The following is a 121,896-nucleotide window of genomic DNA, read 5'->3' on the forward strand; positions in this document are numbered from 1 at the left end:
CTGTGCTGGTTCAATGACCCAGTTGTTATTGTCTGACTGCATTTAGCACGAGACAAAAAAAAAAAAAAACGCCCACCAGGGCTTATGAAGCAGCAGAGTTCAGAGTATAAGCCCAATGCAGGAGTGCATTAAAGCAATGCAGTTAAACACCAGCAACTACCTCTATTGTTAACCCTACCCCCAATAATAACAATGACACACATTCAGTATTAATCCACACAGTGGCAAAAGTTGAACTATTTTGAAAATTGACCACGCCACGCATGTGTAGGAACAGCTGATGGTGGCCAGGCAGGGGGTCATGCACTCAGAAACGCATTTAAATCAGTAAAGGAAAAAGCACATGTCGTGTTTTCAAAGTAGTTTTGTATGCGATTTGTGAATAGCCCATAAAGATTTAAAGGGCACCTAGGTTACCCCTATTTTCATATTTAATATATTCTTTTGTGTCCCCAGAATGTGTCTGTAAAGTTTTAGCTCAAAAAACCCATCAGAGTATTTATTAAAGCTGTCTGAAGTGTCTGTATTATAGCTGGGAAAAGGTTGTTGCTGTTTTTTTTGTACTGGGCCTTTAAGAGTAGTCCTCCCCGTGCACTGTTCCCACCTGCCTGTCAGCAACATGCCTCAATCTCTGCCCTCGGCTGCCTCAGGAAGCAGATCTCACGTAACGTTTGTGAGAAATACTACAGTAAGAACTTTACCAATCAGTTTTTGATGCATTTTTGTGGAGTTGTAACAATGAGTTACACACAATGTTGTGACAAAGTTCACGCACACATGCAGTGAGTACACACACATACATGGCGCAGACACACACACCTACACACATAGCGCAGACACACACACACACACATAGCACAGACACACACCCTTTAACCTGAGAGAGACATTACAAGCACTGATCTATAATAGATAAGTAATTACAAGCCGTGTGGAGCAATTACAAGTTACAACACACAATTAAATACATATTTTGCAAACTACAGAAAACAAGGTAACCGTTTTATCCCCACTTAAGGTTATGTAGACTCTGGAGGAAGAAGAAACTGGTGTAAACTGTGAATCAGTTACTGGCAAATTCCCAAACATTAATAGTCTTTGCTACTCTTTCCTTTTATAACAAATAGCTGGCAAATCCCACACTGCAGGGCAGATTATTGCATCAATCATTAGAAAAATTACAGGAACGAACACAGCACATGGTTTACTGTTGTATTGTTGAGAAAAATGAACTTTAACCCATTATTCCTGCATCTCTAGCCATCTCAGTGATAGTAATCTTTATGTCATAATCAATTCCATGATCCCTTGCACTCTGCCAGTGTTTAAAGGGAAAGGTGCGTTACATTTTACCGGATCCGGCAATTCATATTTGGCCATGTGGCATATCGGCGTTAGTAGGGCCAGGAAAAAATTTGAACATGGAAAGATTTATTTGTTCGACTCTGAATTGACTTTTATTGAAGAATCAATAGTTTTAAACATGGTGCACTTTCAGATTTAAGCCTCAGCTGAATGTTTTCATTCACTTAGTGCTGTGTTACACACTTGGAAGGGCATTTTCAAAACCCCATAATAGGGGCTCTTTAAAACTAAGAATACTCTTAACATCTAAAGACTTCTTGTATTTGAATTATACAAGACATTTAAATGTTTACTAGATTTATGGGCAAGTTAAGATCCTGGATTAAAATCTATGTAAATTATTACCAAAATCAGAGGGCAAGTGCAGAAACATAAATGGTAAACATATCCCTTAATTCTGATTGGCTGATTAGTATGTTGTTCCAGGATCAACATAGATGTTGATCCAGGAACATGTTCTACTTAGTGAAATCAGGTCAGGGTTGGAGCACAATGTTACAAAAAGAAAGATGTTTAAATATGTCGAGTGATGTTCAAAGACCACAAAAGGAACTATCAAAATATCAAAACAAAAACATCAAAACATTCAATAATTAAAAGTCAAAACCTTCCATGTGATTTTAGTGTTTCAACTTTGTTTGTCTTTATTTTTCTCTTCAGCAGCGTCTGGTCCTGGTTTGCATTTACTAAGGGCAGCATGACAGTTATGTGTTGCACTGCTGACTTTAAGTAGAATAAACTGTGATATTGTAAAAAAAAAAAAAAAAAAATGTGCATAGGCCACAATAAAAACACCTTTTTCAAACTAATTCCAGCATGCCCATAAAAAGTCATGTGAGTTTCTTCTTAACAGATCAAGTGATGAAAAAATGGGTGGGATGCTACTGCATTGATAGACAAACCTGCAGATCAATCATATTGTAAAACATCTGAAATGTAGTTTTAATTAGTCTAAAATTCCTTTGAAAAAAAACATAATCAAAGTGGTTCAGAACAATCTCATGGCAATTCGTAACTTTTTGATTTAGTGGCAAACTTGTATGAATTCATACAATCTAATTCATACAATTTAGTACGATTTGCTCATCATCCAATGACAGCTGGGGTTAGGGGTGGGTGCCACGGCTCCTTTTTAAATCGTACATTTTTGTACGACTGAACTCGTACGAATTCGTAATAATTAGCCACTAAACCGTCAAAGCGTAAAATGTTTACATTTCGTCGTCAGATCAGGCTGGGTTCAGAATTATTACTTTCCAAAACTGTCTTGAGTGGCTGTTCACCTAAAGAGCAATCTTGTGCCTATAAAAGCATCACATGTTCATTGCGTTTTTTTTTTTTTTTTTTGTCTTCTGAGATGCTAACAATTTGTTATATGAGAAAAAGACCCAGTGACTTCTTATACCACAGCAAATTCCGAATTTGGTGCCAGTTTATCAGGAAGTGGTGTTTTTGCTCTCTTTGCACATTGGATGGTAAGGGTGTTCAAAAATGGTGAAAAAAAAAGGTGACTGTAATCACAAATGTTTTAAGCAAAATTCCGGTTTTGCTCATTAAGTCTCATTTGCTTCTTTGGATAGAAACACAGCTATTCTCTATACTGTGATTTTAAAAACACAACAGGTTTACTTAGGACTTCAAATTTTGTAAATCTAATTAATTCCATAATAGCATAACACTAAAATAAAAAATATGATGTACTCTGACCATTAAAAGAATTTATTCTGGCACCAAAAGCAATATTGCTTAAGATAATAGCAAGCATTGGTGTGGTTCTGCTGTTAATACATGCTTCTGTTTATGTTGGAAATGCTGGGAATAGCTGGCAAGCATCTGGAAATGACCACTGCAATTATAATTACATTTACACATCTGCCAACATGTACAAATACATGTTTACCTGCTTAATAACAGAGAGTCTTGTCTAGTCAATCTCATAAAGCAAATTAAAATAATATGTTGAAAATATGTGACATGCTGGTCATAAACGTAATTCAGGTCTCATAATTTATATTCAACCACATTGTGAATTCGCTGCAATTAATTTCCCCTTTCGAATTTGTGTGAAACCACAACCTTGGCTTTGAATAGCAAAAGAAAAAAAAAAAAATGGATGTGAACTCCAAAAAAAAAGGCCTTTGTGTGTCTGAATGGCTGGGGGACAGTGCCAGCAAAACACATTAATGAATCTAATATTTTCCTGACTCATAATATACACATTCCTGCAGTGTGCAATGGTCCCTCAGCTACGAAAGGAAGCTTTGAAGCTTATAATTGGCCCAGCACTCAATTTATAACCAAGACAAGTAGTAGAGCCCATGTTCACAGTTTAAACAGCAGCACAGTCGAACATCTGAGGAGAATATTAGAAGAATACGGCTCACAGAAGGCTGAATGGAAAATAAACACATACTGGGTGCGTTTGTGAAAATAGAAGAGCTTTATAAAAAACACAATACGTCTTCTAAGAAACAATAAAAAACTGAAACATGAAGCAAGTTAACGATCAAATACACGTTTAGCAAATGTTTATCTAGAAAGACTTTAACAGTATAGAAAGCAATAATATTAGCTCACACAGAATGCAAACCTTTAAAAAAATGAGACTAACCTACTATTAGATTTATTCGTTCATTTGTTTTCTTGTCGGCTTAGTCCATTTATTAATCAGGGGTCACCACAGCAGAATGAACCGCCAACTTATCCAGCATATATTTTATGCAACGAATGCCCTTTCAGCCACAACCTAACACTGGGAAACACCCATACACACACATATACTTTGGCCAATTTAGGTTATTCAATTCACCTGTACCATATGTCTTTGAACTGTGGGGGAAAGCGGAGCACCCGGTGGAAACCCACCCAAACAGAGGGAAACATGCAAACTCCACACAGAAATGTCAACTGACTCAACCGGGGCTCGAACCAGCAACCTTCTTGCTGTGAGGTGATCGTGCTACCCGTTGCGCCACTATGATGCCCTGGTTGCAATTCATTTTTAAAGATGAACAACACAGCTTCTGTTGCTTTTTAACAAAATCAGCTGACCACTTACCAGCTAGCTCACTAGCCCACTAGCTCAGACTTTGGACGCGGAGCTGAGATGACTGAAACGTCAGGGTTCGAGTCTGGTGAAAAAAAAAACAAAAAAAAAACATTGGGCTGAAATCACAAAGGGCAGCACGGAGAAACGGTGGGTAGCACTCTCGCCTCAAAGCAAGAGAGTCACTGGTTTGAGCCTCGGCTGGGTCGATTGGCATTTCTGTGTGGAGCTTGCATGTTCTCCCTGTGTTGGCTTGAGATTCTTTCTGGTGTTCGATTTCCCCCACAAGTCCAAAGACATGCGCTATAGGTGTATTGGGTAAGCTAAATTGTCTGAAGTACAAGTGTGTGAATGGAAGTGTGTGGGTGTTTCCCGGTGATGAGTTGCAACTGTAAGGGTATCCGCTGTGTAAAACATATGCTGGATAAGTTGGAGGTTCATTCCGCTGTGGTGACCCCTGATTAATAAAGTTACTAAACCAAAATAAAATAAATGAATGAATGAAATCACACAATAGACTGCTTTCCTTTTTCTAGATTGGTTTTGAAAACACTATAGTTTGGGTTTAGGGACAGGGGTGGGTGGGTCAGTCAGTCAGTTGACAGTAAGCTGGCCTGGTTGGCTGAAGTGTCTATTGCGCTCTCTGGTGGATGAGGACACGCAAGAGAAAATTGAGATCATCAAAAGGCGTACACAGAGGCCTCTGGTGGATTTGCAAAAACAAACACTGCATGCAGATATACCGCCAGTTACGTATTTTTCTGTTTCCAGAAATGTAGACCTGTGTATATATCCATAATGTGCCTTGGTTGCTGTTTTTTATTACGTCTTCAGAATCAGTTTTTTCATTACTGGCAAATTTTTCACCAACACTATCAAGTGATTGTGATATTTTATTTTAAATATGCAATATCATATGCACTTCCTATTAAAAAATAAATTCATTTACTCTTATATGACTAGTTTAGCTCTAGAATGCAAGCTTTTGTGAATAAAAATAATTTAATTCAGAAATCTTTTAAAATAAAACGGCAGCATGTTTTGCTATGCAAGACCCTATGGTCTTGTGTTTAAGCATGGCCTTTTGGTTAGGGTTAAGTTGACCCTAGGTCACAGAATCAGCGAATGATACACAATAGTCCAAAACTGTCCAGAATGATTGTGTATTGCTGTGATTTTGTTATTAAAAGATTGCATTAGGGTTTTTAGTGTTTTCAAAACTCTCCATTTTCATGGGCTGATAATGCTGCTGTAAATGGCTTGCACAACTGAAACAAATCCTATGGGTTTTAAAACAAATATCCACTAGTGTGAACATAAACTAATGCCTGGGCCACTCGGAATCTGTGCGCGCAGAACTCCGCAGATTTTTAGCCCCTCATTATTTCTGTTTATTTTCTTGAGTAAATGTGTGTAAATCTATATTTATTCACTTTTTAATTAATTACAGTAATATTATTGACTAATATAAAAATGTTCATCTGATTTATGTACAATGCAGTTTGTACAGTAATATTTTTGTTTTTTAGTACATATATTAGAAGACTTGCTTTGTTTACCAAATAAAGTGGCTCTGATTGGATTTACATTTAAACATTAAATAAAAGTTAAAAAGATATTATTTTTTATTTCACATATTAAGATTTTAGTTATGATACTCCCAAAATAATTGATCAGAAATCCGATTTTATCAAAATTCTCAGCAGAAATAGCAAAAAACGTCAGCAGATTCCGTCTGGTCCTACTTATACCTCTGTTGGATCAGGAAAGCCTTTTGAACATCCTGATGTTTTTATCTAAAAACCTTTTTAAATGCAAAGAAAAACATTTTTATTTTTATTTATCACTTTTAGTTTGTCCATTATGAACCAGGCAATTGTTACACAGTCGGAAATAAAAAGAGGAGATAAAGCAACAACAAATCACATCTCTGTTTTTGCGTTTTTTTTAAGTGCACTAGTGCTTGAAACTTTAATGCAATTTAAGTATTATTTCAAAAGGCTCCGTGTTTAACTACTGTATGTGCAGAAGTATACTTTAGACTTTAATCTCAATAGGAGCCTGGGGATATTGTATAAATGCCATTTCAGGTGTGTATGTGTGTGTGTGACTGTGTGTGACTCAAATGCCTCTCATCAGCACCGCAGAGCCTGAGGCAAGTCAAGCTTTCTCTGATTGGAGTCTGTCTGACAGGTCGAGCTCCAGTCGTGGCTCTCAATCGCGTCTACAAAGGTGAAATCTCTGCCTTAGAACTGAAAGCACAGCAAATCATCTCACTTTTCTGCTGAAATCACTTTAAGTTCTATTCTGGCACAATGTCATGCTGCCTGACATGGAATCCACGGAGCACAATGTTATCGGCTGCTGTGGGGTCACTAGACTCGAGATGAGGATCATTTCCTTCTATAACAGGTCGATGCAGCATTACTTTGGCACAGATTTGGTTCAAAGCTTTGAAAGTTGTCGAGCTGTGATTGTGCTGAAGCTCCATAGGCACTTTTGCTCATGAATATTTAAGAATGGACATGAATGCTGAAATGTGGCCTGCGGCTAAACACCTGTTAACAACCCTGATATTAAAAGCGGGAATAAGAGCATGACAAAACGACAAAATTCTCTCTATTTTTTAAAACGCTACATGTGAGAATATTTGTCTTTTGGTATGTGTGAATAGCTTTGAACAAAGTTTAAAAATGAGACCTTTGCTGACTTGTCTATATGAAATCCTCTGGACTGATTTGTATGTAATTTGCCATTACAATTTCAAAAGGTGCAACATTTAAAAGCCTCTGTTCATCTTTTTCCTGTGCTCCATGAAGATTTGCACAAATTATGCAATTAACTTCCCTAAAGCTGTAAAGAATCAGCAAAAGCTTTGCTCTGAATGCAGTAATAATCATTTTCAAAAAGTGGGTAAATGAGGTGATTATTCTTCTAACTCATCAACCATCGAAAATTAAAATAAAATGTTAAAAGTGTATAGAATTAACAAATTACTTTCAGAAGACCATGAAAAATTAAGAGTCCACTTCAAAGGTATTTGCCATTAAGGGTTTGTGTTTTGAGTTAAATGTTAATTGATGTCATAAATTACCAATGAAGTTTCTATAAGATCATGATACTGGGATGTTTATCAAGCATTTGAATACAGTACTTGTTGTGTAAAATTGATAATAATCACAAACAAAATATATATCACTCAATGTTCCATTTATTATACGCTCAACAGCCACTTTATTGAGTACACCTTACTACAGGTAGTACTGGGTTGGACACCCTTTTGCCTTTAGAGATTTTGGTCCATATCGCATCACGCAGTTGCTGCAGATTTGTCGGCTGCGCATCCATGATGCGAAACTCCCATTCCACCACATGCCAAAGGTGCTCTATTGGATTGAGATCTGGTGACTGTGGAGGCCATTTGAGTACCGTGAACACATTGTCATGTTCTAACAACCAGTCTGAGATGATTCACGCTTTTTGACTTGACGTGTTATCCTGCTGTGGTCATAAAGGGATGGACATGGTCAGCAACAATACTCAGGAAGGCTGTGATGTTGACACAATGCCCAATTGATACTAATGGGCCCAAAATGTGCCAAGAAAATATCCCCTACACCATTACACCCCCACCACCAGACTGAACCGCTAATACAAGGCAGGATTACATTTGACCCCAACATCCGAATGTCACAGCGAAAATCGAGATTCGACGAGTCTCGACCAGGCAATGTTATTCCAATCTTCTATTGTCCAATTTTGGTAAGCCTGTGCGAATTGTCGCCTCAGTTTCCTGTTCTTGGCTGACAGGAGTGGCAGCCAGTGTGGTCTTCTGCTGTTGTAGCCCATGAGGCACATGGTTGCATGTGTTGTGCGTTCAGAGATGCTGTTCTGTATAACTCGGTTGGAACATGTTATTTGAGTTATTGTTGCCTTTCCATCAGCTTAAACCAGTCTGGCCATTCTCCTCTGACCTTTGGCATCAACAAGTTATTTGCACCCACAGAACTGCCGCTTTTTATCGGATCATTCTCTGTAAACCCTAAAGATGGTTGTGTGTGAAAATCCCAGTAGATCAGCAATTTCAGAAATACTCCGTCTGGCACCAACAACCATGTCATGTTCAAAGTCCCTTAAATCACCTTTCTTTCCCATTCTGATGCTTGGTTTGAACTGCAAGGATTGTCTTGACCATGTCTACATGCCTAAATACATTGAGTTGCTGCCAGTTGATTGGATTATTAGAAATTATGTTAACGAGCAGTTGGACAGGTGGACATAATAAAGTTTTAAGATGCAACCCATCACTGGGAAACATCCACACACACTCATTCACACACATACACTAAACATACAAAACCATTTAGCCTACCCAATTCACCTTTAACGTATGTCTTTGGACTGTCGGAGAAACCAGAGCACCCAGAGGAAACCCATGCGAACATGGCGAGAACATGCAAACTCCACACAGAAATGCCTACCGACCCAGCCAAAGCTTGAAAAAGCAACTTTCTTGCTGTCAGGTGATCGTGCTACCCACTGCACCGCCGTGACAACTGGTCAGCGAGTTTACATGATAATAATGGACATGATTATGGCAACATATGTTATATACAGTAATATAGATATAGGGCTCTAGAATTTCTTTTATAATCTACTAATAATGTGTCTTCAGTTTTTTTTAAAAATATTAGCATTTATTTGCAGTAAGTGAAGTTAATTGATAAACTAATTTCAAGAGGTTCACAAGCTTATGATTGACTACGGCTGGTCCCGCATAGCTAATGTATGATCCACCAATCAGATGATTCCTAAATCTCTATAAATAACCAGAGTACCTTACCTTAGCCACCTCATTTTAAAGAATCCTCCCTTTCACCCCTACTCTTTCCCTTTCCTTAACAGGGCGGCTCTCCGGTTTCTTTCCACATGCCAAAAAACATGTGACATAAGTAAATTGGCCAAACCAAATTGTCACCAAAGACGTGCGATTAATCAGCAATATTTCTCTTAATGATTTATAATTTGCATTCACTATTAACAAGCAGGGGAGATCTGCCTAATCTACTTGAGATCTTCCTGAGCTCAAACTCCCCTCTCGCCCTGTAAACGAGAGGGAGCCCCAGGCTTTAGGATCTCATAAGCTTAGGGCTCTCTCCCAGGACAGCATGTCAAACACACTTTATTATTAATCATCAGCTAAGTGTGAACTCTTGAAATGACTGTATGTAAATATAAAATGTTACATGGTTTCATAATTAAATGCTTTGAAAGTGTAATCAAAATTATAATACAATTACCAAAGGGCACCTATGGTAAAAAATCTACTTTTCAAGTTGTTTGGACAGACATATGTGTAGATATAGTAGACCATCATATTGGGATGATATAAACACACCCAGTCCTTTTTTTTTCAATTTAACAACATATCAGTGGACCAATTGGAGCAGTTTTCAGACTGACCGCAACTTGAGTAGGAGTGCCCACCGAATTGATCGTGTATTAACATGTCCAGGTAGTCACATGTATATGTCGACAAGACCAGACGTGCGCAAAGCAACCGGGTTTAAAAGGTCTGTTCAGTTTGCTAGGATCATCAATCATCATCAAATGTGATCAAGAGTAAGTTTTACGTTTGAAATGTTTTAAAACAGTGCATGTGTGTAATGAAGTACAGCGATTTACTACAGCTTTACTTCATCAGCACAGCCGCGTCAAAACAATTATAAAGGAAGATGCTTCAATCTCGGTATCCTGTCACATATGCGTGCAAAAGGAGTTGTTACGGTTTATTCTTTATTTAGCCTTCTATATTATTATTATTATTATTATTATTATTATCTTCGTGATTTGTGTTGTGGTGGAGGTTTGTTTTACTAATTGCTGTTTCTTTTCTTTGAGGCTGGCTCTGCTTGCACCTGCCGCTAATTTGGCTTATCGCCTTTATAAGCAGAAGCTGAGTGTGTGTCGGTGTGGCTCTTGTTTTCCAGTGCGTCTGCCTGATCCTCCCGATCTTGTCTCTCTTTTGAGAGTATGACCCGTACTTGCTGAGAATCTCTCCGTATCTTGTCCTGATGAAGATCTGAGACTTCTGTGCGCGTCTTGTGCAGCCACTGCTGAGGAGCCATGCTGGTTTTGTGCCGTTTCTTTGATCTATTATTTATACTTTTTCTATATTTTCTTTATGGGTTATGTTTTGTGTTTGTTTGTTGAACTGTTTTGACTGAGAGATATTGTTTAATTAATGATTTATATTTTTGTTGCCACCTTAATTTCCTTAATTTAATCGGACACTTATATTCTGGACTCTAAATGAATAGAATTGTATTTCTGGTTTACGTGTCCTTTTATGTTGCTAACCCCTTCCCTAGACGAGCTTTAAAAAAACTGAGGTTCGTAACAGAGTGCAAAGCTAAACGCGCTTTGTCTGTCTGTTTGTCTGTCTGCGTGTGTGGGTGTGCGTGTGCGCATGTGTGCGTGAAAATTGTAACAACATTGTGTGTGACTCATCGTCGATGCAACTCAACACAACAAATACTCATTGGTAAAGTTCTTACTGTATTTTTTCTCACAAACGCTACGTGAGATCTTCTTCCTTGAAGTCTGTCTGTTGTCTGACGCAGCCGAGGGAGGAGATTAAGGCACACAGAAAGGCACATAGAAACGGTAGACGGGGAGGACTAGCCTTAAAGGTGCAGTACGAAAAAAACGCCCCCTGGTGCAAAAATTCATAAAATAGAATCTTGTGAAAGGTATAATGAAAAATCTAATGGGTGTTTTGAGCTGAAACTTTACAGACACATTCTAGAGACGCAAAACACTTTTAATAAACCTGAAAAAAGGTGTAACCTAGGTGCCCTCTAAGTGTCTGTATAATTTCTTATCTTCAATTCATTTGTTGGGCTTGCAGCATTTTTGTAAAACAAAAATGAAAATAGGTGAATATCTATACCACATATATGTTTTTAGACTTTACTATGGATAAAAACAAATATTTGTTTTATATATTAAAGTATGTTGCTTGAAATATGTTTATTAAATGTAACATTGAATGTCAATTTCTAAGTAATTGTAAGCATGTAAACATCTAATAATTACTACATTTACCTGGTCTAGAAACATCCACTAATAAGGATTAGAAGTACAAAATTAAAAACAAAAAACATTTAAAAACATATCGAAAGATTACTTAACATCACTGAAACAATTTATTCAGTAATGTCACATCAACAAAACTAAATCAAAGAGTTCGATCAGGTATAAATAGCTCAACTCAGGTTACCATTTTTCAGTGTAGCATATCTGAGCAATTTATATGGCATCAGGCTCAAAGGGAAGCTGGGATAGATGAAATATTGTGTCTCTTGTGCATTCTGACAGCTTTATTTTTCATGTATTTTGTTATCAGTACGATCTGACCTCAGCAGATGGATGATCCCTGACTGAAGCGGTGAACTCTTCAAAACAAAAACACAGATAAGTGTACTAAACTGGGGAATGAAACTGAAAAACACATCCAAAGCACACGCTGCTCTTTTTACACGCCTCAGTTTCCTGAAATACAGACTGGTTTTCAGTGAAAATTTAAAATGAATGGGTAACATTTATATTCAGGAAACTAAATCTTTCCTGCTATTTTCACAACACAGCATCATGTTAAAATCGAAATAATTACAGGGCACATAATGTTCACAGTGATCTGTTTTCTGGGCCAGCTGAGAAGAAGGTGAAACCACACAGAGAAAATGATCTAATCTGGTATTTTTGAGTGTTTTATTCATAACGTTCTCAGCTAGAGCCTGACGAATGACTGGAAGTGGCTCTTTCATGTCAGATTCCTGCTGATGTGTGCGTTTGTAATAATGCGGCCACTTTGTGGTGTGACTTTAATTGGATTCATACTGGGTAACAAAATACATAATATACCCAGAAGTGATAAAATGACATATTAAACAGCTAAAATGTATCATCGGATGATAGCTCATCTCAGTATGAATAGCAAAACTGTTAGTAAGATTGTGAGGTATTTGACATTACAGTGAAAATTCACTCAAAAATAGCTATTTATCATCAAGCCATAAAAGATTTATAGGTGACTTTCTTCTTCTTTACTAGGACATAACAGAAGATTTTTAGTTGAATCAGAAATAAAATGCTAATGAACAGTCAAGAGCAGGGGTGCCCAAACTTTTTCCTCTAAAGGGCCAAAAAGCAAACTTGATTGAAGGATGTGGTTTGAATATATACCAAACAGTAAATATAAATAAATTTGCCATGGATAATTATCTAATTTATTCTGTAACATTTAAAAATAACCAGAAAATGTTGCTTTGAATCACATTGACTAATGCAGAATAATTTGTAAACATTTTTTAATGAACTTATTACAGTCAAACTAACAATCCCATTTATAACACAAGTTCAATGCTGAATACATGAGTCAAGCTTGCTTCGATTGGCTCACAGATGTCTTGTGCATCTGTTAAGTGACACTATTTACATTTTAAAAGTCTGATTCATTTACAGCACAGGTGTCAAATCCAGTTTCTGGAGGGCCGCAGCTCTGCACAGTTTTGTTCCAACCCTAATTAAACAGAACTGATCCAACTGATTGAGTAGGTTAGTGCCCTCCTAGAGTTGCGGCCCTCCAAGAATTGGATTTGACACCTGTGATTTACAGTATTCAATTGAATCTTTTAATTTCAGTTGACTTTTTTGTATCTCAGTAACAAAACAAAAAAGCAAAAGGTTATTTTAAATTCTAAACGATGATCACTGTCAAAGGACTACACCTCAACCACCTCTCCATCATTCCCCTTCTCATTTCAGATAGGATGGCGGGCCATGTAGGGTGCCATGGGTCTTACTTTGGGCATCTCTGGTCAAGAGTAAAAAAATTTATATTTAGTGATCAATTGGCATGATTTTATTTGTACATTTATTACGATTTGCTCATTATCCAATGACAGTTGGACAGCTACAATGCACGCCTTTTTTACAAAAAAAAATAAAAATACATTAAGTATTAGCCAATTTTGTGACAATATGTGAAAAAAGTAATGTTCCGTCATGCGATTGAGCTTAAAAAAACACCACCTATTTTATAAGTATTATCCCATCCACAAATCCAACTCCAAATCAGAAAAAGTTGGAACAGTGTGGAAAACACAAATAAAAAAAGAAAGTAATGATTTCTGAATTTACTTTGATTTGCAGACAATACAACAAACATTATTTAATGTGTTGGAAGTTGAACTAAAGGTGAAACAGTAAAGTAGTTACCACTTTATAATGTCACCATTTCTTTTCACAACATTAAAAGATATTTAGGGACTAAAGACAAAAGTGCAAATTACCTTTGCCAAGGGTTATGACACAACCCAGTTTCAGTCTTTATGATCCTTTCCTTCTTTGGTCCGGAGCAGACAGAGTGCATTTCTCCCAAGAAATACCTGAAATTTAGATTCATCTAATCACACTACAAATTTCCAATGTGTGATAGTTTGTTCCAGATGCCTCCGAGCCCAGAGAAGTGCTTCTGGTGTGTCCGGACACTGTTAACATAGGGCTTTCTTTTGGCACATTTGTGGATGTAACTACATATTGTGGTACTTGACATAGGTTTGCCAAAGAATCCCTAGCCCATGTGATGATATCGCTTATAGATGAATCGCTTACAGATTCTGAGGGATCAGAGATAAAAGTTGTTCATCTTAGGTTTGCATACTTGTCTATTACACACTGAAATTCCTTCTTATTTCTAGAATCTTTTAGTGATGTTATTCACTGTTGAAGGTGAAATATCCAAATGTCTTTCATATGTCACACATATCTTTTTTTGAGGAACATTGTTTTTAAACACTTCAATAATTTTCTCTCATGTTTGTTGGCAAACGGGCGATCCTCTGCCCAACTTTGCTCCTAAAGGACTAAACCTTTCTTGGATGCTGCTTTTCTACCAAATCATAATTACAATCAACTGTTGACTTCACCTGTTTTAAATCACATCTTTATTTAACCAGTTTACCTAATTACTAGCCCTAAACTTCTCCTGTCCCAACTTATTTAGAAATGTGTTGCAGGTCTGAATGACAGGAAAGGATGTATATTTACAAAGGAAATTAAGTTGACCAGATAAAACATGAAATATTTTGTGTTCATATAGTCTGCAATGAAATACAAGTCAAAGTAAATTGAAAAATCGCCACTTTTTATTTTTATTTTTATTTTATTTTGTGTTTTCCATACTGACCCAACTTTTTCTGCATTGGGGTTGTAGTTATTTGCTATTATTTCTCTTTTTTTAATTAACTTAACTTTTAATTTAAATAACTATAACTACAGTTTCGCAAAGTATAACCAATAGATTGCACACAATAGAAGAAAATAGCTGTTTTTTAATCATTTTCCCCAACGACTTACTTTTATTTGAGATATAACTGACTATGTGAATAGAGATCTTATAAAACACTTCTTGTATCTGACAGTTAAAGAGCAATATATCATTTTGAGTCAATTATCCACTTACTGACAAAAGATTTGGGAACTGATTTTCTCCCTTTTAAAATAAGCTAAGCCCATTTATTTTGTTAAATCTTCTGATTGGTTTTACCGCTGTTTTTCTAGATCTCCAGTTTTGAGTTCTTTGGGTCTTTGTAGTTTAAAGTGTATGTCATAACCTTGTGTTTGTTGACTCCTTTTTTTTTTCAGATTAGAACTGTCCTTTAAAGCTCAAAGGCAGGGTTAAATAGCTGAACAGAAAAACAGATAACAGGAAAAGTTCCCTCTCCTGCAGGACCAACATGCACCAGCACAATAGATAACTGAAATTATCTAGACAATTAAACAAAAGCCTCTAAAAGAAGAAAAATGTGTTTTGGTATAAGCATTTGCTTCCATGCCCTTTATTTAATTCAATGTTTACCAGAAGGCAAAAGCAGAACAGTTCTTCAGAGTATGTCTGGGATTTGACAGACACAAAGGCTCGGAGGGGAAGCTGGGTATTTGAGGAGAGTGAAATTTACACAGCAAATAAATGATTTATCTTTATCTCCCGAGGGTAGGGGAAGACTGTGACACAAGGCATATTCTTAGCTTTCTTAAAAATCCAGATACAAAATATAAGCCAATGGATAACCTCAAATAGATCTGGTAATTGATATATTTAAGTGTGTCATTCCAACATCTTCCACTGAAACAAACACGAGTTAGCAAAAAGGTTTACCTGAAATCTTAATGTCTTCCATTGGTCAGATGCACGGAGTCCATCACGGAGATGCATTGGTTGACAAAATGACTGAAATGTGCAAACATTTTTTAAAGCTGAAATCAACCTACAAATGGCTTACTTTTAATTCATTTTAGGGTAAATGTTTAATTAACCACCATGTATTCAATGTTTTCCCATCCTTCACAACAAGACTAATGTATCCTATCAAAATAAATGTCAAAATAAAAGTCAAAATGACATTTTAACACTGAAATCGCGACGTAAATAGAAGTTTATTTAAAATGATTGATCGTGAACATTAAAACAGCAATGGAAAAATGGTCCCAAATGTTACAAAAATACATATACCATGTATCAAGCTGGTTGAAACGTGAATACAAAAATATTCAGCATGTGTACACAGGACTGTAAAGAATTTGGGTCATGCTTCTTCTGTGAATTTATTACTCGTACCGTGTGTTGTCGGTTTAGCATGCGGTATGAACAAATAGTACTCACTTTCACAGCACAGATACACAGATACAATAAACAACATCCAGTTCATCCGCTGATCAATTTTGCTTCACGTAAAATTCATGTGCAACAGCGTATCTATACATCATTCCAAAACTAGACACAACCTGTACAGCGCAAATGATTAAAATTAGGCACCATTTCACACTGGCAGCTAACACAAAGTGATCTTTTTATATAAATCGAAAATGACAACTCCAAACAGTTTTATATAAGATAAGAATATACATTCTTCGTTGTGACATATGAGAGGTATTCTGGCTAATCACACATTTAAACTAAAAAGCACAAGCCCTCGGATGATGTTTTGAGGCTTATTTTTCTTTTCTTTTCATCAAATGTTATCATAACCTTTGCGAGACATCCCAGCTGTAGCATAAAAATGAGTTCACTGTACATTCCCTTTATATATTCTATCCGATGTGACTGAATTATTATTTAATACTCCGCTGGAAACAAAAACACAAGAGACCACCATCTAGTCTGAACTACCTTGATGTGGCGCTGACCCAGTTTGAGCCGCTTTCCGGGATTTCACAGGCCTCGATCTGGCTGCGAGTCCATCTCGATGAGCACAACTGTAAGACAAGTGCATTGGTGTGACAGGCGGCCAGCCTTTTTTCCCTTTCCCTTTAGCTTGTATATAAACACTAAAATACCCTAAGCACTGAAAGGAACCAAAGGACGTAAAAAAAAGCAACCGTTAGCAGTAGCGCCAAGACTTACAATGCTTATAAGTACCACTTCCATTGTTAGCATGAATTGGTCGATGGGTGTCGACCGTGACGGATTTATCAAGCTCCAACAGTGGCGTCCTTGATGGGAACATTGTCGACATTGATGTCACTATGGATAGTTTGTTCTTTGCACAAAAGGATTTGACGTTAGACCACAAAAGTGTCATGTCACGGTGATACATGGCACAATGACAGTAAAACAAGCATGCTCACTAAATGTTGACACTGCTGGGATGACTGATCTGGAATGATAGTGCAGAGAAGGGCATTCGGCTTCCAAACGTGCCTAAACACACACACACACACACACACACACACACACACACACACACACACACACACACACACACACACACACACACACACACACACACACACACATACACACACGCATGTTGGTTTTGGTGTTTTTCGAGGACATAGGCATAATGCATTTTATACTGTAAACATGCACTGTAAAAAATATTGGGTTTCACAAAATGGATTTGTGTTGGGGTCACATTAAGGAATTGAGTTAACTTATACACTCTAATAAATGCTTGGCTATTTAAACCCAAACTGGGTAAAATATGGGCTAAACTTTGGATTAAATTTGCTATTGGGTTCAAATCGCTGGCAGCTAGCTCTCTGCAACTCTCACATGGTCACCCACTGAAGCTAAGCAAGGCTGCGCCCGTTCAGTCCCTGGATGGAAGACCACATGGGAAAGCTAGGTTGCTGCCAGAGGTGGTGTTAGTGAGGCCAGCAGGGGGCGCCCAACCTGCAGTCTGTTTGGGTCCTAATGCTCCAGTATAGTGATAGGACTCTATACTGCCCAGTGAGTGCTGTCTTTTGGATGAGACAATAAACCGAGGTCCCGACTCTCTGTGGTCGTTAAAAATCCCAGGATGTCCTTCGAAAAGAGTAACCAATTCTGCTAATAGGCCTCTGTCCATCATGGCCTCCTATCCCTCCTCATATCATAATTGTCTTCATCACTCTGTCTCCTCTCCACCAATCAGCTGGTGTGCGGTCTGGCGCAAAATGACTGCTATCGCGTCATCCAGGTGGATGCTGTGCACTGGTGGTGGATGAGGAGATTCCCCCTTTTGTGTTAAGCGTTTTGAGTGCCCAGAAAAGCACTATATAAATGTAATTTATTATTATTATTATTATTATTATTATTATTATTATTATTATTTGTATTGTATCTGGGTGCAGCCTTTATGTTACAAGCTGATATTTTAAATCTTAGCAATTCAATGTCAGACACAATGCACTCAATGGAGCTACTAACGTCACTGTGAGGGGTAGGGTTAGGGGTGGGGTTAGGTGAGTGCATTCAAAAGCATTAGATGCAGCTCAGATTGCACCGCATCAGGTCTGCATCCAGACCCCTCTCGTTGGGTTAGTCACTATTACATCCAGAATTGGGTTACTTAGGAGAGTAACTTTTTTACAAATTTAAATAGATTAAACCTAAGAAAATTAAGTTTTAATTTGAGTAGTTTGAACAAACAACAGGTCATTTTCTGAATGTATGCAAGTATACCTATTATATGGCTTTACTCCATCCCTTTCCCCTAAACCCAATCCTCCCAGGAAACCAGTGGCTAATTCTGAATGTCAAAAGACCTTGTTAAGTATGATTTTACAGCTTTTTGAACTACTAAAACACAGCGCATGTTCTCACAAACCACTTCAACATTGTAATACCTACTTTAGGTCATACCAATGTCATTATACAAATTTTTACAACCCCTGACAAAAAGTATAGAATCGCCACTCTTGGAAGGTTCCAATGTTTAATTGTGTAGAAAAACAAACAAACACATACATGTCACAAAACAATCCAACCTTCTGGCTATATGAAACACTTTTAAAAATTGAAAGAACAATGTTGTCAATTACAACAGTTTTTACAGATCAAGCAGAAAAAAATACATGGAATCACACAAATCTGAGGAAAACTATATGGAATCATTAAATAAAAACACCACTAGTATTTTTTGCACCACCTCTGACTTTTAGCTTGAGTTATCTGAGGCATGGATTTAACATTATCCTTCATCAGTCTCTAACTTTATCTTATTGCAGTTGCCTGATCACCTTTGCAGGTTTGATCCTTGTCATGGACCATTTTCTTTCATTTCCAAAACAAATTTTCAATTGGATTGAGGTCTGAACTATTTGCAGGTCATCCTATTGACATTATATGTCTTTCCTGTGGAAAAGTTTTCACAGATTTTGCCTTATGGCACGATGCATTATCAATCTGGAAAAATTATGTCATCATCACCAAACATCCTTTCAATTGATGGAATAAGAAAAGTGTCCAAAATCTCAATAGAAACTTGTGCATTTATAGAGGATGTAATGACTGTCATCTCTCCCGTACAAATACCTGACATACAACCCCGTATTCTTAATGATTGAGGAAATTTGCATGTTTTTCTCAGACAGTTGTCTATAAATTTCATTGCAACGGCACCAAACTAAATTTCTAGAATCATCACCCTGGCCAATGCAGATTCGTTATTCATCACTGAATATCACGCTCATCCAGTCATCCACAGTCCAAGACTGCCTTTCTTTAGCCCACTGAAACCTTGATCTTTTCTGTTTACATGTTAATAATGGTTTTAGTGAGGCTTTTCTGTTTGTAAATCCCATTTTTTTAAGGCGATTTCTTAGAGTCTGGTCACAGACATTGACTCCTCTTTCTGCCCATTCGTTCCTCATTTGCTTTGTTGTGCATTTTCTGTTTTGAAGGCATATTGCTTTAAGTTTTCTGTCTTGCTTTGACGTCTTCCTAGGTTTACCAGTACGCTCCACTCCTACAACCTTGCCATTTGATTTGTCCTTGGTCCAGATTATAGACACAGCTGACTGGGAACAACCAACATCTTTTGCAACATTCCGTGAAGATTTACCTTCTTTGAGAAGTTTGATAATGAGTTATGTTAATCAGCTTGGTTCAACACCTCACTAAGGTGTGCAAACACTTTTTTAACTGCAGACTAATTAAAAGTTGTATACAGTTGTTTGTTTTAAAACTGCAAAGTACATGGTGATTCTGTATAATTTCCCTCAGATTTGTGTGATTCCATTTTTTTTTCTTGCTTGATTTGGAAAGACAGTTGTAAATGACTTCTTTCATTTTCTTTTTTAAGTGTTTCTTACAGCCAAAATGTTGGATTGTTGAATGAAAATAGTTTTGTGGCATGTACTGTATGTGTTTGTTTTTTTCTACACAATTAAACATTTCCAAGTATGGCGATTTCACTTTTTGCCAGTGGTTGTCCTTGTAAACCACCAAAACCAGTACACACACACACACATACTGATCTGGAAACATCACAAAAAATATATATGAACAACATGTTTCAAAGAAACATCACATTTGGTCTCTACAGTGTATCTCCATATATTGGATATTCAACAATCCACTTTTGGTTGCCTCCTTTATTATTATAATTTTTTTTACTTACCTCATAAGCAAAAATATATAAGAGCAGTCCAAGTAGAGAATCCCTAACCTCTTTTTCCAACAGTGCATCATCAGTCATTTTTGATGACGTTGTTTCTTCTGCATCCCTGCAGAGCCGAGTCGGCACAAAATGACGGCAAGAGTCTCAAACCACAATATCTTGGTGTTCTCCAGAAAATCACTGCAGGTTTATTTACAGGTTTAATGTGTTGCAGAAGATGATTGGATGTTGAGTTTTTCTCATAAGAACCTCGCAACTCTTTAAACTGCACTATGTTCAAAAACAATTTAATTTTAGTAACTTATATATCCCAAGAGTAATGTAGTATTTCAGTCTTTCTGCACATGTGCATGGCCTCTCGGGGTCTGGCCGTAGACGGCAGTAGTAAATCACTGTTGTAGGTCAGTTAGACTGTGATGGATGTCTCGTCTTGACATGTGGATGCACGGCGAGTCTTAGGGCTGCAGCGAGTCAGCATGGAGATCTGTGTGCTGAAGTTGTTGCCATTGCTGCCCATGGATGGGTGCTGGTATTTTGTATCAGGACCCAGAAATCTTTCGAGGTGCCATCGCCTCCATTTCCTCTTGATTTCACCTTGGACCTGAGAGATGGACAAGATCCACTTAGTTGGTCATGGACAAAATGAACTCATATGTTACTGTATTACATAAGTCAAATCACATTAAAGATATAGATTACCAAAAAAATCTCTCATTGTTTCCTCACCTTTCCATGTTCAGTCTTCAGTTGAACACAAAGGAGGATATCTTGAAGAATGTTGGAAAGTCATTGACTTCCATAGTCTTTTATTCTCCTCATATAGATGCCAATGGCTGTTGGTTTCCAATATTCTTCAGAATATCATATTTTGTGTTCAACTGCAGAAATGCATTTTTGCATTTTAGAAGAGCTATTTTAATTTCCTCAATGAACCTCTTAAATATGCATTTTTGTCATCTAATGATCTAAGTAAACATCTTTGAAGATTTTTTGCTCAATAAAAAGACTCTAATGATTGAACTATTGATGCCAATAATAACTAAAGAAAATTTTTTTTAAAGAGCATACAAGACTCTGGACTCTTTATATAGATAGATATAGATGTTTTCTCTATTGTTTTAAGCTCTGTATTTTCTTTATAAAACAACATTGTTTGTTGTTTGTAGAACGTTCTGTGTGAAAAAAAATCTACATTTTGATAACTTGGTTAAATTTTTGACTCCCAATTCCAAATAGATTGAAATTGTGATGCAAACTTGTAGTCAGTATTGCAAATCACCTAACTCGAAATTGCAAGTTTATAACTTAAAGACAATTGTGAGATATACACTTGATATTCTAAACAGGCTGAGTTCTAAGTCAATAAATTGTGCAATATCTACTTCCTCTAGAGTTATTTTCGCCAGAAGCATGCATCAAAACGTATTCCTGCAGCGCATCGTCTTTCAGAGGATATAGAAATGTGTCAAATTAGTCATATATATTACTAATAAATTAAAGCCAGTCTTAGCCATTTTGATTTTCTTTTTACAAAAAATCCAAAAAAGACTTTAGTTATTTTCTAAACAAGCAATAATGAATTAAAAATATTGTGTAAACTATTTAGATAATACTAGGATTTTAGTGCACTATGAACAGAGCGTATTTGTCAATATAAAGATCGCTAAAACTGAACTTTAAAAATAAACTGAAAAGCAAATTAACTGATTAAATGTTGTGACGCTCGAAAGAAACAGGGTATAGGTGGGATAATAGAACCAGGAACTATGCTTCTAACTACAGCTCTAGAGAAGTAGTTACAAAGTTTGCGACACAGTTTGCGAATGTTTGTTATAACAATGGATTTGGGAAACACCAAATCAACAAACTGTTTATAATGATGGAACTTGCAACCTTAGTTGGCTAATGATGGTTTTCAGAAACGCTGTTTTGATTTGGGGGGCGTTTGCTCGCGATGGCTCGACAATGGAAAAGCAGTTGTTCCCTGCGCCATGGTGGATAGTGCGTAAAGCACAAAAGTGTTTTTCATTTATTTATTTATGATAAGGCAGCCTTTGCTGCTGCACTGCACTTGACTGTGCCTGACAAATTGCAGCACTACGCATACAGAAATGCATTCTCAGTGGCCACATTTGTATATACCCTAAAAACCTAGATTATTTTTAAGGTAAAGTGGGGTTGTTTCACACATAAAATAGAATACATTTGTGTAACATGTCTAATTCTTTTAAAAGAGACCTATTATGTGCCTTCTTACAAGTCTTTCTGATGTTCCTGAGTGTGTATGTGAAGTTTCATCTTAAAATACCACATAGATTGATGATTGTTGATCCAAATTGTGCCATTTCAAACAGTCGCTTTAATTTCAAATGAGATTCTGCTCTTTTCAAAAGAGGGTGGAGCTACAAAGCCTGTGCTTCAGCATAGTGACAGATTCAAACAGGATTAACCTTATTCCTGTGAAAAACTGAAAATGTGAAAAGAAGTAGAAAAAGGCAGTCTATAGAGACTACAGTGTTCATTTGTGCATCTTAAAACTCCAAATTTATAATGCCTCTTATTTGCTATCATTATCTTCAGCAAGTGAAAACTCTAATGGCGAACGGCTGCTTCCCACTTAAGGCAGTTTTGCCAATGAGGAAGAGACTGTCACAAATGGGCGGGGCTTTCCCCCTCTGATGACACGTACAAAGGGAGAATGTCATTTGAAGTGTTCCTGCAGACTGTTTTTATGATGTGTAATTATAAAAAAATAGAAGTAATTCATTTCTACCATTAAAGGCTGGCTATATTCACACATACTGTATGCCCCACAACAGTTAAAACTCCTTATAAAAGTGATTTTTGCATAATAGGTCCCCTTCAAATGACCTAGAATAGAGCTTGCATTTTATTTAATCCCTAATAGCAACAAGACCCAAGATGCTGTGGAGATTAATGTGTATATTTAAGTAATATTCCAGCGCTGCCTTTATGTCTAGAGATGCTAACAGCCAATGTGAGCCAGAAGAATCTAAGCCAATTACAGGCTTCTTGGGCTTTAGCTTTTAGCTTTAGAGAAATTAAATGACACTTGGATATAGGAAGTGGTTTTTTATTAGTTGTGATTGCATCTACACATCCTGTCCATCCAAGTCTTACCTCTCCATTTAGGAAACAGTAGAGTACAGCGACCACAAAACCCTGGTAAAAGAAGTGAAAGAAGCTTACGTCAATGTTGGTACAGAGTAAGAATTACAAGGACATTCATTCAAAGCATCACACATAGCAGTGAACGACAATAGGCTACATATCTGGATATTCATACCAGACTGTCTAGAATGTTGCTGGCCTCAAAGATATAGGTGGGTAAGTATATTTAACTAATGGGGCAGACCCGTCCTGAATTCATGCCTGTCATTCTGCTGGTCCTGCCTTGGAAACACTGTATAATTGGGGCACTTTTTTTGTCCCAAGGCAATTTTTTCTTTGAGACAGACTGTAACCGTTTTGTATTATTATTATTATGAAGGTCACACTTAAAAATGCCCTTGAAACTTTTTTACCATGACATCATTTATGTTTTATAAATATGTAAATACGTCACAGAGTGCAATTATGACTATTTGAACTAAAAGTAAAATAGTAATTTAGATTTATATGACACATTTTTACATATTTATTTACATTTTTTAACATTTATTGCATGATTAATACATTTAAATGTCTAAAAATCTAAAAATGATAAAAGCTTTATTGCTACTGTTGTGGTCTTTATTTTTTTCCTGTTTTTCTGAAAACTGTGGGCATGTAAACATGGTCAAGACGATCTGCTGCAATTCAACCCTAGCATCAGAATGCGGTAGAAAGGTGAAGTCACTTTGAACGTGGCATGGTTGTTGGTGCCAGACAGGGTGGTGGGAGTATTTCAGAAACTGCTGATCTACTTGAATTTTCATGCACAACCATCTATAGGTTTACAGAGAATAGTCCGAAAAACAGAAAACATCCAGTGAGCATCAGTTCTGTGGGCGTAAATGCCTTACTGATGCTAGAGGTCAGAGGAGAATGGCCAGACTGGTTCGAGCTGATAGAAAGGCAACAGTTACTAAAATAACCTCTCTTTACAACTCAGGTATACAGAAGTGCATCTCGGAATGCTCAAAACCTCCAACCTTGAGGCAGATGAGCTACAGCAGCAGAAGACCACACCGGGTGCCACTCCTGTCAGCTAAGAAAAGGAAACTGAGGCTACAATTTGCACAGGCTCACCAAAATTGGACAATAGAAGATTGGAAAAACATTGCCTGGTCTGACCACAGTGTACTCATCTTCTGATGGCCACTTCCAGCAGGATAACATGTCACAAAGTGTAAACCATCTCAGACTGGTTTCTTAAACATGACAAGGAGTTCACTGTACTTAAATGACCTCCACAGTCACCAGAACTCAATCCAATAGAGCATCTTTGGGATGTGTTGGAACGGGAGAGTCGCATCATAGATGTGCAGCCGACAAATCTGCAGCAACTGCGTAATGCCATCATGTCAATATAAACCAAAAAACTTAGGAATATTTCCAGTACCTTGTTGAATCTATGCCACCAAGGATTAAGGCAGTTCTGAAGGCAAAAGTGGGTACAACCCAGAACTAGTAAGGTGTACCTAATAAAATGACCCGTAAGTGTATTTAATGAGAACAATACAATGTATTTAATACAATATAATATGCCAGTAAAATGTCTTGGTAAGAGTGCAAATCATTAATAAATCATTATTTTAACTAAATCTAAAGTAATAATTTATATTATTTTTATACATTTATATTATAAAATTGTATATTTACTATATGTATTTGACAAATTGTCATATTTATTGTATAGATTATTACATTAAAATGCATTCTTAAAATAATAAACGCTTTATTGCTACAGTTGATTGATTGACATTTTTCCTTTTTTTCTACAACAGTAATTTTATTTATTTATTGAAAAAGTACAATTATAAAATTAAATGAAAGAAAAAAAATACTTTACAAGAAAATATGCCAGTAAAAAATGAAAGAAAGAAAGAGATAGATAGATAGATAGATAGATAGATAGATAGATAGATAGATAGATAGATAGATAGATAGATAGATAGATAGATAGATAGATAGATAGATAGATAGATAGATAGGTAGATAGACAGATAGATAGATAGATAGATAGATAGATAGATAGATAGATAGATAGATAGATAGATAGATAGATAGATAGATAGATAGATAGATAGATAGATAGATAGATAGATAGATAGATAGATAGATAGATAGATAGATAGATAGATAGATAGATAGATAGATAGATAGATAGATAGATAGAGTTTTAAAAATATATTTTTTCAAGCACAATATCTAAAACATAAATTAAAATATGTCGGAATCAGCCATGCCATTAAATAAAACTGAATGAACTAGTAAGTGTGTGAAGTGTTTTGAAGAGACTTTGTTTTCCAAACATCCACAGGGCAAAAGTCGCCCACAGTTGAAGAAACACCCAATTATGCAATTACAAAGAAACAGTGGCCAATAGCCAAAGTGTGTAAGCCAGAGATTCTCTTTGAGCACCCGTGAGCCGTTCTACCAGACATCATTAAACTATTCTGCTTCCTGAACAACAGTGCTACGATTAGCCTGAGAGCACGTCCTGTCACTTGTACTATTGATATTTAGGCTCGACTTTTGTTTTTGCAGCTAGCTGGAGCGATTAATTCCTCTTCCATACCTGAAATGAACCGAGAATGAGGTCAAACACAAGCCGTAGCTCGGTTTTGATGTTCTCCGGAATGAAGGCGAATATGATAAAGTTTATTCCAAAGAGTGGAATCAACAGAAGTGTTGATTTTGCCAGCCTCCTGTGGAAAAGAAGAAAAAACAACATAAGAAAAATAGCGTTATGGGATATTTTTCTGTCATTCATAAGCTGCACACAGCGCTGGCTTGAGAATGATATTATTACCAGGTTATATTGAAAAGCGTGGCACTGGAATAACAACATTAGTGATGCTGGGTAGAAAATTGCAGGTGTTTAAGAATTGAGTCTTGTTTTCGTGCGAAGCGCTGACAGAGAGCTACTTAAGGACAAAGGACATTAAATCATGGGAACGGGGCGGAGAGACCAGTGACATTTTAGATGATGAGATTGCAGTACGGCGGCTTCACGCTCGCTGCTGGAGAGACTGGCTAAAATATCCCATACTTTATGCCTGTGTTAAAATTACATAAGCTGAAATGTTTCTCATGTACCTTCTGTTCTCACTCTGCTGAAAAGACCAGAATAGCTGCTCTACAGCAGCAGATGTTTTTGAATAGAGGCTGGTGTCCCTATCAGACTTCAGAACTATGATGTCCGATGAGACTCCTGTGGTCAACTAGATTTTGTTTTCTGTCGGTTTTTAGGCTGGTTTGGAGACGAGACTAGCAATGACCAGTTGAGCAAGCATTTAATCAGTACACTGAAAAAAAATGATTCATTAGATTTACCACATTTTACTTAAGGTAAGCAAACCATTTATACGGGCTAGATTTAAACAAAAAGTTGAACATTATGAAATACTATATAATATTTAGTTTGTTTAAATTCAGCCCATATAAATTGTTTACAACCGCTCATCTTAAAAACTCATTTTTTGAGTGCAGTTTCCCAAATATGAACAAATTTACTGACATAATTTAAAGGGATAGTTCATCCACAACTGAAAATTATTTACAAAGTTATTATTTACTTACCCATCACTTTCAGACCCTTTGACTTTCTTTATTCTGTTGAACACTAAAGAAGATATTTTGAAGAAAGCTGAATACTTGTAACCATTGACTTCCATATTTGTTTATTTGTTATTTGGGGGGCTTGCTATCTATTTAAGGTTGTAGGTTTGCCAGAAATATAGTTATGAGGAAATGGTGAACTATTTCAAGAAACATTAGCTTTTAAATGTCAGGTGAGAAGTTTTTTTTTTTAATTGAATGCATTGTTAAGACAATAACTAAAGACTTGCTCTGACTAAATTCAGTGAATCAGTGAGTTGTTGACTGCAGACTTACATTACTCTGAACAGATCATCTGAATAATTGAGATGTTGAATTGAGAAACTCACTCTTACCAGATCATTTGTACTCAAAAACTGCTTTTTGTTATTTATGGCTCTATCATACACCCGGCACAATAAGGAGCAAGATGTGTTTGGCGTGATTTGTTGCTATTTTAAAACCAGCACAACTGTGATTTTCATGTTTTGCACCATGTTGTTTAAATAGCAAATCTATTTGCCCCACTTTGTGGACTCGTGGATGCTCTGGTCTAAAAAGGAGGTGTTTTAAGGCACATTGTTGGCACGTTGCTATTTTGAGGAACGGAAATAGACCACGTTATTAAAAACAGGTCTAAAGTCCAGCGCAGAGCGTGTTAGTTATGCAGTAGTTAGTTAGTTTATTCATGACAATTTGCATTTTTATTTTAATGTTATTATTAGCAGTTTTATTTATTATATGCATATTTATATTTGTTTTAATAAAAACTAGTTTAGATTTATCCATCTGTCGGGTTTTGAAGATGTATGCATCACCATATAGGGCATAAGAAGAGGATGAGTGTTTGGATATAACTCACATTTTGCCACATTTTGTTATTATCAAGCATTTTTTTTGTTGGGTGGTAACTAGAACTGAATTTAGAAAAAGTTTTGAAACATATCTTTTTGCCAAACTAACGAAATAAAATATGTAGACTAATGGATGCTTTTAGTGGAGTGAATTTCCATTGTTTTTTTATCAACGAAAATCAGGAGTAAAGTAAAGAGTAAAAGTAAAGTAAAAAAAAAAGTGAAGGGGCGTGAAGGGGTGAGATGAGACTCTTATATGTTAAATCCATGTTTTGCTCAAAACACACCCACAACTCATTAAGAGAAAAAAACACAACCCTGTTAGACCATGCGCCAGGGCGCAAAACTTTTTTTGTCCTTAAAATAGTAAAAGTGGATTCGGATGCCCTTATTGCTTTTGCGCCATGCGTTTTAGACTGTGCACCTAGACTGCTAAAAAGAGACCATAGAGTTTGTCTTGCTTCTTGTCCAAATATAAAAAAATTCTTAACTTAAGACAAATTTTATAGACAAGTAAAAATATTGTTTTGTTTTCAGAAATAGTCCTATGTAAGTGAGGGGTTTGTTTTTTTCCAGTACAAAATAACAAGGAACAATATTTTATCGAAATATATTGAAATAAAAAGTACTACAATATGATGCTTTAAAATGTACTGAAGTAGAACTCAATTTCTGAAGATTCATTCATTCGTTTTCCTTCGACTTAGTTCCTAATTTATCAGGGGTCACCACAGTGGAATGAACCAGCAAAATTGTGAAGATACTTAACAAATGAACTAGCATGCAATTAAGAAGCATAAATACTTTATTACCATTCACCAGTACACATGATGTGATGTATAGTGTGATGCATCATTTGTGTAAACAGACCTTTATTCATGTAGTTTTCGTCCCAAGCTTGCATTTAATATTTGCTAGATGTTTAAGCTTTGAAAATGATGGAAAAAAGTTAAAATAACTAGTAATACGGGTCATTAGTATACCCATACAGAATCTGTGCCCATAAAAATCCACAAAAAACTCTCTGCAGATTAGCCCATTCATTATTTGTGATTGTAAATATGTATTTATTCAAGTTTTAAATAAATTTCAGAAATACTACTGAATATTATGCAAATGTAAATGATTTGTGTACAATTCAATTTGTAAAGCTTTTTTTCCTGTCTTTTAGTGGATGTATTATATGAGAGAGCTTTTGTAGTTTTTTAACCAAATAAGAGGTTCTAAGTGATTTTTTTATGTGATTGAAGTAAATAATTAAAAAATTTGGTTAAAGTTTAAAAAGAAAAAAAAAAAACATTCAGCAGATTCTGTCTGTCTCTGATCATTTGCAATATTCCCAAAGTCATATGATAGCATAAATTGAAGAAAAGACTGACATTTAAGTCTCTATTCACAGATAATCTTCTCCTTTGCTGCAGATCTCAATTCTCATTCCCATTTGTCAAGACGTCTCACACAGGTTAATATCCAGCCTAACATCTCTTTTTGAGTCATAGAATGTTCATACAGTATTGCTGTGAACTGTCCCTTTAAATTTTGACCTGGTTTTCTCAGCAGTGCAAGGAGATTAAAGAGAACAAATTACAGAATTAATCTTATCTGAACTTAAAACCTGTTTGAATGGCATCCAAAATACTTACGAATATTGGTTTGATTCATTTCTCCCGATGTCAGGACAGTTGATCTTCTGCCTCAGTATCCGGATGATACAAATGAACAAAATAAAGTTCATCTGTTGTTGGTGGAAAAACAAAATAGCAATAGTTATTTAGAGCAGATTTCAGCGCAGTACAGCTTACTGATATCACTGAGAGTTTAAAAAAGCCAGCGGTACTAAAGTACAGTGTTTGTTACAATAGAAGAAAGCATGAGTTGATGTATATTAGCAAAGATACAGAACAAATCTTGCTCCTTCAGACGCTAGCGAGACAAACAACATTAACCCAAAGTAGCCAAGATGGACTGTGCTTACTTTCTGACTCGCAAAAACAAACTATAAGAGTGCGGGAAGACAAGAAGTGCTTGAGTTTTCCAGTCTAACATTAGCAAATCCCAGACACCATAAATAAATTTGCATAAACATTCGACTAGAGTGACACATTTTCCTCTCTGTTTCTCTATCCCTTGAATCCCTCAAAAGAAAAGGCAAGAAGGGCTTGTTAGAATGCTTTTCGCACCTTTCAGGCTTTATTGATATTTCATGTATAATGTAAATCCCTCTAGGGGTGGCATCGGCTGACACATACGTCAACAGGTTTGTGTGTTACTTAAATCTTAACACTCAGCACTAAGGAAAATCAATACAGTGTTTGGTGATGAAATAAACAAGAAGCAAAATCCAGCAAAATGACAAAACTCAAAGTAAAATTAATGAGAGAGTGATCGCTGGGAATGACGTCACAGTAATTATCAGACGACTGATCAAAGGTGTGTGTATATGTGTGTTTATTAATTGTGTAATCTGCAAGCTTGCATTAATTATTTCAGGGGAAATTGTATTGATTATGTGGTGCAGGGTTAACACATGGGTTTGTGAGATTTGTAGTAAAGATTATTGACTTATAAAACAAAAAGGCTTTTCTTTTAATAGAAAGTGAAAATACAAACATAGATATATTACATAATATTAAAAGGACAAATAAAAGAATAAATATAAAATAACACAATAATACATAAAAAGGAAAGCAACAAAGGAATTACAAATATAATATAAATATAAAGAAGATATACATACATACACTTGTAGCAGTGCGATATGGATGAATATTGGCACTGGTAAGAGGAGTGCATTGCCTTAGTGCCCCTCCAGCAGTGAAGTAAAGTAACTAATTACAAACTACTGTATTTGAGTTGTTTTTCCAGGAATTGTAATTTACAAGGTAGTTTTAAAAATGTGTACTTTTACTTTCCTTTGAGTACCTTTTTTAGTGCAGTATTGATACTTTTTCCTTCAACCTGCAGTATACTTTATTTCTTTCTTGTCTATGGTGATTGGCTAAAGGAAAAAAATCAGTCCTGTGATTCCTGTCCAATCAAATCGCACATAGAAAGTAAATCGCAGGATACTGAACAACATCAACACATGGGCACTTTATAAATGCAGCAAACCTTTCAGAAGCACTAAAAATGTCCAAGAAGATGTTCAAAATATTTACACACATTGACGCACAGACTTTTAAAAGACTGGATGTCACTGATGAGAAAATAGATGTCGACTGAATGATGACTGAAATCACCCAACAGCCTTAAACAATCACTAATTACAACAAATAAAAAATGAAAGGAAGGACCAAATGAATGAAGGATTCAAAGAAAAACAGATCAAATTAAGGAAGGAAAGAAAGGAAGGAAGAAAATAAGGAAGGAATGAATAAATGAACAAGTGAATAAAAAGAGGACCTCATGAGGGAGAGAACAAAAACTATGAACGAAAGAACGAATTAATGAGCGAACAAATAAAGGGAGGAATGAAGGAAGGACCAAAGGAATGAAGGAATGAACAAATGAATAAAGGAAGGACAGAACAAAGAACCAAATGGAGAAAGGGAAAAATATATAAACAGGAAGGACCACGTGAATGTAGTAAGGATTTAAGGATGAACTGAACAAACTAAGAAAGGAACAAACAAATGAACAAAGGACCTAACAAAAATATGAATTAGTGAACAAATAAAGGGAAGAACGAAGTAAGGACCAAATGAATGAAGGAAAGAACAAATGAATGAATGAAGAAAGGAAAAAAACAAACAAACAATGGAAGAAAGGTTGGAAGGAACAAACAAATATAGGAAGATCACTAAATGCACTACAGAATGTTTCTTTTACACATCCCTGCACAAACTGCTTGTAAATGCAAAACAACTTTTTACATCGTAATACTCACTACTCACTACTTTTGAGAAATTTTAAAAGGGCTACTTTTTACTCATACTTTGAGTAACATTCACAACAGATAATTTTACTCTACTTGCACTACATTTTTAGGCATGTAATGATCCTTTTACTTGAGTACAATTTTTCAGTACTTGTTCCACCACTGCCCAGCAGTGACGATAACAGACATATCACACGGCTATGCGTGTGATATTGCGTTTATACAACAGTTTGAAGGCATAATTGTGTGTATAAAAAAGAAAATCAAAAACAGAGAGTCTAAAAACCCTTTTGTAATAGGAACTACTTTCTTCCATCATTCATTCACATCTGCAGCTGACGTCAGAACAGCAGAAATCATTGCAACTTCACCAACGTTACTTTAGAGCTAGTATTTGAATGATTCTCCTGCATTATGCCTAAAGTGATGACAAAACAGGTGATTTTACTGACATTTTAAGATTATAAGGCTGAACAGCATGAAATGCCATCAGTCTACACACATTTCCCATTATTTCTCTGTTGTGATCGAGAGATTGAAATAATTAACCACGAAAAAGCCAAAGCAGCACAAACATATGCTGTGATAAAGATAATGACAAATGCTAAACACATGCAGGCATTTCTTCTTTCTTTCTTTTTATTGAACTAGTCTGCAGTAACCAAAATAGTAGACTCATTAAAAACTAAAAGTGGCCAACCAAAAAGTGGGTTATACAAAGAGTGGCCAACACAAAATACACACTTTCCTGATATCTGAGTCCCATCTCACACTCAATACTCTACAATCATATGGTATTAATTATTAATTATTAATATAATAGGCACTATCCTCATAAATAAACTTTATAGTTGCAATCTAAACAACTACATTCCTGCCTAAAAAAGCCTTAAAAGTGCATCATGTTGTCCAACAACAGCAATATTTGTCAAACGGTAGAGTATCCTCAGCTTGTTGCTGTATATGGGTGGAGTGAAACAAAAGGGTAAAGGGTGAAAAGGCTGAATAAGTACTGTTAAGTACTAATAAGAATAAGTACTGTTAAGTACTTTATATATATATATATATATATATATATATATATATATATATATATATATATATATATATATATATATATATATATATATATATATATATATATATATATATATAGCTGGACTCCATTGCTTTACATGTTTAGACTTGCTGTCTGCATAGATTGATTGTGTCTTAATGGAGACTGCTGCAATTAATTCTGCAAAGAACTAACATAATGACAGCACATTTCTCTGTAGACAAGTAATAATTTGCTACCAGACAGTCCTGTAATCATCAACCGTGAATGAAAGCAAATATAACATGCAAAAGCAGCTTTCTCTAACCACAATAATGCTGACATGTCAGAAACACTCACCAGAATGGAAGCTAATATCGGGGTTTTGATAATCCACCAAAAAGGATCGGAATTTTCAATTATATCCCAGCATCTACAAAACACCATACAATCGTTTATTAAAATCCATAATTAAATATAAATAAATGAAATATAAATAAACACACACACACACACCAAAATGTATGTAATACATACGTAACAGTATTGTAATAAGCAACTAATATTTGTGCGTATTGTGCGTATATGTCTCTATACTTAAATGCTACTGACTTTTGCTTCTCTCTTTCTCTCTTGACTTTAAATACGAAGCCTTGTATGTGTCTTACCCAACATCATTGAAGTAAGCCTTGGCAAAGCTCCAGGCCATGATGAAAACGGTTGGGCCTCCTGCAGCAAGGTGAAGAGAGAAAGTATTACCGTTACTTTGACACATGGACATAATTGAAGGTTAATGACAGGTTAATAAAGAATCAGATGTATTACCCCAACCGATGAGGATGTAGCACCAGAAGTACTTCCTCTCAGAAAAGAAGGAGACGGCGAGAAGAGCATGAATGTACAGACCTTCCACCAGCAGCCAGAAGAAACTGGCCATAATGCAGTACTGGAAAAACACAATCACAGCTTTGCAGCCAACCTGGAATTGAGAGAAAAGTGAAATTAAATTTGTGTTTGAAGAAGTCATTCACAGACTCGAGTGCAAGAGCATGCTGACATTTACCACAATCATTTGTCACAACAGATTGTCAATTGTCTTTTGTTGTGGTGCAACTGATATTTACACAAATGTCTTCTACAAAGATGATTTTTTTTTTTTTTGGACAAAATAATTATTTCAAATATCTCTGAAGCTCAAATATCTGTCCAGCTGGTGTTAACATGCATGTTTGGTGATCCCATCAAAAGAATTAAAAATGTAGTCCATCCCCCAAAAAAGTCACAATTTCCTCAAGTGTTTACAAACCTTTATAAGTGTCTCTTTTTTCCCTTGAACACAAAGAATATATTTTGAAGAATATTTGAAACCTGTACTCAGTGACTTCAATGGAAGAAAAAAAAAAATACATGGAATGTCATGGCTACTGGGTTGCAGACGTCTAAAATTTATTTTGTTATGTTTTCTTGAAGTGGTCGAAAGTAGACAAACTCAAAGCATTTTCGACTTTGTTTACACGTGTATTTAGCATCATACATTTGAATCGTTAAGTAAACATCTGTGGTGTAAATGGGGCCTCCTATAACAAAACAACCATTCATTCAATAGTTTACAAATCAATAATCTTCTACATTATATTTTAAGTATATTACTAAAGATAAGCAGCAGGTAGTGCTGTCGCCTCACAGCAAGAAGGTCGCTGGTTCGAACCTCGGCTCAGTTGGCGTTTCTTTGTGGAGTTTGCATGTTTTCCCTGCCTTCGCGTGGGTTTCCTTCGGGTGCTCCGGTTTCCCCCACAGTCCAAAGACATGCGGTACAGTTAAATTGGATAGGCTAAATTGTCCGTATGAGTGTGTGTGTGTGTGTGTGTGTGTGTGTGTGAATGTGTGTATGGATGTTTCCCAGAGATGGGTTGCGGCTGGAAGGGCATCCGCTGTGTAAAAACTTGCTGGATAAGTTGGCGGTTCATTCCGCTGTGGCAACCCCGGATTAATAAAGGGACTAAGCCGACAAGAAAATGAATGAATGTTTTATTTATTTATTTTTTATTTCTTTCTTTCTTTCTTTTTTTTTTTTTTTTTTTTTTGCTTACAGGGCATTTTAATAGAAGATTAAGTTTCAGTTTCTTGTAAAGCAACTTTTTAGGGCTAAATAAGCTTGATGTATACTGTAGCTGCAGTGTCATTCAGTGTTCTTTATAGCTCAACAATGTCAAAGGGGAGCAGAAACTGTTGAGCATAATTCACAGCAACTGCAGGACCACAGTGCAACAAATCACTAGCAGATACAACAGTGGTGACAGAGTAATGAGCACACAGTTCATTACAAACTTGTACAGCATAAAGACGATGACCCAGTCGGAAACACATGGTAACCATACACCATTGCCAACAATGCATTAAATAGGCATACAATTAACAAGATTGAAGCATTGATGATTAGAATGAACACAGGCTGGCCTGACAAATCAAGATCCATTGAGTATAACATTAAATTCAAAGAGAATGTTGACATTATCTGATACTGAAAACTAGACCTATTGCCAGCTCCGTAAACTTAAGAATAAAGAATGTGAGCCAGAGTTGGTTCAATTGGTTATTATATGGGTGGTCATAACATTAGAGCATGCCTCTGTATTTTAAATACAATATATTATGCACAGAGCACAATTCCAGTTTGTATAAATTAAATTAAATGATTATAAAAGGAGACATACAAACAGAGACAGTAAAATTCTGTTTTGGCTTTACTTGATAAACAATAGCAAATGTGAAAAAGCATTAGTGATAAAATTTCTGCTCATTCTCCACAAAAATTCATTGAAAACATGTAGAAAAAAATGACTCCAATATTGCAACCAATCACTGCTAATCATAAAGAACCCATATGACGATTATGGTGACTGAACCGAAAGATATCATTTAAACGAGCCATTAAAATGATTAGTGCTTGTTACTTCATAATGACATTACATCTGTTTATATAATATGAAGGATGAATGCATTAACTTTAAATTGAAAACAAATTAATTTGCCTCATGATTTTCTAATTTACATATATTAAAATGCATTGAATTATTGTGTAGATTTAGTTCACAAAAAAAAGACAGTCATGTTTTTTGATTTAGTAAAAACTTTCATGCAGTGTGATGTGCAATTTCTCACATTACCAACCGCAAAAACTGTAGGTAATTATGTGTTTGTCAAGTATTGCCAAGCTACTGCAGTATCCGGTTCCAGATTAGCACGGGTAATAGGCTTTGATGAAGCCGGTTTTTATTTGGGTGAGCAGTGGGAGGCAGAGAGGAGTTCGTGAAGGGAGGACAGTCAGACACGGCAGGAGTACTATAAACAAATAACACACTGCAATGAAGGCAGACAAGAGGGTGTAAGTGGTTAAAGGCGAAAAAGGAAAAGCGGAGCAAAGCATTGACTGAAAAAGTCATGTCCTTTTGCTGGATAGCAGAATGAATTAATAATAACTCTTAACTTCCGATTGTTCAATATAAACAAAAGGATCATGCTGAGACCTTTGGATGCAGAAACGTTTCAACACAGTTAATGAGCTATGATGCTCATATCACTGAATATATAATAAACTAGTGATGCATAGGATGGTTGAGTAGTGCCAGGAGTATGAAAATGTTTTCATAAAAAGTATGAAATATGTTATGAAAGGTTTGTGGTCTGTAAGACTTTTTTAAAAGAGTTTATTAAGCATGATGCATGAAATAGCTTTTTTGAATATTTCATTTCAAGCAGTGTTTGTAATTTAGCTGTTTGTGAATGCAAAAGGTTTGCAAAGTTTTAAAGATCAAAGTGAACAAAGCCAGTATTTACAGTGTCATTTCTGTGAACTGATCTACACAGATCTATAACAGATTAATGAAGTTGTAGAAGGTAGCATTAGTCACAATACCATTTGTTTTAATTGACTTGTTCAAAACAGCTGATTCATTCAATTTGGATATGACTAAAGTAACTGAAAGTGAAAGCATGATAGATCATTGAAATCCTGAATTCATTCAGTAACAGATCACCACTGCTTTACTCAGAGACGAATGGACTTGGCATGTCTAAAACACTGTGTTATGATTAATAATTGTATTGTTTTTTATCATTGCAAAAAGCTACATATTTGACACCAACATATTTGAGTCTAACACACTATTAGTAGAAAAAAGAAGAGTTGAAAATCAATTAATTTAAAGTTTGACATCACATTAAGAGTTTACATGAAATTATAATCCTTATTAATAATCTAATATTAATATTATATTATATTATAATATTATAATTAATGTTAATATTATTAACATTTAATATTAATAGCCTTATGGTACATTTGAAAACTATTCCCGGATAAAGAAAAATGCAGTTTCACTAATTATTCTCTGTAGATGTTGGACAAATTAGCAGGTTATGTATTACATTTCTTATTTATTATTCCGATTTACTTTTCATGTTTATAGGGTATGTCCAGCTCAAAGTAGCAGGTAGTTTTTAAGAAAGAGAACTTGAATAAGTATATAAAAAAACTAGTCACAACTCAGTGTCTAATAAGAAGAACTAGTAATCTATCTTTTAAATCAGTACTATTAGTCTAGAGGTTACCCTGCAGTCCACCTTACAATCCTACAATTTTTCAAAACATAAAATACATTTTACTTATTAAAATACATTACACTCCAGTTATTTTTCATTGAATGTTTCAGATGACAAATACAATAGAGCAGTGGTCACCAAACTTGTTCCTAGAGGGCTGGTGTCCTGCAAATTTTAGCTCCAACCCTAATCAAACACACCTGAACAAGCTAATCAAGGTCTTACTGGGTATACTTGAAACATTCAGGCAGGTGTGTTGAGGCAAGATTGAGCTAAACCCTGCAGGGACACCGGCCCTCCAGGACCAGGATTGGTGACCCCTGCAATAGAGGGTGCTGTATACTTTTTGTGATTCTGAAAACTGTTACTTATGCCTAGTTCAGACTGCGTGATTTTAGCCCCGATTTTGGCTCGCCGACAGGTTTTGAGAAATCGCCGACAAATGCCTGAAATCACAGGTAAATCGCTGCTCGTGCACGTGAGTGACAATCACACAGTATGAACAATTAAAGACGCGATCTGAGAGAATCGCCGATGAGTCGCCGATGCCTGTGAGATATTTGGCATGCTAAATATGTGGAGCTGTCGGCGATTCAAATCATGCCGTGTGAATTGAGTTTTGACTAAAAATAACATCAGCGATCGCCTACAGCCAATGAGAGTGCAGCTTTCACTTGTGTGTGCGTGTGTGTATACCTGCTGCAGGCCAGCGGGAGGCTGGGGGAGAAGTTAAAAGCTCTCTTTTTCGGTTTATTTGGACCCACGAAATGGAGGAAAAACTAGTGGAGGTTTGACAGGACTCAGGAGCAACCGTGTCTGTTTGACATTTCATACAGAAAGAAATTAGTTTATTATCAACGTTGAGGAGAAATGGCTAATTCCCTTTAAACCCAGGTGAGCAAACATGTACATGTTCTACCCCATTAAAGGCTTCTTTCTCATTATGTAGTTAATAACAAAAGATATACTACATGTTTTTGGCTGTGAGACGTAGTTTGGACGAAGTTGTCGGCGATTCTCCCTATAGTAAAGTCATGCGATGTGAATGTCCATGTCGCCGAACCATCTTGCAGTGTAAACAAAGCAGCGACGAAACGCTAGCCCAGATAGTCAAGCAGTGTGAAAACATCTGTGACTCGACTAGTTTGAAAATCATGCAATCTGAACTCGTCATTAGGGTATGTTGTTCTGTACGTTTCAGATGAGTGTCATTCTTTTAAATGTTTATGAGAAGGCAGGGATTGATGTACAGATCACCTCAACCAGCAAATAATTGACCTAAACGCCTCCCTTAACCCAACCAATTGTGTTTTCAAAAGCAAACGTAAGAGAAAAGTTCACTGAGACCACCTATTTTTATACTCGGTTTTGCTTTTATCTCTTTTGTAAACATGTCAAAAAAGTTGTATATAAATAAACAAGTACAGATTATGAGCCTCATTAGAGTTGTTTTGTGCTATTTAATTTAAACCAGGCTCATTAATGATATGTACCCCTATATACATTTCTGAAGATCGTGAAATACGTCCCAGTAGCTACGTTTTTTGCAGTTTTTGTTTTCTCAAATCCATCAGAGGCCGCTGTGCACTCTTTTTCAGATCTCAAATTTCTCTCGCCAATTGCACCTGATGTTCTTGTGTCAATCAACCAGAGGCCGCTGTCGACTGACTGACCGACTAACTGATCCCCCCACCAACCCCCTTTCCTAAACCCAACCAACATTGTTCTCACCCTTTTATTTACTTGTTTATTTTATTTTTTGCCTTGTGATTTTGTTTTACCAGCTCATAGAAACTGTTTAGGAACCTTGTCGTCACGGTCAACTCTTCTCTGCATCTCAAGTCTGCCAACGTACATAGTGAGCTACTGGGCAAACTGGTAACAGCGGAAAAGGTCAAACCAGAGGTCAGCTAGTAGTGCAAAAAGAAACAGAAGTTGTCGGCAGCGCCATACCACCCGGTAGCATTCATTATAAAAATTAAATTCAGTCATACGTAGCTCTGGCTACATAACTCGCACTCTCCAGAAACAAATACAGGGGTACAGTTTCACAATGACCCTGTGTTAATTTATTTGCTGCAAAATAATATGTTTTTTATCAATAATATGACACTGTTAATATTATCAGTGTGAAAAAGAAATGTTGTTGGTGTAATAAGGGTGTAATAATACATGGTATTCAATTTAAATTTTTTAGTTAAAAATGCTGAAGCATGTATTTCGAATGAGACTGTGATTAAGGATCTGAAGACGCCCTAGTAGCTAATGAATAGGTACTAGTGTTTATAAAATAGAAATGAAGTACTAGTAGGATGAAACTAGATTCTAGTAAAATGTATAAATTAAGTGTTAAAATGGCTTGCCATACTCACATGGTGGGCCGTAATTCTTAAAATTTGACAAGTGAAGTTCAGATCCCAGCTCAATTTTTAAAATATGTATTTGTGTTGACAGCAATAAAACTTTCAGCCTTTCTAAAAATACTCCTTTGAGCTCCATGATCCGAGCATCAAGGAAAGCTTCACGCATCTTAAACTGGGTGAGAGTTTATGCCTCATGGGCAAGAGAAAAGAATTGGCTGGATGAAGCAATCGACAGTTTAGACAGCAGCAGCTTCTGAATGATGCTTTCAGCTTTCGGCCATGTAAAATGAGGCAGCACGCGATGAATGGATGCAGCTCATAGTTCTAATGCGCACAAATCATCCCAAATTACTCTGAGAGCCACAGCCTCTTGCTCAGGGCCTGCACTCCTGAAATAGACAGAAAGCTTTCGCTGCAGGCTCGACCACGCAAATGGCTAACAAACACCTTCTGCTGAGCCTAGCCTCTCAACAGCCTTTTATCATCCATTTATTATGTATCATTGATAAAAACGCTGCAATTAATTCCTTTTGTAATGCTGTTTTTCTGGAAATCAGTCATTCTGCTTTTCCCTATGGGCTACTGTTATTAAAATGTGAGAATAACGTTAATAAGGCAGCTTGACACAAAACCTAGCTGTGAAAAAGCACAGATTCAACAGTAGATTGGTAACATTTTGAATGCAGATGACGTCTTTAATACAGAATGATGTTAGATTAACTAGTTGTTTTTTATATTATTGTAAGTACTGTAATCTGTAGGCTAAAATTAGACAAGGGTTTCCATCTTTTAGGAATAGCTAAAGGGGAAAATGAAACTAACAATTTACTTACATTTTATACTATTATGTATCTTTTGTTGAACACAAAACAAGATATTCTGTTGAAAGAATGTTGGAAACAAGCAGACACTAACAGTAGAAACAAATAAAACTACAGAAGTCATAGGCTGTTGGTTTCAAACATTTTTGTTTGAAATTGTTATTTTTTGCTTTGTGCTCAACAGAAGAAAGAAAGTTAAGAGTGAGTAAATGATCACAGAATTACATTTTTGCTAAAACTATTCCTTCAACCTACTGTAGTAGATAGCTGTAAAACTGACAAATCATGAATTTTCACATATGTAGTTGAAAACTATCAATTTTGAAATTTGAGTAAAAACTGCTACTCCTTTGGTTTGGCACTGCTGTGGTTTTGTCACGATCCCCAGCGATCTACTACCTGAGACACTCTTACATTCACATGAACTACAAATCCGCCATGTTATGGACTACAACTCCCAGTCATTTAACACACACACATACAACCAGTTCCTGGTCCTGACTGATTGCATACTCACAGCTGAAGCTGCTCAAGAACTGATTAATGCACTAAATAAGGAGCACAAACACAAACACTGTTGCTGAGCCTTGTCTACTGTTTTAGTGACACTACAACGCCTTTTCCTTTGCCTTGTTGTTCCGTGTTTTGATCCTCACTTTATTTATTTGTTTAATCCTGTTTGCTGCCTGTCTTGTGAACATCTGCCTGTTACTTTGACTATGACTCTAGATTGAACTTATAAATCTGTTTGCCCCTGTATTAACCACTGCTTGCCAGACCATTCTAATAAACCTGCATGTGGATCCGCACCTCTGTTGTCAGTGTCACATACCCTTGTTACAGGTTTACAGCAAGAAGGTCGTCGGTTCAAGTATCGACTGGGTCAGTTGGCACTTCTGTGGGGATTTTGTATGTCCTCCCCATGTTTGTGTGTGTTTCCTCCGGGTGCTCCGGTTTGCCCCACTGTCCAAAGACATGTTCTATAGGTGAATCTGATAAACAAAATTGACCATAGTGTATGAGTGCGTATGTGAATATGAGAATGTATTGGTGTTTCCCAGTACTGGGTTGCAGCCGGAAGGGCATCTGCTGTGCAAAAGATTTGCTGGAATTGTTGGCGACTCATTCTGCTGTGGCGACCCCTGATAAATAAGGAACTAAGCCAAAGGAAAAAAAATAATATTTTATGTTTATATATGTTGTATATATATACTATATATACGATGTGACTACAGTAATGAAATTTGTGACTATATGTTTCGATTGTGATGTCATACCTCACGATGTGACTTTGTATCCCATGATTATGACTTTGTTTTGCAGACATTTTCATTTGACATTTGTTTCACAGAATAAAAAATTCACCTCAGCCTTGAGTGACATGACTTTTCAGCAAAAAACCTGTGAACAGAGTGCTTGATAAGAATGTCCATATTTCGACATGTTCATCTTTTCTGTTGCAGCTAGATTAATTCAAATCCATACAATAACTAGAAGTTATTATTTTCAAACACACAATCATCATCTTTCCAGAATTGTCAGTGTTTTAAAATCCAATTGCTTTTAAGCATGGTGAAATGCACAGTTTGAAAGAGCAATGCATTTCTGAAGATCTCAACAATGACCTTAATCTCTGCGCAAACTGAAGACACTGAGAGACACCAGATCTGAAAGCCAGACACGTGTTACTGCAGGACACTTCACTTTAGCCCCACACTCAATCCATACACTGTTTTCATTGAGAGCTCTATGCTCTTTTGTCAAGTTCAGTCAATAGTCATCTTAGCAGCTGAATCATCTCAGTAAACGTCCTTCACTATTCCAGCAGTCAGCTGATGACGACTGCTATGACCCTGCTAAAAACTGCCAAACAAATGTTGTAGAACATTCAACTTAGCTTAAAAAGCAAGTATTGGCCCTATGCAAGTCTGGACAACTGAAAACCAGCACACTTATAACATTTATTTGACTAGTTTTACTTCATTCATTCATTCATTCATTTTTTTCTGCTTAGTCCCTTTATTAATCCGGGGTCGCCACTGCAGAATGAACTGCCAACTTATCCAGCACATTTTTATGCAGCAGATGCCCTTCCAGACGCAACCCATCTCTGGGAAACATCCACACACACACACTCATTCACACTAATACACTACGGACAATTTAGTCTACCCAATTCACCTGTACTTCATGTCTTTGGAATGTGAGGGAAACCGCAGCACCCGGAAGAAACCCACGCGAACGCAGGGAAAATATGCAAACTCTACGCATGAAACGCCAACTGACCCAGCCGAGGCTCGAAAAAGCGACCGTCTTGATGAGAGGCGACAGCACTACCTACTGCGCCACTGTGTCCCCACTAGTTTTACTTGCATGGTCTAATTTAATTTCTCATGTCTTTCTCCTTCTTTCGTTTTGCTGGCTTTACTAATTTAGCACCAAGCATGCACATGACATCAACATCACATGAGATTGAACATCAATGTTGTGGAGACATTGTGTTTTGTTTAGAAATTAAAATTTGGATGATGTCAAAACCCATCAAGCCAGCTGCAATGTCCATTATACAAAATAAAATCAACCAAATATCAACGTTTAATGATGCTACAGCTTAATGATATTTGCACATTACAACTATAACGTGGATCAGACATTAGATTTTGGTTGCCATAAATATCAGTATTTGACGTCAATATGTCGTTGGGTAAAGATGTTGGCTCGACGTTGGATTTTGGTCACTTTTCAACACAACCTAAAATCAACCAAATATCAACGTCGTTTGACATCGTAATTGGACGTCAAAAATGACATTGTCTCTAGACGATGGCTAGACATTTAATTTTGGTCACCTGACGTCACGACCTGTAAATTTAACCTAATATCAATGTCTTATGACATTGTGTGCCTGCTGGGCAGTTTAACTTCCATGGACTAATTACAAGATACAAGGATGTATCTTAATTTGGTAATTTTCAGTCTTTTATGTGGTTTTTTACTAGTTTTACTGTTATAATTACATGGCCCGTTTTTAATTTTGTCCATGCCACTTGTTACTTTTATACCTGATATTTACTATTTTTGCTTTTTCTACATGGTCTAATATTAATCCAGTCACTGTTACTATTAATCTGCCTTTTACTGGTTTTACTGCTTTAGCTCTTCAAACATTAGTAGTTTTTCATTTAATAGTCTTATTTTAATGTTGTCACTGTTGCTCTTTTTACTTGCATGTTCTACTGTTTACTTCATAAAGGTCACATGATTTTAGCCCCGATTTTGACTTGCTGACAGGTTTTGAGAAATTGCTGACAAATGCCTGAAATCACAGGCAAATTCTCGTAACAGTCACACAGTGTGAACTATCAAAGATGCAATCTGAGAGAATAGCAGATAAGTCGCCGACACTCATGCTAAATATCTGGAGCTATCTGCGATTCAAATCATGCTGTCTGAAATGTGTTCTGATTGAAAATAACATTGCGATTACCAGCAGCCAATGAAAGAGCAGCATCCACTAGTATGGATCTCTGCAGGCCAGTGGGAGATTGGCGGAGAAGTTAAAAAGGCTTCTTTTCAGCCTATTTGGACCCAAAAAATGGAGGAAAAACTATTGTAAATTTGGCAGGAGCACCGGTGTCTGTTTGACGTGTACTCTGAGCAAAACCACATCCGGCTTAAAAAAGAGTTGAGGAGAAATTGCTAACTCCCTTCAAAGCCAGGTGAGCAAAATAAGTACATTTCCTACACCACTAAAGGTTTCTTTCTCATTATGTATAGTTAATAACAAAAGATTTACAACTTGACTTCTTGTTGTCTCCATGGGTCCGTTCTTCGTACGTGGATTACTCAGTTAGCTGGATTTGGATATTGACGATTTGACACGATCCAGGATCGTTTCGTTCTTCAAAGCTGATCCGAGAATTGATGTCATGGCAACAGTTCTGCTAGGTCAAACCTGATCGGGAGCAGGTTCAATTCATATAAACAGGATTAGATCGGCTCAGTTCAAGCAAAGATAATACAGAAAGTTTGTTCCGAATTCTGATATTTTCTTACAGTAGTAGTTATATACACTTGGGAAAATGGTACATATTTTTTAACTATATATATATAAAGTTATAGTCATTAATAAAATAAATAAAGTTATACATATTAATAAAACGTAGGCTATACAATCTGCACTCTCGAAATGAAAGTACAAAGACTGCCATCTGGTGCAAAGAGAAAACTTATTGATATTAACTTTTTAGATCGCTTTAGTACAAATTGTGTATAATAGAAATGCACAATATGTGACTTTTTTTAAAGCAATAATACATGTCAGCAGTCATAAACATGTTTTGATAGTTAATATGCCAGTGATTTGAAGCTTCACAAAAGTTGCAGACGCCTTTACCAATACGAAAATGCTTTTGTAAACAACCAGTTATTCTTTACACCGATTAAAAAACGGCTACAATAATAAAGAAAATCTTTTCTAAATGTAGAACTAAATACACTGATTTGCATTGAAATACATGATGAATACTCTTGTCTTGATACATGAAAGTGTAAAGCCTGCAGCTCACAACAAATGTGGAAAGTTCTTGCGTGTCATATTTAACAAGCCGTTTACTGCTAATTTGATGTAATTTTGCTCACATGGATAATTGAATATTAATCAGATGATGTCATTACGCTGCTGTGCCGTCAGCCAATCGTTGCATTGCTGATCATGATTTCGAGGATCGATAGATTTGTCCTTCATAACACACGCAGCGATCTCAGATCAGTTCATCCAGACATTCTAATCTGATTCGCGAACTTGTTTGAAGAACCAAATTAGCAAAAGATCAGTTATCAAGATTAAAAGATCCAGGATCTGCCAAATAATCTTAGATCATTTAAGCGAGGTACGAAGAACGGACCCCATGTCCCTTCTCGCGTGTGTTTGGTTGTGAGACATAGTTTAGAAAGTTGTGGCAAATCTTCATATTCTAAAGTCATGCAGTGTGTCAACCCCAGTCGTCGCTCTATCTTGCAGTGTAAACACATCGACAGAACACTACCCCAGAAAGTCATGCAGTGTAGAAACATCTGTATTGCGACTACTTTGAAAATCATACAATCTGAACTTGCCATTACTTGATTGTTCTAGTTTTACTAGTTTTGCTTGCATGGTTTAATAATCAATCATCTTTCTGGAAGGGATGCTGGTTAAACTAGTCAAACAGCTTGCTATTACACAAAGCAGAATACTGTATATTACTGTACATTCACTGAAAGAAGTTGCTAGTAAAATAACAAAATGTACACAAAGAAACAGCACATTGAAATGGAGAATGTTTGATGTAGAAAAACCGTGTTAGTATATTGTCAAATGTGCTATAAATATTTTTTACTTTGATTTACTACTTTTTTCCAGTCCATCTCTGTCAACACAGCAGTGTAAAACTAGCACAGAGGAAATCCCTTTGGTACCAGTGTAAAAAAAAAATGACCCACAATTCACATCACATCTTGCAATTCGACAGTGTTGTGAAAGAAAAATCTGTGAAATTGAGTTGGCTTGAGGGGCTGCAACAATAACAATGCATGCACATGCCATCCAGAATGATTGGAACAAGCGTTTTGGCACGTCGGTTCAAACAGAGGTCAGCGACAGCACTTAATTCAGCAGCGAGTGTGAAGTTATGCCCGTGGATGTTTAGCAGCAGACATAACAGTCGAGAGGCCCGCGACACTTCTGTTAATGCAGCGAGCATGAAAAAATGTAAACCTGATCAGCTGGGTATACTCTATTTATGCTGACAAATAACACTGCTTGGTCTGGATGTCAAGTTTCGCTAACTGAAACTATTACAGCCTGTGAAACGATCAGTGAGAGAATAAATAAACACTTGTGGGTGATTTTATAACTACAGATACATTTTGGTGTTCAGATTGGATTTTTCTTTCTTTTTAACATTTAACATTTTCATAATTTGTCGCTGTTTGACATACTGTAGATTACAATATGTTTCAGGCCATATCAATGAAAAAAAATGTTTATGAGGCTGAAAAATAAAATTTCTTGTCAACATGCATGTCCTATTTCTGAATCAACCTTAACCAATACTAAACTTACAGAACCAGTGGAGCAGTTGTCAGACTCCTGGACAACATCGTACAGCACTGCATCTTTGACGAAAACCGCGATGGCTTTCAGAATGAAGGACACGAACAGGTGCATGTGGATGTAGTTGCGAGTGCAGTGGAGTTTCCTGAGGGAAAACAAGAAATACAATCAGCCACACTCACGGACTGAATCTAAAATATGTTAAGCCTGATTGAGAAATCCCTTGCCCCCTAATTACACCCCGTCCTTGGAACTAACAACGAAAAAATGAGAGCTAATTACACTACAAATGAAATCCTAATTGAGCTTTCTGGTGTGTCAAAGGGGTTCGTTAAACAGATAATTTTGTTGCCATTTCACAGGCATGTTTCTACTTTCGGTAAACAAGGGAATTTTTTAATTCAAGGTAGCGGCTCAATTAATGTGCAACGTGCTTATTATATGTGATCAAGCTATGGCTGGGAATCAAAATAATGACCACACTGCATCAGCTCTGTGAAAATAATATGGTTTGGAGTAAAATGAGAGGGAGAAATGATGGCTTTTTTTTGTTTGTTTTATGGGTGAGATGTTATAGTGAGAACACATCCAAAACTGCATAATTCAAAAAGCAGCCCTTTTCGAAAACATATTGAGGGACTCTGATATCCCAAAACTCCCAGAACATCATGTTTTTTATTCATGTTCTCTACAAAATAGCATTTTTGGAAATTGCATGGTTGGTTAGTTTTGTAGTATTACTTAGATTGGCTTCTAAGATGCCGCTACGCAGGTGGTAAAATTCCTGTATGATGGTAATAGTTAGATTGCAGTGTTAACATGCCTGTACTGCACTTCAATAATGCAACTAAAATATACATACTCCACATGTCTTAATTCGATTTTCTCTTTAGTTCAATTATGACTTAGTTATAGTCAGATTAATGTAATCAAAGAAAAAAAAAGGGCTGTTTACATGGTTGACTCTTAGGGCCTACTCACACTATGCCATCCGTACCGTGCCCAGGCCCATTTCCCGGATCGTTTGAGAAGTGTGAGTGCGCTGAATCGGGCTCAAGCACGGTTCACTTGGCCGGCCCTGGCCCGGTTGGAAGAGGTGGGTCTGAGCACGGTTCATTTTGGGCCGAAACTGAAAGCGAGACGTGACTTTTAAGGGGCTGTTTCATATGGATTTATTAATCATTCTTACTGTTCAATGAACGCAAACTGTCATAGCTTATGAAATACGCAAACCCCTCACTGCACGACAGCTGCGCGCCTTCAGCAGACCTCTTCATTCCTGCAGCATGAGGGCTTTATGATTGTTTATGAGCGCCAAAAGTGGCAGATCTGTTCGGCGAAATATCTGACTGCGTGTCACCGCATCCCTAAGGACTGTTTGGCGAAATATTTGACTGCATGTCACTGCATATCAAACGACTGAAACGATATAACTAGAAAAATCTCCACTGTGCTGCTGAGTGACAGCGCTTCTCACTGAACAGCGCAGCATCGATGACGTAAGCGTACCCAGGCCCGATTGTGGTCTGAGTGCGGGCCGTCGGGTGAGACGGGAGGAGAGACAAGCGTGCTTTGGCCCGGTTCGAGGCAAGTGTACCTAGTGTGAGTACGGCCTTAGGCCCCGTTTACACTAGTGCATTTTAGTTTTAAAATGGCGTTTTAGAATGAAAACGATCCGCGTCCACACTAGCGTTTTACCCAGCTTTTCTGAACTGCTCTCCGTCCACACCAAAACACTGAAAACGCACATCACGTGACCACACACACACTCTCGGGCAAGCGCTGCAGCATTTCTACCCAGATGAGAGCTGTGCTGGTCGGACAGCTCATCAAGCATCTCCCACTGGATCTAATCTCACTATATTTGCTAAACTTGATATTTAATGAATCTTGCTATCTATATCTAACGACATATTCTCATTTGTTCTTTTGAATCGATTATTTGTTCACAGGTAAATTGTTTTGGCTGAGCGCAAAGATAAGTTAATAATTAATGTAACCTCGTACATTCTATATATTGACTGATCGCTTGCCTTTATTTCCTATAATGTATAAACTTATTGTGCGTTATACTGTACTTTCATAATGGCTATTATTGATTATTAAAACTGACATTCAGCAAAGCAGAGGATACATATCGTCTTTTCAATGAAAATGAAAGGTAGCAGTAATTTTATATAGGCTCTGTTTTATTATAAATATGCATACAGTGAAGATGCAGCTAGACCCCTCAGCATTTCTGCTGTCTGTTAAGTTGTTAAAATCAAAATGAAAATAGGCAGTTCCTTAAATCATGTTTTCATTTTATTGTTGAGAAAGTGAAACAACGTAGCCAGGATATTGTGAATAAGGTTATAAAGTACACTGTTCCCTTTGAAGATTTACCGGACATGTCCTCTAGGTTTTGTTTTCCATATCAAACTTGCGAAGTCTGAACTTACAGGGAGAGCATTTGAGACTGAACTGTTTGTGTAGGCTACTTAATATTGAGGAAAAGTCCCTATCAGATAGGCGAATGTCTGCAGCCCCGCCTCCGTTTTCAGATGTCTCCGTTTTCCCCCATCCACACTGAGACGGAGCAGCAGCGTTTTAGAATGAAAACGGCCTCACCAGCGTTTTCGAAACACTCCGTTTTCGGCGCTCGAAAACTCTGGCATAGTGTGGACAGATGGCGTAACCGTAGCAAAACTTGTGTGTTTTAAAACAAAACGCATTAGTGTAAAAGGGGCCTTAATCAGAGTATTGTCATACTGAAATTTGATTATTGGTGTCCATGTAAACGTACTCGTTGACTACATTTACATGGATATCAGTACCCTAATTATTTGCCTTAATCTGAATAAGACAATACTATGATTAAGGTGTTTACATAAGTTGCTTTTTGAATGATCCTATCATACTTCAGTTTTACCAGTTATAGCACATATTGATAAATGTCATTGCGCCACCACGCTATCCACATTTCCTCTGGAGTTTCATGTAAATTTGAGTGTTTAATTTGTAATTTTTCGACTTTTCACAGTTTCACTTTAATTCAGGAACAATTCATTCATGCCCCCTATGACATGAGATATTAGGTACAATTTGAAGTAAGTGCTAGTGTTTTAATAGAATTTGATAAAGCACACCGAATGGGGAAAAAAAAACTTAGCATTTCCCGATGTGTGTGTGGACGGTCCTTTACTGACTCAGTAGGTGCAGAGAATAGTGTCAGCCAAATGTGTATAGACTATTCTGTTGCAAAATGCGGTGAAAAGTCCTACATGACGGTAATAGTTTGATTAAGGTGTTTACATGTCTGTACTGCACTTTAATATTACGACTAAATTAGGCATACTCGACATGTCTTTATTCAATTTCTGTTTAGTTCGATTATGACTTTAGTCAGATAAGATTGTCTTAATCATATTAAAATCGGATTACTGGTGTTCATGTAAACGTACTTAAAGTGAGATAAAAATCTAGGCTATCTGTCCGTCCAAACAAAAAAATAAAAAAATTTACTGAAATTAGATCATAGCTGTCCACTGTAAAAACTGTTTTTATAAAAAATGTTTTTATGTTAATTTCACTTTAAAAAGTTAAATCAGGTTTCAACTAATATTTGTTTAATTAATATAAAGTTCAACTTACTATTTTTAATCAGTTTGACTGATGAAAGTTGAGATGACGAGAAAAGTAAATTTATTATCTAGTGGCTTATTACATGCTATTAGTGTTTATTAGTACTTATGAAATACATAATCAGCATTATCATATTCTACATCCCCAATGACAAATTACTACCTCAAAAAATATTGAATTAAGAGATTGAGGCAAAAGTCATAGTTAATGGTTCATTAATAGCTAGAATTGTACCTTAAAATAAAGTGTGACCCATTAAAAAAATTAAAAAGTTAAAAAGCTTATTTTAAAAAATCCAAATATAAAATTAAACTTAAAAGGTTAGGTGCAATCACAGGCATGCTGAGACTGCATTAACAGTAAAGTACATCAATGTCAGCTGCTGTTTATAAAGCACAATTTTAACCGTTCAAATGTTTTTGATTAACAAATTATTTTTAAATGCTATTTTTAAATGTTATTTTTAATTGTTATTTTAAAATTTTATAATCCTCACGAATGCGGCTGTTTAATATAAGTTGCATTTCTTATTTTATAACATTACTGTTTTCCCTAACTTGCTACAACTTTGCATTTAAAGGTCAAATTCCTGTGTTTCTGTTAACCTCACACCATGATGCCTCAAAATTGCTCATTTCACACACTATGATCTGACACTATCAGCGTGATCTTTACACACACACAGGCCTATGTTATGTCTCTAGTGTTTGACCATCTGCAGAATCAACCTTGACAAACGCCTGATGGATTTGGACACCATAAAATGTAAGCATCTCTCAGGAAAGGTATAATTTAATTAGACCACAGCCATTGAATGCGTTCAGACCGACAACAATATCCTGAGGTGCTATCAGGTCTTCCGCCTCTGTCATCCACAGAAATCCCACATCAGACTGATATAGTCTTAGTTAAGACTGCTAAATCCCGTAGCTCGAGTGCAGATAGTGTTAATAGACGGGATTAGGACTGATTACATTGCTGAACATCAGGAGCTTTACTGAGAAGCAGTGCTACTTTGACACATATGAGCCTTATTACTGATGGGATTGACAGTAAATGGGCTCGGTTGAGGTGTACTTAATGCTGGGGGTTGGTAATCATAAGAAAAGAGCTGTGGGCTATCATGTTTGTGACCCTGATGAGGACACTTAACCTCTCAGATGCTGCAAGGAGGATTAACCCTGTAAAATGAACACTGTGAGCTGCTGTAAGTCTTTGAATATGTGTGTTTACAGCAAAACTTATGGATTTTTATGTAGGCTGTGCTCATGTAAGTTTTCAAAGGTTGAATTGATGCATTTATTAGCAATTGTATTTTATGGGTGATTCTAAACAAGATTTTATATAAAGAGCATGTTGCAGAAATATGCAGCACTGGTACTGACTGACTGCATGTAATCAGAGTCATGTAATCAGAATCATATTAAAGCAAAAAAATTGTAATAATAAAATGGATATATTTAGACTCCTGTAACTTTATATAGATATAAATGGGATATATTTAGGCTGCTATTACTTCAGTATTAATATTCATACAATAGAAGTAAATGATTCACAATTATTCTGTACATTAATATCACTCTCTCCAGATAACTCACGGAATATTTTCACCTCACACAATTTGAAATTGTGAAAATGTGAAGCTTTTCACATGGAAGAGATGATTGAAAAAAATGCCTTGTGTTTGCTGCAAATGTAGCATGCATGTGTTTTCACTGCCAGAAATCTGCTTCTATTTGCATGTTTGTATTGACTTTGTACTTTGAATATATATACTTGTATTTCATATGAACCCAGTCTTACAGTGCATCCGGAAAGAATTCATAGCCCTTCACTTTTTCCACTTTTTTTTGGATTGTTATAGCCTTATTCTACACACAATACCCCATAATGACAACGTAAAAAAGTATTTTTTTAAATTGTTGCTAATTTGTTAAAAATTAAAAAAAAAAAAAAATGAAAATTACATGTTCATAAGTATTCACATCCTTTGCTCAATACTTTGTTGATGCACCTTTGGCAGCAAATTACAGCCTCAAGTCTTTTTGAATATGATGCCACAAGCTTGGCACACCTGTAGTACCTTTCAAGCTCTATCAGGTTGAATGAGAAGTGACGGTGTACAGCCATTTTCAGATCTCTCCAGAGATGTTCAATAAGATTTAGGTCGAGGCTCTGGTTGGGCCACTCAAAGACATTCACATAGTTGTTGTGAAGCCACTCCATTGATATTTTGCCAGTGTGCTTTGGGTCCTTGTCCTACTGGAAGATGATCCGTAGCCTCAGTCTGGGGTCAAAACCACTCTAAAGCAGGTTTTCATTCAGGATGTCTCTGTACATTGCTCCTGGTGGTTCCAAACATCTTCCATTTACCGATGATGGAGGCCACTGTGCTCATTGGAACTTTCAGAGCAGCAGAAATTTTTCTGTAACCTTCCCCTGCCTTGTGCCTTGAGACAATCATGTCTCAGAGGTCTACAGACAATTCCTTTGTCTTCTTGCTTGGTTTGTGCTTTGACATGCACTGTCAACCCTGGGACATTATTTAGACAGGTGTTTGACTTTTCAAATCATGTCCAATTTACGAAATTTACCACAGGTGAATCCAATTAAGATGCTGAAACATCTCAAGAATGATCACTGGAAACAGAATGCACCTGAGCTTAATTTAGAGCTTCACTGTAAAGGCTGTAAATATTTATGTAAAAGTGATTTTTCAGGTTTTTTATTTTTAATAAATTTGCAACAATTTCAGAAAATCTTTTTTCACATTTTCATTATGGGGTATAGTGTGTAGAACTTGGAGAAAATAACCTAATTTAATCCATTTTAAAATAAGGCTGTAACATAAAAAATTGTGGAAAAAGTGAAGTGCTATGAATACTTTCTGGATGCACTGTAAGAGTTAAATTGTCATCTATACAATCTCTACACAAAAGTAGTCAGAATACATAGAATAAAATTAGTAATGTTAAAGATGACAGTACAGACTACAATCTTTATGTAATTTGTCATCAGTAAAAACCTTAAATTTGAAAGTAATGTATCCAGTACTGCTGATTACCTGTAATCTGGGATTCATAATATACAGTTGAAGTCAGAATTAATAGCCCATTTCCCCCCCAATTTCTGTTTAATGGAGAGAAGATTTTTTCAATAATAATTTCAAAATTATTAGCCCCCTTAAATTATTAGCCGCTTGAATTATTAGCCCAGAGAAAGATTTTTTTCAACACATTTCTATACATAATACTTTTAATAACTAATTTCTAATAACTGATTTTATCTTTGCTATGATGACAGTAAAAAATATTTTACTAGATATTTTTCAAGACACTTGTATACAGCTTAAAGTGACATTTAAAGACTTAACTGGGCTAATTAGGTTAACTAGACAGGCTAGACTAATTAGGCAAGCTTTTGTAGAACAATGGTTTGTTTGGGGAGAAAATTGTTAAATGGGGTTAATAATTTAAACGTTAAAAATGGTGTTTAAAAAAATTAAAAACTGCTTTTATTCTAGTTCAAACAAAACAAATAAGACTTTCTGCAGAAGAAAAAAATATTATCGGACATACTGTGACAATTTCCTTGTTATGTTAAACATCATTTGGCAAATATTTAAAAAACAAAAACTAAACTCAAATGGGGGCTAATAATTCTAACTTAAACTTTATGTGGTCACAACAATCCTTTCATGATATTCAAGATAGGAGGGAATAGTTGTGGATGGAGGGAGGAATCTGAAGAATATAAGTTTAATAAATCCACAAGAAAGCCTGCATTTTGCTTCATGCTGCTGATAATTTTGTCCTGTTTTAGTCTGCAAGAACAACTTGCTTTTATATATATATATATATATATATATATATATATATATATATATATATATATATATATATATATATATATATATATATAATCAATGTGTTAAACATGTCAGGTAAAAAAATAAAAAACATCTATAAATAATCAGATTACATTACCACGTGTAATCATAATAAATTACATTAAATAATTTAGACTACAAATTGGTAAATAATATATACCCAACACTGGTAATGTTCCATGTGAAAAATTAATCACCTACAAGAACAGTATCATAAATATTATGATCCAAATGCATGCAGTCCTTCATAAACATGTAATTAACAGTGCCTACACTACTTGAATGCAATCTTGGTGCCAATTAAAGAGTTGTAAATCATCTTTATAGCTCAAAGTGTCACTTCTGGGTTTATATATAAGCGCTAAGCACTGAAATAATTCTCTGATGGTGGACAGTCAGTTTGGCCTGCATGAAATGTGTTTGTTGGAATATACATGTAAGAAAGCTTTTATCTCTGCCATTAGCCGGCAGTTCAGCCTCTGGTGAGGTAGATCAATCTGTGTAGTGTCAAAACGGAAACACGTTGCTTGCTGTTTAATCTTCCACAGCTTTAGTGATTCATTTCATGACACCCCGTGGTAAATCTGGGGCCAGAACCATGCATGTTTTCTGTGTTTAAAGCTATTAGCTTCATCAAAATGTCTTATTGAGGGTTGAACTTTAGCCCTTTATTAAAGCAAATATTTTGAGTTTGTATCTTTTTAAATAATAAAAAAATATGTGCATTGAAATATAAAATGAATCATTTGTGATACTTAAAAAATACATTAAGTTTTCATATTTCATAAATAAAGAGTTTATATTTCTCTTTTTATTGAAGAAACTTTTAAATGTGTTTGATGCAATTCATTTATAAGTAGATCACAATATAAGCAAATTAAATTACTGAACTCTCAGTTAATTCTCAACAGTCAGGAAGATATTGTGTGACTCTGTTTCTTGAAATAACTGGCTTGGATGTGTTCTATAGAACTTGCTGACATTTTAAAGTACATGATGTCTAGAGATAAACAATTTTATTATTGCAAGTATATTACAATTTTTTGTTGAAAAACTGATAAACTGGAAAAAAAACCACACAAAAATATTAAAAAGTAAACATAGAAGTTTTTACCTGAATATACAGAGTATTGCAATGGCAGTTGTGAGAGAAATGAGAGAAACACTGTGGCCGATGGTGTAGCCGATCTTCACTGACCTAAAAAAGCTATCCTGCAAAACAAAGGAAACAATGTGCGTTTACCAGTATACTGTATTTTATTTTTATTTTGTATTTTTTTCATTTATGTTATTTGCTGAAAATTCTGGTCAAAGTATCTAAAAACAATATTTTACTTTTTTTTTTTCATTTGTTTCTTGACCACCAATTCCACATAAATAAATGATTTCTGAGGGATCATGTGACAAAGATGAGTGGAGTAAAGATTGGAGTAATGAAAATGTATATTTGACCTCTCAAGCTTTTTTAAAATACATTAAAACCGGTTGGTTTGAAAAAAATGGTTAAAATATATATTTTTTAAAATACTGCATTTTTATCAAGTGATCATTAACACTTTTAAGAACATAAAAATATCTTACCAAACCATAACCTTTATACTGTAGTGTATAAAACTTTTTGCTTTTTAGTGCTTTATTAAATGATTTAAATGTTTAATTTAGAATTAAAAACGACAGATTCAGTTTATTTTTACCATGATCATAACATAAAGCAATGCAAATGTCACCAAAAATTGCCACAGCTGGTGCAGGCTGTTAGTAAAATGGGCCCTGTTTTCTTTTTTTTTTTTGGTGGTGCTAGTATCAGTTTGTCAGTCTTGTGGTTATCTATAAGCTAGTATGCAACATTCGAATTTAGAGATAAGAATTCAAAACTCCCAGCACTCCATCACTTCCTCCAATCCAGATAACTATTTTGATATCACTTTAGTTTCTCTTCAGATCTTCTGTCCAATCAATTGCTCTCTATAATCTAAAGCATCCAGCGCCCTACTATATAAGCTGCTAAAGCAATGATACTGGTCACTTGCTCAAACATTTAGTATGCTACTTATTCAATTATTCATTCATTTTCTTTTTGGCTTATTCTCTTTATTAATCAGGGGTCACCACAGCGGAACAAACTTCTTCTTTCCGCAACCCAACACTGGGAATCACCCATACACTCTTGAATTCACACACATATACTATGGCCAATTTAGCTTATTCAATTTACCTGTAGAGCATGTTTTTGGACTGTGAGGGAAACCAGAGTACCCAGAGGAAACTCATGTCAACACAGGAAGAACATGCAAACTCCACACAGAAATGCCATGCTATTAATGGCAAATATATCTATTTATTCACTTTACGGCACATACAATGCACTACAAAGTGGAAAAGACATGTAATTATCCTTTTAGCTTGCAATCTAGCTATAAAAATATATATTTTTAAAAAGAAAAGCCACTCGTCATGTCCCGCCTAAACTATCTGGTCCAATGCAATGCATCAAAGCATCAAATTAAACTGCTTATTTTTCTGTACACTTCTGTGGGATTTAAACAACACTGAACATGCTGTCTAGCAAAACATTCTCATAAACGATAACAAAATACATCTTGTGCTGTTCTAGGGAAATTAATTCATCACATACTGTATGCTAGTTTTGTGTTCAGTGTGTAAATCTAAGATTTTTTTAATTGTCAGTATAAAGGATGAGACTGGGATCAAAACAACCTTTATAACCACTACAGCCTATAAAAAAAAAAAAAAAAACTGCCTACAGTATGACACAATGCGCTGTTCTTTTCATCTAAAAAGAAGAATTCTTACTCAAGGTTATCTCTTTTGGTAATAATGGCTATGCTGTCTCTCCCACGCAAAACTTTTCTGAAAGATTCACCAGTGTGGAGAGCATTTTAATAGTCTTTGACCAGAGTTTAATCTAAAAAGCTGCCATGCCAACAAGGAGCATTAGAGGCTCATCAACAAAAACATTCAATTCTTTTGAGTCTCATGCCCACATACTCCCGGTGGCTCTGAGGACTGACTGTGCTGATTACTCGTCCTGTTGTTGTGAACACACGCTGGGAAAACTTTCATTAAAAGCCAAAGGTCAGTCGCTCTTCACTTAACTACTCTCTGCTCAAAAGATCAAGGCGTTTCATGTTGCATAATAGCTGCTTCAGTGATGGATTATTAGTATGTTTACAAATGCATCCAAAGGCTGACACTGGTGTGCAATGCTAAATAAAAGAGCTATTATGTTCCGACTTGTTAGTTTGCACCAGGCAATAAAAGGCTGGAAAAGCATGCCATGGGGTTGCCTGAAAAAGGTGAACGCTGTTTTTTTTGGAAGTGAAACACTTGATTGGATGAAAACGATCGCTGTGTGGGGCTAAAAGTTCAGTACGTTCAAGAATCTGATCATTTTGGTGTTGTATAACACCAGTGGGGTTGAAAATGGTAGTGTGACATACTTTAAAATAGATTTTTGCATTTTGCAAAGATTCTCAATAACCTTTAGAGATGTAAAGTACTTACATCGTCAACAGTGCCATTCAGATTATATCCACAATTTACTGCGATTTCCAACGAGTCCATTTCGGTCCAGCCATCAGCAGTGCAGGTTTTAGAGAGGTTACCTGTGTGAGAGATTTAAAGGTCATTAAGCTGAAGATGCACATGCTGGCTGCTCTGTTTCAAAGTTGCATCTGTTTATTACTCTTTCGACTGAGCATGAGGGCTGGTTTCCTGGAGTTTGTTTACACAAAGTTAAATGGCTTTCTGAACTAAAGCTGAGAAATGGAGGGCCACGTCACCTCTCTCGCTGAGGTGTTTTTGCCTTTTCTCACTGCACACTGCCTCCACTCAATGCTAAACTCTGCGTCCAATCAATACACAAAGAGACCCAACCGAGATCTGTGACTCAGTAAGCTTATTGTTGTGATCTGTGCCGTACATAAATATGAACAATGAATTATTGAGATGCTTGGATGAGAAAAACATTTTTTCGGGGTCATTGGATCTATTCAGTGTTAAGAAAGCTACTTTGAAACAGAAACTTTGCTGAAGTAGATTTTTACAATTAAACACAAAGAAACAGCAACTTACAAATGTATTTAAACATTCATTTTCAAACTTGATGTAGAAGCCTATTGAAATGTTTTGTGTAAATTGACATTTAGTTATTTAGTCTTGTAGAAATCAATAAAATTAATAAACTACAATGATAATATTAAACAATATGCTTTTATTTATTAAAATAAAACTCAATTAGCTTAACAGTATCAACCTTGAAAAGCAAATTCATATTAAATTAGCTCATTTTTGTAACCATTTTTAAAAAAGCTTTATATAGTATAAGTGTTTATGTTGATTAATCCCTTTTTAACGTATGTCCATTTATGAATCATTAAACACAACCAAATAATACCTCAAACTTCCACTCGAGAGAGAACCATTTAAAAGTGAAATGATTTAAAAGTCAAAATTTGACTTTCCAGTGCATTTATGAGAGAAACATTTAGGTGAACCAATTCAAAGTACTACACATATTAGAAAGAGAACTTTAAAATAAACTGATTTATTAAAACAAACCTGATTTTCCAAATCCATTACATTTTAGAGAGAACCATTTAGGTTTATCAATTCCCTGGACTGGACTAGAATCAAATTACATTTAATGAAATACCATATATAATGATTTAATGAAAAGATTAGAGAAAAATGAAATCTAGATGAAATCTATAGAGCACTGAAACTAAACTTTTGTTACATTAGTGAAAAAGTTAAGACGAAAACTCTACAGTCTCCAATTGGTTATAAGAGAGTGTATTGTATATTACAGCACAATCTATGACTCATTTCTATGAGTCTTTTATAGAGGGGCATTCAAGGACTAGGTGTGGGTTTCCCACAACAATGATTCATTTAAAGAACATTGTCTTACGCTCCATAGAGTTTGAAAAATATGATGTATACTTCAGGAGGAAGGACACTTAGCTCTCCCTCAGTGATTTCATAGCGGATCCTGGGTTACAATGCCACATATTGATCCAAAACAAGCCAATCAATTTCTCTCAGGCTTGAATTTAAAAGACTGTTGGTGCATGAGTCTCTGAGTAGGTTTTCTTCAATGTGCTTGTAATGTGAATGTTGAATGAAGCAATGCAGTCTCATAACATTACAAAATGCTCTCTGAATAGAGGCATATAACAAAGCTCCCAAATAGGAATACACAAAAATAATTTCCAAACGAACATTTGCCAGCAGAAATACTTTATTGCAGCAACTCTACTCACAAGAACCACCTCTGTTAGTCCCGATGGCCAGTAACCTCCAGTTTTACAACAATCACTTGTTTAAGAATTATTGGAAAACCCAAAAATTAAAGTTCTTCTCTTCTGCTTTGTCATATCGTCTTTCATGTAGTGTCTAAAATACCAGTTTGTGGTCTGCAAATTTTGTCCCCCAAAATAAAGCAGCTTTAGAACTGCCTGACTTCAGTCTTACTTCCTGCACAAACATTGGTTTGAAACTAATTTGCATAATGTCAGCAATTTTCTGCATTGGCTGCCTACAAACAATGGTACTTTGACCCTCAAACACTGTAGTTGTAGCTGAGGCCTGGTAGAATTTGCTTTGTGTTGTCAAAATGTTGAGATGTTTTTTGCACTGAGAAAGCAACATGTCTTTTCCTGCACTTTGATGAAGAATCAATCTCAAATTTCTATCTTAGATTTAACTCCATTGTTACTAGTCATATCACATATCACTGCTAAAGTAACCTCTGTTAAAATTTAAATATAATGATGGCCGTTTGGGACAAGACATGAGGCTACAATATATAATATGAAAAAATCTGTGTGTGTGTGTGTGTGTGTGTGTGTGTCTCCAAAAACAAAATTAGAAACTAAATATAAAAATGTAGGAGAGTGATGTATCTTCATTGTTGGACAGTTATCTTCTATTTGTTTTGTATAAATAAATTATGAATAATTTACTTTTTCTCCATGACTTGTTAGACATGTGGTCATGCCAAAGGACAACAAAACTTAACAATTTGTTAATTTATGAGAGAAAAAACTTAACAGGTGCATGCTATCAATTTCGTGGGGGCTTCAGTCACATGATGTTGAATGGGTGTCCTTCTACTAATTAAAGTTTTTAGTGTATTTGCCTGTTTTAAAACTAGCACATAGTGTCACAGCAGATTACAAGGTTTTTAGTGACAAAATGTGTCAAGTTTCTATTATATAATATATTTAAACATATATGTACATATTTGTAATTCCAATTGTTGAAAAAAACTGCTATTTAAAATAATTTTGAAACTATAAATGGTGGCATGGTGTTGCAGTTGGTAGCGCTGTTGCCTTACAGCAAGAAGGTCGCTGGTTCAAGACCCGGCTGGGTCAGTTGGCATTTCTGCATGGAGTTTGCATGTTCTAAACCCCTATGTTCACATGGGTTTCCTCCTGGTGCTCCGGTTTCCCCCACAAGTACAAAGACCTGCGCTATAGGAAGCTAATGTGTCTGTAGTGTATTTGTCCTGGTCCTGCAGGTTGGGGGTTAAGCATTGGGCTAACAACCCACCTTGTAAAATTTAGATGTTACAAAACACTAACATGGTGCGGATAATATAAACGTCCCTGAAAGTAAGGAAGAATTATACAGTATATACTGTATGTGAAATCCAAATATAAACTTGTATGTCATATTTGCAATTTGCACGAATCAGATTTATATATGGGTTTGGTTAAATTAAAAGTGGTGAATTACTACAAGTTCAACTTTTTCTGTCTACTTGTTAAAAATGAATTGCCCATTGTAATGTCTGGATTTGGCCAATCAATTCACCCTGGGAAACACTGGGTAAAAAGCATAAATCTGCACGTCAAAAGAAGAAAAACAACAACAAAACTTTACTGATCTTTACCCCTCTTCTATATTCTATGTAAAGAAAAAATGGTTTGATAAATGGACAACATACAGTATGCAAGATGTCTGCTACCGAAACCTCAAATTCTAGATACAAATAATTTATTAAAATATTTCCTTTGGCTTAGTCCCTTATTTATCAGTGTTGCCAAAGCTAAATGAACCGGCAACGATTCCAGCATATGTTTTACACAGCGGATGCCCTTTCAGCCACAACCCAGTACTGGGAAACAACCATACACTCTCTGTTACAATGAATATGAGTATTAGAAGTACCCAATATGCAAGTAAAATTACGTTATTACCACAGTTAATAAAGTATAACCAAAGTCCAAAATGGAAAAAATAAACAAACAAAAGATAAGGTATCCCACTCAAGCGGGGATCGGGGAAAACAGACAGGAACAGAGTAGCTCTAGGTGTCAGATGGGTCTCCACGCCAGCCCTAAACACAGACAGAGAGCACATCAAAATAACAACGAACTGACACGAGACAAGATACGCACTGTCCAGATATAGCCGAGATAACGAGTCATAGCTGGCAGGCTAATCAGGATAGCAGGACTCCACATAACACGTGACATAACACAGACGTCATACACATGTAGAACACCAAAACAAAACAAAACCATGTGACCAAACAGACACTCAGAAGTGCGCAAACACCTACAACCGTAACACTCTCACATAAACACACACACTCATACACTATGGCCAATCTAGTTTATTTAATTCACCTACTGTAAAGCGCATGTCTTTAGACTTGTGAGGGAACCCGGAGCACTCTGAGGAAACCCACAAGAACACGGAGAGAACATGCAAACTCTACACAGAAATGCCACCTGGCCCAGCCAAAACTGGAACTAGTGACCTTCTTGCTGTAAGGCAACAGTGCTAACCACTGAGCCACCATGAAATGTTTTGATCTCCCATTAAATGAACTAATGCTCGACTTCTGTCTGTTTAAACAAGCTGTTGAGAGTTTCATTGTTTGGTGAATGTGTTTTGATCTGTTCATTCATAATTTGGAGGATGCATAATAAAAAGTCAATAATATTAAGCATTGAACAACTTTAGAATCTCAAAGCTACAAAAGCAGCACTTCTCTGGCACATGTAGGTTTCTGTGTCTGTAAGTTGACTTAACAAAATAATAAAAAATAACAGTCAAAATAAATTTATCAAGAGTAATATTTTCATTTTCATCAGTTCTGGGCTCATATTTTACCAATTTGATACAATGTAAGATAAGTCTTTGGTGCCTTCAGAATATGTCTGTAATGTTTCAGCTCAAAATACCCATCAAATAATATATTATACCCTGCTAAAAATTACAAATTTTGGAGTAAGATTACATAGTAGTTGTTTTGTTGCCTGTGAAAATTATGCAAATTAGCTATTATTATGCTATAATTACTATTATTAGGAGAAGATATGAATTGCTTAGCAATTTCACTGTTTTAATTACTCTATTTTAAAAATATTTTGAGCTTGTAAAACTCATTCTTGAGGTTCAGCTGATCACAGAGAGTTGGAACAGATCTTTTAATCCCAGTTTCTTTGCAAATCATGTTCTGTGGACATGATTTTACCACAGAAATATGTTAATACTGCAAATCAATTTGGTGGGCAGTAGGGATGCTCAAAATAATTGATTAACCGTTAACCGAAAGGGTGCGTTTGTGACCGATTAATGCTATCAGTTAAACGATAAAAAATATTATTTTAAATATTTTTAGTTTGACTTCATAAGGGGCCGATTGAATGCGCCTTTGCGTTAAGAGGGGCATCTTTTGCACGCGGCTCATCCCAGAGCAGCAGTTTGTGTTGTCAAGACAACTACAGAGAAGTTTTGAAGAGCTTGGTTACCGCTACATTCATTCTTCCTTGGCGGGGACTAAAATGCATCCCTTCACGGCTACATACCCATTCAAAACATTCAGTTATTGTTGTTGTTTTTAATAGCGAATTATAATCGCACCAAAACATATTAAAAGGTAAGTGAATTATAAAAGAGCGCAAACTTTTCTGTAACCGTATAGTGCTGTGCGCTCTCTGTTTAACCCTTTGGGGTAACGTGCTGACTGACTGACTGACAGGTGCGCGATGCGTGAGGACAGCAAACACAAATGAAGCTGTAGGAGCCATACATTGTATTTTGGCTATTGGCCACAAGGTGTCAGTAGGAGACTATATAACTGTGGCTTCACTGCATGGAGGAAGACAGTGTTGGTAGGAAGCACACAGTTTTTGACCGTATCGTATTGCATCGTCTCGTAACTGAAGGAAACAGAGAAGTGTGCTTTTAGATAAAGGAAAGTGATTGAGTAATTCTGTTGATTGGAAGTTGATTGGACAATAAATATGTTTTTATTTGCATCTATTTGCTTACGAACTCTGACTTTTTACGCGTTAAAAACTTGCTCACTCTACCAACAATAGCGGCATTGGTAAGCCGCTACATAAAAGTCAAAAACTTTGCTTCGTGGGACAATTGAGACGCCGCTGGAGTGGACAGCAAGGCATGGTGTTTCTACAGACAAGGACAGCGACGTTCGTTTGGATCAAGGCTTCATTTGCTGCACGTGAGGACAGCGTTTCTTCAGCATCTGAGTGAGTTCGTTTGGATCGGCTTTCTTCTGGTTTCCTGCATTAAGGTGAATCTACGCTACGTTCATCTCTTCGCGTTTGATAAACAGCACAATAGGTATGTTTGTTGCAACAACATCATCATTATGGCCATATGGAAACTATGTGTGCACACAATAAGGTTTAAAGCGTAAATCCAATGCATTGGTTGCCCATGACTGACTGAACTTTTCTTATGTGTGTTTATTGGGTTTTACAATTTGCAAAATGGAAAATGAAATCAATTTGAATGTTGAAATGGTGAATCTGACTGATCAAGGTTTAACTTCTGTTGAAAATGAGCCTGAAAGGGAAAAAAGACCAGTTAAATTAACAGCTAAAGCTTTAGTTGAAAAACTAGACACTTTACAGAAGTTAAGAAAAGCAAAGCTAAACAAAGCACAAAAGCTTAAAGAGTCAATTAACAAACTAATATGTGATGACAATGAATGCAAACCTGAGGTACGTTTGGTCTTTGAGGATTTTAAGAGGTTGTGTTCAGAGGCAAAAGACACTCATGAGTCACTTTTGGTTATTTTACCGGTTGAAGAGTGTGAAAAACATGATATCTGGTTTAAAGCAAAAATGATATCAAACAATGAGTTTTTGGAACGAACAAATAAATGGTTATCAGATAAATCAGAAGGTCACAAAATATCTGAAGTGGAAAATCCAGAGAGTGATGTTGGTCCTGGAGATAGTGTGTCAAATGTATCACATGCTACCTCAAAACGCAGTAAATGCAGTGCACGCAGCAGCAGTAGTTCATCCATATCATCTGCCTGTATTCAAGCAGAGGCAGAAAAGGCCGCACTCATGGCACGTGCTGCTGCATTAAAGGCTAAACATGATATTGAAGTTCAGGAGGAAGAACTGAGAAGGAAAAAAGAGCAGTTGGACTTGGATGCTCAAATAGCAGCTTCCACAGCAAGGATCAGTGTGTTGCAGAAATTTGATCAACAAAGTAAATGTTCAAGCAGTTTATCTTCAAAGAAGATTGAAAAGGTTGTGGTCACTGCAAATTCTTCTTCTCAAACAACATCTTTAAACCCCAATGTAAATGACTATGTCCCAGTAAATTCAATGCCACTGGATTTGGATGGATACACTGGTGTTTCTGCATCTCAAGCTGCAATACAGGATCAAAGGATTGGATGGATTGATCAACAAACATCGGAACATGCTAATGGTAACTGTTCTGCTCAAACACAACATGACTCCATAATTCAGCATGCTACAAATATCTTACCTGCACAGGGTGATCCTTTGCTTGAAATTCTGAAAAAACAGGAGGAATTAACAGCGCATCTTGTTCAACAGCAAGCAAATCCTCGTATTCTACCAAAGAAGGAAATTCCAACATTTGATGGTGACCCATTGCAGTATATTCCATTCATTAGAGCATTTGAGCATGGCATTGAGCAAAAAACAACCAATTTAAAGGATCAGTTGTATTTCCTTGAGCAGTTCACAAAAGGGCAGCCTAAAGATCTTGTTCGCAGTTGCCAATATATGTCTTCAGAAAAGGGCTATGCAATGGCCAAGAAGTTGTTGAAGGAACATTTTGGTAATGAGTTTAAGGTATCTACAGCCTATATGGAGAAAGCCCTGGGGTGGCCTACTTTAAAGGCTGAAGATGTGCAAGGATTGCAGGCTTATGCTTTGTTTTTGCGTACTTGTTGTAATACAATGGATGAACTCTCATATATGCAAGAACTTAACATGCCTAGCAACATGAAATCAGTGGTTATGAAGCTGCCTTACAAATTGAGGGAGCAATGGAGAGCTAAAGCCTGTCAGATAATGGAGTCTGTTCATGGCAGGCCAAAGTTCTGTGACATTGTTGAATTTATTGAAAAACAGGTTAAAATGGCATCTGATCCTGTTTTTGGTGACATTCAAGACAAGCATGGTGCAAGTAAACTTAAGGTTCAACCACACAAGCCCTTTACCAGAAGTAGTTTTGCTACTGACATTTCAACTTCTATTCCAGCAAAGAAGTTCAGTGATGCTTTAGCACAACCAAAATCTTGTCATGTGTCTAAGTCTAATGGAGACTGTTTGTTTTGCAAAAATCAGCATTTATTGGAAAGGTGCTTTGCATTAAAGAAAAGAACACAACGTGACAAGATTGAATTCCTGAAGGCCAAGGGAATTTGTTTTGGCTGTTTAAAAACTGGGCATAAAAGTAAAAGATGCGAGAATCGACTGAAATGTGACATTTGTGGAGAAACACACCCCACAATCCTGCATATTTATGGCAAAGAGGTAATACTGAAGCAGGCTGAAGAAAAGCGCAAAGATACATCTGTGCAAACTTGTGGTCACACAGGGGCCGGGACTGAAAGAACTTTAATGTCAATCATACCAGTTCAAGTCAAGGCCATTAAAAGTAACAAGGTGATGCAGACATATGCTTTTTTGGACCCAGGAAGTTCGGCCACTTTCTGTTCTGAACACTTGCAAGAGGAGCTGAATTTGAATGGAAAGAAGATTAATATTCTGCTTCGTACTATGGGTCAGGAAAAGTCTGTGTCTTGCAGTGTTATTGATGGTCTGGAAATCAGTGGTCTTAACACTAATAATTTCTTTCCACTTCCTGCTGTTTACACACAACAGAAAATGCCTGTGAGTTCTCAGAACATCATAACTCAAGAGGAGTTATCCAAGTGGTCATACCTGGATAAAGTGAAGATACCTTGCATTCAAGCAGAGGTTGATTTACTGATTGGAATTAATGCAGCTAATGTGATGGAACCACACAAGATTATTAACAGTCAAGGTAATGGGCCTTTTGCCATTAAGACCCTATTGGGGTGGGTTGTTAATGGGACTGTGGAAGGAAACAGTGAACATAGGAATGAAGTTGGCCATTCTGATGTTACTGTTAACCGAATTTCTGTTGTTAGATTGGAGGAGCTGCTTAACAACCAGTTTAATCATGATTTCAATGAGAAGACTGTTGATGAAAAGGAAATGTCAAGGGAAGATCTTCAGTTCATGAGTATAATGAACAATTCAGTCAAGCATCAGGATGGACATTACAGCTTAAGATTACCATTTAAGTCTGATGTCACATTACCAAATAATCTTGGTGTTGCTAAGCAACGGTTGCTTGGTTTAAAAAGGAAATTGGAAATAAATCAAGAATTTCATGAGAAGTATACTCACTTTCTTGAAAGTGTCATACACGAGGGCTATGCTGAGAAGGTACCTGATTGCCAACTTGATCGAGTGGATGGTAAAGTTTGGTACATCCCTCATCACGGGGTGTTTCATCCTAAAAAGGGATCATTGAGAGTGGTTTTTGACTGTGGGGCAGCATATAAAGGAACATCACTTAATGATAACTTATTGCAAGGTCCTAATCTTACCAGTTCTCTGGTTGGAGTTTTACTGAAATTTAGACAGGAGCCAGTAGCCTTTATGGCTGACATAGAAGCGATGTTTCATCAAGTCAGAGTTGCAGCAGAAGATGTAGATTTTCTTCGTTTCTTGTGGTGGCCTGGTGGAGAACTGAATAAGGAACCCATTACTTACAGGATGAAAGTTCATCTTTTTGGTGCAGTGTCCTCTCCGAGTTGTGCATCCTTTGCTTTAAAGCAAACCGCAAAGGACAGTGAAGGTGACTTTCCATTAGAGGTAATTGAAACGATCAACAATAACTTCTATGTGGATGATTGTTTGAAGAGTGTCTCTTGTGAAGAGAAGGCCATATCTATGGCAAAAGATCTCACTTGTCTTTGTCAGAAAGGAGGTTTTCGTTTGACAAAGTGGATCAGTAATAGCCGGGAGGTGTTACAATCGATCTCTCAGGAAAATCGGGCCAAGGATATACAGCAGTTGGATTTGGATCGAGACAAGTTGCCAGTTGAAAGAGCATTAGGTCTTCAGTGGAGTGTGGATGCTGACACTTTTCAATTCAAGATTTCCTTGAAAACTCAACCTTGTACAAGACGAGGCATTCTGTCTGTGGTAAGCTCGGTGTATGATCCTTTGGGTTTCCTTGCACCTGTTATTCTGCCTGCAAAAGTCATCTTGCAGGAGTTGTGCAGAAAGACATTGGGCTGGGATGATACCATACCATCTGCCTTCCAGAAGCAATGGACTCATTGGATTGTTGAGTTGGACAAGGTTGCAGAATTTCAGGTAAACAGATGTTTTAAACCTGTGGATTATGGACTGCCCAGTCATGCTTGTTTACACCACTTTGCAGATGCATGTGAAACTGGGTATGGCACAGTTTCCTATCTGAAGATGCTTAACGGTGCAGACAAGGTTCATGTGTCATTTTTGATGGGTAAGTCCAGAGTAACACCATTGAAACATGTGACCATACCACGTTTAGAACTTACAGCAGCTGTCTTGGCTGTGAAGATGGACATCATGTTAAAGAAGATGTTGCAACTTCCATTGGAGGATTCTGTTTTTTGGAGCGACAGTACAACTGTTCTCAATTACATAAAGAACGAGAACAAACGGTTCCATACATTTGTCGCTAACAGAGTGTCATTTATAAGAGACGCAACACAGCCTCAACAATGGAGGCATGTACCAACTAAAGACAATCCAGCAGACGATGCATCACGTGGCTTGAATGTGGAATCTTTTTTGAACAATGAACGGTGGCTAAAGGGGCCTAGCTTTCTATGGAAGCCAAGTGATGTACAGTTCCATACAAGTGATTCGACATCAATGGATGATGATGATCCTGAAGTAAAAAGGGAATTAAAGGTAAATGCTGTGACACTGCAAAGCGAACAAAATGCCACAAGCAAGTTGATACATTACTTCTCAGATTGGAAACGTCTAAAGGTTGCAGTTGCATGGATTTTGAAACTGCAGAAACGTCTACTGCAGATAAGTCGTAAACGAAGGGAACTGTCTTTGGAGCATAGTGATGATGCAACCATGAATGCAAAATTGCAACATTTTAAATCATCTCTGGAACGACAGAGTTTGACTGTGGAAGATGTTTATAAGGCTGAGGTTAACATCATTCGTTTCAGTCAAAAGGAACAATTTCAGGAAGAAATTGCTGCTCTTAAACATGGTAACACTGTTAAAAGAAACAGTTCTGTCTATAAACTGGATCCTATGTTGCATGATGGAGTGCTGTTAGTAGGAGGAAGACTTGGTAAGTCAGCTATGCCAAGCGAAAGAAAACATCCCATCTTGTTATCTAAAAATCAGCACGTATCACATCTCATACTCTCAGACATTCACGAACAACTGGGTCATGGTGGCAGAAATCAAATGCTTTCTAAACTGCGTTGTAAGTATTGGATAACAAATGCCAATTCTGTTGCAAGAAAGATCATTTCTAAGTGTGTCATTTGTAGACGCTTTAAGGGGAAGCTGGGTGAACAAAGGATGGCAGACCTTCCAGTGGAAAGAATCACTCCTGATTTACCACCTTTTACTAATGTAGGAGTAGATTTCTTTGGGCCCATAGAAGTAAAAAGAGGACGTGGTACAGTGAAACGCTATGGAGTGCTATTTACTTGTATGGCAAGTAGGGCAGTTCATTTGGAAATGGCATACTCGCTTGATACAGACTCGTGTATCAACGCTTTACGCAGATTTATCTGTCGTCGTGGACAAGTTTCTTCTATGAGATCTGATAATGGGACTAATTTCATCAGTGCTGAGCGGGAGCTAAAAGAGGCACTCAGTGCATTGAACAAGGAGAAGATTCAACGAGCCCTGCTACAGAAGGGAGTGGACTGGAGTTTTAACCCACCTTCAAGCCCTCATTTTGGAGGAGTGTGGGAACGTTTATTAGACTGGTGAAACAAAGTCTGTGTGTTGTCCTTCGACAACAAACATTGGATGATGAAGCCCTGCAGACTGTCTTGTGTGAAGCCGAAGCAATTCTAAATGATCGACCCATCTCTAATATCTCCAGTGACCCTAATGATTTGGAAGCTTTAACACCTAACCACCTTCTGCTTTTGAAAGGAAACCCTGCACTGCCTCCTGGTTTGTTTGAAAGGTCTGATTCATATGCCAAACGAAGATGGAGACAAGTGCAATATATTTCAGACCTCTTCTGGAAAAGATGGGTACGCGAATACCTACCATTGTTGCAGAAGCGACAAAAATGGAACAAGGAACATCGAAATCTTACTGTTGGCGACATTGTGATCATTGCAGATTCTACAGCACCACGTGGATCATGGGTTCTGGGAAGAGTGATTGAGACTTTTCCAGACAGTAGAGGTTTAGTTAGATCTGTAAAAGTTCAAACCAAATGCAACATCTTGGAACGTTCAATTAGTAAGCTTTGCCTTCTTCAAGAATCAACATAGGAAAATTATGATATAACCATTTAAACAGGAGTTTAAACTGAGGTTATATATTTGCATGTATATATATATATTTGATACCATTTTGAGTTCATGTGTAAGGCTCCATATTGTATAAATTTGTAATTGTTATGCCATTTTGTCATAAACAATTAAGGGGCCGGTATGTAGGAGCCATACATTGTATTTTGGCTATTGGCCACAAGGTGTCAGTAGGAGACTATATAACTGTGGCTTCACTGCATGGAGGAAGACAGTGTTGGTAGGAAGCACACAGTTTTTGACCGTATCGTATTGCATCGTCTCGTAACTGAAGGAAACAGAGAAGTGTGCTTTTAGATAAAGGAAAGTGATTGAGTAATTCTGTTGATTGGAAGTTGATTGGACAATAAATATGTTTTTATTTGCATCTATTTGCTTACGAACTCTGACTTTTTACGCGTTAAAAACTTGCTCACTCTACCAACAATAGCGGCATTGGTAAGCCGCTACAGAAGCTTTCAGTTAAGATGAACACAGTTTCTACAGTTATACTTTATTTATAGATAAAGGTATATGACTCTGCATATAATCACTTTATCTTGCGGGAGTTTATAGCCGTTTCGCTTTACTTCAGGACGCATTAACACTGCTCTGAAGGTCTAATCGCTGTTTTAAGTTATCCAGATCTGTATAAATGTACAAATCCTGAATATCACAATATTCTTAAATATTACAATTGTAACAACACAGACAGCAACACTTTTGCACAATCGATACCCAGCTGATTCAGTCGTTTCATAAGAGGACCGCGCCTCTTCTTTTTTCCTTGTCAACATAAAGGCAGTGAGGTGCGCCTTGTTTTCGGCCCCTTCTTCAACTGCAAGACATATTTAACTTGCGGGACGATAACGTATAACCCGTGCCTACAGACACATTTGCCAAAGAAGCAAAATGGAAGAAGAATATTGCTGTTTAACAGACGTGTTGATAACCAGCGCTGATGTTGACCTTGATCTGCGTAATAAACGCAACAAATAGGCTTTACTTTTTATTTTACAGATTATAAAGCATGAATGCACATTAATGCAATATCATATTTAAACAACAAAACTGTTTACAAAAAGTCAACATATGCGCGCGTTGTTGTTGTCTTTTCATCATGCAGCGTGCGCACTTGAACCGCGAGGGAGAGAGAGGAAACCATAGCAAGACATAATCTTTAAAATAATGATTTCTATTAAAAATGTAAAAAGGTTTTGTGATTATAATAATAACAGCGGGGTATTAAATAAATGCATATTTTCCATGGAGCAAGCAATTTGAGGAAGTCAGCTATTTTTATTTGACGGAAGAAAAAAAACAGCCTATACGCCGGTTATTAAAAAGAATCAGTCAGTATTTTCGTTTTGTAATATAAATTAATTATTTAAGTGAAAATAATTTAGAGCAGTCCTATTTATTTTATTTATTTTATTTAGTTTATTCTGCTCTTCTGTGCTAAACACTGCAGGTGCGTGAAAATGCTCTGTTGTTATGTTCTATTATTAATATGCTAACATATAAAATTAAATCAGTATTTTAAAATGCAATATTTAATGTGTCAGACACAAAATAGGCACGTCAATTTGTTTAATATAAAATTAATAGTAATCTGACCAGTTAACCGTTAATAACGTTTAATGAGCGGCGGTTGTCGGTTAGCAAAATTAACCAAAATGAGCATCCCTAGTGGGCAGGGAAAACATTTTGGTGGGCCTTAAAATCACTGGGATTTTGATTCTATTGTCAGAAAATAAAAAAAATGAGACTTGTGTTTATATCACATCAATATGAATAAGGACACACTATACCTACACAATACAATACCCATGTCCAAACAGCTTACAGAAGTTGATTTTGCATCAAAGGGGCCCTTGAATGGTTACTGACATGAACTAATTAACAATACTCGTACAGCACTTATTAATCCTAGTTCAACATTTACTAATGCATTATTAACTTCTAAAATGCATCGTTAACATTAATGCACTGTGAGTTGACATGAACTAACAATGAACAACTGTATTTTCATTATTGAAGTTAACTAACGTGAACAAATACTGTAATAAATGTATTGTTTATTCCTTGTTCGTGTAAGTACAAGCGTTAACATTAACTAACACAACCTTATTGTAAATTGTTATAAAAAAAAAAACATGGCAACATTAAAACATCTTGTGGAATCACATCTTTAAAAAGTAAAATTACATGGACATACTTGTTATGGTTGACAGTTTTAACTAAATCACTGTTGACAATGTTGGGTTTTTTTATTTTGGAAAGGCTGCTTCCTAGCGCACATTCTTTCTTCTTCTGTTGCCATGTGCACATATTTTAAGCAACCCTCATTAAGCCACTGCGGGCATCAGCAAACCAGTTTATAAATGAATAAATAAGCAGATGTAATGTTCTATTATGTATGCTTATTTTTTTCAACATAAAGAGGTGGGGCTTAAACTGAATATAGGATTATTTGCAGATTTTTTTTCAAACAAGATTTGGCAACGCTAATGTGTCAAGCTGTATCTCATCCCCTATGACTTCAAACTCTAGCCATTTGATGTATTGCTGAATTAGTACCTGAAATTGCTTGAAGAAAAAACAAACAAACAAACATACCATAAGTTGCATGCATTTCATAAATGAGCTTTCTCCTTTATAAATCTTACAAGGAAAATATACAAACAATCACGAGGCAAGCTGAGAGAACATTATCAGAACAGACAAGAAGCAGCTAAATTAAATTCTCTATTTGTCTGGCATGTGAAGAGCTTATCACATGATCCTGAGAAAATAATAAGGTGATTTCATAAAATGATTTAATAAAACAATTTCAAAACTGCCACCTGCTTGAAATCCAGTTGACTTTTCATATGCGAGTGCTTCAAATAACACACGTCTTCAAAATCTCATGTCTACAATCCAACAGCAGAGTATCTGAACATCCCAATAATCATTGCAGGCATAAAAACAATATTTTAGCCTCGGCTTGAATAAATTAATGCATTAATAATCAGAGGTGCTTATTGCGTAGGATTAAGATTATTTAAGCTAATACCTCCAGCTATATCTGAAATGCATATCAGAAAGACACGGATTGAAATCTTCTCATTTTAATACATCGCATTTCTCCCAACACCTGAAAGCTTGTGTCATCTTAATAAAGAGGATGTTTACTCTTGGCTTTTAGCGTAAGCTTTGTTTGTCATGAAGGGTTGATGCCAACCCTCTCACATTTATCAAAACACCCACACGTAATATATCCATCCGCACACATTATTCCAGTGGACCTCCAGCTTTCTTATATAAGCCACAGAGATCCCACTAAGCAAAAACCCACAATGTCACATTAATCCTTGATATTGAACTACAACTTTTATCATTCTGAAAAGCGTAATCTATCTTTTTCTATTCAGAGGTGTTGTGCTGTGTTTGTATGCCTTAAGTGAAAATCCATCAGAAACGTGTGGGACTTAAGTGAAGGAAATTGCTCCTGTATATATTTCAGCTGTACTGGTATCTGTATGTTTATTTTACATTAGTGCCATCCATCTGAAATATACTTCATTTGAGCTACCAAATCATATGGAACATATATGTTTACTTCAAAGGGCATAAAAGCAATAATATATCACTTCACAGCCAGGAAATTAAAATTAAAACTCTCACATCGATGTGCTGTACACTTACATACATTATATATATATATATATATATATATATATATATATATATATATATATATATATATATATATATATATATATAGTGTTTTAGGATATAACTCAGGTTTTTGAGCACACTTCTTTATTATTGTTCATTTTTTCGTTTGCTGGAAATTAGAACTGAATTTAGAAAAAGTTTTGAAATGAATATTTGCGCTTAACAAACGCAATTAATTATTTATAGACTAATTGATGTCTGTGCGTAAATAGAGCCCACTGTCTCATTAGTAGTGAACTACAAAACATCCCCTGCTCACCGCACACAGAGAACATATGAAATCGAACAGCAGCTAAAACATTCAGGTGAACATCACAGCTGTGTGTCTACAAACTGGGGCTCAGATGGTGAGTCTATTGAACTCTGTTACTAAAAAAAACACTTGCTCATAAAAGTACCAAAAAGACTTCAGGATCAGCTGTAGGGACTGTAGAGTATATAGAGAGCAACAATATAAAGCGCATGACTGATTTGGAATGAGAGATCATTGAACATCATTATACTTATATTCTGCACTCAAACATGAGCATCTTCATACTTTGCTGCTTAAGAATCATGATGAGTGAATGAACCAATGTTTTGTGATCCATACAATCTACAGGCACAAAATGAAGCCCAGTGGCAGATTTTGTGTCATTAATCAAGCATTCAGTAATGAAGCAGTCCTGAGAGGAATGAATAACATCCTACATTTTAACTAGAAGCACCTCCATGAATATCTTAACAATACATACATCTCTGTACAGAAACAGAGCATTATTGTACTTGCTGACTGCTGAATGAGAAAACAAATGATCAGATGCCTGCTGCACAAAGACTTTTTGGGATTTTACGCTGGTACATTTGAGCAATTCCAGTGTTATGGATGTGACATTTGCAGTAAAGCTTTAAAACATAAATTCACAGAGAGAGTAAATGTTAACATTATATTGAAACATCTGTTTGTATTTTGCAAAACTACCACAGAGTTAAGGGATCTAAAAAAAATTTAATCTGTAAACATGTTTTATATTTTAAATGAGGAAAATAAACATGCGTTATGTACAGTCAGAATTATTAGCCCCCTTGAAATATTAGCCCGCTTGTTTATTTTTCCCTAATTTCTGTTTAACAGAGAGAACATATTTCTAAACATAATAGTTTTAATAACTTATTTCTAATAACTGACTTCTTTCATCTGTGCCATGATGACAGTGCATAATATTTTACTAAATTTTTTTACAGAAACTTATAAACAGCTTAAAAAATGACATTTAAAGGCTTAACTAATTCGGTTATCTAGGCAGGATACTGTAGGTTAATTACGTAAGTTATTGTATATGGTTTGTTCTGTATAATATCAAAAAAGTAGCCGGAATCAAACAAATAAGACTTTCTCCAGAAGGAAAAAAATTATCAAACATACTGTGAAATAAAATACTTGGTCTGTTTATTATTATTATTATTATTATTATTATTATTATTATTATTATTATTATTATTATTATTATTATTATTTGGAAAATGAAAAAAAAAAAAATAAATCAAAGGGGGGCTAATAATTCTGATTTAAACTGTATGAATGTGACCAAAAAAGTCTGTGAGTTTACAGTAGGGATGCTCAGATATGGATTATTGGCCGATATCGATAACCGATAGATTAGGAGGCTGATAAGTGAAATAGTTGATAAGTATAAATATTTCAAAATGTTTTTCTTTTTATACAGTGAACAACTGATTTTATTTTTAAAAATTGATAAAAGTTTGAACTGATCTTATGAACTAAATAGCCTACTCAAAGCAATCATTTTCAAATTGCAAGGTGATTATATATTCATTATTTGACATAAATCAGCATGATAAAAATAAATGATTCATAGCAAATAAACATGCAACTTGACTGTTGCATAAAAATAATTGATTAAATAAGAAAACGTAATTTAATTAACAAACAAGTTAAATAAATGCACAGCAAAACCAAACAAAGAAAGGATGGACTTTGAAGGATTAAACAATGTGAGGCAGGCTGTTTTAGTGCACTGGACAAGTCTGAACAAGTTCAACCCTCACATGTGCGATGAGGGTAGTTTTGTACAATTACTTATAGGTTTAAAGATATCAGCCTAATTTTGACATGGACCGATAACTATAGCATTAAATATAGCATTTATCGGCTGATAAACATTTAACTGTTGATAAATCGTGCATCCTCAGTTTACACGATACAACATACTTTGTAGAAATTCTGTAAATTAAACTGCAATACCCACAAAAAAATAAGCTAATCAAAAAGAGTTGTCTTTAAAACAAAAATGGTTGATTTTCTTTTATTTTACATTTTCGCATTTATGAGTAAAATGCTTTATTATAGATTAATGAAGAACTTCATTATGGATTAATGACACTTTAGAGTCTTGTAAGATACAAACGTACAAAAAAAAAAACTAAAAAAAAAACTAAAAAGGATTTTACAATTTTGGTAAAAACTTATTTTCTTTCATGGCTTACATTCTTTCATTAGTTGACATTTGCATGCAATTGCTCATTTGTGTTTAGTTTAACTTTCTCTGAGAAACCTTAATGTCAATTTGTAATCTAAAATAACGCATTAAAATGCTTCAAAAACTGATTCGATGTCAAAAACCTGACTTTCACTGGACATCCACACATTGATGCCTTTTTGATCATCAAAGTAGGAATGCATTGTTGTCTTTGCAATGATGACAGTACATAATTTATGAATGGCTATTTTGAAGGATACAAGATTCAGATTAAAGTGCATTTTAAAGACTTATCTTTAAATTAACTTGCTTAATAAGTTTGGTTAATTAAGTCATTGGACAACAGTGGTAGCCAATCTTCTGTAGCCAATAAAAAAAAACTTAAGGGGGAAATAAATAAATAAATAAATAAATAAATAAATAAATAAATAAATAAATAAATAAATAAAAAGTATTTTTAATCATATACTATTTATTTATTCAGCCAAACTAAAAGAAATAATCTTTCCTCAGGAATATAATAGCAAATTCTGTGATTCTTTTTTCAATCATCACTTATTATAATAATTATTTGAATAATTATTCAAATTTAACAGGAGGGCTAATACTTTTGCCTTCAGCTGTATATATAAACAAAAATAGTTTTTAAAAACAGTAGGAGCATTATCAAAAACAAAAAACAAACAAACAAACCTGACTTTCAACCAACAAAAAAAGTGTACTAAAACTAACCTCAACCCTAAAGCACAAACATCTGAACTTCCCATAAATTCAATCCAGTTTTTAACCATTAACAAATCAGATTGATGTTTGAGGGTGCTTTCACACCCAGACTTTTTATTCGGAACCTGTCTTGTTTGCCCAGAGTGGTTCGTTTGGTATATGTGAATCCAGCAATTGCACTCGGATCTACGCCAAAACAATCGGTCCGAGATTGCCTGAATGAGGTGGTCTCGGCTCTATTGAAACAAACTCTGGAGCGGATCGATTGTAGTGAGAAAGCAATACAATCTAAGCCCGGCTATATCACAGTGGTTTATGGATATGTAATAGGCATTCAGCTATATGAAGAGAGAATTATGAGTAGGGCGGGAGGTCATTCCAGACATCCCAAGTCTCCTGGAATTTCAGGACTCTCCTGCAAATGCACAGAGACTCCTGGATGCTCCTCCCCACTACATCCCTCCTCGCTCTTCAGACACATCGCGCACTCCCTGTCAAACACCAACAACCCACCACCCCCCCTGACAGCTGAGCGGGACTCTGCAAATTAAACTGTGAAATTCTGACCATTGTGAGGAAAGTTTACTCAGACGTGACTTGTTTTAGCTATTTTGATCTGTTTAAAACTTTGCCGTGTGAAAGCGAACCGCACCAAGAACAAAAAGTAACAATTTCAATCCCTGTTTCGGAACAAATGAATCGATTCACAGTTGTGAAAGCACTCTGAGTCATCAGAACTTAGTCTTCATCTTCTCAGCACTCTCATTCACCTATCTCTCAATGTTCCTTTAGCGTAAAAATGTCAATGATGTGAAAACTCTTAGACAGCAGCTCTGTGCAAAAAAACAAGTTCTTTTCAGACATTGGAGCTTGAGTCGACTATGACCAGAATCATCACATTTCATTACCGCTGTACCTGCTGCGTGAACGAGCTGTTGAAAGAGAAATGGAAAAGGACATTTCAAAGAAAAGCTGCTGAATTCTACCTACATTCTCGCAGCCGTTCATTCTTCAAGCGTTGAATAGGATTGCCTGTTGAAAATAATTTAAAACCTGAACTCCTCAAACAAGATGTGCTCTTTTTCATTAATGCAGAAACGCTTTACATCCTACGAGACAGAGGTTGTCATTTCAATACTGTAAATGGAATTGATTTTGGTTTCCTTGTAAACTTTATGTGATGCACATTTTTGCAAACCTAATACAGCATTGCAGACTCTGATTATAACTACCTACATTAGTGTATTCAAAAGTTAATCTAAAGTTGAGAAATATTTACATTTCAGTGTGATTCTAAGGGCTCTTAACGCAAATTACTTTTAAACCTTAACTATAGATTATAATAAACTGCTTGCAGCACAGTGCAATCATTATTTTTAAATCAGCATAGAAGACAGTTTGAACAAAGTTGTATAGATAACATGTCATAAAGACATTATAGACAATAAGACTTAACATTTGATCATACCATTAAGTAGTACATTTATTCTAGTATTAACAAAGATAATAAAAGGGATACTTTACTAAAAAAGGAAGTATTAAATCATTCAATCTAAGGCAGGGTTGCCAGGTCCACAAAAATTAACTAGCCCAATGACAACTGCACAAATGGAATTAAAAGTAGCCCATTTAATTTAGTTCCTTCTAGAGTCAATTGCTGAATGCACACAAAGGGAAATATTTACTATATCTTCATTGTCTGATATCATAATGCTTTAATGATACTGTGCTATACAGTACATAATTGACTTTTCGCAGACCAAACAAAGCTTCTAAGAACTCTTTTCAGATATACAACAGACAAGCAGATCGTTTAATATGTAACGTCGTGTCAGCCAGTTTTACCTATTCACGTGTGGCATTTTTTGGGTTTCCAAGTATGATTTGTCATCCATGTCCATTAAAGAGCCAAGAAACCTACCTCTTTCGGTTCAAGTCTACCTCAGAATTTAAAAAAGAAAAATGCTCTGAGATGGGCGTGGAGCTCTGTGAACAGAGGAAGGAGTGGGCATGGCAATTGTCAGTTGGCACACAAAATGAGACACAAACCATGAGGGGACCCATGATTTTTTAGTTTACAAAAATCAAATGCAAAGAAACAGTAAGTAATTTAATCTTCTGCCACATTTGTTATTTGTATTTTCATATACACAAAACCACGATTTGTTATATTATTATAAAAATAATCATGTTTATATAAGCACTATAAATGAGAAGGATTCTTTCTTCCTCAATACCCGGGTTTAAATGCAGACGTAGTGGATAGCAGTGCAGCAGGTCTCTTGCCCTGTCTATTCCAACCATTAACCCTGCCATCAATCTGGACGATTTTAAACATGAGTGAAGATGGCAGCACGTATATAAGCAATGTGTCTGAATTGTAACAAACTCAACTGATAAAAGAGTCTCCAATTCTTGTACAGCTTTCTCGACAAAAATGCTTACTGCAAACCAACAGCTTTACTGTATCGGGCCTGACAGAATCGTGAGGAAAAACATGCAACAAACCCATGTACTGTGGAAACAAACCCAAACGAACCGTGCCGTAACTGATTGAGTCATTGGGTCTCACAGTTTGGCAGGTCTGTCTTGCTCTCATGAATAACTAAGAAGCAAGGTATTTTCATAGGACAAGAAAACTCTGCTATGAATAATAATAATAAAGCATCGTGGCATCACTCCACTAACAGATTCGCGTTACGTCACCAATTTTAATGCTGCCACAAAAAATTTTTTAACCCGGAAGATGAAATTAGCTGACAAAAGCTCAAAATTATCCAGTTTTCCCCACATTTCAAGCTGACAGGTGCTAATGTTGTCTTAACTGATGCTCAACACACACAAATCTGTTAAAAACATTTTAAGTACTCCAGGGTGTCTTAAACTTTTAAGAAACTATTCTGTTTTCATTATTAATTTGCAAAAAGAAACATTTTAATGGCAGAGTCAACTTATAAAAGAAAAAAATAATTTACAAAAAATTACAAAATCATATGTTATAAATATTAACTTAAAATAGCTGATATATCATGTTTATTTATTCATTTGCTAATATTAACAAGTGTTAATTTCTGTTTAATGTATATTACAGTAAAAATAAAGATAATCGTAAAGTGTAATGTGTTGTTTAAACTTGATTATTGGATATTTGTATTAAATGAAGCAATATTCTGTTAACTGTGTTTCTAATGTCAAAGTGAGACTAAATTTAAAATACAACCCCAATGTATTGCAAATCAGTTGAACTTGGTATGCTGCCAGACTTTTAATGAGTTTAATTAATAGTTTGTGTTGTAATGTGGCTGAGACAGAATTATCAGATAAACAAGTCTGAGTAACAGCAGCACACACTCAATCAATGAGTTTGACTGGCGCCTGATGGATTACCAGTTCAGTTCCCTCAAAGCAACACTTCTGTATGTAAAGTATAACCCCAGTCACTGGCTCAACTGCATTAATATACCCATAAAAATAACGGCTGTGATAACATTATACAAATTTTATTAATTTTGTTGAACTTTGGACCATTATTTTTATATATATATTATTTTTTTTATTTATTTTTTTTCACTTTTCACTTTTCAATTTAGAGTTTTGGGTTATTTTATTAGATTTTATTATTTTATTTTTTTATTTTTATTTTTTTATTTTTTATTTATTAATTTAATTTAATTTAATTTAATTTAATTTAATTTTATTTTATTTTATTTTATTTTATTTTATTTTATTTTATTTTATTTTATTTTATTTTAGCTTTTACTAATGGAACCAGTATGTTCATACATTATAATATTCTTGCTTTTATACAGTTTATGTGTTCGCAGTATTTTTTTAAGTATGAAGTATTAAAAAGATTCCTAAAACCTTCTCTGTAAAGCTTTGACTTTAATATGTCAAATAAAATAAATAATCATGAACCTGACTTCACTCAACAATCATTTTTCTTGTTCAAGTACTCTATGCAAATTACTGCAAAATTAATGAACAATGCTTTATTTGCACATTCAATTATAACAAATTTGTAGTATGAAAACATTGTGATTCTTAATTTAATCAATCAACTATAGGAAAGTATGGTGATAATTATTAGATAATTACATTACCCTATTCACCTGCAGTGTCTTGGCTTGGGCTGATTTTTTAATGATCATTTCCCCTAGCACGCCACTTTGCCTTGAGAAGTCTGATATCAAAGAATCTACACCAGCAAGTATGTGGGAGTTTCAGATTTTCTCCTGAACTTCAGACACTAAAGTGCTTCTAAACTTTTAGTTTTAAAGCAACTTGACAGCAGCTGACATGACGACAGAAGACACTTTGCACTTTTTTGAAGAGTTATATGTGTTGCTTAAAGCCTTGAAGTTCATCAAAGGTTTGTGATGGCGATTTCAACTTACCCTCATGTTGATCAGAGAAGTGTCTGAAGTAATTTGGACAGGGAATAACCACGTGTTCCCCAATTTTGGCTGATGGCCAGCAAGCAATAATATCCCACATCCCTTTGCAGCCTGACAAAAGAATAGAGAATAACAGCATTAACTCAATATAGGCCTTTAACAGGACACAAATATAAAGCATTACAAAGCATTAACTATTAAAGCATTATAGTTCAGTACTTTCACTTTGTCATTCCAATTTTATTACCCATAACTAATTTTTGTTCCTTTTTAAAAAAAATTAAATATATTTATATGCATAAATTGTGAAATTTTCAATATTTATTTTACCCACTATATACACTCAGTGGGAAAAAATCCCCCAAACCCTTACACCACCACCAGCCTGAACCAATGATACAAGGCCGGATGGATATACACTGTAAATAGCAGGGTTCCACACAATTCATTCATGTTGTTCCAACACAAATTGATTAAGATAACTTAACAGTTTGAACAAATTTATGTGGATTGAAATCTCAAGAATTTTCTTGTTTCAGCTCAGTTTGAACGAGCAAAAAAAATATATTTTTGATTGTATGCTTTCATGCTGTTGACACCAAATCTTGACCCTATCATCCGAATTTCACAGCAGAAATCGAGACTCATCAAACCAGGCAATGTTTTTCCAATCTTCTGTTGTCCAATTTTGATTGAACCTGTGTGAATCATAGCTTCAGTTTTCTTAGCTGACAGGAATGTCGTCTGGTGTGGTCTTCTGCTGCTGTAGCCCATCTGCCTCAAGGTTGTACGTGTTGTGCATTCAGAGATGCTCTTCTCCATACCTCAGTTGTAACGAGTAGTTATCTGAGTTACTGTTGCCTTTCTATCAGCTGGAACCAGTCTGGCCATTCTCCTCTGACCTCTGGCATCAACAAGGCATTTGCGCCCACAGAACTGCCCCTCACAGGGAATTTTCTCTTTTTCGGACCATTCTCTGTAATCCTAGAGATGGCTGTGCGTGAAAATCCCAGTATATCAGCAGTTTCTGAAACACTCAAACCAGACTATCTGGCACCAACAACCATGCCAAGTTCAAAGTCACTTAAATCACCTTTCATGCCCATTTTGATACTTGGTTTGAACTGCAGCAGATTGGCTTGAGTATGTCTACGTGCCTAAATGCATTGAGTCGCTGATATAGTATTGGCTGTTTAGAAATTTGCGTTAATGAGCAGTTGGACATGTGTACCTAATAAAGTGGCCGATGAACAGTTTTTGTATTTTGTGTGTTTTTGATTTATTTACGGTAGTGAATTGCATTATGGCATGTTGATCTCAGCTCTGTCGACTTTTGATGTTGAAAATTTAAATCTACGGTTTAATAAATAACTTCTGACACTTTAAAAGTTTAAAATAATATATAAGAAATAATATATAGAAAAATATGTCTGTAAAATAACAGAAAATGCTACTAAATAGTGAATGTTTCAAAGTGCATGTCATTTATTTGCAATAATTGCTGTGTTAACAGCACAAAAACATCCATTTATCATTAGGTAGATTTGCATGTCCAGTGGTCTAGCAAAATATCAATTTGTCCACTGTAATAATTTCAACAGTACATTTTATTTTCACTAGTGTGTCATTTATCTGGTGGGGTTGTTTAAAACTAACTCAAGGACTCTAAAACTCTCGCTTCCCTCATCCTTCAGTTGGACACCTGTGAGCACAATAAACTGAGATACGCTATCAGCTTATTGCTTTAGCCGTAATATTCTGAATATTTACGAGGCTCCTCATGCCCCAGAATGCATCCGTCAGGTTCATGAGGCGAGATGAGCTGCCTGTTGACTGTGAATGTGAAAAACTGACAGCCAGTTTATCTTACTCGTCCTCTTCAAGCTACAGAGGAATGTTCCAGAACCAAGTGGACTGTTTAAAAATCCACCTCTTTCAGATACTTGCTATATAATATATGTGAGGCTGGGTCAGACTGTAGACATGTAAATTCAGCCATCGGAGGACTGCGGTTTAAATTGAAATCTGATAAATAAAATGTGAGTCCATCTACTTAAAACATTTTATAGTTGAACACACTGACTGGGGAAAGAGTAGAAGCCTTGACTACTAAATCCACAGACAAAATAAAAACAATACAGGTTTAGTTCTACTTCAAATGACTTGTTAAATGTATTTTCTCTACAGAAAAACTCATTTGATGCGATTTAAAAAATGGTGATCTGTGTCTCATAAACTCAGTGTTTACATCAGGTGATTGAGGAAACTCTTGTGATTGCATCCTGATGTTCTGAAACTCATCAGGATGTGTTCAGCAGTGCGTTCACAGGCATTTTTACATAAAGCATCAGTTGCTTGCACCATTAGACGGATGTGGTTTTGTAAACTGTCCTCTGTGATCATTATACTAATGTTCATACTAAATTCAACAGAATCGTACGTATGTTGTTGTTGTGAATCGTAAACATCAACAAGAGTCAGGAAGCAAGAATTGATTTCTCTCAAATTTTGTGGAATATTGAACGACCACTAACAGTGCTTTAAGGATATTTCACAAACTAGCATGTTCAATGCAGTATTTCGTACAGACAGCTTTTGTATCATTTTTGCTCAACCATCTGAGCACAGCTTCAAACATGGCCATAGAAAGGCTGCTGCTAGATGGATTTATACCTTGATTGAAGGATTTGTAGAGTTATATTCTTGTCTTTACCTTATTTGCTCAAGTTTTATTTATGATCTTGTTTGTGGACATCAGTAGCTATTTCTGCTTTCTCAATGACATCAGGCATGGCATTAAAAACATCAACTGATGCCTGTTCAAAAAACAAAGCAGTTTGTCATGTCGGCCAATGACAAGTATACGAGTCCAAATTGCATAATCTGACTATCATAACAAACTAAATTACAGTGTATTCTGAACATGACATAAATGCATTACAAAAAATATCTACCATTACCATTACAGCTCATCTAGCCGTGTAAATCAGTCACACGTTTCATTTTTGATGTTTGAGTTTGCAGCAAGTCTGCTTGCTCTGTAAATTTGTGCTTATTAAATGACACCTATACTGCGTAAGAACAGAAGTCATCAGCATAGCATGATATAAAAAAATAGACAGAAGGTCTAACAGAAGGTGCAAGTAAAAAAAAGTGGACTCTTTAGAAAGAAAGATCACTTTTTAGCTGTATCTTTAGCTGTGTTGTTAACTTGCATTCCATCAACATGAAACAGACAAAGTAAGTTTTGGATGGTACCACAATGTGCTGTTTACTTGCAAAATACAAGCTTCTGGAGGAAAAAAAATCATTTGAAGCAGTGAGTTTAGGGGTGTAAAGCTAGTAACTGTTTTTATTAGCAAACATTAACTATGTTCCCAACCAAATATGCAAAACAGACTTATACAAAACTGTAATAATTACATAAAACATTCCAATGAGTCAAAGACAACAAAAATGTTCCTTCGTGATAAACTAGCCCCAAAAATCTAAAGGAAAATTGGAATTTGCTGTGGTAGGAGAAGTCACTATTTAATATAAATAATAAATGTCTTGCGCTGTGACTTTTGGATGCAAAAGACCATTCTTTGGGAGTGCAGCAAATCAGGTGAATTACTAAAACAACATCACACTCACACTACAGCCAATTTAGTTTATTCAATTCACCTATAGTGCATGTCTTTGGACTGTGGGGGAAATCTAAGGACCCAGTGGAAACCCACGCAAACAAGGGGAGAACATCCAAACTCCACACAGAAATGCCAACTGACCCAGCAGAGACTTGAAACAGTGACCTTCTTGCTATGAGGAGACAGTGCTAACGACTGACCAAAACAACATTTCAGATATTTTACAATGTGATCTGTCTGCTGGTTTATCAAATAATGTCATCACATCACACCCATCACACCCAAAAATAATATTACATTACTTTTTGAAACGCATACTCAAGTTGATGCACATTTTTCTTAGCAGATAAAAAGTTATCCAACTCAGTTGTGCGCATACATTTTTTATGTCTATTTTCAAATATATGCTCATTCAGGTGATTTTCCAAAATGCACATATAAATAGGTGGGTTGAAACATAGCCTCTGTTTGCTATAGCACTGTAGTGTCAGGAAAAACCATCTCTCTGAATGATGGATCCAGTGATGAGAAGAGAAGAGGGCTGAGCACTGAGCCCATGTTGCAACTTAGACTTCTCACCTCTCCAGTTCACCGTGTAGGATTTACCTCACAGATAAGACTTAACCCACTGGAGCAAAGTCTTTGAAAAAATATTTGTTGAGGATTGACCGCTGGATCTGGTGCTAAACCACGTGAAAGCAGCAGACAGATCCAAGATCTCACTGCATTGAAGAGCTCCAGTAACAAAAACGAAGGCAGTCTCAGTTGAACTTGGTTTAAGTTGTTGTAGACCACAATAACCAATAAAATCTCTTAGCAGACTTTTAAAGAATTACAAGAACCATTTTAAAATTCCCAGTAGATTCAATATATATTATTATATATAAGATAGATTGCATGGTGGCACAGTGGTTAGTATTGTCGCCTCACATCAAGAAAGTCACTGGTTTAAATCCCGGCTGGGCCAATTGGCATTTCTGTGTAGAATTTGCATGTTCTCCCCGTGTTTGCATGGCTTTCATCCAGGTCCTCTGTTTTCCCCCCACAGTCCAAAGACATGCGCAATATGGCTAGAAAGGACGAAGCGAAAATATACTGGTACATTAATTTTACCGGCATGTCAGTTAACAATAAAACACACAAGATTCAAATGAACATGAATGAAAATCAGAGTACATAAAATTCATATTAGTACATAATGTCTTATTTTTAGAGTGTTTGAGGATTTTCAATGTTATGTTGTGTTTTGTTGCTGTGGTATTTATTTCCTACAGTTATACAATGTTTATAACTTTACTTATTTAGTTGATAAAGAAGTGGTTTCTGTGGTATCAATGGTCTATCCAGCCCAACAGATATCTAAGATACAAAAAGCCGGCCCATATTACTTCAAAAGACCCAAAGTTGGAGCTTTTTTTTTTAACTCTCATGTCTAACTTAGACCAATACATATGGACACAACGGGGCTTTCACTTCAAACAGTTACATGAATTGCTTGTGGGCACTGCAGATCCTTTCATTCATCCACTCTCCATCCAGGATGGGGGTCTGACTTTTACAGCTGCCTTCCACTTCAAAAAAAAAAATCATCTTTCATGCCTGATTGCCAGTTCACCTCGTCAACCTGAAGAATGAGTCAGTGGAGGAAAGCCTGCTTCATTCCTCAAAGGAACATCTGGATAATTGTGGAGATCTTTATAGCGGTCCATCTGTCCTTTGCTGAAAATCTAAACTGTGCATAAAGCATCTCATTGATGAGAATGATGGTAATCAGCCTCTGACCACAATTATTTTTAAATTTATTATTATTATTCAAGGGGCAGCACGGCTACGCAGTGGGTAGCACAATCGCCTCACACTAAGAAGGTCGCTAGTTTGAGCCCCGGCTGAGTCAGTTGGCATTTCTGTGTGGAGTTTGCATGTCCTCCCCGTGTTTGCGTAGGATTCCTTCGGGTGCCTCGGTTTCCCCCACAAATCCAAAGACATGTGGTACAGGTAAATTGAGTCACCTAAATTGGCCATAGTGTATGTGTGTGAATCAGTGGGTATGGATGTTTCCCAGTGATGGGTTGCAGCTGGAAGGGCATCTGCTGCATAAAACATATGCTGGATAAGTTGGCGGTTCATTCTGCTGTGGTGACCCCGGATTACTAAAGGGACTAGGCCGAAAGGAAAAAAATGAATGAATCATTATTATTCAAATTTACCCCTATTAGATGAAGCAATATTTTTCTAAAGATTTAATTATTATATCATATAAATTAATGTTAAATGTATACATAATTATATTGATATGTAACAAATGTTTAAATAATAAAATAATACAATTTATTAGCCGCTTATTTGCAAAGGATGGGTTAAAACTACATTGTAGAAGAGGTTTTAAAGTTAAAATAATTTATTTTTTGTTACTCAAAATGAATTTTGAGAGAAATAAAAATATTAATAATTATTTCAAACTATTAATAATCTTTTTTATTATAAAATTTTTATTTGAGCTAGTTGCTAAAATATATTTCTTTCATTTAGTTTAACTTGATATATTACAGTGCCAAAACCAAATTAGTTTAAATACAAATTTATTATTTATTAAATTATTAATTAATTAATTATTTATTAAATCATATATATATGATTATATAAATCATACATACATACATACATACATACATACATACATACATACATACATACATACATACATACATACAAACATACAAAACTGATTTTTCTAACATCTCAAGATTATAAGGCTGAACCGCATGAAATGGCATCAGTCTACAGAGATTTCCCAGTATTTCTCTGCTGCAATCAGGATATCACAATAATTTTCCCCGAAAAAGCCAAAGCAACACAACCACTACCAATATGTTGTTGTGTTTGTGAAGAGGAAAACACCAAGCATATACACATTTCTTCATTTTTTTACTGAACTAGTCTGCAGTAACGAAAACAGGAGACGCATTAGAAACAAACAGATGCTATACAAAGAGTGATGAACACAAAATACTAATATAAGTCCCATCTCACACTTAATACACTACAATCGTATGGTATAAACTCAGCACTACAACATACAAAAGTGAATGATCGACTTAGAACTTACAAGTTTAATAATGATTTGATCAGCTGTAGTTAGAAATTACACTGTTTTTAACCTCTAAGGGCTTATTATGCAGTCTCTGTTGCCATCTTGTGGATGAACAACATTAATCGTCTTTGCTCAACTGAAATACAGGCTAATGGCCGTCGACAAGCTGTCTCTCAGAAATTAGAAATGTTTTAAAATAGGCACTATCCTTATAAATAAACTGCATGTAGCCCAAAATCTGCAATATTTGTCAAACGGTAGTGTTCTCTGCTTTTAGCTGTATGTGGGCGGAATAATACACAAGGGTAAAGGTTTAAGAGGCTGTACCAATGCTGTTATTTGCACAATATCGCACAGCTATCAGACAATCAGATTCAAGAACCAGACAGAACAATATACCTGTTGTATAGGTGGGCATATTAAAGAGCCCATATTATGGGTTTTTGAAAATTCCCCTCCATGTAGTGTGTAACACAGCTCTAAGTGAAGTGAAGTATCCAGCTAAGGCTTAAATCTGTAAGAATACAGTGTTTAAAACGGTTGATTCATCTATAAAAGAGTCGACTCATAGTGCTTCAAACGAGTCGCCTTGATACCGAATTAGGTGCTTTACCATGACGTACGAACGAAACCAAGTTATTCACGTGCACGCGCAAACCCGGGAGATTTCAAACCTGAGGCCCTGCCCTCTGACGCAGAAACCCAGTCACACACACCCACACACACCCACAAACACACGCACACAAGCATGCCGGTCGATTGAAGTCACACTGCAGATGGATATTAACGAGGGTCTACCCAAAGTTGAAACATCAGCATTATGACCAAGCAGTTGGAAACTACTGGAAACTTCTGGAAGCTACATGCTACACAGAATACTTCATCTGCGTTTGTTAAAGGAAGGATCAGTAAAGAGTAACTTACTGATGGACGTCAGGATGGGTTTCTTCCATTTCTCAAGTGTAAGTACGTGCGATTAAAGTTGTTGCCTCGTTGACTCTAGCTTGCAAATGTATTTAGTTGTGATTTGTTACTTGTAACCGTGTGTACTGTATCAGGTTAACTGGCTATATTCTCTTATCGCGTGCAAAGTCACGTTAAAAACGCGATGCGTGCTGTTTGTTTACGGAGCTCCATGGTAGAGGTCTGCATTCCCGCGGCTGTTCCCGCGGCAGATTTCTGCGGCGCGGGAATAAATTTCTGAATAAATCGCGGGAGCGGTCGGTAACGGGTTTAATTTGGGATGGGAGCGGGCTGTCTAGCAATATCACGGATATTGCTATGCGAATGAGAAAGATGTGTCTACTTGGTGCTTGTGTGTATGTGTGTTAGTGCGCACGCGCGCGTATGAGAGAGAGAGAGCGAGCTTTGTGTGCTTGGTGCTGTGTGTGTGTGTTTATACAGACAGCTTGGCTGTCTGGACTGTATAGCTGAGTGATTTTTGGTTGTGTTCTCCTCCGCTCTAGCGGGATCGGGCGCGGCGGGCAGAAAACAGGGCGAGTTCTCAGGCTAAAACCTGGCGGGTGCGGGCGGAAGCGGGAGCGTTATCGTCCGGAGGTGTGTGTGTGTGTTTTTGTGTGTGTGTGGCAGCTAAAATCCACGCCTACACTATCGAGCGTGTATGAACTGTGATTACTTTTTATATTGCTGATTAGCTATTGGGCATTTCATTCTCTGACTGAAGGCAGTCGACCAATCGCGACAGACTGTCATCGGTCCAATCAGCGCAGATTAGCTCCGCGCTAAGGAGGGGTTTGGGAACAAATGAATCACTGGACGATTCATAAAGGAGTCGCTGGGATAATTAGGTAAAAATAAATGCAGATTATAAGACCACGAAAGTGTTTTTTGACCTTGCATGCATATTAGACTGTTGTTGGAGACCCTTACAACCAAGATATGACCCTATTTCATGTATAATATGGGCTCTTTAAAACAATCTGCAATGATACTTAAATACTCATTCATTCCTTTTCATGTCGGCTTAGTCCCTGTATTAATCCAGGGTCGCCATAGCGGAATGAACCACCAACTTATCCAGCAAGTTTTTACGCAGCAGATGCTCTTCCAGCCGCAATCCATCTCTGGGAAACATCCACACACACATTCACTACGGACAATTTAGCCTACCCAATCCACCTGTACCGCATGTCTTTGGACTGTGGGGGAAACCGGAGCACCCGGAGGAATCCCACGCGAAGGCAGGGAGAACATGCAAACTCCACACAGAAACGCCAACTGAGCCGAGGTTCGAACCAGCGACCCAGCGACCTTCTTGCTGTGGGGCGTGAGCACTACCTACTGCGCCACTGCTGGTTTAATGCAATTTTTGTACTCATCCTATACAAATAAACTTTTTACGGTCAAATAGTGTAATTTGTTCATTCATTCATTCATTCATTTTCTTTTCGGCTTAGTCCCTTTATTAATCTGGGGTCGCCACAGCGGAATGAACTGCCAACTTATCCAGCACATTTTTACACAGCGAATGCCCTTTCAGCCGCAACCCATCTCTGGGAAACATCCACACACACTCATTCACACCAATACACTACGGACAATTTAGCCTACCCAATTCACCTGTACCGCATGTCTTTGGACTGTGGGGGAAACCAGAGCACCCGGAGGAAACCCACGCGAACACAGGGAGAACATGCAAACTCCACACAGAAACACCAACTGACCCAGCAGAGACTCGAATCAGTGACCTTCTTGCTGCGTGGCAACAGCACTACAAACTCTGCCACTGCATCGCCCATGTAATTTGTTATGTAAATATTAATTACTAAAAATAAATAGGGAAAATAGAATTATGCAAAAGACTTTGTGCAATAGATGCACAACATAAAAAACACGTTTACAGTATATACAGTACATTTTTGCTATTTTTTTACTCTGTTTTTTTTTTTTTATTTAGAACTGCAACAAAATATCCTGTTTCTGCACCAAATCTCATATCTCTGTGATCTACAGTTAACATCCATTTTTCCTCATCAATGCAAAATTGTTTAATGACTATGAAAATGGCACAAAGCAACATTGTTTCTTGAAAATTACCTGATGTGACATTTCCTGCTGTTTTATTCTCACACCTCGCTCTTGCCAGCTCAATCTCATTTACCACGTCACACATCTGAACAGCGGCAACCTGTAATAGACACAGTGAAGAGAGAGAAAAAAAATTGAGTTGTTAAAACACAGCACAGCCTTCAAAGCTTCAATCTTGTTCATCTCAGTGATTCACTACAATAATACTCTCCGGGTAGTCTATTACTTTAAGGTGTCAGCTTTCATCTTGTAAGGCTTTCATTTCATATGCATATTTATGGATTGTAGCAGAGCCTCACAGGGGCTTATTTTGGATAAACATTTACAGCATTAGCTCATCCACTGCTTAAAATAGCCACAAACTTAAATTGTCCATATTATGCTAATTTAAAGCTGCCTACATTTGTTTTGGAGGTCTTTTACAGAGGTTTTTTTTACATAGATTTTCCTATAATTTTGTTCTTTTTTAGTTATTATTTAACAGGGAAAGCAGACAAATAGGTGCTTCCAAATTAGAATTAGCTACAAAGCAAAATTTAATCTGTATTTGCTCACATTTTCTCTATAATTACTTAATTAAATGTATTTGTACCTGTATCAATTAAACTTACTTAAAACATTAAGTTAGAAATGTGTATTTCTTAAAACTAAAATTTTCCATCAAATATCTATCACCAAAGAAATGTACAGGGTTGGGTCCATCGCCGATGGCCAACAAACTTCACGATGCTGAGCCGGCATCGCGATCTATCGCCCCGTCCTACATTTATATTGATAAATAACTTATTACTTGCATGTCATCTTAATATTAATAATGGCCTTGTCATGAGCTGTGTTAATTTTTACATAAAATTTTACATAACCCCTATGCACTCTTGGAAAAGTGTAAATAGTTGATTAACAGTCAGCACATGATCACTAATAAGATGTGCCATTATTAGTAACTTTTGGTGGTTTCTAAAAAAAAATCTGTCAGTGTTATTTTCATTCTCTCATCTTCAGCGCTTCACATTTTCGCGATGTAGCTCCTGTCATCTGAAGGCAGAAGGCATTGACTCAGTGATTGACAGCTGATATTAACCAATCCATTCGCGTTTAGTGCTAGAGCAGTGGGCCAATAAGAAGAGCACAAAGGCAGGGCAAGCATTGCAGGCTTTTTTTTACTTCAGCAAGTTCACATAACAACTGTTTTAATCTGTTCCTGAGTGCGGCGTTTGGCGTTTTTAGGTGTAAAGATGCATTCAGCATAAATGTCTCCCAAATCCGGGCATGCGGTGAGGATTTTGCAGTTAAAACAATGAAAATTTATGCACTCGCAAAAATGCTTCAAAATATATTTTTAGGTCCCATAGATAAAATTTCGGGTGCATATGCGACCAAAACAGTCAAGCCCTAGCATCTTTACTGGTAATCATTTCCTCATAATAATAGTAAAATTAGGAAGTTATCATCAATCACAATACATATTACAGTGAACTTCAAACGGACTTTCTTCTCCTACACTAGCTGTGGGAAAAAGCCATTAGAATGACACAGACCCCTATTCATGCCAGAGTCCTGCGGAAATAAGTGATTGACAGGTGTTAATTTGTAACTTTATTTATTTATGGTTTGGTTATAAAGCAAAGACCATGTGGGCCAGGTAGTGAAAATGGTATGCTAAAATGAATTAATTCATTTTAAATTAATTGAAATTTAACAACAACCACCCCCACCTATAGGACGACGATGCCATTGCACGATGCCAAACTGGTCAACATTGCCCACCCCTGGATTCTAAATTGTGCAGATTGTAGCCACAGTAATGTATTAAGAATGATCTTGACTTGCCTTTTACATTTAACTTACACATAATGTAAAAAAAGCATAATAAAAGTGCTAAAAAAACACTTATCAGACATTCAGTTTGTCATACACCACTTATTGACCATCTAACAGGCCAATGTGGGCCTGTTTGCTAGCAGCAGACTGACAAAAGAGCGACGTTGCGCTGTGGAGATGATATCATGCCTGTGAGGAAGAAAAGGCGCGCAGGGCCAGTGAGTAATCGTCGGATTGCTCACTGATGTCCACTGCTGATGACAAATTCATGCTGACAGTCAGTGGCAGACAGCCTGCGGGTCAATAAGAACGTGAAAGTCCAACGAACAGCTTGAGAAGGTCAATGAAGACATGGTGCCGGAGAAGAGGGGCATAATGGACAGGGCCGAGTGAATCCCTATAGTGTTGATAATGCTGTATGTGTGTGTGAGTGTCATGGTCTTTTGGTGTGTGTGTGTGTGATGTTTATCGTGTTGAGTTAGTGTTTCTGTTTTGGTTTATGTACGCGTAGCCCTGCATTTGTGTGCTTGAGGTGGGCACAGGTGTGTCTGTGCATTTCAGTATGAGAGAGAGTGGGCAGACAGCAGAGATCAATGACTTAAAGTGACAGAAACTTTGTGGTAAATTGGGAAGAGTCAGATCTGCCACTGACATGAATGGAAATGCTAATAGTTTTCTAGATGCATTATAAACATTTAGGCCAAATTAATTTTGACCATGGAAAAAAATGGTGAAAGACACGTACAAAATTAAAAATGTTCCAGGCACTGCATTCATAGCCAATTGATTGTTGGAAAACATCTTTATATTAAGTCTCTTGCTCTCACCATGGTTGCATTTATTTGAGTTAAAAAATAATAAATACACTCACTCACTTACGCACTTTCCTTGGGCTTATTCTATTAATTTATTAGGGGTCACCACAGCAGAAGGAACTGCCACAGTAAATTTATTTATACACAGTATAATTTGTTCCTTTAATGTAAAGCTGAAGCCTTCATCTAGTATTTAATCTGACAATCCTTCAGAAATTCTTCTTATTAAAATATCAATATTCTTAGTTAGTGATTTTGATAACAACAATAACGATAATAATAACAACAACAACAACAACAACAATAAAAAAATAATAATAATAATAAATAAATAAATAAAATCAGTTTTATCACAATTATTAAAACATTTACAGTTTATATTTTTCATATTTTTAAACTCTTTCATGCATCCTAAATACATATCTGGAAAATATCTTCATATTTTTCATTTACCACTTACCTATAAATAAAGCAAAATGAAAAGATTTTTGGACCTTTTTTAACATTAAAAATGAAAGTATATATTATGTATATTTAAATGTTAAATAAGTTTCATTCTTTAGGATCAAATTTGTAAACACAATTCATATTTGTATAGACTGGTTCTGTGAGAGGGATGAATCAATAAAACACAAAAGCATGTATGAAAGTCAGCAAGTTTTTTGAGGAAATAAGTGAAAGGAAACAAAAAGAGAAAAAAAAATAAAAGAGCAGAAAATGATTTCCTGCAATGTTTTAAAGCATAGTTTACCCCCCAATTTACCCTTAGGACACCCAATATGTAGGTCACCTTTTTCAACAGTAAAGACTGTTGATTGTGATTCACAGCTACTAGCTGAGAGTAATACAAAAAAATTAATTTACCTGAACTAATTTACCTGTACATCTTGGGTGGACTAAGGGGGTGTACATCAACAGCTCAGGCTGCACGATACTGGTTAAATATGCAATATTGTTGTTGAGTATTGTGATCATGACATAACTTACAATGTAAAGAGCGATTTTATTTGATTTGTTTTTAAAGGCTTCATCATCAACCCGGCGCAATAAGGTGCAAGATGTATTTGGCGCAATTTGTTGCTATTTTCAGACAAACGCAACACAAATTTTTCCATTTTACACCACGTTGTTTAAATAGCGAATCCATTTGTCCTGTTTTGTGGAGTCATGGGTGTTCCAGTCTAGAAAGAAGGTATGTTTAGGCGTATTGTTGGTGCGTTGCTATTTTGAGGAACTAAAATAGACTGTGCAATTGACCATCTGAAAGCAGGTCTAAAGTCCAACGCAGAGCGTGTTAGTTGTGAGCCTTACATGACCCATACACATTGCTTAATACACACAGGATGTTTGGCAATACGCAAATATATTTACAAATGAAAAGGAATTAAAGAATTAAAATATTTTTAAAAATACATTTTCTACAAAACAACACTGCCTCTATGCCTTCTTCATCTAAGGGGGCTTTTTTCAGTTTATTCATGACAATTTGCTTTTGTATATTATTATTATTATTATTATTATTATTATTATTATTATTATTATTATTATTATTATTAAAAACAAGCTTAGATTTGTCCACCTGTCAGGTTTTGGACCATATAGGGCATAAGACGTGTGCTTGGATATACCTAACTCATCTTTTTTGACTACACTTACTTATTATTGTTCATTTGTTAGTTTGCTGGAAATTATAACTAAATTTAGAAATAGTTTTGAAAAAAACCTTTGCACTTAACAAACAAAATTAAATATATAGGCTAATAGATATCTTCAGTGGAGTGCGTACAACACTGTTTCTTCATCCACGAAGGTAAAAGAGTAAAGTACAGAGTAAAAGTAAAGTAAAGAGAAAGTAAAGAGGCCAAATGGAGGAGACTTGTTCATTATCCGTGTGCAGATGGTCTGTTTAACTGTTTTCTCAATAGTGAAGCATGTAAGTTTTGCACTTACAAAGTCCGCCATGTAAATATCAAATGCACCATGGCACGACACAACTGACTCTTAAAGGGAATGTGAGATGAGACTCTGATTGGTTTAATGCACATTATGCTCAAAACACATCCTTAATTCATTAAGCGAATAAGCACAACCCAGTTAGACCATGCATCAGGGAACAGACCATATTTTTCCATCCTTAAAATACCAAAAGTGAAATTGGACATGCTCTTAATTGCATCATGCGCTTTAGACTTTGCAACTAGATCGTTAAAATAGAGCCCTAGATGGTTTATTTATGTAACGATACTAAAAAAAACAGTTAATGTATATTTTTTTCAGATTCAATTAATTTTATTTCAGACTAAAACACAGTCGAGGTGTGAATAAGTGAACGCAGATATTATTACTCTAATTGGCTGTTGTCTTAACTCCCACCATAAGTGTTTTTTTTTTAGCTCCGTGTTCACCTTTGGGCTTTTCCAGCCAATAGCAGCACAGAAGCTACTAGGGAGGTGGAGATAAAAATAGTAAGGTCCTATCTGCTTGGTCAGATTTAGATACACAACCAGTGCATATCCACTTGTTAAGTCGTGATGTATGGAATACTGTTTCCAGGTCCAAGCCACTACTCATTTGAATTAAGAAAATATTTGTTTATGACCACTTTTTAGTCCTATCACACATTAAAGTAAGTTTTATATAAGTTATATATAACATGGTGTACACAACAGTCTCTGGACTTGCTGCATCACAGACACCAATATTTTAACAATTTCTTAAAAAAGATAAACTGATGAATATTGCGATCGTGATTTTCAAAAGTATTACAGCGATTTGTAAACGTTTATTAGCATCATTTGTTGAGTCTCCCCATACAGTTCGATACAACACTTGAACCCGGAAGCCGCTTTGCATGACGTTACACATAACAAGCGGATAATAAATGTAATTTATAACAAATGTTTGCGATTGCATATACTATGATTGTGATAATTATAATTTTACAATATATTATGCAGCCCTACTAACAGCATAACAGCTCTATAGTTATAGAGTAAACTATCTATTTAAGATGTAGATTTATTCAATTGACCATATCACAAACAATTTATGTGAAAATGTTCGCCATTTCAATACATCTTATAGAGAAGCCCTTTAATAAAGTCTATTCTGCTCCATGACACGGTCAATACCATCTAAAATTATGCAGCTGCACTTCATAATAAATGTTTAGGAGAAGAGCTGCAGGAAAAAATGATGCTGAAAATATAGGCGCTATTTTTGCTCAGTTTCAGCTGTCAGTCTCCGATACATTGGTGCATGGATAATGGGGTCAGTTCAGTGAGAGGCTGCTGCACTGCCATCATCAGCCATGCGTGCACCTATAATCCCCACCAGCAGAAGATTCCATCAGACTTTTTTATTGCATCATCTGACCTTGTGTAGCTCCGAAGACACCATAAAAGTAGGAGTGGAAGGGAAGAGTACACAAAAAGACTCTTGAAATAAGACTTAAAATGTCATTACCTCTGGTTAATAATTGCCTTCTCTGTCTAAAGTATCGCAACCCTTGTGCTAAGGCTAGTAGCTTCATTTGGTTCCTGGAAGCTAATAAACTGCAGGTTTACATTAGATAAGTTTCTGTGGAGCTTCTCCAGCTCAAGCTGCAGACAAAGGGCCATTTAGAGCTTGTTTACAGTGATTTGCCTAAATTACAATAACAGTGTTCTATTAGTCTCATAATAAATCTGCCAAATTCCCTCAAATATTTCCATCAGATAATGGATGTGCATTCCTGCTTACTCTACATTGGCGCGTTCATCAGGTGCAGGGTTCATTGCGTGTGAAAGCGACCCAATAAAGCGGCGGGGTTAGGCATTAGGGTGATCGCTGATGCATTCCTGGCGAAGAGACACACTCAGCTTCACATATTTGTGTTTATGCTCAAATTGTTTGCAAGAGTTCAACTATGTAAGTGGATTCCCTGCTGGAAATCCAGCTTAGGTTGGATTGCTGTGTTTTGGAACACGATAGCAGGTCTAAGCTGGTCATTAGCTGGCCCAAGCCTTGTGTTTTTACACTCTTTTTTTCTCAAACAGCTCATTTCCAAAAATATCAGTGGATAATCCGCCTTTCACTAGATAAGGCTTGAATCCTGCTTAAAAAAACAACAATGCAATGGTTGTTTAGGATGATCTATCTGGTCTCAGAAACAATTGCTTGCTGTACTCTAAAAATGCTGAAATGATTCAACCACTGTTTAGGTCAAATATGAACAAGCCCAACTGGGTCAAAACTGGGTCAAAAATGGTATTTTAAATGCAAGCTACAAGAAGCGTTGAATGGGCCCTGGTTCACTTAGGGCCAGATTTATCAAACTGGGCAAATTTACACATGAACGCAAATTCAAAACATCAGCCGGTCATGAAAATTTCTGTAGATAATTTACAGACAATATGCAATTTAAAGAGCAAATATGTAACATCTCATTTACATATTGATCAATGTAATGAGCACAGCACAAATTAGCATAGTAGCAAATAAGTAGACCTTAAGGTGGGGTTGATCGACTATTACCAGGCACTGTGCAATCTCTTTTCTCTATTGATGATAAAGGGGGCTAAAAAATAGGTGTTCTAAGAAACTTACTGATATTCATCTAAAAGTAAAAACTAAAAAAAAATTTCCTATAATATATTAGCATTTAATAAAAACACCTATGGTACGCATATTCAAAAAGTGAATTATTATTTATTTCCCAATAATTTATTTTCCAATAAGTAGGCATATTTCTAAAATAGACAAGCTTAATAAAAAAATAACTATAAGACATTGACAAAACCTTTTACATGCCAAGTAGAGCTGCACAATAAATCGTAAAAAGATTGCGATCTCGATTCGACCCCTTAGATCAGGGGTCTCAAACTTGTGGCCCGCGGGCCATTTGCGGCCCTCAGTGCAATATTTTGTGGCCCGCGCCGACCGCTGTACACTGACAGAATCAGCGGAGCGGGGAGAGAGAGCGCTCCCCACTCCGCTGATTCTATCCGTACACAGCGGTCACTGGCATTTCCCGCCCGCCGTGTAAACAAAGGGGCGGGGATGCCGGTGACGTCACCACGCACCCCGCCCCTTTGTTAGACGCTGTGACGGGCGGGAAGTGTTAGGAGGGAACTCGCGCCGTCCAGAACCAAGGTAAGCTGTTCCCACCCCTGCCTGCCACTTAGCTACCTATCTGCAGCCTGCCACCTACTTAGCTACAGCCTGCATCTTATATATATTATAGGTAGATACAGACTGGTACAGACTGATGTGACTGGAGTGGGGTTTAAGCGGACCATGTGCCTTTTTGGGAGCACATATTTGTGTGAGAAGTTATTCTCCACCTTGAACTTCAATAAGTCAAAGTACAGGTCTAGACTTAATGATGATCATCTTCAAGCCATACTGAGGGTCTCAACTGCTTCCGCTCTAAAACCAAATGTGGTTCAGATTTGTGAGAAGAAGCGCTGTCAAGTCTCTGGCAGCAAGGAGTAGGCAAAAGATGCCATGTTCAGAAGAACTGTTCATAATCTTCACTCAATGTTCTATTAATGTTCAGTACACTTCATGTTCAGAAGAAATAATTAAAACTGTTAATAATGACATTTGAGGACTTTTTTTTTTGTGAAATCCCTTATGCGGCCCAGCCTCACCCAGACTTTGCCTCCTGCGGCCCCCAGGTAAATTGAGTTTGAGACCCCTGCCTTAGATGATCTTAATCCAGCATTTCTACAATTCTGTCAATTGTACAAGTCCTCACATTGTTTTACATATGTTGTTCAGCAACGTGGAAAACTCCAAATGGTGTTTAAAGAGTCACATGCTGTATTTATAAGATACAATACACCTCAAAAATGTAATTTCTGTCTTCATGTAATGTATTTGCGACCGCAAAATCACACGTGACTTGAGCTGACCGTAAGCTGTTAACACAGGGAGGCGCGCCCACCACTGAATGAAGTCTACTTTAGTGAACAGAACCTGCACATGCTGTGAATAACAGATAATGAAGTTGTAAATAACATTCAGTTTGTGGCACAGAGTGATCATTTGGGAGCCGCACTGGAAGTGAAGCGCTCTTAGCAGTGAAAAGGAAACCGAAAGCGCACACAGCCAGATGTAGCTGACTGATTCCAGCCCAAAAAGTATCCAAAACCCACCATTCCAAGTCTATACAAAATTTAGCATTTTTACCAACAGTACAGCTACACAAAGCCTATTACTGTTTACCACATGTTTGACAATAACAATAATAACAGCCCACATATATTAACCCTTATTTTATATCTACAGAATTGTGAGAAAATCTTAATTTTATTTTAGGCAAAAAAAAAAAAAACGCGATTCTCATTTTAGCCAGAATCGTGCAGGTCTAATGCCAAGATGAAAAGCCTCAGAGCTGGAGAGCTCTCAGACAGTAAGCCATATTTAACTGTATATATGTGGGAATGTACAAGATGTACATTTTGACAACTCTTCGTGGCTTTGACATTTCATCTGCAAGGAGAACAAATTGCATGCTGTGACTATCTGAGGTAACTAAGATTATGCTGGTATTATGTGACTCACCCTAGTTTTTGTCCCAAATCATCTTTAAATTACTGATCCAAATAAAATTTAAATTAAATAAAATGTTTAGGTGATGTGTTCCTCTGCCATTCCCAATAAAAACATTCTTTATTCCACATGCTCCCTGTACTCTATGGTGCCTCCCCCTTAAAACAAAAACTGCAGACATTTCAAGTGCAACATTTTAGATGTGCAAAGACATTTAGGATGTTCTAAAATGTGTTACAGTCAAATCACCCTCCAGACCAAGACTGATTACTCACTGAAGCTAAGCAGGGATGAGACTGTTCAGTACCAGGATAGGAGACCACATGGAAAAACTAGGTTGCTGTTGGAATTGGTGTTAGTGAGGCCAGCAGGGGGCACTCTACCTGTAGTCAGTGTGACTCCTAATGTCCCAGTAAAGTAAAGGGGACACTAAACTGTCAGTGGGCGCTGTCTTAAACTATACTGTCAGTGAGCGCCACCTTTAGGATGACATGTTAAACCGAGGTTCTGACTCTGTGGTCTTTAAAAATTCCATGGCACTTCTCGAAAAAACCTTACATATCATGGACTACCAATTACCCCCATGCACTAAAATGCCTCTATCACTGTCTGTCCACTCCACCAATAGCTGGTGTGTGGTGAGCACACTACCGTCATTGTCCTGTGGCTGATGTTGCATCATCCAAATGGATGTTACACACTGGAGATGTGGAGTGTAACATCGCATGGTTGAGCAATAACATGCTGTTTAGCAAATAGCAAAACAGAATCAAAATATGTCCGGTGATACATTCCTCAATGAAATCTCAAAACCTTTGTCATTTTGTAAAACAAATGCCTTAGACTGACCTTATTTGGTGTTGATCTTATAAAATCTCTAAGAGGATAAAATGGCAAAAACAACATATATTTTGCAGAGACATTTTTAAAGAACTGCTGGATTTTGCCATAATATTTTGTATGCAATCAAACATTCTATGAGATTTCTGTACATTGTGTATCAACATAAAATGTGGTTATTTCATTGAATGTGTCTAGGTGATAATATTGAGCCATTTTGCCTATTTATAAAACTCATATTAAATTAAAGTTTTGGCCAATTTTGGTGTGTGTGCCAAGTTTCATGATATTTTAAAGATGTTTAATCTCTCAAAATAGTAGAAGGAAAAGAAAAAACACTGGAAGAATCCAATAAGGTATGTCCATATTTGACCCACATTTGCATTGAAATGATCCAGCATTTTTAGAATGTAGTTTAGTTGGTTGCCAAACAGGTTTCAGAACTCCAAAATCATCTAAAACATCCAACAAGACCATCCTTGGAGACCAGAAAACCACTTTGAGTATGTTTAAAATGCTTTTCAAACAGAAAAGCCAGACATCCAGTAACACCAAAGGAGCTAGTCATTGAAAGGTCTGTGAAGGTGTCTCAGCAGTCAATACCTCTTTTGGCTTGAGTAAAAGAGTATATAGTTCACAACAATTCTTTATGGTTGGTATTGATCCATTCATTTAATGTCAGCCTTTTCCGTGGTATTTGAGAGAAAGAGACAGGAGGTTGAGAGCCTGTCTGCAAAACAATGGCCATATGATGACTCAAGCCAAGACCTTGGCAATGAAAAACATCAGCTACTGTATATAGAGATTGCCATTTACACACCAAATGAGAAGATCACCAGAAAAAAAAAACAGGGTTACACGGTTGTATCAGATTATTATACTAATTGAATATAACTTTTAAAACAAACTCTTGTTCAAAAGCCAACTAGATCTTAAATACTTGCTTCTACATTGATGCTATCATATTTCTAAAAATACAAATAAACGAAAGAACTTGTGAATAAATATTAAATGCCTCAGGGCTACATTAAATAAAATGAAATCTTTGGACATCTGACACAAGTCACAAGTCAGTTTTTCCAGACTCTAAAGAAAGAAAATTATCTAATTTAACCACAAACTGAAGAAGAGGACAACTCATGTGATGTATTTTTCTTTATTTTATTTACCCATTTAGTTAAAGTGTTGAATAGTTGTTAAACTGAAAAAGTTTCATGACTTTAAATTTATTGAACATGATTTTTGATGAATAAAATTAAACATTAGTAAATATTTTAGTCACTTTACCATAAGGTTTCATAAGGTAATGTACTTTAACATGAACTAAGTATAAACAATACTTGTAGTGCATTTAATCAACGTAGTTTAAAATATAGGGCTCTATTTTGACAGTCCATGCACAGAGCGCAAAACGCAGGGCGCAAACGCTTTCAGGGCGTGTCAGAACGCATTTTTGCTAATTTAAGGACGGAAAAGTCTGCTTTGCGCTGTGGCGCATGGTCTAAAAGGGTTGAGTTTATTTTCTTAATGAGTTATAGGTGTGTTTTGAGAATAAACCAATCAGAGTCTCATCTCTCATTACCTTTAGAAGCCAGCTGCGTCGCGCCAAATGTGTATTTGCTATTAACATGACATAAAGTTCACTTTCACTTTTGCTCTCGTGGACAGGGAAACCTTTACGCACAGACATCAATTATTCTATAAATAATTAATTTTGTTTGTTAAGCGCAAAGATTTGTTTCAATACTATATCTAAATTCAGTTCTAATTTCCAGCAAACGAATAAATGAACAATAATAACAAAGTGTGGTCAAAATACTGAGTTATTTCCAAATACACTTGCTCTGCCCCATATGGTCTAAAACCTGACAGGTGGACAAATCTAAGCTTGTTTTTAATAAAACAAATATAAATATGGATATAATAAATAATACTGCTAATAATAATAACATTATACAAAAGCAAATTGAATGAACTGAAAAAGCCTCCCAAGATGAAAAAAGTATGAAGGCAGTGGTTTTTAAATTCATGTAGGCTAGAAATTAATATGTTTTGTAATATTTTAATAATTTATATTTCTATCCTATATATGTAAGCAAGGCGCACTTTGCACCAGACAAGAGACGGACTTTGTTCTGGTCTAAAGAACAGACTATTTACAGTTTCTCAAAATAGCAACGTGCCAAAACACGCCTGCTTTTTTAGACCAGAACGCCTATGGGCGCACAAATGAGCACAAATGCATTTGCTATTTAAACATTGTGGCACAACACTTCAAAATGACCCTTGCGCCGAGCTGAAAGTAGCAAAAGACTATTGCGCCGCACCTTGCGCCACATTGCACCGGGTGTATGATAGGGCCCTTAATGGCTTATCAAAATCCAAATTCATGCTTGTTAACATAAGTTAATGCCCCATGAATTAACATGAACTAACACTAAACAACTGTATTTTCATGAACTAATGTCAACTAACATGAGCAAATACTCTAGTAAATGTATTGTTCATGGTTTGTTCATCTTAGTATATGCATTAACTAACATTAACACAACGTTATTGTAAAGGTTACCAATATTTTAGCCAGTTACATTAGGTTAAGCAATTAAAGTGGTTTATTGTTCATCATTCTCAAATGTGTAATTCTGCACTTTAAAATATATATGCAACCAATTGCAGCAATGCAACCGAAGAATCATTTTGAGTTTCATATAACACATGAAGCAATTTTAAGAGCCATTTTTATTTTAGTGTGAACAACAATTGAATAATCTATAAAACTTTTTCCTCTGTAAAAAAAAAAAAATTCGAAAGCAAAGTTTTCACAGATGTTAAGTATTCTTCATGTAATCGAATCGAGAATCTTCACGTCTTCATCACTTTAGTTTCTTTCTTAACCCAATTCAATATAAATTCAAATTTTATAGCAAATTTGTCATACAAATTTGAAAAATGGATGTAAATAAGCAAGATATCACACATTCCAAAAAAAAACTCATTCAAAGTCCCAATCAGTTTATTTTTCAAGAATAGCCAGCTAGATTCTCGTTATCCCTAACATATTAACTGTTTAGTCTGTCGGTATCAAATAATACGACAGCAGGTCTGTGCATGCTTTGATCCGACTCAAATCCGCAACTAATACCACTAAACACAGCATGCAGCGCTGATACGCACACAGCTGAGCTGAATAATGAAGTCCTGTGCCTCAGATGACTTATCAGAACATCTGCTGACCTCTGGGATGAACCTGCACGGCTCGGTGCTGAGCCAGATAACAGTGTGTAAATGCAGACAGCAGCTCTGCACATTCTGCACATAGTGAGGAAGTAACAAGCAGCACATTGGCAAGCAGATGTTCCTTACAACCTTCTAGTATAGGGTAATAAAAATTTTACAACTTACATGTGATAAGTGTAATTGATTCTTTAGCCCCCCTCCTCAAACAAATTTGAGCCCATGGCAGATGAGTATCAATTGCACAAGCACTGTAACTCAAACATCTTAATGTTTCAGCGGCATAGAGATTAAGTTTGATGATGTTTATGCTACAAAAATGGTCAAATTATGTGCCACTAATGTGATGTGGTGCGGCGAAATGTGATAAAGGTATCGTTCCATTTTAAATGGAGTTTTTGTCCTAACCATCCACAACAGAGAAATGCAAAGCTTTCATTTACTGCAACATCATAACTGGAAAAACAGCATGAACTCTGCCCACTATGACAGTGAACCCTCAGGTACTGATTATGGATTTTATACAAGCGTTAAATGTTACCTGTATGAGGCTGAATACTATTTTATGTGACACTTAAACCTATAGCACTAGTAGACAGATTACCTCAAAACTTGACAGTGAATTAACAACAAAATCTCACAGCAATTAGTCATTTTTTATTTAGTAGCTAATTTATTTGAATGGCTGCAATCTCATTTGTGTGATTTAAAATACTTTGCTTATCACCCAATGACGGTTGAGTTTAGGGGTGGAGTTGGGTGACATGCCTCCTTTTTAAAATTGTACATTTTCATACGACTAAACTCTTACAAATTCATACAAATTAGCCACTAAACTGATAAAACGTAAAATAGTTGTTACCTTGTGAGATCAGACTAAAAATAACCAACAAACATTTAGTATAAACATGAATAGAACTGTGTCTCAGTGCCAGTTAACAACATCAGTTACTCAGTTAATGAGGATAAATATTTTTGGTAACACTTTACAGTAGGGTTCATTAGTTAATGCATTTACTAACATGAACTAATCATGAACAACACTTGTACAGCATTTATTAATCATAATTAAACATTTACTAATGCATTATTAACATTTACGTCCATGCTTGTTAACATTAGTTAATGCACCATGAGTTAACATGAACTAACAATGAACAACTGTATTTTCATTAACTAACATTTATTAACATTAATAAATACAGTAGTAAATGTATTGTTCATTGTTTGTTCATGTTAGTAAATGCATTAATTAACATTAACTAATGAACCTTATTGTAAAGTGTGACCATATTTTTTTATAGGTGCGTATGCCTTCAGTGATTCAATTAGAAAATTATCCAGCTACAAGAATACTTTCGTGAGCACACAAAACAAAAATAATGACTGCATTTTACAGTTCCCTTGCGATAGCACATTTGCTTTTTACATGGCGAACTTTGTAAGTGTAAAAACTGAAAGCTTCACTAGCGAGAAAGCAGTTAAACAGACCATCTGCAGCACGGGAATGAGAGAATTATTTCTCATTCTCCGCATTATTTACTTTCACTCTCTTTCATGGATGAGGAAACATGCTGTACGCACAGACATTCTTTAGTTTACATAATTCAGGATAAACTTCAGGTAAAACCCCCCTGCACTACCCCCACTCACCATCATGAACAGCACTGTGGCTGCAGTAGAGTCATTCAGGTTCCTAAGCACCACCATCTCTCAGAATCTGAAGTGGGACATTCACATCGACTCTATTGTGAAGAAAACCCAGCAAAGACTGTAATTCCTTCATCAGCTGAGGAAGTTTAACCTGCTACAGGAGCTGCTCGTACAGTTCTACTGTCATCCAATCCATCCTCTGCACTTCAATCACCGTCTGGTTCGGCTCAGCTGCCAAAACCGACCTCCGTAGACTACAGCGAATAGTCCGGACTGATGAACGAATCACTGGCACTACCGTTCCTACACTTGAAGAACAGTACTCTTCCAGAGTGAGTAGAGGGGCAAAAATCACTCTGGACGCCTCGCACCCAGCACACTTCCTGTTCAAACTATTACTGTCTGGTCGGCGCTAAAGAGCACCAAGCACAAAAACAGCCAGATACAGGAAAAGTTTCTTTCCTTAGGCCATCAACCAACAGGTAAATATTCCCCTACTGTGCAATAAACATGTGCAATACTTTATACGCAATTCATACGCAATTGTACACAGCACTTTATATCAGTATACATTGCAATACTTTCGCCATTCGCATTAGTACACAGCACCGTGTAACTTGTATATTTATAACAAATCTGTACATACAATTCAACATCCAGATTTTTTGACTAACTGCATCTCAGTTTGATGCTTATCATCTTTTTTTCATATTTATTTTTTGTTATCACTTGTCACTTTATGTACACTGGCAGCTTCTGTAGCCAAAACAAATTCCTTGTGCGTGTGAAGCACACTTGGCAATAAAACTGATTTTGATAATTCATTTAGTTTGTTAAGCACAAAGATTTGTTTTAAAACTATTTCTTAATTCATTTCTAATTTCCAGCAAATAAATGAATAATAATTTCCAACGAATAAATGACTAACAATAACGAAGTTGCCCCATATGCTCCTAAATTTGACAGGTGAGCAAATCTAAGCTTGTTTTTAATAAAACAAAAATAAATATGCATATAATAAATCTACTACTAATAATAGCATTGTACAAAAGCAAATTGCCATGAATAAACTGAAAAAGCGCCCTGAGATAAAGAAGGCATGGAGGCAGAGGTTGTTATATTTATGTAGAAAATAACCATTTTTTTATATTTTTAATTCTTTAAATCTATTTTATTTGTAAAGATAATTGCGTAATGCTGTGCATCCTCTGTGTAATAAGTAATTTGTAAGGGAGGCGCACAACTAACACGCTCTACGCTGGACTTTAGACCTCCTCTCAGCTGGTCTATTGCGCAGTCTATTTCAGTTCCTCAAAATAACCATGAGTCCGCCATACGCCTCAAAACGCTTCCTTTATTAGACCAGAATGCCTATGAGCCCACATATGAGTGCAAATTCATTTGCTATTTAAACAGCATGGTGCAAAACATCAAAATGAAACTTTGGTCGAGCTGAAAATAGCAAATAACATCTAAGTCTGGCCTTGCACTGAATTGCGCCGAGAGTATGATAGGGCCTTTAATGTCAAGAAGATAAAAATGGATTTGTACAAATATTTAAACACAATTGTTTAAGTAGCACAGCCTCTGTCTTGGGGAAATTAGACTGTAGCATTAGTGATAGCTCACTTGTTTCAAAGACTACACTTTTGAATGGGAAAAGTGTAACTGTCAAAATGGTGCATGAAGTCCCGCCTTTTAGTACAGAAGCCAATCAGCGATCACTATATAATGAATAAAGCCCACCTTCTAGTACAGGAGCCAATCAGCGATCACTTTATGGTGAATAAAGCACACCTTCTAGTACAGGAGCCAATCAGCGATTGCTTTAAATGACAATTCTTCGGGGGAAGGAGCTCGGACAGATGTGAGTTTCTGCAGATTTTGTGTGATATAAACATTTAGAAATGAAACTAAATAGACAGTTGTAGTTTAATTTCATTAGTTATTTGTAATATGTAATGTAATCATAAGCTTGGCAAGTAGTTTTGGAGAACTTGATGTTTCCCCATTTAAACAGAATGCCCCAGGATACTGCCCGAGAGGCATTTCAAAGATTGACGCCAATAAAATTACTTGCCTTAAAGAAACTTTGCTTGAGCTAACATTAACTAAGTTAATATACATTATTATAAGTTAATCGCCACTATAAATGTCAGATTAATGTAAATTAATTTTATGTGGAATATAAAAAGTGCTGATCCTGAATGTTTTCATCTTGATTGTGATGAACGTAACATGATTTATGTCCCAATCTAGAAAGAGGGTTTACATTAAAACAGGATTGCTAGATTGATGTTTCACTTCTGTTGAGCTCCAGAACACACAGGTCTTATGACACCCAAATGGGTGGTCATGGGTATTTAAAAACAGTTTTATGCATTCATTTACAACCGAGTTTATCACTGCGCTTAGGACATACAAGCCATGGCATACTGCAATACTACAAAATCATTTGGGAATACTTTAATAGTCTTTGGCAAAAGTAATGTGCAACCAGTGAGCTGTTTCTTTTTTATTTCTGTGAGTGCAGTTAAGGAGAACAGAAGTATCAGGTGACATCATTCAGGACATCCATTTTTGTTTCATTACCTTACAAGCTAAAGTGCAGTTGGACAGCTGGCATGTCATGTAATTTTGCTGTCTTTAAAGAAAAAGGACAGTCTCTTATGTAGTATTTTTATCATTTCTAAGGTGATTTTGTCATCTTTGGTGGCATACAATTATCTGTTCAAAATGTGCTTTATAATTATCTTTATATACTTGTTTAGAAATACATCATGATACACTTTATTTTTACTTTTTTGATGAAGAGAAAGTAAAAAATGTAAAAACAAAAAACTACTGAGTGCACCTGTAAATCCAGACGGTTTGAAAAGTGTTTTGTCTAATTGTTTATTTTTGAACATTTACAGGAAATATTTTCAGTTGTCTAGACAACTAAGGTAACTGTTATATTTTCAAAAGCTAAAGGAACTAAAGGAACATTCATTTTGATTCCTTATTCATCCAGTATTCATTCATTCCTTCGATTTAATCATCAAGGTTAAAAACTTCTGCCCACACGGACATGCTTTTTTATATACTTTTTATATACTGACATCAGAAATCAAGGCAGTAGTACCTTATTAATTGATTTTCCTTTTTCCTTTGTTTTCTCAGATAATATGACAAATGTGCTCTGGAAAAAAATCGTTTTTTTTTTACAAATATGTTCTGTAATAAAAAACATTCTAACATTAAATTTATAGTTATTGCTTGTATTTTGGTACTAGTTATTTTTCTGTTTTTTAAAAGAACTGTTCTGCATTTTCAGAGAGTAGCACGTAATTTTACATTAATATTTACAAATTATTCCTGTAAAAATATGGAAACAAAAATTCAGTCAAATTGTTTTTAGTGAAGATAGTAATCATATGAAGATCGACGTGAGGTTAATAATGTCAAATAAAAGCCTATTGTTTGCTGCATATAATGCATGCACTGTAAACTATAAAATATTTAATTTACTACTCTAACAATCTTTCTATGCTAATTGTTACAATCACCAGTGATCTAGTTGCTGCGGAAAACAACACAAACGCACGCTACTTTAACAACCTACATCTCCCAGCGTGCGCCTCGTATACCTGAGTATTTGTCTCGTCGCTGAGTCTTAAACTGTTTAGTGAGCATTACGATGCATTTGACCCCATTACTTTGTTATTTTTTTTGCTGCGTTTATGCCTGGGCTTATTTGTTTGCACCTGTTTGTTCCTGTTACAACCTTTAATTTCAAGACGATTGTCTTAATAAACTGCTATTCCTCAACTTTGTTTTCCAGGCATCCTCACATGACACCAACCTTGTTTTTGTTGTTAAACAATGACCAAATGTGTTATTTGAAAAAAAAAAAAAAATTATATATATATATATATATATATATATATATATATATATATATATATATATATATATATATATATATATATATATATATATATATATATACAATAAATTAGATATATAACAATTTTATATTTTTTCAAGCAAATTGTTTTAGCTTAATCTACATACCCTAAAGAAAAATTGTTAAACTATATTATAGTTTATAGTTATATTTAAAGTGTTTTATGACAACAGCCATTATTTGTACATAAGCTTTTTTAATCATTCTTTAAAATATTGATTTAAATGTTTCATTTAAATATGATTTAAATGTATGTTAGACATACATTTAATTATACATCTGTATAATTACATTAATTAATGTGTATAATTACAGTAATAACCTGCATAATTACAGTAATAATGATTATAATCACATTAATTAACTTGTATAATTGCATTAATAACCTGGATACTCACAGTAATAATCTTCAAATTCACATTAATACATCTGTATATTTACAATAAAAATATTATTTTACAGTGATAATTTGTAAAATGGGTGATGCAGTGACGCAGTAGGTAGTGCTGTTGCCTCAGAGCAGGAAGCCTCGGCTGGGTCAGTTGGCGTTTTTGTGTTAAGTTTGCATGTTCTCCCCACGTTTGCGTGGGTTTCCACCGGGTGCTCTGGTTTCTCCCTCAGTCCAAACACATGCGGTACCGGTAATTTGGGTAAGCTAAATTGTCTGTAGTGTATGAGTGTGGGTGTTTCCCAGAGATGGGTTGCAGTTGGAAGGGCATCCTCTGCGTAAAACATGTGCTGGATAAGTTGGTGGTTCATTCCACTGTGGCGACCCCGGATTATAAAAGGGACTACGCTGAAAAGAAAATGAATGAATGAATTTGTAAAATGCGACAATAATCTGTTATTTGCAGTAATAATTAGTAAAATGGTGGTAATTACCCGTTTTTTCCCATTTATTCACTTAAAATGCAAATTATCAAAAGTAATAAACTGTAATTTAATTAATATTGACCATAAAGTATGTTCTGTATTTTTACAGTTTTTGCTTGTAATTCTGTGAAATAGTTAATTTTCTGTAATTTAAAAAAATATTCGGACGCCATGCTGCCTGACTTTTGACCGTTTTTTTTTTTTTTTTACAGATTTGTTTTTTTTTTTTTTTTTTTACAGTGTGGTTTGATCTTCCACGTTTTCACAGGTACAATTGATTCCTCAAATCTGCTTCCTTGCTTTTGCTTTCTAAAACCAAAGGATATTTTTCATACTCTGGAAGGTTCCATTTAGGTTTTTTATTATTATTATTATTACATTTAATATTGCCTAATTAGGCCTAGGTATTGATTCAGAATGTAATTAATTAATAATTGAACTAAATTCTAATTCAAAATCTTTCATATGATTGTATTAAATTTGATTAAATTCTATGTATTCAATATACATATGTAAATGTTGATCCTTCTAAAGATGAACAGTGGAAAGTTTACATTCTTCACATCTTACTTTTGTTATACTAATATATTGTTATAATATATTACTTTTGGTGATGTATGTTTTCCACAAACAAAAATGAAGCAGCACACATGTTTTCAGTAATAATAATAATAATAATAATAATAATAATAATAATAATAGTAATAATAATAATAATAATAATAATAATAATACATTTCTTGATATCCAAATCAGCACATTAAAATTACTTCATAAGGACCATGTGGTTTCAATTTTAAATCACTGGAATAAATCAAATTAAGATGCTAAAATAGTAAGCAGTTATTTTTATAGTTATTGTATTTTAATCAATAATTATTTTAATCAAATTAATATGTATACAGTGGAGGAAATAAGTATTAAACATGTGACTATTTTTCTCAGAAAACATATTACTAAAGGTGCTGTTGCCTTCACCAGATGTTGTAACAACCAAAGCAATTCACATATATAAAAGAAAAAAATCTTAATTAATTTACAATTTGAGTTGTGCAATAAAATGAAATAACACAGGGAATACAGAGTATTAAACAGGTGAAGAAAGGGAGGTGTAGAAAGGCAGTGAAAGCCCAGACAGCAGCTGAAATCTCGCAGTAGTTGTACAGCAACTCTCTGCCCTTCCTCCGTTTAAATGAATATTAGCTGTTCAGTCCAACATCTACATTAGCAGGGTAATGAAGATGAAACCAGGGTGGACATTTCAGCAAGCCAATGATCCAAAACACAGCCAAGGAAGCTTTAAAAGGCTTTTAGAAAATGAAAATCAAGCTGTGGATTGGCCCAGACTATTACCTGACTTGAATCCAATACAAATTAAAGATCAGATTTGATTGACAAAACCCACTAAACCATCAATATTTTTACACAATATTTAAAAAAAAAGAATCACACCAGATACATACATGTGACTTCATTCTCCATATGAGAGGTGTCTTTAAGCTGCCATCACCAAAAAAAAAGCCTTTTATATGTATTAAATACATTTCAGTAGTTCAGTACTTTCTCCTTGTCATTCCGTTGTTATTACACATAACAATTTTTTACATTTTATCTTCCCTTCAGTAATCTAAAACAACATTTGATTTCTTTTTTATTGTTTACTGAAATGTTTCTGACTACAGCGATCTCACATCACTATACAGTAACTCACAAATGAAGCCAAAAATCCAAATGAGACTGAAAAGTGAACAATGGTACAGCAGTAATGCCTCCATCAGTGAATAAAATACACATCAGCACATGCCATAAGTGCTCACAGCGCAATCACTTTAAAAAAATCAAAAGCCGACCTCTAACACCGCCATTTCCTGATTCCGGACACTCTCTGCATGAGTTCCCTTAGTTAGATGTTGACCTCACACAAGTGCTGCTAGCGTTTAACATGCAGGATTCTTTGCAGGTATTCAAAGTGATTGAAGACTTGTTATGTAGTCTGCTAACCGCTAACATATTGCTGCCGCGAAGAAGGTCGGAACTGTACTATTTATGAGCGAAGGAGAGAAGAGCAAGAGCATATAAAACCTGAATAAACAGGAAATTCATCTGTTGCACACTCACACTACAGATGTAAGTAAAAACCCCAAGTTCATCACTCAACAGACTATGCATAAAAGAGTCATAAATGACCACCCCAGAGACAGCCATAAACTTCCTGCATGCACATCTGCTCTGTGTCACAGCAAGAATTTAGATAAGAGAACGTTTTGGGGATTTTTAAGCTGCTCCATAACACTGAGGACCCTCGACCACTACATAATAAAAACATGTCAGGTTTTGTTATTATAAAACTGGTGTGTATGGCTGAAGCATGACATTACTGTAGGGGGGAGTTTCCAGCAGCTGTTTAAATGACTTCACACTAACACAACCTTTATAGACACTGGAGAAACATCAACAAAACACAGAGACAAGACAAATAAGCAACCAGCAAATAAGAACGAATGAATAAATGGACGAGTGAGTGGATGGATAAATGGATGGATTGATGGATGAACAGACTGATAAACAAATACATGGATGGATGGATGGATGGATGGATGGATGGATGGATGGATGGATGGATGGATGAATGGATGGATGGATGGATGGATGGATGGATGGATGGATGGATGGATGGATGGATGGATGGATGGATGGATGGATGGATGGATGGATTGATGGATGGATGAACAAACTAACAAATATAGTTAGATAGTTTTACAGGCATACAGATGATTGAAAAAACGGATGAGTGGAGAGATGGACAAGCAAAGAGATGGATTGAAAGATGATTGGAAGAACATAGAGATGAATGAAAAAAACAAATGGATGGATCGACAAGTGAGTGAAGGGACAGGAGGACAAATAAACTAACTAATGGATGGATGAATTGATGGAAGAATAAAAAACTAATGGACGGATGGACAAATGGATGGGCAAACAAACTGATGGATGGATATATGGATGGATGGAAAGCCAAACAAATAAATGAAAAAACAAATGGTTGGATTGAAGAATGAGTAAATGGACAGATTGATGGATTGATGAAACCAATGAACCAACTAATGGATGGATGGATGAATGGATGGGTGAATGAACCAACTGAGGAATGGACAGATGGACAGACAGAAAAACTAATGAATACATGATATGACGTGCATATGGAAAAAAAAGAAATGGTGAATGGTTGATGGTAGGACATAAGGCTGGATAAAAAAACAAATGGATGGATGGACGAGTGAGTGAATGGACAAATGGATGAATCGATGAATGAATGAACCAATTAACGGATGGAAAAATTAATAAACTAACAAATGAATAATTTGACAGGCATACAGATAAATAAAAAAATAAATGGGTGGATGGATAGGTGGATGGGTAGGTGGATGGATAGATGGATGGATGGATGGATGGATGGATGGATGGATGGATGGATGGATCATTGGATGGATGGATGGATGGATGGATGGATGGATGGATGGAAGGATGGATGGATGGATGGATGGATGGATGGATGGAATGCATAAGGATGAAAAAAAGAAATGGTGGATGGTTGATGGAAGGCCATATGGTTGGATAAAAAAACAAATGGATGAATGGACAAATGGATGGATTGATGGACGAATGAACCAACTAATGGATGGGGGGGTGGATGGATGACAAAAACTAACAAATAGATGGACTGACGGGCATACAGATGAATGAAAAAAAGAATGAGTGGATAAATGGACAAACAAACAGATGGATGGATTGATACATGAATGGAAGAACATATGAATTTAAAAAATTAATTGAAGGATTGACAAGTGAGTGAAGGGACAGGTGGATGGATTGATAGACGAATAAACTAACCAATGGATGGATGAATTGATGGATGAATAAACCAACTAATGGATGGATGGATGGATGGATGGATGGATGGATGGATGGATGGATGGATGGATGGATGGATGGATGGATGGATGGATGGATGGACGAATGAACCAACTAACGTTCAGACGAATAAACCAACTAATAGATGGAAGGATGGAAGAATGGATCGAGAGATGAGTGAACCGACAGACAAATGGAACAATGATGGATGGTTGGACAAATGAACCAACAAATGGAAGGACAGATTGATGGAAGAATGAAGGAGCTAACAAATGGATGAATGAATAAATAAATAAATAAATAAATAAATAAATAAATAAATAAATAAATAAACTAACTGATGAATGGGTTGACGGACAAATGAGCCAATTAATGAATGGATGAATTGACAAACAAACCAACTAATGCATGGATGAATTGACTAACTGGATAGATGAATAGAAAGAAAAACAGATGGATGAGTGAACTGACAGTTGGACAAGTGGAATGATTAGTGGATAAATGAACAGATGGACGAATAGACTAAGGAATGAAGGGATGATTGGATACTTAGACTGATAAACAGACAGTCACAGAACAACCAGTGAAAGACAGAACTTCAAAAAGGTGAAAACCGCAGAGTTTTTGTATTTCACTCCTGAACTGTGCTATAAATACTGCCATTTATGCAGAACACAGATGAAGGACGTTGTCATGGTGCTCAAGCAATAGCCGTGTCATATCTATTCTCCATGAGGAAGAACGGTGGACAGAGACACCAGATAGGTGCATTATGGGTTAGGTAGGAGTGTTCTTGAGAGTGGGAGTGCACTAATACTACAGTCAGAAGAAAAAAGACAAATAAGCTACTTTCGCTCGACTTAAAGCACTAGCTCTTCAGAGAGTGGGAGTAGCTCTTATAATCTGTCTGGAAAACTTTATCCATGCACACAGTCGGCTGCCTTAAGCATTTGTTTTTAAGTGTGAAGAAATGACTAAATTCAAATCCAAAAAAAAAAAAAGCAACTCAACTTTTAGGTGAAGTAAATACTAAAGAAAACACTGTTATCAAAATATAAATCCAGTTTGTTTGATTATATCAAAACAGTTCCAAGATGCAATGCAGAAAAACACAAAGGAATAACAACGTTCCCTTCTTTTGCAATAAACAAGAAGTCTTGCACTGAAGGCACAGTTTTGGATCAGGACTGTTGAGTGCCACAACAAAACCTCATTATCGTGATGCATTCACAACTCCAGCTGTGAGGCTCCTCATTTGTTCCCTAAAAGCTGTTTTTCTTGACAAAGCTGAGCAAATGCATTTGAACGTAATAATAAGTGGTTGTACTTATATCTAATTATGTTATAACGAGTTCTTTTAAATATGAAGTGTTTGAAAATAATCTTTAATCCTCAATTGTACATAATATATTCTGTAAGCAGGGTCAAATTCTTTGAGTAAGGTGAGAATTTGTTTAGCTTACACTTCACCTCACAGACTGTCCTGCAAGAATAAAACAAGCAGGCAGCTTCAGGCTGTGTGGCAAATGTAAAAAAAAAACAATTAAAGGTGTCAGCTAATGTAATCAAAGTGTTTATCTGTAATTACAAACTAGAAATGCAGCTAATTTACTTGCTTATTTCCTAATCTTGAACACATGCTTATCTATTAAACTGTTTCACGTGTACCTTTAATGATTAATTTCTTGTCTTTAAAAGTTTCCCTCATTTGAATTCAGAGTGAGTGGAGTGAAGTTCACATTCATTTATCCTGCATGGAGCTGAGTGTCAAGATTATATCAGTTTGAAAACAAGCTCTGTCTAAAGCTTGTTGACCTTAGATTAAAGTCAATTAGTAAAGAAGGCAGTGGCAGCCACCATCCACATAAGGACAGCGCAACAACTATATATATAACTAAAACATATTATTTGCAAAACAGATGATAAGAACAGGAAGTTGAAATTATGTCAGTTGTCTATCCATAATCTAAAATGGTGTTACAAAATGTTAAAATATAATTGATGCTGAGATGTTAAGAATCAATAATCGATTCCAAGTTTGGAACTGATACCATAAAAGGGAATATACTTTTAGTATATAGAGTGAATACATAGTTAAATTGCCTCTCAGCTGCTCCCTAAGAGAAGTTTTAATTAATCCCAAAAAAACATGGTTATTTTTTGTGTAAGGGCATTGTGACACATATTTCTAATGATTCAGTGTCATGCTGAAACTCCAAACCATTTTAAAATATATGAGATGAAAAAAATGCAAAGAATTTGTGACTACTGAAACCTCATTATCTGGTTGAATCTCTCTAAAATAAACAGTTGAAGTCAGAATTATAAGCCTGCTTGAATTATTAGACTCACTGTTTATTTTTTGTCCAATTTCTGTTTAACAAAGAGCAGATTTTTTCAACACATTTCTAAACATAATAGTTTTATTGACTCATTTCTAATGACTGATGTATTTTATCTTTTCCATGATGACAGTAAAGGGGCTAATAATATAGACTTTAAAATGGTGTTTAAAAACTTAAAAACTGCTTATATTCTGGCCGATATAAAACAAATAAGACTTTCTCCACAAGAAAAAATATTATCAGACATTCTGTGAAAATTTCCTTGCTCTGTTAAACATTATTTGGGAAATATTTAAAAAAGAAAAAAATTCAAAGGGGGGCTAATAATTCTGACTTAAACTGTAGCTTTGACATTTTGAGATGGAAAGCAAAAAGATATCGTCATTGCAGATACTAAGTAAATACAAGATGTTTAGCTTTGGCCATTTTGTAGTAAAGCGTGTGCTTAAATGTTTAAAATGAACAGGCACTATGCCTTTCTGCAATTTTTAAAAAGTGATTGCTGGAAAGCGGTAGATCTACCAGAGCAGCTTTTATTGGAAACTGTAAAGTTTTATTGCAAAGCATCATTTGCTCAGACTGTTCTCTCAGTTAAGGTGTAATTTTTTTTTCATTCTGTGGTAGATTTTTGAAAATACAATGCAATTTTTTATAATTTTTAAAAAGCCAATAATCATGTTTGACAATTCTTGATTGATAAATCAACAAACTTGTCATCATGTTTTAAAACATTGTGTACCACTTGTAGTTTTTATTTAAGTAATTCATAAAATCATTCCTATAGATTATGGCTGTCATTTCAGTTATTTAATGTTTATTGTATTTGTCCTTAAAAAACTAAAACCTTAAATAAATAAAATCAGGCAGCACAGTTGCTGGTTTGAGCCTAGGCCTACCCATGTTGGCGTGGGTTTCCTCTGGGTGCTCCGGTTTCCCCCACAAGTCCAAAGACATGTGCTATAGGTCAATTGTCCATGTATGAGTGTAAATGAGTGTGTATGGATGTTTCCAAGTGATGGGTTGCAGCTAAAAAGGGCATCCGCATTGTAAAACATGCTGGATAAGTTCGCGGTTTATACTGTTGTTGTGACCCCAGATTAGAGACTAAGCTAAAAAGAAAATGAATGAAAAAATAAAATAAAATCTAATATCTGTTCACATCATGATGATGATGCAGTGTTTTTCAGTTTCATTTCAGAAGTTCTGGAAGTTCAACTAGTAGAAACGGGATCTCAGGTAGAGTGAGATTGTATAGTTTGTAGCAGGGTAGGGGGTTTGGCCCCCTAATTAATGCCTGAACCCCCTTGAAGGATGTTAAAACGTTTGTGCGGGAGGCAGTCTGTACTTAAAAGAATAAAAAATAGTTTGCACTGATCTGTTTCATAAATAATAAAAAAAGAAAAGTTTATATAAATATGAATTTGACCACCCCATAATGATTCATATTATTGATGCATTATTGTGCCTTAAAAAAAATATTCAGACAGTGGTCTGAAATTGACAGATCTAGCCTACAGATAGACACCACATGTGTCCATAAGACAACATACAATAGGTGAAAATAGGTAAGATTTAAAATAGGTAAGATTTAAAGGTGTTTTACACAAAGCCAAAAATAAAAATTAGACTCAACTTGTGTATTTTAATAAATAAATGAAATGTCATTAAATTGGTTCAAAATGTAACGCTTATGTCTTATGCATTCCCCCAATGTGTAATTTGTGCACTGGTTGAAGTCCAACCAAGGATTGTTTTGGATTGGATGGATCACTCAGATTGACAGCTCTTCCATTTACTGCAACTGGAAGAACAACCCTCATCCACCAGGATTTTATTACCTCTGCTTATTCTTTAAATGTTTTGATGTAGGATTCCCTCTGGACCATTTGGACCAATCAGAGTGGGTCGGTACCACCCTGGCCTTTATATAGCCTTCACCACTGGCTCGTTTTCACACTGATAATGTGCTTCAACTGAAACAAATGCATTTAACAATAAACACATCGGCACTGCAACCAGCTGCTCTTCATCAAGTGTGCTGCTTTTCTCCACTGTGAAACATCCTCCAACATGTAAGCTGACATCAGCTCCCATTTCTGCTAAAATAAATAGCAGCAGGAATGTCTTGTAAAGGATGCTTTTAGCTTATGTCAGTGCCAAAAAATGTCTTTTCATTCAGCTGGTGGCATCCAACGATGGTGAGAGTGGTAGACCACGGATGCCTTTATCACTGATTCAAGAGGGTGAAGAGTGTTAAAAGTGCAGATAAGAGGCTTTTGTGAATGCTGAAGTGTATGATTTATGCCAAGCTAATATTCTGGTTGCAACTGCCATGTGTACCGACCCAGAAGTGTACAAAAATTATACAGTAAGAATTTTTTGTAAAAAAGATCAAAGAAATTCTCTATTACATAAATTTGACTTTGCAGTGTGAATTATTCTATTGTGATGTTATACCAATTATACACAATCAGTTGTTTACAATTTACAAACGTGTCTTATTAATAATTTAATAGTCAATTCATATTTTACTAAAATACAATTATTAAACACTTTGTAATAACACCAGACAGACAGACAGACAGACAGACAGACAGACAGACAGGTAGGTAGATAGATAGATAGATAGATAGATAGATAGATAGATAGATAGATAGATAGATAGATAGATAGATAGATAGATAGATAGATAGATAGATAGATAGATAGATAGATAGATAGATAGATAGATATGTTCAGTAAAACATGCAGGGTGAGACATTAAAATTACAACATGAGTAAACATGTTTAAATGACTTCAATTGCTAGCAATGATAAAATTCCTTGCTCTCTGGTATAGGGCGCGCGCATCTGCATGGTTAAACAGGCAACATGCATGCGTTATATTTAAAAAAAAAAAAAGAAAAGAAAACTACGCCTGTATATCAGGTGTTCGAAACATCATTAATGACTTCCTTAGCCCAAATTATGCCTTTATAAAGTAAAAAACGCTTCTTCGATGGACCGTGCCATGCGCGCGCACTTCTGCTTTCGGTCTGTTGAATCAGCATCCAACTTTTTAGTGGCTTTCTAGTAAGAATTGCTGGTTTTACTAAAGATATGAGGTAAATAATATTATATCTTTACACAAATTGCGTGTCATTCCCACTAAATGGATTAAATACATGCAAACATCCACATTACCTCATCGACCGCAATCAAACACAGAGCTATTTAAAATACCAAAACAAACACTTACCGGAGAAAACACGAAGCCAAACGCTGAAGCCAATAAAACCACTTTTGAGGCGTCCATCGTTGCGTTTTCTTTGTTAATTTTTTGTTTATCGTGTAGAAACTTAAAAGTCCATAAAGTTTATCCTGCTTTACAAGCGCGTAAAAGCAACCTCAGTCAAATGTTATCGGACGCGGCGCTGGCAGACGAGTAAAACATAGCAAGTTTATATGTGTGAGCATCACTAGAGCCGTGAGTGAACTGTCCTCCGGGTGAGTGGCTCATATCGCGGCTCGAGCTGCTGACAGTTCAGCGACCAATGAGAGAATCACAGGCAGAGCGCGAGAAGAGCTTCACAGCTTCACTACTTGCAAGATGTTGACAATACACTGAAGACTGCATCACTAGTGTTCGTCATCGGCTTACGAATGCCTTTGTTGCGTTAGTGCGAAAGCAGTGGGTTAAATTTCAAGGTCTGTGCTCTTTGTGAACACCTGGCCGTAGAAAATGACTCAGGTGGGAGTTTTTTTTTCTTTTCCGTTATTATTGCTTTCTGGTGTGTTTAACAATTTAACCGGCGTCGTAAGAGACTGGGTGACCTCTTGTGCATGTATTAAAACTACAACCATAGTTTTTTTACGCTCAAAATTTGCTTAATTACGAGGACATTATATATAGGAGCTCACGATTTGTTGAAACAAATTACTAATTGTTTTACTTTGAGTGTAGTTAAAGTGATAGTTTTTATTATTTACTTGAACACAAAATAAGATGATATAAAGAAAACCTTTAACCGCATTAACTTCCATTGTAAAGAACAAATTGTCTTTTTTTGTGTTGAACAGAAGAATGAGAATTTGAAACAACTGAAGGATGAGTAAATAGTGACAGAATTAAAAATTTGGGGTAAGTTTAGATTGGGTTCAATCTAAATGACCACTGATATGTGTGAATTCAGAGTCACAAAGGTTATCTGATTATAAATTATTACCAAAATAAATAAATAAAAATCGTCACCTTCGAATTTTAAGGTTCTACTTGACATTTTTGTCAAAATTGAGTTATTGACATATTCTTATTAAATGACAACTTATTTACATTAAGGTATGTTTTTTTAATAAGTTGTTTACATTTTAGGACTTTTTATTTAAAAACAAAAAACAAATGTTACACACATACTGTTTGCTTTGGAATGCAAAAACTTATTTCTCAAAGTCATTTAGAATGCAGATAGAACCTTAGAATTCCAAGGTAATGAAATATTATGGTTAAAATTGTATCTCTTTTTTTTTTTAGATTTTTATATAAAATGGCTATACTTCCACTGGCTTCTGATTAGTCAAAAATTCTTAGTAGTCCAAAAATACTGAATAAACACAACTCCAAACATCACAACAATGTTCTAATAACAGCGAGATGTTCATTTAAAGAAAATGTTTACAG

General features: G+C 35.9%; 1 protein-coding gene and 1 long non-coding RNA gene across 5 annotated transcripts; one reads left to right on the forward strand and one right to left on the reverse strand.

Moving 5' to 3' along the window:
• Window positions 1–15,894: 15,894 nt before the first annotated feature.
• On the reverse strand, window positions 15,895–120,783 carry vipr1b (vasoactive intestinal peptide receptor 1b). 4 transcript variants are annotated; one of them, XM_073940350.1, is made up of 16 exons: window positions 120,478–120,783; window positions 91,270–91,360; window positions 81,493–81,603; window positions 57,815–57,915; window positions 55,404–55,501; window positions 46,786–46,921; window positions 33,719–33,872; window positions 33,562–33,622; window positions 33,254–33,326; window positions 29,624–29,715; window positions 26,105–26,234; window positions 23,503–23,544; window positions 20,410–20,962; window positions 17,105–17,177; window positions 16,881–17,016; window positions 15,895–16,732 (listed from the first exon to the last, which is right to left on the reverse strand). In XM_073940350.1, exons 1-13 carry the CDS (start codon window positions 120,532–120,534, stop codon window positions 20,768–20,770), a joined length of 1,341 nt encoding a protein of 446 aa, XP_073796451.1. In that variant the 5' UTR covers window positions 120,535–120,783; the 3' UTR covers window positions 15,895–16,732; window positions 16,881–17,016; window positions 17,105–17,177; window positions 20,410–20,767.
• LOC141380675 (uncharacterized) lies at window positions 25,302–30,118 on the forward strand. The gene is made up of 3 exons (XR_012399314.1): window positions 25,302–25,517; window positions 25,658–27,567; window positions 27,789–30,118. It is a non-coding gene; the product is annotated as an uncharacterized lncRNA (long non-coding RNA).
• Window positions 120,784–121,896: the final 1,113 nt, after the last annotated feature.

Source organism: Danio rerio, chromosome 24 (genome assembly GCF_049306965.1).
Source record: "Danio rerio strain Tuebingen ecotype United States chromosome 24, GRCz12tu, whole genome shotgun sequence".
Lineage (NCBI taxonomy): Eukaryota > Metazoa > Chordata > Actinopteri > Cypriniformes > Danionidae > Danio > Danio rerio.

Coding starts and splice junctions, on each gene's coding strand:
- vipr1b (XM_073940350.1), bottom strand. CDS start 120,534: ATGGACGCCTCAAAAGTGGTTTTATTGGCTTCAGCGTTTGGCTTCGTG. Junction 91,361..120,477: donor TTGGCTTCGTGTTTTCTCCG/GTAAGTGTTTGT, acceptor TGTCTATTACAG/GTTGCCGCTGTTCAGATGTG. Junction 33,327..33,561: donor GCTTACTTCAATGATGTTGG/GTAAGACACATA, acceptor GGTGTTTTGTAG/ATGCTGGGATATAATTGAAA.